This window comes from Ochotona curzoniae, unplaced genomic scaffold (genome assembly GCF_017591425.1).
Source record: "Ochotona curzoniae isolate NIBS_2020 unplaced genomic scaffold, NIBS_Ocur_1.0 contig_2861, whole genome shotgun sequence".
NCBI classification, from domain to species: domain Eukaryota; kingdom Metazoa; phylum Chordata; class Mammalia; order Lagomorpha; family Ochotonidae; genus Ochotona; species Ochotona curzoniae.
Genome location: NW_024465620.1, coordinates 240,197 through 361,523, shown reverse-complemented (window position 1 = coordinate 361,523; position 121,327 = coordinate 240,197). Strand labels below are relative to the sequence as shown.

General features: G+C 53.6%; 2 protein-coding genes across 2 annotated transcripts; one reads left to right on the top strand and one right to left on the bottom strand.

The window, feature by feature from the left end:
• Positions 1-4,938: 4,938 nt before the first annotated feature.
• ARHGAP35 (Rho GTPase activating protein 35) lies at positions 4,939-94,710 on the bottom strand. Its single transcript, XM_040977861.1, has 7 exons — positions 94,592-94,710; positions 53,935-57,809; positions 40,192-40,336; positions 11,284-11,361; positions 10,654-10,785; positions 7,803-7,908; positions 4,939-7,562 (listed from the first exon to the last, which is right to left on the bottom strand). Exons 2-7 carry the CDS (start codon positions 57,616-57,618, stop codon positions 7,205-7,207), a joined length of 4,503 nt encoding a protein of 1,500 aa, XP_040833795.1. The 5' UTR covers positions 57,619-57,809; positions 94,592-94,710; the 3' UTR covers positions 4,939-7,204.
• Positions 94,711-101,200: 6,490 nt separating this feature from the next.
• AP2S1 (adaptor related protein complex 2 subunit sigma 1) lies at positions 101,201-107,383 on the top strand. Its single transcript, XM_040977860.1, has 5 exons — positions 101,201-101,443; positions 105,061-105,210; positions 106,510-106,623; positions 106,866-106,925; positions 107,075-107,383. Exons 1-5 carry the CDS (start codon positions 101,441-101,443, stop codon positions 107,174-107,176), a joined length of 429 nt encoding a protein of 142 aa, XP_040833794.1. The 5' UTR covers positions 101,201-101,440; the 3' UTR covers positions 107,177-107,383.
• Positions 107,384-121,327: the final 13,944 nt, after the last annotated feature.

The following is a 121,327-nucleotide window of genomic DNA, read 5'->3' as shown; positions in this document are numbered from 1 at the left end:
CTGCCTGTGGCCTGGGAAAGCAGAGGAGGACGGCCCAAAGCCTTGGGACCCTGCTGCCACGTAGGAGACCCCGGGGAAGCTCCTGACTCCTGGCCTTGGATCATTTCAGCTCCAGCCATTGCTGTCATTTGCTGGAGTAAAGCAGCAAACGGAAGCTCTTTCTTCATCACTTCGGCTGTCGAATAAACAAATCAGGACGTCCCTTACAGGCTTGCCGTCCGCATAAAAGAAATAAATTCAATAAAAACTCGCTGGGCTTTGACTACTCGCTGAGCTCTGAGACACAGGGATACAGATTCCAGGCCTCTCGGGCCAGTGCGACTGGGGTGCTCCCTGAAGGCGCCTTCTCCACTGAGGTGGCAAGAACGAGGGGCGGGTCCCGTAGTAAACCTGGCCCCTCATGTGGCACTGGGAAGGGTTGGGGGGAGCTTGAAGAGGTGGAGCTTGGTGGGAAGTTGTAGGCCCCGCCCACACCTCGGCCTTCCTCTTCACTCCCCTCCTTCCCCGTGGGAAGCTGCCACCCTCACCTCGTCATGTGCCATGTGCCCTTGTCCACGCCCTCGACCCACCTGAGGCGGGCAGACACCTGCCCCCTGCGTCGCCCTTTTCTCCCCCCCTCACCCCCGTGCTGGCGCTGCAAACGCGCACACCTCACAGCCCCGCCTACACAAGTGCAGCATGGTGACCCCCCCAAGCAGAGTGGGACACATTCCCAGCTTTGCAGCTGCCCGTGGGGTCCCACGCGGGGCACTTCATGAACTCCTACCTGCCTGTTAGGGGACATGGCGACAACCCAGCTGGTCTTGGGAGAGGTTCCAGTCCCCAGGGCCGGTGGCCTCGGAGAGGAGGCCCAAGCTCGCTCCTCCCCAGCAGGTGGGCCCAGAGGGGCTGTTAAAAGGGGATCAGGTGTAGGTGGGGCTGTTAGAAGGGGATCGGGCGCAGGTGGGGCTGGGAGCGAGCCCGGGCAGGTAGTAAGGAGTTCAGTCAGGGATCCCTGGGCGTCAGGGCCTAGGATGGGAGGTGCAGGTGGGGCAGTGAGGATGATGGTACTCAGCTGTGCTGGCGGGGGGCAGGGTCCCCTACTCCCCATCTTTGTGCTCAACTTCGGCAGCAGGGCCCTGTCCATCCGCCAGTCTTCCATCTGTCCTAGACCACAGCAAGAGCTGGGTCAGCCTGAAGCCAGGCACCAGGAGCTTCAGCCGGGTCTCCCCGGTGGGTAGCAGAGACCCCCCGTCCCTGGACCATCATCTGATGCCTTAGCAGGTGCCTTAGCTGTGCTGGCACTCCAAGCAATGCAGCTGTGCCCCAACGTTTGGTCCCCTTTTGGGGTTCTTTCAGTCATAACACATTACAGTTCCCCCTTGTACCTGAAGGGCCACAGTGTGCTGTAGAGTCCAATTTGGTAGGAGGCTGATTTTATATTTTATTTTTAAAAGATTATTTTTATTGCAAAGTGAGATATACAAAGAGGAGAGAGAGGAAGATCTTCTGCCTGTTGATTCACGGCTGGTGCTGAATCAATCGGAAGCCAGGAGCCAAGAGCCTCTTCTGGGTTTGCCATGTGGGTGCAGGGCTCCAAGGCTTTGAGCCGTCCTTGACTGCTTTCCCAGGCCACAGGCAGGGAGCTGGATGGGAAGCGGGGTGGCTGGAATTAAAACCAGCACCCATATGGGATCCTGGCACATTGAAGGCAAGAGCTTTAGCTGCTAGGCTATCACGCCGGGCTCTTATTTATTTTTTGTTAAGATTTATACATTTATCTGAAAGGTAGAGTTACAGAGAGGGAGTGAATGAGTGAGAGCCAGGCCTGACCCAGGAGCCTGGAAACCCATCAGGGTCTTTCGTGTGGGTGCAGGGACCCAAGCACTTGGCATCTTGTGCTGCCCTCCCGGGCGCATTAGCAAGGAGCTGGGTCAGAATTGGAGCAGTCGGGACCTGAACTAGCACCCATATGGGAGGCCAAGATTGCAGGTGATGGCTTAACCCACCACACCACAGCACGTGCCCTAGGGCCCTGATGTGTACTGGCTCCTGGGCAGAGCAGGGACTGTGGAAGGGAGAGTCCAGGCAAGGAGGTGGCCATGGTCCAAGGTCAGATGACGGGGGTCCTGGCAGATGGTGGCAGAAGTGAGGGAGGGAAGCCCCTGGGGAGGTGGCTGGCTCGGGTGTGCAGGGGTGGGAGGTAGGAGCAGGTGGGGTCAGGTGTGGAACCCCAGGGGAGCCCCAGGGGATACACAGAACGCTTGGGTCTGTTCCCCATGCCTGGATCCTACCTGGGGCATGGCTGCAAGGTCACACCTCCTGGCTGGGGTAAACCCGTCCTCTGTAAAGTGGTGAGCTAAGTCGGTGGATGCAAACGGACTAAAATCGAGGGCCTCTGGTGGATTTTGTATTATTGGTGTTTCCGGAAGCCCCTTCAGGTCTCTCCTGGAAGCTTTCTAGAACTTAACTTTGGGAAGCCCTTCTTGCTCCCCGTCTCCACTTGGCTGCTGCAAAACTGGCCCAGGCTCCCCATGCCCCTCCCTGGTGTCCTGGGGCCGAGGGGTGGGTGCAGTAACTGACTGTCCCGGCAGGCGGAAGGCTCGAACTCGCGCAGCCCCCGGCTAGGTTTGTCAGCACCTGCTCCTGCGGGCAGGGCTGCGGCGCTCTGCTGACCCCTGGTGGCCGCTGGGAAGAGCGCGGCCCCTGGCTTGGCAGAGTTGGGGGGCTCACCCTGGGGTCGTTAAGGAAAGGCCCCGTCCCCACCCGCGGCTCCGTCCTGGCTTCAGGCTTGAGCATGCTCGTACAACGCTGGACCTGGCTCAGCGCTTTTTAAACAGTGATGTTTTATTTCTCATGGAGTTAGAGACCTTCATTTGTTTAATCTCCTAAAAAAAAAAACATTCCATGTACCGATGTAGCTAAAGCTGGGCCAGGCTGCAGCCAGGTGTTAAGCTACTGCATCCAGGGGCCAGTGCCGTAGCTTAGTTAAGCCTCCACCTGTAGTGCCAGTATCCCTTATGGATGCTGGTTCAAGTCCCAGCTGCTCTGCTTCTTACCCAGTTTCCTGCTAAGGCGCCTGAGAAAGCAGTGGAGGATGGCCCAAGTGCTTGGGCCCTGCACCCACCTGGGAGGCGTGGAAGAAGCTCCTGGCTTCAGATCAGCGCAGTCCTGAATGTTGTGGCCATTTGAGGAATGCATCTGTGGGGTGGGAGCCCTGGGGAAGAGCAGCCTCTGGGTGGGAGGGGGAGCACCCCACCGCCCCAGAGGTCTCTGGCTTGTGGGGAACCAGCTTAGGGAAGGGGTTGGCTTGGAGGGGCCAGGAGGCAGGTGTTGGAGCAGAGAGCATGTGGGAGAGCTTGGTTTATCCCTTGGGCATTGTCAAAGTCAAGGCCTGCAAAGGGACCCACCCTCCCTGCAGGAATCCCCTCCCAGCTCTCTACCAAGTGGTGCTGGCTGAGGCACCCGAGACAGGAATGGTGAGAGCTTGAGCAGAAGCATGCCAAGTTCCAGCTGCATATCAGCTTTGAAAAATAGGTTAGGCCCCAGCACTGCGGGCAGTGGGCAAAGTTTCCGCCTGCAATGCTGGCATCCCGCATGGGTGCCAGTTCGTATCTCAGCTGTTCTACTTTGGGTCCAGTTCCCTGCTTAACGCACCTGGGAAGACAGCAGGAAAACAGCCTAAGGACTTGGTCCCTGTGCCCACGTGGGGGACCTGCATGGTTCTGGAAGCACCAAGGAATGGGCAGTTTTCAGAGGACACCGATTGGGCCGCACACTGAGGATGCAGTGCAGTGGGGACCTTTGTCTGCCTGGCCAAGACTTCACGGGCCAACAGGCACCTGAGGGCGTGGCTTCTCCAGGACCAGCCAGGCACAGGTGCCTAGCAGCTGCAGCAGCTCCTGCTCCCAGTACCGAATCAGGAGCTATGAGGGGCTGCAGGCAGCCAGGGTGCGGGGAGCTGGACTTCGGCTGCGATACCCAGGTCATGGCTCGAGGTACTGCCGGGAAGTAGACACCAGGAGCCCAGAAGCCCAAGGGGTAAGGAGGGCATGGGGACCAGCAGTGCCTCAACAAAAGGGGTCTTTCTTGGGGGTGGTGTTGCCGAGGCTTCGCCGAGGGGCTGTCCTGTGCAGTGTGGCGGATGGCCCGTTCCAGCACGGGGGCTGCATGGCCCTTGGCTCCAAGGCCCGGGTCCCTCCGCCAGCAAGGTCAAGTGTGGCTTTCGGTCTTCTTGAACATGGGTGTGGCACCTGTCCTAGTACTCAGCCTTTCTCCCTCTGCCCCCCGCCTTGCTGGGCACCCCTAACGAGGTGGCTTTAGCTGGAAGCTGGGGTCTGGTCCCTGGGGCTTGTGGGAAGTGCTGTGATAGGAAAGCCTGGGGGATGAGGGGTTAGAAATATAGAGTCATGGGAGACAAGCTGGAGGGAGGCAAGGGGGTGGCTCCGGGGCCACGGGACTGGGGGCCCCTTCAGCTCGCTCAGCTTTTTTTTTTTTTACAAGATTGATTTATTAACTATGATACATATCACATAAGGCCTTTTCAGGATTTTTTTTTTTTTTACACCATTCCCATTGAGACAAGTACAATACTTTGTAGCAAATACATGATTTTAAAAAACAAAACCAAACAAAAACACCTCTGTCCGAGATGCTTCAGCCGCGGGAGGCTGACCATGCACTAACGGGGCCGGGGCCGCCACGGAGCCGCGCTCCTACACCGACTAGAGGCTGCCCTGGCAGGTGCCCGCAGGGGCCAGGGGTGCCTTCCTACACACAGCAGCTCCACTTCCGCAGCACGACAGAACTGTGGGCACACGGCCAGACTACGACACATCTCAATACCATTCATAAGTTTTTTTCTCAGGAAACTCAAAATATCTGTTAATTCGACATATATAAAGATCATTTGACATGTGAAAATACAAGTACCAGAAAAATAAGCCGGCAGCAGCGCTGTTCCAAATTTTCCAACACATTTTATTCCCATACAATGCTGAGACACTTGCTTCCTTTAAAATGTACACAGGGAACAAGACTTTTTTTTAATGCAAACAATAACTTATGCCCTGTCTTGACCACATGGAAATGCAGTGGCCTGGCTGCTCGGGAGAGGGGTGACACAGGCAGCTTGGCAAGTTGCCCCCGTGTGGGCTCCATCCTACACAGACCATGGACTCTGGGTGTCTCCATGCCACAAGCCCATCGGCAAAGCCCTGCTGAATCCCCTCCTGGAAAGCAGGAGCCCAGAGCTGGCCACTGCCTTCAGGCCCACAGTTCTCATTGGAGGGGGCAGCCTGTGACCAACAGGCTGGCAACCAAGGGGGTGCTGGTCTCAAGGGAATTTTTTTGGTCCCTCCTGGCAGGGCGCTGCACCTGTGTCAAGCTCGGTCCTCACTGGGACAGACCCAGAGCCCTGCCCCTGCGCCTCCCATTTCAAGCTGGATGGATGCAGGGGCTCCCAGAGTTGTGGGGCCCATCTCCCTGTTGGAAACAGCCAGTGTTGGGAGAACCACCTGGAGGAGATTCCCAGCCAGGTCACTAGCCCGCACCCCTGGGCTTGCCTCTGTCACCATCAGATGCCCCAGGGCTGCTGTCAGTCTCAGACCCCTGCCATTAGGCTGCACAATCCCACAGTATGTGACATCCCCGTGGCCCCCCAGGTGCGCCCCCTTCCACCATTGCCAACTCAGGGCTGCGGGTCTCCCCACCTCAGGCTAGAGCAGCAAAGGGGCTGCAGAGCTTGCAGATGCAACAGAAATGAGGCCCGTCCACCCCCACCCCGAGCCCTGGCCATGCTGCAGCTGATGAGGGGTGATGTGGCCGGCGGGGGCTCCCAGGGTGGGCTCGGGAAGTTGTGCAGGGTAAAGGTAGGAAACACAGCCGTCCCCTCTCTCCTGCTGCTCCTCTCCGCGTCTCCCTCGCTTCCCGGAAAGGCTGACCAGGCAAGCAGAACAAGAGGCATTGCTGGCCGCCCAGCGGCTGGGCCTTGTGGACTGGGGGATCTGGAGGCCCACCTACCAACCTCAGCCTGCAGCAGCCCCCCAGGAGGCAAGAGAGAGCCCCACCCAACACCACCCTGGCCCAGGATGCACTGGGACATCATGTTCCGAGGGGTGACTTAGTGTGGCCAAGCACCGTGTTTTGGGGAGACAGCCAGCTTGCACAAAGGGGCTCAGGGAGCTGGGGGTCGTCCACAGGGCCGGCCCAGCCGGAGCAAACCACAGATGCAGAGTCTTAAAGTGCAATGAGACCGAAGCTGTGGCGGGGCACTCGCTACCCCTCCCAGGGTACCTTAGTGTGGGCAGCAGGCCATCCAAGGGGTGGCACTGGGGACAGGTGGGCTTGCTGGCCCTAGGACCATGAGAGGCGTCCCCATGTACCCTCAGGTGGCCTCCAGGGCCTGGATCAAAGGAACCCACTCGACCACCCCAGTGGACCCCTTCGGCTGTCTGCATCCTCTGCGCACGCACAACAGTCCATGTAGTGTTTCAATAACCATGTAGTGTGTTGGAAGGCTGGCACCCAGCACCCACGCTCTTCTGCCTGTCCCCCGCATGCCCCTGGCTCACACCACCTTCTATGGGAGGGGGCTTTGGTGACAGGGTACCCCGTGGTGCTGTCAGACAGCCCCCCTCCACCTGTTGGCCTCCCAGCACAAGTGGAGAGGCCAGGGGTGTACAGTTGGTTCCTTTTTTTTTTTTCTTTTAGTGACTGGAGGGCTTCTGTTTTGCTTCCAGTTTCCGTGGTTACCCAGGAACGTCTCCAGAAGGAAGCCTGTGACAAGGGGCTGCACCCTGGTCCAGCTGTGTCCCGCTGCTCTTGTCCACTGGGCGGGAATGCCAGCCTGTACCTTGAGGGGTCCCCAGGGCCCTTCCTGTGGGGGCAGCGAGCACAGGGAAGGACGGGAAGTGCCCCAGCCCCTTGGAGCAGGGGCTCCATAGGCCCAGGGTCGGGGGGCACCCCCCCGTGAAGCACAGGCACCTGGGCTGCCCCTGTGCTGGTCCGCTCCTCACAGGGCTCCACTCAGCCTCCAGACTGGGGTACTGGGCTTGGTGCCCGACAGCCCAGCTCTGGGGACTGCTGCTCCCACTGAGGTCTTGCGGAGCTGGGGAGGGGAACAGGGGCCCTTGGCCCTGCCCCAGGGGACTTGGTCTTGTTCAAGGCCGGATGCTCACCCCGGCAGAGAGAAGCCCGCTGCTCCAGCACCCGCGGCCCGGGGGGCTCAGAGCGTGTGTTCAGCCTGGAGCTGGGATGGGAGCAGGGGCTGCAGAGGGGACTGAGGGGTGGGCGGGGGCGACTGGGGGGGTGACGGTGGACTGGCAATGGGTGTGGAGGTGAGGAAGGGGCCGGTGGGTGCAGCGGCCGCGGGCGAGCCGGGCAGTGCCCCGGGCGGCTCACTGATGGGCCGATTGTAGAAGAAGAAGGGGCACTGCTGGATGAAGAGCTCCATGATGGTCTGGTAGGTGCGCGTGGCCGTGAGCGCGTCCATGGTGCTGAAGTCCGGCCGCATCAGCGTGGGCCAGAAGCAGATGGACAGGTTCTCGCTGGTCATGAGGTTCACCTTGTTGTTGTGGCTGACCCTGCGGGTGACAGCAGCCCCAGTCAGAGCCCCCGTGCCCTCCCTGACAGTGGGGACATGGCCACATGGTGCAGAGGCCCTTGAGGGGCTTGGGACTGCCGGGCCTGCCTCCCCAGGTGAGCGCAGTCAGGTGTGAGCCCGCCAGCCTTGCTCAGCCTGCCAGCCTCGCTCAGCCCGCCCTGCATCTATGATCCCAGCTGCCAATTCCTCAGAGGAATCAGCCAGAAAGTAGGAGACCTACTTGTTCAGGTGAGAGATGACGTATTTGAAGACTTCATGGTTTTCCTTTGGAAATTTCTTTAACACCTCCTTAAGGGCATGTAACTTCTGCTCCCGGTCGTTGATTTCTGAGGAGAAAGACTTTCATTGGTTAAGTCTGTGGGGCTTCTGGGCTCCAAGCTGGCACTGGGCAGTGGGGAGCCGGAGATGGGCTGCTGGTGGCTGGTACAGGTGGGCAGCCCTAAACACACTGGGCCCTCCCTGCTCTCTCCTCAAACTCAATGCCCAAGGCTGGCGCACCTGGTGGTGGCACGGGCCCAGGGGCCAGGCCAACCCCTGCATCCCAAGGCCCTGCTGAAGGGCACCACTGTGTGCCCAGGGCTTCCTGGCCCCCAGATGGAGCCATGCAGACATGCCACCATAAAGAACCCATTCTTCACTCATCCGGTTGCCCCTGGAGATAGGCATCGTGATGCAGAAAGCTGCCCACTTCCTGGCCAGCTCAGTGGGCCACACACGCCCCCGGGGAGCCCCCAGAGAGTCCTGCCCCGTCCCCACTGCCGCCCAGCCCAGGCTGTGCCCACTGCAGCTCCTGAGGTTTTAGTAGAAGGGAGATCAGAGGGAATGTCTACTCCTCCTCCTCAGGTCCAGCTCAGGCAGGGACAGTCACCTCGCTGATGAGCCATCTGGGGTGCCAAGAGACATGACATCCTGGCTTCCTGGCCCAAGAGGGTCTGGCTGCCTGGTCAGCGCATGCCTCCCTGGGCACAGCCATCTCTGGGAGCCAACAGCAGGTGGTCACAGCAGCAGCCTGAGGATTGCCCACTGGTGTGTGGCACATGTGGGGAGCCTGGGGCCATAGCCTCACGGGATGCGGGCTCCAGCCCAGCCCCCAGGTGGGCATGGGCACATATCTGAGTACAACCGCAGCAGCTGCATGACCCAATACTGGAGGGAGCCCAGGCGGGGCTGAGGGAGCTGGTGACAGGAACCCAGCTCAGAAGTGCTCCTGGCAGGTGCGTGAGGATGAAGCCGGCAGAGTGGGTTTGAGTCTTACTTGCCTCGTAACACATGGCTAAAAAAAATGAGAGCTACTCATTAAGAACAGTTACAAAGTTTGTTTGGAAGTCAGTGACGTGGTATAACACACTGCTGCCTATGATGCCAGCGTCCCACACCAGGCTATCAGTTCGAGTTCCGGCAGCTCTGCTTCCCTCCAGCTCCCTGCCAATGCACCTGGGAAGGCAGGGGACCCCTGGTTCTCCTGTGGGAGACCAACTAGGCGTGACAGCAACACTGTCCTGGGGAAGAATGGGACGGGCACCTGGCACAGAAAGTCCACAGGGGCATTTTGGGGATAACTGAACCAAGACAAAATCTGGACACAGACCAGGCAATTTAGAACAACTGAGACCCCAAGAATTTCGGGAAAAAAGGGCCAGTGGCTCCTGGAAACCTGAGGAGGAACCTTCTCGCCCTCTGCCAGCACACACAGCCCAGGGCTTGGGGGGCGGAACTCCCACAGGGTCCCCGACTACCTGCACACCTGAACCACAAGGACAGGAGGGGTCTGGCCTGGAGAATTCAGGCTGTTCTCCTGAAATCCTGAATTCTCCATGTTTCCTGCCCTACCCCTGCCATCTGTCTTGGTGTACGCAGGGCCCTTGCCCAGATGTGGGTACAGGAAACACCTCCAAACAGCCCCCTAGGCAGATGTGAGGATTGTCCCAGGAGAGTGAGAGCCCACCATCGTGCAGCCGGGTCTGTCCCACGCTGACCTTGGCACTGAGGTGCCTAGGGGCCGCAGTGTGAGCTGTGTCCTCTGCCAAATGGGCACAGGTCCCTCTGACCCCCAAGGGAAGCTGCTGGCCTCCACGGCATTGTCTGCAATGCTGACTCCTATGAATCCCAGGATCGAGCACAGTGTGACGGGGTGGCCCTGGCTGGGGTCGATACTCTGGGGCATGACCCTGTTTGTTCCACGATGTCCTGACCACGCCTTTTGCCCCTCCTGGCATCTCTGGTCCAGCCCAGCCCAGTCACCCACAGCCCACTCTTCTCAGCCTGGTCTACCCCGCTCCCCCATGTTGAAGAAGCCCTAGCTGACCATGGGGCCACGGGAAGCACAGGATGGGAAGAGGAAGTGGAGTGCCTCCACCCTTTTCCAGGCTGTAGCAGCTGCGGCAAGAAGCTGCCTCCAGGGTAGCAGCAGCTGCGGAATCCCCTTAAGGCCAGTATCGCCCCCTCTAAAGTCCCCAAAGGTGTGGTGTCAGCTGCTCCAGTGCAAACAATGGGAGCTGCTCGGGTGCTAGGATGCTACAGGCCTCTAGATGGCGCCAAGTCAAGACAAACGCACAAGGGAAAGGCTGCCCAAAGGGCCAGCTGCGGACCCAGCACCCTGCCCACCTGGGGACCAGCCGCCCTGCCTCCATCATCAGGGCACATAGCAGTGGGGCCGGTACCCCACGCTCCCACCCAGTCCGAGGTCAGGGGCTGTGGGCAGTGCAAGGCAGTGTGGGCAGAGAAAGGTGAAGGCGGCACTGGGCTGTGGAAACAACCATCAGAGGAAGTGCTATGCAGAGAGGCCACCAGGGCGGTTCAGGGTGCACTTGCCCACAAGGTCACTCAGAGGGCAGCCCCAGGACTGGAGAGCCGCTGGAGCCTGCCTCTCCTCTTCCTCACCCTTGCTGGGGCACATACAGCGTTAACCTGCAGCAGCACCCAGCGATCCTCCAGCTCACGTGGCTGCAGGGCCCGCCCCGGGCCCGTCCCTGTCCTGGGTAGGCGAAGGGAAGGCAGAGCTCTGGCAAGCGGAGCACTCGGGGGGCCTGCAGCTCCTGTTCCCCGCAAACTCCCTCCAGCCCAGCACTCACTGTGTGCCTCTACCAGGTCGCTCTGCATGTTGTACGGGACCAGCGGGTCCGGCAGCTCCGAGAAGAAACTCTTCATGGCCCCGGCCACAGTGTTCACAGTGAAGTCTTTCTCTGCCAAGTCCAGGTTGTGGTCTAAAAGAAGGGTGGAGGGGTGAGGCCAGGTGGGCATAGCAGGAACATGCGGGGCTTGGAACCAGCAGACAGGCGAGCAACTGGGATCCCAGAGCTATTCCTCCACCGCCCGCCCCCTGCTTTCTGTGCTGGTCATCCCCCCCGCAACCCCTATCAGGGACAAAGGTGCAGCTGGCCCACTTCCAGAAGAGTGAGAACAACTAAGATTGTGGCTGCTGGCCCGGAACCCGGCCCTGACATGCTCTTACACGGTCAGTCACCTCTGCCCCTCCTGTGCCCTGCTGCCTGCCCACCTCTTCACCCCCAGGGTCCAGAACCTTTGTGCCAAGTTAATGGGGGGAGGAAGCCCTTGCAAGGCACCCGGCAGTCTCCAGGCTGCAGCTCAGCCGCCATGACACGCGGGGGCAGGACTCTAGTTCTCTCACAGACCTCCTCATCCCTGTGGCCCCAGCACCCCTCATGGCATTGCCAGCACCCTTGGCCGCGCCTTCGCCTTACCCTGGTCGAACTGCCTCTGCAGACTCTCCATCTCCGACTTGTTCCCGCTGACCCGGTAGATCCCCTCCGTGCTCAGCCCTGCAGGAGACAGCACAGGTATCAAGCCTTGGGGTGCAGGCTCCTGTTAGGGGCTCTCAGGGTCCTGTGGCTGATCCAGGGGCTCAACCCCTCCCCAGCTGATCTCACTAGTAACTTCAAAAGTACTTGTTCTATGGTAAAAATGAGAATAGCACAGATACACAGGAGCTAACAGCCACCTCTGTCTCCGTACATTCTGATGCACACGTGACTGAGGCTGGCACTGTGTTGCAGTGGGTAGGGCCACTGTCTCAGACACCAGCGTCACATATGAGTGCTGGTTCAAATCTTGGCTGCTCCACTTCCCTTCCACCTAATGGCGGGAGAAGCAGCAGAGGATGGCCCAAGTGCTTGGGCCCTTGCCACCCCTGTGGAAGAGTTAGAAGAAGCTCCTGGCTTCAGCCTGGCCTAGCCCTGGTTTTTGTGCTCATCTGAGGAATGAGCCAGTAGATGAACCAGTGGGTCTCTATCTTCCCTCTCATTCTGTAACTCTGACTAAAGCTGTAACATTACCAAAATCACTTCATATTATAATTTTTTAAATTAAAAAAGAACTTTATTTGGAAGTTAAGAATTAGAGATGGGCAGACAGACACACACAGAGACAAAGCTCTCGGCCTGCTGGCTCACTTCTCAGATGAGCCAGGTCAAAGCTGAGAGCCCAGAGTCTCTCCTGGTCTCCCATGCAGGTGCAGGGACCAAAGGACTTGCACTGTATTTTGGCGTTTTCCCAGGCACACCAGCAGGAGCTAGGTTGGAAATGGAGCAGCAAACTTGAAAAAGCAGAGCTCACACTGGATGATGGCTGGCCCCCAATCGACTTGTACCATGTTTTAAAGGCCACAAAGAATACAATTTAAAAAGTCTTCCCTTGGTGGTACAGTGGTGTAGCATACCACCCCTCAGCTCGTGGTGCTGCCACCCCATCTGGATGCTGGTCCTACGCAAAGCACCTGCTCCTTTTTATCACTTTTTACAACAATGTCGTGCTCTGTGGTTATCTTGAAACAGCCTGACGTAGGGACAACACCAGGCACTAGTCAGAGGGCAATAACCTGGATGAACATACAGTCAAGCCAGAGACCCACTTCCCAGGCTGCACAGGCAGCTCTCGCCAGGTCTGGGCGGGAGCTCAGCTGCAAGGGGATGCAGAGCAGTGTTTGCCGAGTCTGTTCTCCACCCCCACGAAGCAAAGCCCACTGCACAGCACGGAGATCCCAGGATGACAGGGTGGTGACGCCAAGGGGAAAACTGAGTGTGGGCCTCGTGGGTGAAGCAAGACTGCAGGCTGCCCAGGGATGTGCCCCCATGTCCCCACAGACACCAGCAACACTGTGGGCAGTACCCAGCTGATGGGACCCAGAGCTCGTGGGCTCCTGTGGGCCTGGTTCTCAGTAGTGCAGTTATTCGGGCAGCTGCCTGCCCTCAGGAGATAGAAAAGCAGTGGGTCTGGGTTCCCTGAGTCCCTGTGCTGGGTCAGGGACCTCTGTAGGACATCAGAGCAGAAGCCATCATGCCCCTGGGCCTTCAAGCTGGAAACTGCACCCAGTTGGTTGCTGGAGCAACTGAGGGTGTTGGTGTCAGGCTGGAAGAAGCTCTGCATGTGAGCCCAGCCCGGAGCCGTCCCCGCGCGTGAGCCCAGCCTGCAGTGCTCTTGTTCAGGAGATGGATGACTCCACGGCCTCTTCTACGTCTCGGAAGAGCAGCCCCAGGAAGAGAACACAGAGAGAGAAACGAGGCTTGGACAAGTACAAGCCTTGCTCTGAGAGCAGTGAGTGCCTGGCTGGGGTGTCCTGGAGCTGCCGGGATTAGAACCGGCACCCAGATGGGATCCTGGTGAGTTCAAGGCAAGGACTTTAACTGCTAGGCCACAGCACCTGGTCCATGGGTGCAGGTTCTAATCCCAGCAGCCCCACTTCCCAACCAGCTCCCTGCTTATGGCCTGGGAAAGCAGTCAAGGAGAGCCCAAGACCTTGAGACCCTGCACCCATGTGGGAAACCCAGAAGAGCTCCTGGCTCCTGGCTTCGTATCAGCATGGCTCCAGCTGTTACGGTCACTTGGGGAATGAATCATCAGATGTAAGATCTTCCTCTCAGTCTCTCCTCCTCTCTCTATATGTCTGACTTTGCAATAAAAATAAATAAATCTTTAGCAAAGCAAAACAAGACAGAACATCTTGCCCCTGGCACAGTAGCCTAGTGGCTAAAGTCCTTGCCTTGAATGCGCTGGGATCCCATATGGGCGCTGGTTCTAATCCCAGCTGCTCCATCTCCCATCCAGCTCCCTGTTTGTGGCCTGGGAAAGCAGTCAAGGATGGCCCAAAGCCTTGGGACCCTGTTCACTTGGGAGAGCCAGAAGAAGCTCCTGGCTTTGGATTGGCTCAGCCGGCCATTGCTGCTTGGGGGAGTGAACCAGTGGACAGAAGATTTTTCTCTCTGTATATCTGCCTTTGCAATTAAAAAAAAATTTCTTTTTAAAAGAAACATCTTATTTTTTTGCTTTGTGATACATACACAGAGTGCTCAACCACTGGTCCATCGTCTAAATGCTGGCAACTGCTGGGGCCGAGTTCTCTCACAGCAAGTGGTGAGGACCCCGGGAGACTGCAGCAGGAAGCTGGAGCAGAAGCGGAGCTGACTTGGGACCAGGCACTTCAACATGGGGAGTGGGCGTCCCGAGCAGGGCCTCTGTGCTGACTGCCTGTCCCCAAACTTCTCTTTTCATTTGCCATACACTTCTTGAATTACTCTCATACAAAAACCAAATGCTTAAACAGTTTAGGAGCGGAGCAATCTGGACAGGTCCCTCTAACTGCTCTTCCCTGGCAACCCTGATCCTTGGTGCGAGCCAGCAGAGCCCTCTGCACCTGGGCAGGGCCTCCCAGGGCAGGCACGTGCACACCCAAGGCAGCTCCTAAGCATCAGTAATCAGCAATCCGGCATTTCCTGTCACTGGAGTGTATGTTTATTTCACAAAACTGCCTTTAAAATAACAATTCCACCACTGTTGTACATAACACCATGGCATAATTTAGGAAAGGTATCATTGGCTTGGCCAGCACAATTCACTCCAACTACTAATTAGACCTCAATTACAACATAAGCAAACCCAAGAGCAGACGGCAAACCCCACGCAGGGTGCTGGCAACATGGGTGCGATGCAGGCCATGGCCACAGTGAGGCGCTCATGTGTGTGCCCAGGGGCCGGGTTGGGCCGTGGCCATGGCCGAGGCGCTGCACTCCACCAGAACGCTCCTGTAGGCACTGCCCCATGGCTGCTGGCACAAGGCAGAATTCTTAGACCAAGTGTAGCTTCCACCTGCCCTGGTCGTTCCAGGCTCCCAAGTCACCCGAGAAAGCTGACACCAAACTCAGTCACACCCCAACCCCAGATATCTTCAAAGAGTGACGTCACCAAAGCGCGGTCTCTTTCAGGGCCCAACGGGTTTCAAATGTGCTCTATGTCTAAGCTGCTCTTTGGGAACAGAACAAGCAGCTCGCGCTGGCCAAGGTTACCATCTTCAAACAGCTCAGTCACCCCACACGCCAAAGCTCTGTCCCAGGTGCTCAGGAACAGCTAGGGGAAGAATGGAAACGACAGCACTGCAGACGCCCTTCTCCATGTAACTCCTCCTAGCTACAGCCGGCCCTCACTCACCAGCCTGGCCTGAACCGGGGAGCCCCCGGTTAGTGAGCAAGCACGACGGGGCTGCCGCTGGCCGGGGAAGACAGTGAACAGCAGCAACACTGATAAACACATGCGGAATGCATACCGCATCTGGGGCATGTGATGGATGCCTGCCACGTGTTCTCGCATCAGTTCTTAGATAACTCTTGAATCCCGTTTCACAGATGGGAACAGAGAGGTCAAGATCACAAGGGCAGAGCACCGCACAGTGGGATGCGAATCCTGATGCTGAGGCCTGTGTCCCGAGGCCAACATGCAGTTGGCTTGAGTACAGCCCCAGGACCTGTTTCCAGCACGTGCCTAGGCGGGGCTGGTGCCGCTGGGGGGGAAGGAGGACTGCGCTGGGCCAGCGCCCTGGCCTTCCGGCTGCCCTGGCCTTCCGGCTGCCCTGGCCTTCCGGCTGCCCTGGCCTTCCGGCTGCCCTGGCCTTCCGGCTGCGTGGCTCCTGGATTCCAGGTGCTCTAAGGGCAGGGGGCAAGGCAGAGCACACTGACACGGGACCAGTTCCTTTAGGGATTAAATATTTCTACAAAGTACTAAAGATGTTGCTTATGTGTAAGCAAGTCTAAGTAACGATGATGATACTTTTTTGAGAGGCAGACAGAAGACTCCTGTTCGCTCCCCAAATGCTCTAGAACTGGGAACTCAATTCCAGTCTCCCAGGTGGGTGGCAGGGATCAAACACTGCCTGTTCTCAGTGCTGCCTCCCAGGGTGGGCACAAGCAGGAAGCTGGAACCAAGAGCAGAGCCCACACCCAAACCCGGGCACTTAGATATGCAATGCAGGTGGGCACTGCCCGTGCCCAGAGGCGTCACCTTAACCTCGTGACACGGCTATGCACCCACACACAGCAGAGACAGACGCTCCTTCCGCGAGCATTTATCCAACACTGCATGGCAGGACATTTCCATGCTTGGTCTTCTCATGCAGGTGCCTGGCAGTGCGGCTTCTCCACAGGCTAGGATCGGCCCTGGCAGAGCCTGGCTTCCTGAGATGTCCACACAGCTCTCCCTCCTGGAGCCCCGAAGCTCTTTCCCGCTCGGTTGCTGGCCGGAAGTCTATCTGCAGTGGCCGGCTTAGGCTTTCCTCTGCTCGCTCACCCCTGGGCTGGTTCCTCTAAAGTTTCCTTTCTAGCAACAAACCAATACTTCCTCCAAGACAAACTCAGACTTGCTTATTTTTACTTTCTAAATTTAGATATAAAACCTCAGCACTTTGTCTTTAAAAAAAAAATGTAACTGGTGCTCTACAACGCTCCACGCCAGACAGGACTTAACTAAAAACAACTTCTGTAGGTTTTTCTGGAAGCTGAAAGCATTTGGTACATCAGCCCCTTCTCTTGATGTATCTGGAGGCTGCTGGGAACTCAGAGGCCAGCAAGCTCACCTCAAACGCCAGCAAGTCCCAGGCCTGAGCTCTCAGCGGGCCAAGTGACGGCAGTCTCCCCCCACCGCTGCACACCTCTGCAGCCCTTGGCCACCCCCACATGGGCTGACGGGAAGCGGGAGGACTGGAGTGACAGTCCTCACCACCGTGCCTATTCCTTCTCCGTGGTGGTAAATGCATGGATAGATCTTAGTGCCACTTCCCAGGGAGTGGCCACTCTACTGATGAGCGAAGCGAAGGTGGGCAGGCCTGGGTGAGCTTTGCTCATCTGATTGTCACAGGATGGCATCAATGAGGCGGGCCCACGGGGCAAGGTCTGCAGCTCTTCTCCCTTTTCTCTGCACCCACAAGCCTCAGCACTGGTGTCTGCCTGTAGGCACGCCTGTGCTGAGAGCTGAGCCACGACGTGCCCGTCTGCAGACCCACTGGGGCCTGGGACCAAGTGGCCTTGGTCCTCTCAAAGCCAGGTGAGCAGCATCCATCAGGACCCTGTGCAGATGCTGTGAGAGGGAGGGAAGCTCACACAAGTGAAAGCACGCAGCACCACAAGTGCATGATGTGGCAATGACAATAGTAGAACAGCAATGATGCCAGCCAACCCTCCCCTGAGGCCTGGCTGCTGCTGGCACTGCTACAGCTTTGCTGCTGGAAGGGTCAGTGTATCTTCCCAGGATTCTGAGGGGAACAGAGCTTTTTTTCTCATCTGTGGACAGCAAAGGCAGCCCAGAGATGCCAAGATGCACTGCCACCGCCCTGGAGCTGCAGACTGACAGCCAGGATTTTTCTCTAAATTTTACTTATTTTTTCATTTTATTTCAAGGTGCAGAGTCAGAGAAAAGTTCTTCCACCTGCTGGCTCAATCCCCAGATGCCACATAGTCAGGGCTGGGCCAGACCGAAGAATGCCAGGAGGCCATGTGGGTTGCAGGGCCTAACGCTGCTATGTCCCAGGCAGTGTGACAGCGACGTGAACTCGCCAGGTGGCATCTCAGGCCTCTGCTCACTGAAACCTGGCTCTAGTGACAGAGCGAGGACACTCCCTGCCCGCCCAGGCTAGCTCCCTTAAATATTCCATGTAGGACACTGCATTCAGGCCTGTCCCCACGGTTCACATGCAATTCCCATTCTGTTGACCAGGCAGATGCACGTCTCAGGTTTCTCATCAGTGAGCTATGGGGCTGCGGGGGGAGCCCGAGGAGATGTCTGCTGCCCCGTGGTAGTGGCGGTAGTGGACAGCTCCCTGCCCACTCCACCACAAAGGCTTCATGCATTGCACCGAAGCCACGCCCGCGGCCTGCAGCTTCCTTGCCCTGACTCTTTGCAACACCAGGGTCCCTTGTCGTCTCCCCTGTCAGTGGCCTTCCCTGGGAATTCCAATGGATGGCTTCTGCCAAGGCCCAACCACTTTCCCCATGATGGAACGCATTCTTGTGCCACCACAGCCTTGGCACATGGAGCACAGGCCGAGCCCAGCATCAGAGGGCTAAGGAGGGGTGACCAAGGTCTCACACTAAGTCTGGAGCAGCATGTGGTCCTGGCAGGTGGCCCAGACTCATAAGCTGCTCCAGTCTTTACTGACCAGTGGGGATGGGGTTTCTGCACTCCTCTCTGAGCCAAACACAGGTCTGCGTTTTCCCTGACTTCCAAGAAAATGTCCACCCTCATGCCATAATTAAGAAACCCTGTTACCTGAGGGAACTCCACTCAGGCCACCTCTGGCTGGTTCTGTGCCTACTCAGGAGGGACAGCACTGGGAGCCACTGTCACGGTGAGCAGGGGCAGCCTGTCCTGCCAGTATATCGTGTCCACCCGTCTGTGTGACATGGCCCCGGGAGGGGCTGGAGAAGGGAAGTCCAGCGCAATACTGTGGGGAGCTGAGGAGCAGCACCACAGTTAGGGCGCCCCTGGCTGCACAGAGGACAGAGGCACTGCCGGCCAGCATGCAGAGCCCACGCCACACGGACACCACCACGTCAGGCCGGGTGCCATTCCATAGCATGCCGGTGGAAAAGCTGCCAGAGGACACAGGTTGCTCTTGGGCAGGCACAGCTTCCTGCAGTGACCACAGCAGGGCCATCCATGGCAGGCTCAGGCCCTTCCGTTCCTGGCCTCCCTCTCTGCCCTGAGAAAGAACTCCCACTGTCAGAATACCACAAACGTTGGGCAGCAAAGCGGTTCCCTGACCCAATGCTCAGTACAAAACACAAGTGACAGAATGTGGCCCTGGGGATTTTGTCACCATGCTCAAGCCCGCCTCCTGCCCCTCCCACTTCACTTATACCCCATGGCCCTGTGGGGTCTCAAAGCGCAAACCCCGTCCTGCCTCGGGGCTGCCTGCTGGCAGTGGCTCCCTCAGTCCTGTCAGGGACTGCCTGCTTTGCGGCAGTTCTGACAGCTGGGCCAGGCACAGACACAGCGCCATTTCCACCAAGGAGATCTGGTCCCAGTACTGAGTTCCAGCAGCACACACTCCTCCTGGACTTTGCATGGCTCTGGGCAGCAGCCAGTGGCCCTGGCCGATTGTGGGATTATCTGCCGAATGTCGGTGCCCCTGGACACGCCAAGTCTGAGCAAACAGAGGGTGGGCTGCACCTGGGATTCCTCTTGCGAAGGTGTCCAGAGCGGAGCACACGCTTCCACAGCTGCAGGAAACGAAGCGGGCTCCAGGAGTCGCTCTCCAACTGCCTTGTGGCCTGTGCGCCTGCCTTGCTTGTTGTGGGTATTGAGGTGCTTTTCCCACAGAGCCTCTGCCTCTCTTCCCTGTTGAACTCGCTCGTCTGACTGCCAGCCACTGGTGGCCAGTGAGTCTCCAAGAATGGCCCCTCTCCCTGAAGCTGGCCCAAGCTCTGCTGGTGGGCTCACTGGTCCCCTCTCCCAGCACTGTCTTCCTACCCTCGTCAATGTAGCGACTTCACTGCCTGGCGAGCGGGCTGGGAGACACTCATGCACCTGCCAGGGCAGGGCTGGGGAAAGAGGCAGCTGGTGGGAACCTGGATGCTCAACTCCAGTATCCTGCTCAACAGCCACTAAGCCATAAGTAAACTGCTGCATTTGACAAATGGGAGTGACAGAGCCCAGAGCTGTGGTGACGTCAGAAGTTCCTGTCCAGCAGCACGCAGCACTGAGCTCAGCTGGGGTCAGCACCTGCCAGTGACCTCAGGCTTGCGGCACCTCTGCCTTCTCACACCTCTAAGAGTGCAGGAGGAGGAGTCAAGTGTAAACTCCAGCAGCAAGGCACTCCACACACAAAGGGAGTGCGTCCGTGTGTGCACAGTGGTACTGGCGGGACAGACAGACAACATAGACAGAATGCAAGAGCAAGGACCACAGGGTCTCTCCAGGCATGTAGTCTGACGGCCTTGGCACACTGCTGGGAGGCGACAGGCTGCTGTCCCTCTGGACCTTTCTGCCTGACCGGCGGGGGCCAGTAGTCTCCTCCCCTCTGAGCTGGCTCAGGGCAAGGAAAGCCTGTGGGAACTGTGTCGGGGACTTGGGCTGCCACCCAGACTATTTCTGATTTGGATGGAAGGCAGGGCCACCGACAAGCCCTACTTCTCTGGCTGCGGGGCTCTCGGGGCGGTCTGCCAGCGCACAGGGCTGGAGGAAATCCGCTTGCCATGCCGAGTCACAAGCTAAATGAACTCTGCTGATCTGGAACAGGCAAGGGCTGGCGAGCTAACTGCCAGCCTTCATGGCAATGGGGAATTTCTGGAATGTAAGTGGCTTGTGCTCAATCTCCAAGAAGAAACACAGGGGCAGTAAATAAAACAGGGGAAGCTTTAAAAGACTATTTGTCTGTGAGAAAGCAACTTGTTAATAAACCTAAAATTAAAGGAGGAGAGAGGGATTAAGTAACACAAAACCCTCATGAAAATCACAGTGAATCAAAGCCACAGACCTTAAAGTTCAGCACTTTATCACAAATCCAAAGCAACACAATATGGCACCATGTTCCCTAAGGCCCACCGGGCATCCGTGCCTGCACCTGCTGCTCCCTGGTCTCAAGGACAGGCAGGAGGATCTGGACTGAAGCCAGCTGCTTTGTCGCGAAGAAACTACTGTCCCCTGGGCCCTCGGCAGGGGCGAGGCGCAACAGCTAGAAGCTCTCGGCTTGCTCCTCCTTCTTCCTGGCAGCTTGCGATCAGTGTGGCCGGCAACATCGGGTACTTTTTTTTGCAGGATATGTCTTTCCCAAGTGGGAAAGAATTTGGTAAAATTCTGAGCCAGCTCTTCCGATGCCACACACAGTTTCATCAGTCAAAGCCCAGCTGGGATGTGGGCCCTGGCACATTCCATCCCGTGGCCTATGCCCACAGGCGCCCGAGACTTCTGCCTCCCCTCGTGAAAGGGATCAGAGAAAACTACTGCAGCGCTGGCGGTGGGAAGGCACCGAGAGGGAGAGAGAGCCACACCCAGACCCTGGGCCAGTGCTGGGCTGGCCTTCCAGCCTTGCTCATCTGCCTGCTCGGCCCTGGAAGACATGGCAAGGCTGCAAAAGGAGGGACTCAGGGGCAGTGGAAGGGACAAGGGCGGCATTACAGGAAATGGTACTTCTCCTGGCCTCCTTGTATGGAACGTCTAAAGTCCTTGCAGTTTCCTGAGCGGCAGGAACGCCTCTTGCCAATGATTCAGGCGACCATGCCCGTGTCATGGAAACTCTGACTGACCCCCCCCCCCCCAGCCTAGACATGTCCCGAACTAACTTGTTAAGGTTTGAGAGGGCGGTGAGCCGGGGCATGGATGCAGCACATCCTCCTCCCTGTCCTTCATCCTGGGCAGCTGCCCATCTGGCTGATTCGGAGCCTACACCAGTACAGAGAATCAAAGGTCTTCTAGAGTTTGGTGTGTATAGTATCAGCAGAACTGGAGTCAGGAGAGTGCAGTTGGCAAGTCAAGACAAGGGTGGCAGTCAGAGCCCTCCCGGGACTGCTGTCGGAATTGGGCAACAGCTGCTCAAGGGGGGAGCAGGGGCTGGGGAGTGGGGCTGCGAATCCCACCTGTGGATAAGGGCAGGACAGGACCTCCCTCCTGGGCTGTCGGGAGCTTCTGGCCTAGTGGACAGAGTGCAGAGCTCTCTGGTCTGGCCTCACATCTCTGGGAGTCCCCTGGCCCACCCAGTCTGTCTTGTACCTGCTTCAGATTATCCCGTGGAGGGAGGGCGTGGCTGAGGGAGCAATGGCTCTAGGTTCAAGCTGCAGCCCCATTTTGATCTTAACTTCCTTCTCCTCAGAAAACTGGAAATGACACCTACCTCAGGGTTGGCATGACAATCAGAGACAGGACTTGGTAACCTGTGTGCCAGGGTGAATCTGCATGTCCTCTCCTTGCATACACCCCACCCCCTGCAGGAATGGGACCGCATGGAGATGCTGCCCTGGGCACCACTTACCAAGGACCCGGTGCTGCCTGCCAGTTACAGCGAGCGGAAATTCACCAACAGCTGCAGGCTGGGAAAGAACTGCAGACCCTCAGCCCCTGGACTTCCTTCCATCAGGGTTCTGTTCCAGCTTGCTCTCAACAAAAAAACTGGAAACTCATGCCCATAATTTATTTTGCGTATTTACTGGCATTTTCCCCTGACTAGGTTCTGAAAGGCGATTAGCAAAGACCTGGCTGATACTTCCTGAAGCAGCGTGTGCCCCATCAAGCGTTCCCTTCTTGAGGTGTGTGCTGCTGGCCACCATGGGGAAGCACGTCACCCAGACACACACAGATCCGTGGTGACACTGCAGGCATGCACAGACACCTCAGGCTATCGTGGTTGGTTTCCCTCTGTAATACGGCACCACTGCTAACATCTGACAACATGGAAACAGCTCTGCTACTAGTTGTTACACTCACTGTCTGTCATGTGAGTATTTGACCCTTTGGCCGTTTGGCCTGGATGCCTGGAAAGCTGGAGGGCGACGAGAGCCTGGCCGGGCCTGTGCAAACTAGAGAGCGGTGAAGAGGAAACCAGAGTCCAGGCTTTCTCACTGCCACTGCACTCACCTGTGAAGTCCCCACGACTGGCTCCCAGGGCTCCCTGAGAGGATCTCCGTCCTGGGGCTTTATTGCGTCATCAACTCCCCGAGGACGAGGCTGTGCCCTGTGCCTGCTGTGGCTCCACGGTGAGGGGGCAACACACTCAGGATGGACAGTGTCTCCCGCCCCTTGGGTCTGATGCTTCGTACCATGGCAGCTTCATCCAGGTGGTAGTCTTACAGAAGTGCCTGAACCCATGCGTGGAAGTGGACCCCACCCTAAGGATCCACGTGGAAATTAATCCGGGCTGCTCCAGACTCAGTGAAAAATCTAACTACCAAATTGGGAACGTAAAAAAATATATCTATTTTCTTGGGCCCAGCGGGATGACCTAGCGGCTAACCCATATGGGCCGGGATCCTATATGGGCACCGGTTCTAATGCCAGCAGCTCCACTTCCCATCTAGCTCCCTGCCTGTGGCCTGGGAAAGCAGTAGAGGACAGTGCAAAGCCTTGGGACTCTGCACCCATGCAAGAAACCCAGAAGAGATCCCAGCTCCTGGCTTCAGATCAGGGGCAGCTCTGGCTGTTCACTCTGATGGGGAGTGAACCATCAGACAGAAGATTTTCCTCTTAGTCTTTCCTCCTCTCTCTATATATCTGACTTTGCAATAAAAATAAATCTTAAAAAAAAAAGTTTTAGGGCGATGCACAGTAGCCTAGTGGGTAAAGCCCTAGCTTTGCACGCACTGGGATTCCAAATGGGCACAGGTTCGAATCCCAGCTGCTCCACTTCCCATCCAGCTCCCTGCTTGTGGCCTGGGAAGGCAGTCAAGGATGGCCCAAAGCCTGGGGACCCTGCACCTGTGTGGGAGACCTGGAAGAAACTCCTGGCTTTGGATTGGCTCAGCTCTGGTCGCTGCGGCCACTTGGGGAATAAATCATCAGATGAAAGATCTTCCTCTCTGTTTCTTCCACTCTGTATAATCTGACTTTCCAATAAAAATAAATAAAATTAAAAAAAAAGTTTTAAAGAAATACTTATTTTCCTCTACTTGAAAGACAGACAGCACAGGTGTGGTAAGAGAGTCTGTTGGTATCTTCCACCCACTGCTTCCCTCATCCAATTCCACATCAGCCGAGCTGGGCAGACAGAAATCAGGAGTCTGAGCCTCCGTCGGGGTCTCTGGGAATAGGTGGCAGAGGCCTAAGCACGTGAATCATTCGCTACTGCCTCTGAGAGAACACTAAACAAGTGGCTTGAGGAAAAGTGGAGCAGCCCGGACCCAAGCCAGCACTACGGGAGGTAGGTATCCCGAGCAATGGCCTAACGTGCTGTGTCACAATGTCTGTCCTGTAGCTTCTCACTAAAATATACATTAAATTTATATGTATAGGGCCCAGCGATGCGGCCTAGTGGCTAAAGTCCTCGCCTTGAACACACCGGGATCCCATAGGGGCGCCAGTTCTAATTCCAGCAAATCCAGTTCCAATTCAGCTCCCTGCTTGTGGCCTGGGAAAGCAGTCGAGGATGGCCCAATGCTTTGGGACCCTGCACCCGTGTGGGAGACCTGGAGGAGGTTCCTGGCTCCTGGCTTTGGATCAGCACAGTACCAGCCATTGCGCTCACTTGGGGAGTGAGTCATCAGATGGAAGATCTTCTTCTCTGTCTTCCTCTCTGTATATCTGACTTTGTAATAAAAATAAACTAATCTTAAAAAAAAAAAACTATATGTATATGGCCCGGCGGCGTGGCCTACTGGTTAAAGTCTTTGTCTTACACGTGCTGGGATCCCATATGGGTGCCTGTTCTAATCCTGGCAGCTGCACTTCCCATCCAGCTCCCTGCTTGTGGCCTGGGAAAGTAGTGGAGGACAACCCAAAGCCTTGGGACCCTGCACCCGTGTGGGAGACCTGGAAGCAGTTCCTGGCTCCTGGCTTTGGATTGGCATAGCATTGGCTATTGCGCTCACTTGGGGAGTGAATCACTGGACGGAAAATCTTCCTTTCTGTATATCTGACTTTCTCTATATCTGACTTACCAATAAAAATCAATAAATCTTAAAAAAACTTATGTGTGGGCCTGGCGCGGTGGCGCAAGTGGTTAAAAGGTCCTCACCTTGCATGCCCGGGATCCTATATGGGCGCCGGTTCTAATCCTGGAAGCCCCACTTCCCTTCCAGCTCCCTGCCTGTGGCCTGGGAAAGCAGTTGAGGACGGCCCAAAAGCTTTGGGAACCTGCACCCGCGTGGGAGACCCGGAAGAGGCTCCTGGCTTTGGATCGGCATAGTATCGGCCCGTTGCGCTCACTTGGGGAGTGAATCATCGGATGGAAGATCTTCCTCTCTGTCTCTCCGCCTTTCCAATGAAAAAATAATAAAAATAAATCTTAAAAAAAAAAACTTATGTGTGTACATAAACATAAATGTATTGCATTTGAAAGGCAGAGATGGATTGATCTAGCTGGTGGTTCACTCCCCTGCTGCCTCCAACAGGCCAGGGTGGGCTAGCCCCAGTCAGGAGTGCCGTGCTCAGTCCCGAGCGCCCACACGCGTGGCAGGGACTCAGCATTTGGGCCGCCACCTGCTGCCTTCTGGATGCAAGTCTGCAGGAAGCTGGCTTGGCAGCCAAACAGAACCTGGTCTCTGGCACTCTGACGGAGATGCAGGGGTCTTGAACAGTGTCTCTTAACCCTGTGCCAAATGCCCACCCTAACAGCTTTTAGCATATTCAGGAATGCAATCTTTACTACAATCAGCTTTACAAACTTCTGGCTAATCAAAACCAAAACAAAACAAAGCAAACAAACAAACAAACAAACAAAAGAAACACAAAAATCCACCACTCCAAATCCCCCTTCCTTACAGCTTCTGACAACCTATCAACTTTCTGTCTTATAGAGCTGCCTAGTCTGGAATTTTTTCTTTTTAACAGATGGTCACAATGGCCAGTCCTGGGCCAGGCTGCAGCGTTTCCCTACAAGGGCAGCAGGAGTCAAGCATTTGGACCACCTCCTGCTGCTTTTCTCAGGCCAGAAGCAGGGAGCTGGATGGGAAGTAGAGCAGCTGGGACCTGAAGCAGCACCCACGTGGGATGCTGGTGCTGCAGGGTGATGGCTCTACTGCCAGACCACTGTGTTGACGCCAGCCTGGACACCACGTGTGAGTGGGATCCTGCATGTGAACTGTGATTGGCTTGAAGTTTTCAAGGCTTGTCCACCTCAGGGTGTGTCTCTGCCTTTCATTTCTTTACCTCAGTGAATAATATTCAACCAGATGAACAAATGACATTTTGTTAGTCATCTATCAGTTGGACACTCAGCTGTTAATACTTTTCAGCTTTTAGAAGTGGTGTGGTTTCCACTGCTTTCTGAGTCTTCTGAAGTGACTTACCTCTCCTTTACCTCCAAAATGGACATTTGAATCTGTGACTGGCCAGCCCCGGCTCTGCTTCCCAAGCCCACGAGTATCAAAATCTACCTCAGAGTTCCCCACCCATTCCCTGTTCTCCAGACACACACTCCCTGCCAACGAGGAACACAGGACATTTGTCCCCCCTGTGATGCTGCAGGCCTGCTCAAGCCCTTAGCATCACACACTCCCTGCCTTCTCCCTCTGTGTACACAGTTCCATCCAGCCAAGTAATCACTCCAGCAGTGGGCAGCAAAGCCTGCACATGAGCACCCCAACAGTAGGGAACTGGGTCGGGGCTGGGGACCGAGCTCCCTCGGAGCAAGCTTGTGGAACGGATCTCACAGTCTCTTTCTCTCTCTCTCTCTCTCTCTCTCTCTCTCTCTCTCACACACACACACACACACACAATCAGCAGGAAGCAGGCCACCCGTGGGCAGTGACACAGTCTGAGGATAAGATATACCAGTAAACCCCTGCATAACTAATACTTAAGGAAAACCCTTGGTGAGTAAGGCTCCTTCCTCACAACTTTTCTACAAATTGCTTAATTAGGAAGAATTCAAAATGATACTTTTAAGAGGACCCAAAATACACTATGCTATTAAGTTTTGGGGTGGTTAAGCAGAAGGCAGGCAGTAAAGATTACACACCTAAGTTCATAGCAAGCGCAATGAAGAGAAAGAGATTCTATCTCTGCTGTTTTCAACAGGTTGAATATGCGTAGGAGGTGTCGGTACATGTTTGGATAATGGTTTCAGCAGGACAAGTCTGGAGATTTGTATTTTAGCTGAAATAGTACAAAGTGGATACAGTAAAACAGAGGCGTAAGAATAATAAAACAGGGGCTGGCATGATGGTTCAACCCTGCCCATGCTGGGATCACATACAGGCATCAGTTCTTGTCCTAGCATCTTCACTTCCCACCCAGCTCCCTGCTTGTGGCCTGGGAAAGCAGCAGAGGACGGCCCAAAGCCTTGGGACCCTGCACCTGTGTGGGAGACCCGGAAGAAGCTCCTGGCTCCTGGCTCCAGACCGGCATAGCATCGGCCGTTGCACTCACTTGGGGAGTGAATCATCAGACAGAAGATCTTCCTCTCTGTCTCTCCTCCTCTCTGTATATCTGACTTTCCAATAAATAAATAAATCTTAAAAAAAAATAGAAAAAACAAACAGCAATGAATTAGTGCTATATGAAAGATTATAACTAAAGGCAAACACAAACTAAGACCCCCTCACCACGTAGCACAGACACGTGGAGTCTGAGTCAGGAGGCTGGGGAGAGCACTGGACAGCTATGAACAAGCACTTCTCCAATGGCTTCCTCGTATCATCATCCCCGCACTGAGCTAGGCCCAGCGAAGCTTCCGGGGGACAAGGCCCTCGCCCCGATCCCAGGGCTCCTGAGCAGCCCGGCGGCACGCCTCCTCCTGGAGCCAGGACACCCTGCCGGACACCTCTCCTGAGAAGCAATGGGTCCAGCCAGGTGGAGCACCGAGGCTCTGTCTATGTCTTAATCTCTCTGAAGAGGTAAGAGTATGACAATAATAGCAATTCCCACTCTCTAAAAAGCAAACCAGCTTTTCCTTAACTAATCTACAGGGCTCCCAGGTCATCTTGCTGCTATTATTCAAGTGCTGAATAAGTCCTTCCCTTCAAAGATCATGTGGAAGATGAAGCTTCCTCAGCCGCTGTGCAGGAAATGCGACATGGCGATGTCTAGATGTGTTAGGCCGTGTGTGGGCAGAGAAGGCCTCGCTGAGTCTCCATCCCTCACCGGGAGGAAGAGATCAAACAATATTTACAGAGAGCTGAGAACCAGCCTTCCAAACGTTAATTATCTTCAACATTCTCATTATTAAAACCACCACGACCACATTCTTGCTACCCAGCCATGTTCAGCTCTGCCACTGATACGTTTCCCAACTCATCATGACAGCCCCGCTTGCTGTCGGGTACCCGCCTCCCACAAAGCCACTAGTAACGGGCTGTTTTCACAAGGATGGGCAGCTCAGAAACAAGAATTGCATGAAGCAGCATCAAAACTCACCGAGGCCTGGCAAGATAGCCTAGTGGTTAAAGTCCTCGCCTTGCATGTGCTGGGATCCCATATGGGTGCTGGTTCTAATTCCAGCTGCTCCACATCCCATCCAGCTCCCTGCTTGTGGGCTGGGAAAGCAGTCGGACGGCCCAAAGCCTGGGGACCCTGCACCCGCGTGGGAGAACCGGAAGAAGCTCCCGGCTCTGGATTGATTCAGCTCTGGCCAGTGTGGCCACTTAAGAAGAAAACCAGCAGATAGAAGACCATTCTGTCTCTTCTCTCTGTAAATCTGACTTTCTAATAAAAGTAAATAAATCTTAAACAACAACAATCCCTTTTGAAAATCCATGCTATTTTTCATACGTAGAGATTCCTCATATGGACTGTTTCCTCTATCAGAATAAACTGATTTTTAATCCTACTCTCCAGGATCACATTAAGTACCATTCTACTGAAGTTCAGTTCAAGCTAGCTAATTTTACTTTATTTTTCTTTCTTTAGTCTCAGTGAGAAAACAACTACTATGCAACTTCTGTTTTAAACTCAGACCTTCCAGGCCTGGGCTGGTGTCCCAAGCACAGACTTCCGCCCCTCCAGCTCTGCAGAGGGCCTGCTCCCACAGAAGACTTGCCCAGGACGGGAGCTCTTCAGGAGAGAGCCTTTCCAGAAAGTGCTTTCCCTGCCGCGGCCTAAGTGCTGACCCGACAACCACAACAGAAGATCAGAAACGCAAAAACAAATCACACAGAAGCTCTGACTGTGGTTTCAGTTATCTGAGCTCTGGACTATAAACTAGCAAGATTTTGTTTCAATCAAATTCAGCTTCTGTGAAAAGATAGATTCTGTGAGTTTATTTTTTTGTGTGTCTATTAAACTGTAGGGAGGCTACTGAATTTAAAAAAACCAAACAATTATGGCCAGGAGTAAAAGAACACAGTGGGGCGAGACCACAGGCCTCCCTTGGCCTTCTTGCATTTCCAGCCGGCAAGCCCAGTGCCGGCGCACAAAGGAGTCAGCTTATCTGCGCAGACCAGGGCTCTCAAGTGGTTTCTTCCACGTCTCCAGCCACCTGCCTCAGTCCTCCTGACTTTGTGTTGCCTCCCTTCCCACTCCTACTGACCCAGTTGCTCTGTTCTCGCCAGGCAGACACAAAGACCCTGGCTGATCCTCTGAGAGCCGGGCCCCACGGGACGCAAGGATGCAGAAAGGACTGGCCGCCCGGGGCTCTCGGGTGTTCTGACACCGGCCCGACCACAGCCGCCAGCAGCTCAGGCTGACATAACCAAACACCCCGGCCTGGGGCCTGAAAGAGCTTCGCAGCTCCAGAGCCTGGAACATCCAAGATGTAGGTGCCTTCCTCCTGGCTCACAGACACTGCCTCCTCACCATGTCCTCACGTGGCCGAGACAGAGGAGAGCGAGAGTGGGTGCATTCTGTGACTCTTCTAAGGGGTCCACACAGGTAAACAGCCCCAGCAGGGAGATGCACACCAGAGGCCTGCCGGGAGCAAGGCAGATTCTGAAGAGTGGTCAGCAGCTGAGGAGGACGGGCACATGTGAGGCAGTAGGGCAGTGAAGAAAGGAGGCATGACGGTGAAGGTGGCTGTGCTAAGGAATCCTGTGTGGACAGAAGAGTTTGGAAAGCCAAGCCAGGAACCGCCTCGTTTCTGCCCTCTGTTCTCGACCCCAGGCTGTTCCTGGGGGGAACGCATGCAGGCTGGAGGAAGATCTGCACAAAGACCTCCAAGTCCTCCACCCCCCACCAAAGTGGCCACAGTCAACTGCGGAGGCACCAAGGCCAGAGTCTCCCACTCAGATTCTCCGCTGCCATCTTAATCCAGAGCAAAAATGAAGGTGTGCAGGCCCAGGCACTCTCCCCACAACACTCCCCAAGAAAGCAGCTCCCTCTCAGTTCCCAGCCAGCTACGACCCCTCCTCCCGACAGGGGCCTGCTATCAGCCCAGATGCTCCCAGTGAAAGCCCTCAGCTTCACCTGCCGTCACTTGCTTTCTCCCCTCTTCCATTGCACCATGCTTTGGAGGGCAAGGATTTCCTTTTCTCTTTTTTAAAGAAGTCTTTCATTTATTTGAAAGGCAGAGAGAGGGTGAGGCAAAGCCAAAGCCAGGAGCTTCCTGTGGGTCTTCCAGAGGAGTGCAGGGCCCAAGCAGCTGGGCCCTCCTCTGCTGCCTTCCTAGGCAGCCGGATTGGAAATGGAGTGGCCGGACTCTCATCAGCACCCACACGATACCAGCACTGAAGGCGACAGTTTAACCCTCGATGCCACAGAGGCAGCCCCAAGGGTAAGGATTTTCATCTGCTTTGTGCACTACCACACCACCACCACCCTGAAAGTACATGGTGTGTGGCATAAGGTACTTGGCCTGTACTTGCTGACTGAACAAAAACAACCTACCCGGGCTCCAGTCCTCTGGCATTCTGAAAGCAAGCAATGAAAAACACAAAAGGACCTCATTAAGGGGTGTCCTCTGGAGGCGAGGGAGGACTCTGTGGAACAGGAGTCTATGGCCAGGCCCAGCAAGCAGCAAGATCTCGAGGGGCATGAAAGGAAGTTCCTGGACACAAGAAATGCACAGCGCGGTGAGGGTTCAAAGCCAGCCTGGATCACAGGCAGAGGGCGAACCAGCAATTACAACAAAACTACAAGGGCTCCCAGGTCCTCAAGATGAACAGGGCCCAGCTCCCGTGTCTCAGCTGCACTCTGACCAGGCCTCGCAATCCTGACTCATGGTGGGTGTGAGCACCAGCCGCCCTCTGCAAAGGATGGACACACACTCAGAGACAGAGTGCTCAGCCAAGACAAGTAGCAGCGAAGTCCATGTCTGACTCACCTCTAGGTGACCCTTAGGAATCCCCAGTCACCAAGGCCACCCTCCCCGGGGGCAGCCTGACTAGGTGCCTCAGCAGGGGGGGGTCTAGCCAGAGCAGAGGCGCACCTAGGATGATGGCAGCAACAGACCGAGGACTTGCTGGCTGCCACACACCGCCAGGAGGTCACTGACACACCGAACCACCTGCAGGACTCCAAGTCCTATCATTACCCTTGTTTGCTAGTCCGGACAAGGCGTGGACATGACAAACACTTCCTGGTAAACAGCAGGGCCCACGTTTGGAGCCCAGCAATTTGGTGTACACCGTACAGCTACTCTCTAGTGCGGAGGGAAAGCACAGCACACCCCTGCCCACGCACAAGGTCCCCAGGGCTTGTGGCTTCTCCACTGCACTCCCGCAGTTACTAACACGGTTGTCCCATCTCTCTTCCCCACCCCCGCCCATCTGACTACCCTGGACAGGCCGGCTGGCTGCGAGGCTGTCTCCCAGAGGCCTCTGATCTAATGGTGAATGCTTTTCCCTAAAGATGCTGCCATCAATTAGCGGTGAATTGAAATCTGCCGAGCAGAAAGCATTCTGCACATTTACCCAGGCCAACAAGCTAAATCAGGAGGGAGGTCACCGAGCTAAGTACTCGTCAAAGGCCCTTTTTAGAGAGGCCCCCATTTGCAGCTGTGGAGCCAAGGGTCACCTCTGACCCGGGGATGACGCACACAGCTCAGCGACAGTGACAGCCACGAGCCCCGGCTCACCCTGATCCTGGCTCTGCTCCTCCTGGTCTCCTCACAGACCACTCTGCAGCCCTCTGGACATGGCCCAAGGCTGCAGAAACAGCCACTCACCTGAGCCATTGGAGCACACCACAGCAAAAAAGCGTGACGCCACAAGGCAACGGAGACTACGGCTAGGCTGTGTGTGTGTGTCTATGTGAGAGAGAGAGAGAACCAGCTGCTAACAAAGTGACACAGCTTTAGAATAGCCACAATGACCCTGTCCAGCACTGTCCCCTCACTCCTGAGATACAAGACCATAAATTCCTAGCCAAGAGCACAGGGGTGCCAGGCCATGGGTCACTGCCTTTTCAGATCTGATACCATGCTATTCAAAGCTGCCCCATAGGTGCATACCAACACACATACCCATGTTCACAGTGGCCCTCGGTGTGACTGTTCCAAACCGGAAAGTACCCAAATGCCCAGCTAAAACAGAAGCAATAAATAAATAAATAGAATCTACACCCAGTAATGAGAAGGAACAATCCACAACCACAGATGAATAGATGGATCCCACGGTGGAAGCTCCCAAAATGCTCAATGAAAGAAGTCAGACAGAAGACTGCATTTGGAATGACTAAGGCCTTTTTTTTTTTTTTTTTAAAGATTTATTTTTATTGGAAAGGCAGATATACAGAGAGGAAGATCTTAGCCACAACAGCCGGTGATTTGCCGATCTGAAGCCAGCAGCAAGGAACCTCTTCCGGGTCTCCCACACAGGTAAAGGGTCCCCGGGCTTTGGGCCGTCCTTGACTGCTTTCCTGGGCCATAAGCAGAGAGCTGGATGGGAAGCGTGGCTGCCGGGATAAGAACCGGTGCCCATATAGGATCCTGGTGCGTTGAAGGCGAGAACTTTAGCTGTTACGCTATTGCACTAGGCCCATGACTGAGTTTTTTTTTTTTTTTAAAAGATTTATTTTTATTGTTTTTTCATTGGAAAGGCGGATATACAGAGAGGAGAGACAGAGAGGAAGATCTTCCATCCGATGATTCACTCCCCAAGTGAGCGCAACGGGCCGATACTATGCCGATCCGAAGCCAGGAGCCTCTTCCGGGTCTCCCACGCAGGTGCAGGGTCCCAAAGCTTTGGGCCGTCCTGGACTGCTTTCCCAGGCCACAGGCAGGGAGCTGGAAGGGAAGTGGGGCTGCCGGGATTAGAACCGGCGCCCATATGGGATCCCGGGCGTGCAAGGCGAGGACCTTTAACCACTTGCGCCACCGCGCCGGGCCCAAAGAAAAAAATTTTAAAAAGGTTTTTTTCCAGTTTTCATGTATACTGACTAGGTCTGTGCAAGCTGGACAGGTACACAGGTAACCGAAGTGCAGGGCTTGTTGGTGAATCTCCGTCATGGTTACACTTCTTGGACAACCCCCCTTGGACGTGGTACGGGCATCCCCTTTCCCTTTGGCCCAGCAGCTCTGCCCACCGGGCATCAACACACACATCTGCAGTCACCATCTCTCTCACAGCAAACGCCCAGGTCTCTGAGTGGTCAAGAGCTGCACCTGCTGCAGTCCACACTGCACACGCCCTTGCCAAGGGTGACGTCTTCTTGGGTCGTCACTGCACTGATGGCCGTGCCCCCCACCCAAGTTGGAAAGGAAGAGAGCACAAAGGATTATGGGAAAGAGAAGCTATTCATTTTTCATTAAAAGGCAGAGCAATCAGAGGGAGAGACAGAGAGTATGTGACCTCCCACCTGTTGCACTAGGTGGAAGCCAGGAGCCACGAACTCTAGTGGGGTCTTGAACACGGGTGTCGGGGGCTCAAGCACTTGGGCATCTCTGTTGCTTCCCCAGGGATATTAGTTAAATCAGAAGAGGAACAGCCCGGAACTGGCACTTATACGGGATGGTGGCACCACAAAGGGCAGCTTAACTGGCTGTATCACATTGCTGATTCTGTGCTTTTGTGAATATAGGGTACATTTCAATGACAAATTGAAGAAACGAACCTGTGGGGCCTGGCACAGTAGCCTAGCAGCTAAAGTCCTCGCCTTAACATGTTGGGATTCCATATAGACGCCAGTTCTAATTCCATCCAGCTCCCTGCTTGCAGCCTGGGAAGGCAGGTGAGGACGGCCCAAAGGCTTGGGACCAGTAGATGCCATGTCTGTGTGCCCTTGTGCTCACTGCTCTGAGGCAAAACCTGGAAGGGTTGTGCTGAGTGAATACCCAACACGCAGCAAATGGGGCACGTTGCTGCAGACTGCCAAGCTGACTCCTGCTGTGTGCAGTGTGAGTGTGCTACCCATCCCCACCCTCGCCCACACGTGGTGGCATCAGCCATTTCATCTCCAAGGATTTCAAAATCCAATAATGTTGGCTGCCTGAAAACTTGTGTGCTGGTGTGACTGTCTCCGCCACCCTTGGGCATCAGGTGTCAGAGGGCATCCTGCACCGTCCGGAGCCTCGCACACCGAGGAAGCTCAGGACTCTCAGTAATAGCTCAGCGTCAGCTACCCTCCCCGCTGCAAGCAAGATGACAGCTAATTATTTTAATTAAAAAAAAATTTCAAAGATATATGCATTTGAAAGGAAAGTAACAGAAATCTTCTATTTACTAGTTTACTCCCCAAATGACCTATACACTTGGATCTGGGCCAGGCTGTAGCCAGGAGCCATGCACTGCACGTGGGTCTCCCACAAAGATGGCAGGGCCCACACGCTCTGCCTGCCCAGAACAACAGTAAGGAGCTGGACTGAAAGCAGCGACACTCGAACCAGCACTCTGACACAGGACGCCGATGGTGGAAGAGGCAGCTTAACGTGCGGGGCGACAATGCCCGTGCCAGCAATCACTGCTTCATGAGTGTCAGGAACATTATGTCTTTCTGAACCCAGGATTTCAGAACCCCACTCGGTTGACGAGGGGAAGTCAGGCCGGACCTGGCTGTGCTTCCTGTCCTGGAAGGGCCCATCCAAAGCCCCTGCTCCGTTTACACACACCACCTGCTGAGTGGAAGCACTGTGCAAAGGGTTTGAAAATAAAGGACCCGGGCCTGGCACAATGGCATAGTGGTTGGGGTCCTCACCTTGAGCGTGCCGGGATTCCATATGGGTGCCAGTTCTAGTCCCGGCGGCCCCCGCTTCCCATTCATCTCCCTGCCTGTGGCCTGGGAAAGCAGTTGAGGATAGCCCAAAGCTTCGGGACTCTACCCCATGTGGGAGACCTTGGGGAAACTCCTGGCTCCTGGCTTGGGATTGGCTCAGCTCTGGCCGGTGCTGCCGCTCGGGGAGTCAATCATCAGACAGAAGATCTTCCTCTCTGTCTCTTCTCTTCCTCTCTGTACATCTGCCTTTCCAACAAAAGTGAATAAATCTTAAAAACAGAAAAAAATAAAATAAATAAAGGACCTGTGGCTACAGCAGGAGGCACAGTGAGGTGCTGCCCGGAGAGCAAGGCCAATCCTGCACATAGACACGCCGAACCATGCCATGAAGCCTCGAGTGCCAGGCGCTTGAATAAAGCCAGAGCACAGGACTGCTCCATAACTGCAAGAGCAGTGGGAAGTAGCCTAGTAGATGTGACGACAGATCATTTCTTTCTTTTTTTGTTTGTTTTTAAAGACTTACTTATTTTTATTGGAAAGTCAGGTATACAGAAAGTAAGATCTTCTGTCTGATGCTTCACTCCCCAGGTGACCAAAATGGCCAGTGCTGCGCCGATCCGAAGCCAGGAGCCAAAAAGTTTCTCCAGGTCTCCCACACGTGTGCAGGGTCCCAAGGCTTTGGGCCGTCCTCGACTGCTTTCCCAGGCCACAGGCAGGGAGCTGGATGGGAAGTGGAGCAGCCGGGATTAGAATCTGCGCCCATATGGGATCCTGGCATGTTCAAAGCGAAGACTTTAGCCACTAGGCCACCGCACCGAAGATTTATTTTAATTTTATCAGAAAATCACATATACAGAGAGACAGAGAGGAAGATCTTCCTTCTGATGATTCACTCCTCAAGTGGCCACAGTGGACAGAGCCGAGTTGACTTGAAGTCAAGAGTTCAGAGCCTCTCCGGGTCTCCCATGCGGCTGTAGGATCCGAAGGCTTTGGGCACTTCTCCACAGCCTTCCCAGGCCACAAGACACTGAGCTGTGTGTAGCGTCAAAGAGGGATACTCGGGCATGCTGTGCCCCGAGAGGATTCAGGATCCCAGTCCACTGAGGATAGGCGTGGGGCCTGGCCTGGGCATTCCTCCGGTAGAACATGAGCATTCCTTAGCTGTAAAAAGCTGACTGAAATCTGGCTCTGATGGGGCTGTGCTATGGTGTAGTGAGAAAAACCACAATTTGCAGTGTTGGCATCCTATCTGGGCACTGGTTTGAGTCCCTGCTGCTCCACTTCTGATCCAGCTCCCTGCTAATGGCTTGGGAAAGCAGTGGAAGATGGCCCAAGTGCTTGGGTTCTGGCACCCATATGGGAGACCCGGAAGAAACTCCTGGCTCATGACTGGTCCAACTCCAACTACCGTGGCCAGTTAGGCAATGAACCAGTGGATATGATTTAAAAGATCTCTCTATTTCTGTAACTCTGCCTTTCAAGGGCCCAGCACAGGAGCCTAGCAGCTGAAGTCCTCGCTTTGCATAAGTTGGGATCCTAAAAGACCGCCGCTGTCCAGCTGCTTCTGGCCTGGGAAGGCTGTTGAGAATACCCCAAAGCCTTGGGATCCTGCACCCGTGTGGGAGACCCGGAAGAGGCTCCTGGTTCTTGGTTTCCAATTGGCTCAGCTCTGGCCACTATGTTCACTTGGGGAGTGAATTAACAGACAAAAGATCTTCCTCTCTCTATATCTGACTTTCCAATAAAAATAAAATAAATCTTAAAAAAAAAAGTGACCCTGATCCATAGTTATTTATTTACTGTTAATTTATTTGAAAAGGAGGGGGGAAGGAAGGGATGAAGGGAAGAAGAGAGAACAGAAAGAGAGTATGAAGAACAGCCAGGGCTGGCCAGGCTGAGCTTAGGAGCAGGACCAGGTCTGCCTGAGGGCGGCAGTGGCCCAGTGTCTGAGTTGGGTCCTGCTGTCCCAGGGGTGCACATTAGCAGGAAGCTAGACCTGGGAGTGGAGCAGCTCTCCAATGCGGGCTCTGCGTCCCAACCAGCATGGTTAACCATCCGGCCTAGTCCTCCCTGAGTCCGGATGCTCAGCTGGGGCCCTGTGGTCACTGGGAGCTGTGAAGACACGGTCCCTCATCACTTCTCAGGAGGCCGGGGGCAGGCTCAGAGCCACTCCTTGGCTACACTCCAGGAAGATAAAACATGCAGAATCAAATATTGCTACTTCCTGTCATGCACCAGAGAGCTCAAATTAGCTTGGCTGCTGTTTGCTGTCACTTAGGAATCATTCTGCCACAGAAGGGAGCAGTGACTCCATGGCCTTGGCTAATTTTCCATATAGATGGTAACTGGAGCCAGCAATACGCAGTCAGGCCCCCCCCGCTCCCCCCCGTTCTCTGTGGCAGTCCCTGCGAGGGTCCCTGCGAGGGACGCACCCTCCCCCAGCCTTGCTGACTGTGTAGGCAAGGAGCCACAGGAGCCACCGCAGGGCCTGGGGCCGGAAGGCAGCACCCGTGGAGCAGTCTGCAAGCTGGGCTACCTCTTGGCCATTTCTTGAACACATTCCAACTTTACAAATACGAAACAAAGAGCCAAGGAACTGGCCAGGAAACTCGAGAAAAAAGACAGGTGCAAGGAAGAAACCATCTCACTTGGTGTCATCAGCTGCCCTAAAAAGGGACCACCCACGCAGGAGCCTGAGCAGACGCCTGGGCTATAAATACCAGGGGCAGCAAAGGCCCAGCGAGGAAACAAGGATCTTTTTCTCTCGTTTTCCGTGTTTAAAGGGAGCTGGCAATTTACTCACAATAAAATGTTATTTCAAAGGTTGAACAACAGAGAAAGAGACATTTTTATGTCCACGTGGGGAGTGAATCAAAGGATAGACAATCTCTTCCTCTGTTGTAGTAGTTCTCAAAAAGAATGGTCCTCCAACCGAACTCACGGTTAGTGAATCCTTCTCCAGATTTGTTTGTTTATCTGAAAGGCACGGAGCTCTCCTGTCTGCAGGTACATCCACTGCCGAGGCTGGGCCAGGCCAGGACCAGGAGCCCAGAGCTAAGTCCCCTGTATCAATAGCAAGGCCCCAAGCACTCAGGCCATCTTCCACTGCTTCCCCAAATGTGTCAGCAGAGCGCTGCACTGCAAGTGGAATTTGTTCCAACACAGAATGCCAACACTGTAAGGGGCGGCCTAATCTACTGGGCCACAAAGCTACTGTCCTTAAGTTGTATTCAACTGGAAAAAAGCAGGAAGAATAGGTAAGCTGGTCAATTCCAGGCCCTTCTGCCTCACCAAAGAGGGCTACTTTGCAAGACCTCTGAGATGGATCATACTGCATATCATGAATTATGTAAAAATAAAGTGTGCATATTTGCAGAGCTAAGAATAAGGTACATAGCACAATCATCAACTGTGGTTTTCACTAAATGAAAGAGCAGAATCTTTTAAAAATATCTAAGTTTTGTCTCCTGTTGAATTTCTAGAACATAGTTTCACATTATGAAGAGGGAAAAGAAAGTTTTAGAAAGTATAATTAAGACATCTCCTTACATACACACAGCTCATAAATAACAGTTTTAAATCCCCTCCCCCAATTTCCTTTTTTCCCCTTAATATTTATTTATTGATTTGAAAAGCAGAGTTGAGAGAGAGAGTGGATTTCCCAAACCGGCTGCAATGCCTGGAGCTAGGCCAGTCTACTCCAGGAGCCAGGAACTTCTTCTTGGTCTCCCACTTGGGTGAGAGACCTCAGCACTTGGCCTTTCTTAGGCACATTAGCAGGGAAGCCAGATTGGAAACAGAGGCAGGCCCCGAACCAGGCCCTCCTATGAGGGCTGTCTCAACTGCTAGGCCAGACGTCACGCTCCAAAATGCGTTACAGCAAGCTCGTGAGGGCACGAAGAGCAAACTACAGCAAACTACCCCAACGGTAACATGATCCGGGATTAGGTCTGGACCAAAAATGTTCTATCCCTGGCTAAACACTATCAGTGGGACAACTGGCAAAATGAAAATGTTGACAGACGAGATGACAGGGATCCACACTAACTCCTGTGGTGCTTCTGTGAGAGTGATCTTGGATGCAAAGGTACCCAGCATCAGCAGCTTCCATTTCCCACGCAGAGAGCACACACCCGAACAGGAGACGCAGAAGAGCCGACACGGTCACACGCTAACACTGAGGCGAGACGGAGTCTGTATCCTCCCCACAACTCTGAAATGACTTCAAAATGAACACTGAGGAAACGTCTCTCCTGGTCTGCCTCCCACGAAAGTGGCACCACCTCTCCAGGCACGGGGTCGGCAGGGAGAGGGGCCAGAACGAAGTGGGTAGGAAAGCAGAGTGCTTAGCACAGAGTGGCATCCAGAGCCACAGGGACCACAGCAAGGGTCTCTCCTCACTCGATTCCCGACCACCGCCCAAAGTCACTGCCTGGCACGGCAGCCGTCAGGGGTGGAGGTAGGGGTTTCAGCCTGGGAGCCCTCCTTCCTGGAGCGGCACATCCTCGGCACACGCTAGCGCTGCCACCAGCTCCGTGCTGCTGCTGTGGTGATCCCAACAGCAAGCTGTCCACAGCACCCGGCACTAGTGTCCCCGCAGGTACCACTGCAGTTAGGAGCACAGGGGAGGCTGCCGTCTACCACCTCAACCCAGCCCAGGCTGGAAGTTACAGAAAGACGGACTGACGCATCTCCTATCCAGTGTTTCACTCCCCAGATGACCACAACGGCGAAGGACAAGCCAGGCTGAAACCAGGAACCAGGAATTTCTTCTGGGTCTCCCACATAGGTGCAGGGGTCTGAGCACTTGGACCGTCTTTCATTGTTACCTTGGGCTGGATGGTAAGTGAAGCAGCTGGAACACAAACCAGTGTTCACACGGGATGCTGGAGTCACAGGCGTGGCCTTCCCCACTCTGCCACGGCATGGGCCCACAGGCCTACATTCCTAAGCCAAGCTTTCAGTGCTCAGGACCACACATTAGGAACTGCTTGTTACAGCACCTTCTCAAATACCCATGGAAGGAGCTAGCAGATAACCACGGAAACAACAGTATGAAACCAGAAGGTCAGAGACATACAATGGAGTTCTAAGTGACTGAAACAGAAGTTTTTAACACAAACAGCATTTTGTCACTTTAGAAATACAGCAGAAAATTTTCAACAGTGCCTTTGTGGTAAAACCACACTGACAGTGGAGCTGAATTTCAGTGGCATAACCAGCAGACGTCTGATCACTGTAGCCGCTTTATTACCACAGGGAAAACTCCATCAACACGTCAGTCTCAAGCACCTGTCCCACAGCAAGCACCGGCGCAGGCCCAACCACACACGTGCTCCAAGAAATCCAGGGCATCAGGACCCAGCCAGGGCTCTCTGTGTGCCCGCTACGTGCCCTCAGGCTGCTTCTAGGGCCGCAGCGTGCACTGCCAGCACAGGTAGGCAGGTTGCTGTGAGCCCAAGGTGGTGCCTGACCCACAACAGCTATGGCTCCAAAGGCTGGATTGCCCCGACCTTTAATCAACGCCATAAGACAGCCTCAAGCCGGAGCAGCCGCCAGGGTGACAGCTGTCCCATTGCCCAGCTCCTTCCCCGAGAAGTCTTCCACCACACAACCAATCAACCGCACTGACTCCAGAAAGCGCAGGCCCGCCAACGCGCTCTTACCTGTGGCTTCAATGTACTCAATGCATCTTTCAATAAAAATGGGGATTGGCTTCTCTGGAGTCACGACGGTTGTTAGGGGCACCCCAAAATAGTTACTCTCCCAGGTTGCCTTGGTGATGGATGGCCTGGACTTGGGCTTTGGTTTCTGCACAGAAGAGAGAAGGAAGCACAAAAGCAAGTGAGTATCTACCTGGGCCAGTCCGGCTCCCCGCAGGGAGCTCAGCGCTGTGCACACTGCTGGAAACATCCTGCTCTGGCTGCAAAGGTGTCAAGCAGAACAAAGAGAGCGCCACTTGTTCCTCTCACTGCCTTTATATCTGCTGGCCTCCAAGTATCGCATCAGATGCCAGAAACTGGCCACAGTCACACCTTGGGTGTGAGGCTGCATGTCAGAACAAAGATGTTTATAAGCAGCAAGCCATGTTTATATAATACACTAACAATGAGATGGCTATCCACATCCGTTATCAGGCATCCACGAGGCTGAGCGGGAACCCTTCCAAACACGCCACATGCGTGACAGATGCTGCAGACAGAAAGATGGCTAAAACCCTACAAAGGTAAAAAGGTGGAAAGTAAAATTAGTATCTGCTTCTTTCCAGAAAAAGAACATGCATTGCCCCAAACCCACCAGCCCCGGTGAGGGTCCTTCTGGATACACTAGTGGGCGGTTACTTCCCACTCGTCCCACTCACCAGGCCAGGTAAATAAAATAGCTTTGTCTTTTCTTTCCCTGGAGCGACCATCCTCAGGCTGCGGCAGCACTGTGTGAGATCTTCCTAGGCACCCACAAGCTATGGCTGCCATTTCCTTCAAACCCCAAGGACAGTCTGCAGTGCCTAAGTGACATGATTAGTGAGTCAGAGTCCTTCCGTTCAACCCCAGCCGAGTTGTCATCATGGTGCAGCTGCGTTCACTCTACCACCACTCAGGGTTTCTGCTCCACATGCAGCCAGGCATTGTATTTGGAATTCACACAGGGGAAAAATACCTGCACTAAACAAATTTTTCCTGAAGCCAAACAACTGCATTTGAAATTTTGATCTTGGGCCCAGAACAGTAGCCTAGTGGCTACAGTCCTCGCCTTGCGCGCCAGGATCCCATATGGGCACTGGTTCTAATCCTGGTGGCCCTGCACACCCTGCTTGTGGCCTGGGAAGGTAGTCAAGGATGGCCCAAGGTCTTGGGTTCTTGCACCTTTGTGGGAACCGAAAGAGGCTCCTGGTTCCTGGCTTTGGAATGGCTCAGCTCCAGCTGCTACAGTCACTTGAGGAGTGAATTAGCAGATGGAAGTTCTTCTCTGTCTCTCCTCTCCTCTGTATATCCACCTTTCCAATAAAAATACAATACATAAAAAAGTTTTGATCTTTGGTGAGACTATTTAGTTAACAGCAGAATCACGGTACACAGCCGCAGCCGGGTCCCGTCTCCACGTTGGCGAGACCAGCTCAGAAGGGCAGGTGTGCTTGGAAATACGCGCAGCCTATGGCCCTGAGGGATTCGCAGACTTTTATTTACACCAAATTCACCGAAGGAAGCAAACTGCCAAATCACAAGTCATTCAGCCCTTCCTTCTCCTGCCCCTCCTCCTCCCCCGCAGCACCCCATCATAGGGGAAACATCATTTCCTGTTGGGTCGGAGATTCCTTGAGGACTTCCTGTGCAACTCAGTGTGGGGGTGGGGGACCTGTGGAGAGGAAGACCCACACCAAAGAAAACATCAAGTCTACTTGCGTCTGCTGGCCAAGAAGCCAGGGCGTGGAGGCTGATCTTTCACAGCATGCCTCACTGCTCGGCCGACTGGACACACTGCTGAGGCCAACAGGGCCCAGACAATGGAATCTAGGCTCTCTCTCTGGGATTGCCTCCTACAGAAACATGTAATACCAGAGAGGTGGGTGTCACGGTGCAGGGGGTCAAGTGGCCTCTTGGTTGCCATGTTAGAGTGCCTGTCTGATTCCTGGATAATCCCAGTTTCTAATTCAGCTTTCTATTAATAATACAATGGAGAGGCATTGTCTTAAAAAGCCAAGTATGAGGGCCCGGTGCAATGGCACAGTGGTTAAGGTCCTCGCCTTGCATGCCTGGGATCCCATATGGGCGCTGGTTCTAATCCCGGCAGCCCTGCTTCCCATCCAGCTCCCTGCCTGTGGCCTGGGAAAGCAGTCGAGGACGGCCCAAAGCTTTGGCATCCTGCATCTGCAAGGGAGACCCGGAGGAAGTTTCTGGATCCTGGCTTCAGACCAGCTTAGCACCGGCCGTTGCGCTCACTTGGGGAGTGAATCATTGGATGCAAGAGCTTCCTCTCTGTCTCTCCTCCTCTCTGTATATCTAACTTTGCAATAAAAATAAATAAAAAAAAAAAGCCAAGTATTGCATTTCTGCTACCCACACAGGGACCCACATGCAGCTGCGGCTTTGGCCTGGCCCGGCCGTGGCTGCTGTGAGCACTGGGAGGGACAACCATGAGATGGGAGGTATTTCTGTCACTTCGCCTTTTGAAATAAAATTTAAAAATAACTAACTAAATAAAAAAATGTAAGCCTTTTTGCAGACTCAAGATCTGACAGGTGCTGTGTGTACTGGCCTGCCAAGGTGTGTGACAGGGCCTCAGGGCCAGCTCCCTGCTCTTGGGGGGTGCTGAGAACCGAGGGCCAGGACACACAGGAAGACTGCTGATGTTCACACATTCTTCCATCAAGGTATGCAACAGTCCTGCTTCTGCAGAATCCGCCTGTCAGAATTAACATGAAAGCTTTGTTCTATGATTAAACTGAGACGTCCAAACACCAGCTGCTAAGCCATACAATCTGAGCTAAAAGGGAAGTGCTAGGAGGTGTCGTGGTGCCTAGGCTTCGGCAGCCCTGTCTGAGGCAGCGGCAGCGGCAGCCCCGCGAGCTGGGCTTGTCTGCTAGAACGAGGCCAGGCAGGAGTGTTTTACCCATCTCAGGGAGCTGGAAAACACAGCTTCCCTCAAGGGAATCTCTCAGATCTTTGCTTATTTATTTTTTAAGATTTATTTTTATTGGAAAGGTAGGTATACAGAGAGGAGACACAGAGAAGATCTTCCGTCCGATGGTTCACTTCCTGAGCAGCCGCAACAGCTAGAGCTGAGCCAATCCAAAGGCAGGAGCCAGGAGCCGCTTCTGGGTCTTCCACATGGGTGCAGGGTCCCAAGGCTTTGGGCCGTCCTCAACTGCTTTCCCAGGCCACAAGCAGGGAGCTGGATGGGAAGCGGGGCCACTGGGATTAGAACCAGCGACCATATGGGATCCTGGCATGTACAAGGGGAGAACTTTAGCCACTATGCTATCACGTCGGGCCCAGATCTTTGCTTATTTTTTTTCCTATGATTCATTTCACTACAGAGTCACAACTGATGTGCAGGTTAGGTGTTACTTGGGGTCAGCACAGCGGTCCACAGGCTAGCTCTTTGCCAATGATGCTAGCACTCAGGTGGACATTGGTTCTTTTCCTGGCTGGTTCACTTCCTATCCATCCCTCTGCCTTTGGCCTGGGAAGCAACACGCAATGGCTCAAGCCCTTGTGTCCCTGCACCCATGTGGGAGGATCGAGAAGAAGTTCCTGGCTACTGGGTTCAGACTGGCTTAGCTCTAGATGCTGAAGGCATTTGGGAGTGAATCAGTGATGGAAGATCTCTGTGTTTCCTCTCTGTAAATTTTCCAAATAAAAATAAATAAATCTTTAAAAAAAGAATGCCATGTTACAGCTGGGGACACTGACTCCCAGAAGTTCAACAGCTTGCCAAGTCACGGTTGTTGGATGGAGGATTTTGGCCTTTGCCGCCTCTGAAAGCTTCCAGGATGTTCAGAATGACTACATGGCTGCTGGAATACATGAGGGTGCAATGATCATGACATCCAATGCAATGCACCCACCCAGGCCACTTCTGCTGGGGCCCTACCCTGTGTGGGGTACCCCGCAGTGCTTTCTACTGAATATGCAGTGAGCTTTCTTGGTATGGCTGCTATGGCTCCGAGGGTCAGGCAAGGAGGGAGGAGACAAGCTACGAGGGGTCAGGGTCACCTCGCTCACCTTTTTCACCCTAAAGACCTCTTGGTCTAGTCCAACCCTTTTAAACTTAAAAATCAGGAACCCACCTCCCCCACCCTGCTCTTGCTGAGTGACAGGGATGTGATCTTGCTCGCTCTAAGATTTAAACAAATTCCAGTTTACAGAGTTCCTTCTTGAAATAGCTGAAGCCTCCCAAGGGTGTCACAAAATTAGGCAGCGAATTCTTGCACAACTAATTCTAAACCTTCCCAGTAAGAAAATCAGTTTGCGGTGCATGCCAAGAGTTGCGCCAGACTGTTGATGTAACTACCAATACTTCAGGCCTCTGAGGGGCCACTGGGATTCCAGATGGAAATGCCATCTCCTGAGTGGCTCACCAGATGTCTCATGTCCCCTGTCAGACATGTGTCACTCATTAGTGTGCCCCGGGAGCACTCTCTGTGGCGGGCCCCTAGAGAGGAGGAAGCGGCACTACCCCACGTCTGCCTTCTTCTGGGGGCACTCGCTTGGCACGTTGCTGAGAAGAGCTTCCAGCTGGAGGAGACTGGGCCTCAAAGCAGCGGCCACATCTGCCCAGCCCACTGGTTCCCAGGGGCAGGTGCTCTGCACACTGCCTCCCAGCTCACAACCCCCCTGCACCAGGAGGGGGTGATCCCCATTTCACACTCCAGAAAATGGAGGTTCAGAGTCCCACCATTCCAAGGGAGCTGTGCTCTGGGAATGCTGAAGCCTTTGCATTCCCTGACAAGAGCAACTTGAAGGACAGGCTTGGACATAGACAAGGGCCTGCACCAGCCAGCAGCACCTTCCCTTGGTCCTTTTACATATACATATATATTTAATAAGTAACAGTGCATTGCTGTGTACCACCTGGTTTCCTGAACACAAGCCTGACTCTGGGGTGGGTATGGGAGATCGCCCCTGGATATCTGCCTGCTTGGCCCACATGGGAGGTCATAGGCACATAGCACACCATGTCCCCGGGGGAACCTCACAACGGTCTCAGCTAACCGAGACCTCAACCTGGTCACACAGGCAAGAGCCATGGGCTGCACCCCGGTCTCTCTTCTCTGTCCTTGGACGAGCTGTGCTGGCTTCCTTGACAAGCAATTCTAAGAAATCAGGTGTGTTCCATGTTACCTGCCAGCCTAGCTGGCATACACGATCCACAGCCAACCTGCCAGCCATGAGTGCTGTATGTGACCTATGACATGACTGGAGGAGGGTTTAAACAGATGTGCCTTCTAGCCAATTACAGTGCCATTGTTGGGTGGCAGGACTGTAGGAGAGGCCTCCCTGCCTTCCCCTTTCTTAGTCTATGTACATTTGTGCTTGCATTACAATAAGTGGACATGCTTGATCAGACTGTCTCATGTGGTTTTTGCTGTGGCTGCACACTGTTGCCTCACCCCCTCGGTGGTTGCAGAGGCCTGCTAGTCAGGAAACCTCTGAGAGGAGGGCCTTTGCTGCCATGGTGGACCATTTACGATGTCTACATCTGATCTCGGGGTGTCTGTGGTCAGAACCTTGCTCCGTTTCTGATTCTAGATTGTTACTAAAGCACATCCTGGGAAGCAAGAACTGACGGTTCAAGTATGTGGGTCCTGTTTCTGGCTTCAGCCTGGCTCAGCCCTAGATGCTGCAGGCACATGGAGGGTGAACCAGGCAAGGGAATATTTATTTTCATTTGAAAGGTAGGCAGTTACAGAAACAGGAGAGCTAGAGATGTTTTCCATCTGGTGGTTTACCTCCCAAATGGCCACAATGGCTGGAGCTGGACTGATCCCAAGCTGGGAGCTCTATTCATGCCGCCGTGTGGCTGCAAGGTCCCAAGAACTTGGGCCATCCTCTGCTACTTTTCCAGGCCATGAGCAGGAGCTGAATTAGAAATGGAGCAGCCAGGACTCAAACCAGCACCCGCATGGGATGCCAGGACCACAGGCAAAAGTCTACTACATCATGGTGCTGGCTCCTGTCTTCCTGACTTTTAACAAAAACTTTTTTTTAAGACAATGAAAAATTATGATGTTTCCAAAAAAGTAATTCTTAGTCTTGTTACTAAGCACGTGGCAAAGTTCACAAACAGCTGAGGTCCACGTTGCCCTGGGGAGAAATGGTGACAGGCATCTACCACTGTCCTCTGGGCTTTTCACAAAGGCCTAAAGAGCAAGTGCCCGACTCTGGCCCGCACGGACAGCCACCTCCTACTCCGTTCCTTCTGGGTGGGAACCTTTTCCAGCGCCACAAGTCCACTGAGGCCAGGAGGAGGCTGCTGCTGGTAATCATGCGTGGACAGCTGCTTTCAGAGCCTGCAGTGCAGTAAAGACTCATCAACATCTGAGAACACAGTCTCCAGGACCCACTTGGCCGGTGTGCCTTTCTATGTTTTCAAACATAGCTTGGATAAAGATGATCTCTTGTGGGCAAGCATTGTGGGTTAAGCCTTCAACAGCAGGCACAGCATCCTATAGGGGCTCCAGTTCAAGTCCTAGCCGCTCCACTTGCAATGGATCTCCCTGTTAAGGTGCCTGGGAGGGCAGCAGAGGATGGTGCAAGTACCTGGGCCCCAGATGAAGCTGCTGACTATTGGTTTCCACTTGCCCCGCTCTGGCTGCTGCAGTCGTTTGCGGAATGAACCAGCAGATGAAAGATCAACCACCCACCCGCTCACTCGCACTCTCTGGGACTGACTTTTGCATGAGTCTTTAAGAGAAAAAAGTTGCTCTCATCTCACACTGTCTGAGGCTGTGAAGCCCTTGCCATCACAGGACAGCTACTGTATCACAGACTCCTTAAATACACCTCCAGCCTGTTGCCATCCCACACCACCGAAGTCACCACAGTCATGTTTCTACACACAACTATTTTAGACTGGGTTAAATTCCTAGAAGGCAAGAATTCTGGCTTTTTTTTTTTTAATTACCCAACGCAAAAACAGCGAGCTAGCAACCAAGCTAATATAGGATCAAAGGACTCGCAATGAACTGGTAAAAGGAGAGACAGGGATAACCACGCTGCTGCAGGCAGCACCTGGGGACGTGCCAGGCACACGTGGGGTGGTCCCAGCTCCCCAGAGACCAAGCACTTGGGAGGAACTGCCCCTCACTGAGCACAAGTCAGCGTCCACAGGGTCTCCTAGTCTCCACACATACCCTGGTACAGGTCAAATCCTTTCTCCACATTTCACGATCAGAAAACATGGTCACTCAAGCTGCAGCACTAAACAGAGTCTTTGAAATGCTTGGTGACACATCTAATAAAGGACACAAAAGGCAGAATTCAGGCTTCTGAATACACTGTGTATGAGACACAGAGAAGGGGGACCCCATACACAGAATGTGGCCTGGAACAGCGAGAGTGTCATCTGGATGAGGACAAGAGTGAAACTGTCAGCCAAGCCAAGAGGGTCACATGAGCTGTGGGTGACACTCTGTCTGGTAGGAGCCCCAGGGATACTGACACACTCCACAGTGGACATTCGCCCCCAGGTTTCTGCACCTTTCTAATTGCCAATTATCCTATTTTTTTCTTTCATTTTTTTTTTAAAGATTTATTTATTTTTAGGAAAGTAACATTTACAGAGAGAAAGATTTTCTATCTGCTGGTTTACTCCCTAAATGGTTGCAATGGCTGGGGCTGAGCTGATCAGGAGTCAGGAGTTTCCTCCTGGTTGGCTACATGGCGCAGGGTCGCAAGGCTTTGGGCCGTCCTCCACTGCATTCCCAGGCCACAAGCAAGGAGTTGGATGGGAAGTAAACCAGCCAGGACACAAATCTGTGCCCAGGAGGGATGCTGGCACTTACACGTGGAAGATCAGCCAGTTAAGCCATAGCATCACCCCAACTACTCCTTTCTGTTTTCAACAGAGCTTCAACAAGGTCTTCCCACGAAGTTACAAGTTCCGAGCTTGTGTTGCGAATGTATTCTAAACTAACTGGCACTCCCCCTTTAGGGTGAAAACACACAAGCCCACATTTCAGTGAAAACTGCAAGGCAGATTTATTCTTGCAGGCAAAGTCTAGTGTTAAAGCACAAATGCTGAGATCTGGCTTCCTTCAGCCTGACCTGACCGTCAGGTCTTCCTTCCGACCAGCCTGACCCAGCCACTCAGCACTTAGGAGCAGGAAGTGGTGGTTTCCCTACCATCCCTAATCCTGCTGAAATCATGGGGAAAGAAAGTCAGTCCTGAAATCTGGCTGGTCTTGGTTAAGATGTGCCGCTGCAGGCAACAGGGCAGGTATACTTTGATAACTGCCTAAAACGCCCGTCACATGTAATCAGGACGCCCCCTACCCTGGGTCAGTTTCTACCCGCTTACACCGACAGGCAGGGCCCTTGGGCAGCACCGGTGGTCCTCATGAGAGCTAAACAACCTTGAGTTTCCACTCCATAAGACATTCCAACACCACCAGGCTATGGCAGAAAACACTGGCTCAGGGAAGCACCAAAAAATTCTCTGTTCTTTGAAAAACAGATCTGAGCTGTCTGTTGTTATTTATTTATTTTTAGGGAACAGGTGTACTGTAAGCTAAGGCAGAAAGTGTATTTTTATCCCCCAAAACACACTAAAAGTTCTTCCAGCTTAAAATAACAAAGACTCCAGTGACACCAGTCCGCAACCATTTCTCTCAGTTCTAGCGGCTATTGCAGCGTCCTCACGCCTCTTCTGGCTGCAGCCACAGAAAGCTTTTCCCGGGGGGCCATGTGGGGCAACGGGCTTTTTTAGATACCCTCAATCATCTGTCTAGTGACCCCGCCCACTACACGCACATGGAGGTCTCACCATGAGCGCCCGACCTTCAGTATGAGCCTCTTCCCTGCAGACCACAACTATAAACCCCAGTGCACAGGAAGTGAGAGGCCGGGGTGCACACAGTGCGGCTCTTCTCCTCGACTGCCCTGCCAACCTGGGCAAAGCGTCCACCTCTTGGAACCTCAGGAGGACAACCTAGAATGAGGATGACAAAGAGTAACCAGGGAGAACCTGCCGTGGGAAGGCCTGGTGCTGCCCCATGGACCCGCACAGGAGCCCTACAGAGCTGTCTGCAGCCTCCACTGTCCACTCCGTCTCTCCCTCACCTCTCAGCAGTGCCACACTGACCACTCCTTGAAGGTCTGCTTCTTTCAGTGTCCAGTTTCCTGCAAGGTTTCCCCAGGAAGCCTTTGTCTTCGTAATTCTACCTGTCTCCCCCTCTTTCAAAAGTCCCAGCCTTAAATAACACATCCTCAGGGAGCTTTCCCGGATATCCAAGGAAAAGGTTATATTTCCTGGGAAAGCAGTGTCTTAGCACCCTGAGCCTACCATCTGCTAGTTTTCAAACTGCAAGCACATGTTAAGCCCCGTTATCTGGAAGTCTGTAAAGTATAACGAACTACTACATCTATGGCACCTAGCACAACACCAGGCCAAAACAAGTGCTCATTAAACGCCATGCTGTAAATTTTTCCTTTCAGGAAGAATGAATGAGCTTGCCACCAAAGCACTTTTTGTAAAAGATAAAAATGTTTCAAAAATCAGATGCCTGAGGTCAGGTTGGTGCATTGGCTCCAGCGACAGGCCGACAGGCCGTGAGGCTCAGTGGGTGGGGCCAGCCTCTTGGGTGCACACACCGAGTCCTTCCAGGGACAGGTTATAAAGAGCCCATCTCTCAGCATTCAGTGTGCCTGTCAAAAGCTACGTCTCTCCCAGGGGAGCGAGCAGCGCGATTCCCCAGCTGGCTTTTATTCACACCAGAAACTCCGACTCTGCCTCAGACCTCACAAAATAAGAGCTGTGTCCACACAAAGCCACAACAACCAGCCAATTCACTGAATCCAATGAAATAAGCCAATTCACTGGGTGCAGAGGGGGACATGAACTGTCAAACTGGTTACTTGGTGCCTTATAGACCAAACAATGCGTGATTGAACTGGTTAGCTTTTCAATAGGTGGTCTTGTCATGTGGTAGATACAGTGAGTGAAAGATATTCTTTATCATCCTTTTTTAACATAAAAATAAGAGCACGTCCATTCGGAGGGGAAACAGGCAATAATATCATCTCTGGCAGCCTGTGGTCGGACCCAGCGGGCTTAGGCAGCTGAGGTGCCCCAGGCGTGGTCTGTGCGGCACAGCGCCCAGGCCCGTTTTCTGGCGGATCCCTCCCGATCTCGTCTTTGCAAACGCATGGCACTGGGAGACAGAGACCATGTGCAACAACAACTCCTTCCAGACAAAGCAGCTATTCACAGCCCCAGTGAAGTGCAATCGGAGATTTTCAGTCTCATTCAGCCGAGTGCGGAAGGCTCCCCCTCTGAGAGAGGGCGCTGAATGGTTCAGCTGGGAAAGGACCCGGGTGAGAGCCAGTGTTACAGTCTGCACTTTGATTAGGAGACATGAAAGCCAGTCAGTGCCTCACGCCGACTCCAACTGTACAGGAAACAACTCGTCCAGCCAGCCAGCCAAGGGTGCTGGCCGCGTTTTTCTTCTTCCCATCAGTATCCAGAGCACAGCCTTTTTTTTTTTTTCTTGTCCTGGTGGTTGCTAGGGTAAGTTCTGATAAAGGAGCTTAGTAACACACAGGGTTAAAATAGCCACAAAAGGAGAGGGACCATGTCGGTCCCCCAGCTCCCTAGCTCCCTAGCTCCAGCTGGACCAGCTTCTCCTTTCTCTGACCACAGGACGCAGATTGGGCCTGCAGATCTTCCTTCACCTCACGCTGCTGTTCCCTCCCTCCCTTCCAGGGCTAGCTTTGTGGTAACTGCCGCCAGGGTTCACCCAGCCTGTACCACTACTGCCATCCCCAAGGCCACAGTGAGGAAGCAGAGTGGCCCTGGCCCAACTGCAGCCCCTAGTTTCCCGTGGCCTGAGGACTCTTGCCACAGAACACACGCGCAGTTCTGTCCCTCTACCCACAGGCCTCCCGGACAGCCTGGTAGGTCTGTGCAAGGACGTGGGCTGATGCCTGTCCGGGTACAGAGGACTGCGCAAGGACACGGGCTGTATTCTGGTACATTCTCCAGGACCAACTGAAATCAGAGTGCCTAGCCACGCCCACTTCCAACAAACACTGTATTGCTTTGTCATGCTAAAAAAAAAAATCAAAGGCCAAATCCCCTAGTGGGGTTGGCCTGGCATTTTCTGCCCTGATGGTATCCTGCTTTTCCGGTAAAGCAAGTGCTGTCTGTGCTGTTAGCCACAGCAGTGTGAACAGGGCTGCTCTGGCGGCTGGGATGACACAGCAGCCTCGCGCCTCTCCCAGCACCATTTTCACTCTTTCCAAAGGAAACTTCTGAAGTGACTTGTGGCATTCAGTTGTGCCTGGGTCACAAGTGTCATTTGTATCTGACTCAAAGAGGCGTGGCCTGCTCAGAGAACCGGAGCCTGATTGGAACACCCTGACCCAGCAGGCTAGCAAAGGGAGGCCCTGGGCAGGCTATGCGCACTGCAGCGTGGACATGCCACCTCACAGGTGTGTGCCCACGGCGTGTCCTGCTGAGTCTGCATCACAGCGTCTGCGCTCTACAGCAAGGTTTGTTCAGGCCTGTGCTTTAAAAGCACCATTTTTAGTAAGGATGAAAAACGGAGCCAGAAATCAGGAAAAAAATTGTAGCACAGTGCGCTGTTACACCCCGTTCCTAGCTGCCCAGAGCGCAGACACCCTGACAATCAGGGCTGGCAGTGCTGAGACCTGCTGTCCTCCCTGCACGTGGAGGAGGAGGAAGAGAAACCCAAAATGTTCAAATGTTTACATTCTAGCATCACTGCACAGGGGAGCTGTGGGGAACACTGGGAGGGAGGTGAGGTGATTCCCTGGCTTCTAACAAAAAGCTGCTTTTGAGGTCTGCGCCCTACCAAGCTTTGGAGAACAAAGCACGGGAGCCTTCTGAAGGCCTTCTCGTGGGGAACTCACGCAGGGCTGATGAACAGGGAGAAGGAATGGGGACAGAAGCCCCGGAACCTGCCTGCCCCGGCACCGGGAAGCACACCCTGGGGACACTGCACTGGGAGGGAATGCGAAGGGCACTGGACTCTACAGGATGCCACATCCTTCCATCACGCTGGGTATTTTACAAGTGTCAGCTCTCAAGATAACCTGTACTCTATTCTTCAGATTCAGACTGGGTATGTCTGGTAATTGCCTAGTTGCTGGCAACTGTGTGTCCAAGGGATTCTGGGAAGGGAGAGGCGCACTTCAACATGAAGAAATCAGGGAGGGAGCTTAGTTGGGGAGGAGCACGTCTCTCACCAGGAAGTTCTTCTCTGTAGACTTACCTGTTTCCTTTAATGGCAGAGTTAGAGAGAGAAATAGCTAGGAGTGGGCCAGGATGAAGCCAGGAGCTCTATCCAGGTCTCTCATGTGGGTGGCAGGGTCCTGAGCCCCCTGGCCACCACCCACTGCCTTCTGAGCTCACTAAGCAGGAAGCTCCACACGGGACAGGACTGCACTCTGACACGAAATGCCAGTGTTGCTGGTGCTGGACGGCCCTGTACAATGTAACTCTACAAGACACTTTATTTGCTCCTCTTGCCTCTTAATCTGGGAGTCTCCTAAATAAAATCTGGCCTCCCAATGACAGCAGGCATGAGTTATGTCAGGAGAAAATGGTGCAGCTGACGGCAATCCACGTTCATAAATAGGTTTATAACTCAGTGGCAGGGCTCTTTTTCATCCATGGACTCAAAGACTTTTCTGATTTGTGCATGTCAATAATCACTGTCATCCAGGCACCTTTACAGGTCAGCAAGGGGAAAGAAGCATTTCAGAGACAGATGGGGAAACGCAAATTCAGCAGGAAGAAAGTGAGGTGTGCACTTTGGAGCTCAGAGGAAGGAGCAGCAAATGTGTTGCCACTGACTCAGCCACGTGTCAGGATGCTGGCAAGTTCTGAACTATGTGCACTTTGGTAATGAATAACTACTGTTTAGACAAGGACAAACTAGGCCGTCCATCCCACCCAAGGCCCTAAGTATCTGAAGGCTGTCAGTGAAGCATCGGAGATACTGCCAGCACAGAAAGTCTAAACAAGGTTTTTCTTTAGAACCAAAATAAGGGCCTGGCACAGTAGCCTGGTGGCTAAAATCCTCGCCTTGCATCCACTGGGATTCCATACAAGAGCCGGTTTGGCTGCTCCGCTTCCCATTCAGCTCCCTGCACCCACGTGGGATATAAGAAAAAAGCTCCTGGCTCCTGATCAGCTCAGCTCTGGCTGTTGCGACCCCTTGGGGAGTGAAGTAGCAGATAGAGCATCCTCTCTCTCATTCTCTCTGTAAATCTGCCTTTCCAATAAAAAGAAATATATCTTTTTTTTTTTTTTAAAGATTTATTTTTATTATTTTTTCATTGGAAAGGCAGATATACAGAGAGGAGAGACAGAGAGGAAGATCTTCCGTCCGATGATTCACTCCCCAAGTGAGCGCAACGGGCCGATACTATGCCGATCCAAAGCCAGGAGCCTCTTCCGGGTCTCCCACGCGGGTGCAGGTTCCCAAAGCTTTGGGCCGTCCTCGACTGCTTTCCCAGGCCACAGGCAGGGAGCTGGAAGGGAAGCGGGGCTGCCGGGATTAGAACCGGCGCCCATATGGGATCCCGGGCGTGCTAGGCGAGGACCTTTAACCACTTGCGCCACCGCGCCGGGCCCCAAGAAATATATCTTTAAAAACAAAAATGAAACACTGCCATCACCAACTCTCCGGAAACGCCATGCGGCCCTCCCGCAAGGCGCCCTACCTTAGTGTTCCTCCTCAGGCTGCGGAGGATATTCCTCCTCCTCGGGTCTTCATCCGTCTCATACGGAATGACAGCATTGTCCCCTTTGTAGCCCTGGGACGCCTGGTCCTCTTCTTTCTTCCGAATGGGCCCCAGCTCATCATCACTCCCGACGCTGAAGCTGGTGCGGTAGCTCGCGAACCTGCCCAGCCGGCTGCATCTGGTCCTGTACAACACGGGTTTGCTCACCATCGACACCTTGCGGCCTCGCTCCAGGGAACTGGTGTCCATCTCGCTATCGGAGCCGTTCCCGCTGCCGTTGGACTGGGCCTTGTTGATGTTACGGATGGTGATGATCTTGCCCTGGGTGCTGTCGTGGGGCACCGAGTAGATGTTTTCTTCCTCGTTTCTAGGCTTCACCACGGCATCCATGGGCTCAGCATAGTCAGATGGGTCAAAGCCATCCTGAGGCAGCCAGGGGCTGGAAGACACAGACCTCCTCTGTCCGTCCCGATGGCCTTGATCTAAGTAGGACAGCTCCCCCTTCGTCATTTCAAAATGGACAGGTGGCTTTGGTTTGACTGGCGGAGGTACCTTGTTGTTGAGCTTACTTTCAAAGCTGCTCACGATGAAGGACAGCCCGTCATTCCCCTCCAGCTCCATGGAGAGCTTGCACGGGTCCTTGTTCAGGGAGGTCAGGGAAGTGTCTTCTCGAAACAGGCCATAAGATGGGGGTTCGATGTCCTCTTCCGAATCCTGCAGGTTGGAGTTGCAGAGCGGCGAGCCTGCCCGGGGGGAGTTGAACACTTCTTCCGTGGTGCTGCAGGCCTCGGCGACATTGTCATACATGTGAGTGGCCTCAATTATGTTCTTTTTTTCGACCACATCTTTAAAGAATGGGTGAAAGATGTCAAGTTTATGCTGGGGTTGGCTACAGGGGATGCTCGTGAACTTTCCATCAATTTCCTGCGCAATCTCCTCCCCCTCGGTCAGCTGCTCCCGACTTAAGTCATTGTCCAGGACATCGATGGCGCCATCAGTGAGCGCTACCAGCTGCACGGGGATAATATCCTGCACTTCACAGAGAAAGGCACGTAGCATAGCCAAGGAGGCCTTCCTTTTGGCTGAATAAAAGACAATGTAGCCATGAACCAGCCTGCTCTTTCTGATGCTAAAGGAGGAATGGTATGAGAGCATGGACAGTTCAATGCGCTTCTTGTGCAATCCGACTGGGAGTTCAAGTAACACGGAGTTGCTGCTTCCACAATGGGAAGACTTACAGGTTTGAGACTGAAGGACAGGAAACAGTATGTCATCGGCACTGAAAGGATCCCCACACATTAGACACATGACAATCCGCAGGTCAATGTCAGCCAAGTCTTTGATGCTGGCAGTAGAGCTGACCAGGTTCAAGTTGCGTTTAGAGTCCAGCAGGCCCTTCAAAACTTGGCTGATTTGCTTTTCATTGATGTTGCGTCCGTACCCAATGCCAGCAGAAGCAGGGTCGAGAAAGACACACTGCAGCTTGCTGGCAATCTGCTGACCCTGTTGTACTAAGCTGTGCAGGGTCTCCCCACTGGGGTCGCCCCTCTTGTTGACCAAAATGAGCGTCAGGGGCAGATGGACCAGGTGGCTGTCCCGCCTGCCAAGTGTGGACTCCCTGCCCTTCTCTATGCTCTCCACGACGTAGGACAGTGACTCCTTGGAGTTGTAAAGGCAGAGACAGCCGTGGGGCTGAAACGTTGGCGTCTGGAAGGAGTTCACAGGGAGCCTCACGTTCCCCTCGATGGGCCTCAGGGACAGCTCATACATTTTGCCATCAATTACGTACTTGTCATCATTTGTACAAAGAGCTCGAATTTCATTGGCCAGTTCCCGGGCAAGGCCATCCTTGCCCAGAATAACCAAGTTGATCCTATCAATGTTGGGGTCAGAGAGGGAATTTTTCTGATTGCGGTCTGAGGGTCGGATAAACCGAGAACTAACCAACTGCTCGATCTTGGCATCGACACAAGCCGGGCAGCAGGGGCAGGTCTCCTTGGTCGGGTGGTACACAAAATGAATGTGCTTCAAGATGAGGGCGTCGCGCTCTGCCTGCAGCTTCTGCAGCGCTTTGAAGCGCTGCTCCTCGCCCAGCACATCCTGGATGACGCCCATCTTCTCCTTGCTGGGCTTGGCATCGAGCTCCAGCTCGTAGAACAGTTCCGAGTATTCCAACAGCAACTCCTGAAAGTCTTCCTTTGCTTTGTCAATAATTTGCTTTTGGTGTTTGCCGTATATCTCCATGTACACAGACTCTTCCAGCCATTGGTAGAAGTCCTCGTTCATGATGAAGCTGCGGGCCTCCTCCCACGGCTTGCCAGGAGTTACGAAAGGCGAGCTCTCCAGGTTCTCCTTGAAGGCCCTTCGCATCTCAGCCCGCTTCCTCTCGTTCCTCAGCTTCTCCAGGTGGGCCTCGTACAGCTGCTCTGCCGGCCCGGTGTCTAGCAAGTCAAAGGGAATCCGCTCGTTTTCCATGTTGTCAATGTGGCTGGTGGCGTCCCACGGGGTCTCCTCGAGTACAACGAACCACTTGAGGAATTCCAGCTTGGTTTCTAAGAGTTTCTTGGCCTTGCTGCAGCTCAGGTGATCCACCTCGTCGAGATTGGGGATGAGGGCTTCAAAGGCCAGAGGCAGGGCTGCCAGGTACAGCTTCCGCCTGCGCTCAATGTGCTCCTGCTTGAGGCGGTGGATGTGCTGCTGGAAGAGCTTCTTGGCCTTCTGGGTGCCCTCCAGGTACACGTAGTCCTGGTACTCCGGGGAGGCCTGCATCTTGCGGCTCACGCTCAGCCAGTTCTCATTGTGGTTCTTCACAATGCGACTCACCAGCCACTCATACTTGTCCTTTGCCGTGGCTATCTGTTGACTCTGCTGCTTGAGAGCTTCAAAGTAGGGAATTATTTTGGTCTTCCCCCGACTTTTATCAATCAGTTGCACTAAGGTGCTGAAAGCCAGGTCCACGTTGACATTGGATCTCGCTGAGGTCTCCACAACCTGGAGGTTCTTTTTGCTTAAGGCAAAAGTATGTGCATCCCGAATGTACCGCTCGACACCCTCGTCACACTTGGTCAGGACCACGACTATGGGCTTTTTTGTTTTTGCAAGCTGATTGTAGAGATTGGAAACAAATTTGAGCTGGTCATCAAAGTTCCTGTTCATGCCCCGGCTCACATCGATACCAAGCAGGAAGCCGTCCACCAGCAGCTTTCCGTCGGGCATCTGTTTCTGCTCAAAGTCCTGCTCCAGCCCCAGCTGGTCAGTGCAAAAGTACATGAGTTTCTCGGCGGAGGCGAGCTTGGTCGCTGCAGCTCTCTTGATATAGGGCTGCAGGGCCGTGCTCCGATGAGGCTGGAAGGTCTGATCATCAATAAACTCAGTCTGCTCCACAATGTGCATCTTGCACTCCACACAGTCCTCCAGGGAGCGGCTAACTTCTCCCCAGTACAGAAAGTGGTCATTGTTGACCACTCGCCCCCCAAAGTCGCTGGTGCTGAGGACGGAGGTGTGGTCCAGGTGAAACTCGTCGGCACTGGGGCGCACGAAGCGGTTGCACAGACAGGACTTCCCAATGCCGCACTGGCCTTTCTCCTTCTCCGTCCCGGACAATCCCACCACACTGATGTTGTAGGTGGGAATGCGGACATCTTGCTTTCTTGCCATCATCATCGTCGACACATCCTGCCACAGTCAGCCACGTCCGAGATCAGGTTAGTACCCCCCACTGGCCTCACCACCTCCGGATCTCATCGGGGGGACTGGCCGCCCGAGCAGCAGAAAGGTCAGGTCCCATGGTGGCTGTGTACCAGGATGAGGTCACTTTTCACCACTTCTCATGGCTGAACAGCCACCATGTCTTCCTGGATGAGGGGGAAAAAGAAAAGGTATCAGTATAATTTTGGAACCCAATTTTAATCACTAAACTACAACAAAAGTATCTTTTTAAAAAACCAATAAATATTAAGCATATATCTAATGTATACCAGTATAAGGGCAAAGATATAGCAGCGAGGGGGCCATCGCTGTGGCACAGATGGTAAAGCTGCTGCCCGTGGCCCTGGCATCCCAGATGGGCTCTGACTCAAGTCTGGGCTGTTTATTCCACTTCCGATCCAACTCCCTGCTAATGTGCCATGGAAAGCAATAGAAGATAGCCCAAAATGAAAAAAAAAAAAAAAAAAAAGAAAAGAAAAAAGAAGATAACCCAAATGCTTAGAAAAAAGAAGATAGCCCAGGTGTCCTTGAGCCGCCCAGAAGACCCTAACTCCTGGCTCCAGAGTGGCCCAGCCTCAGCCGCTGCAGCCATTTGGAGAGTGAACCAGTGGATGGAAGATCTCTCTCTCCCCACCTCCCCCTTAACTGCAAAGCAAGATGAGACCTAAATATGCTTAGAAAGAAGCCGAGACCTCGTCTGACAGAGAGTACCAAATAATAACTAAGGGCAGGGAGTGCCTTGGGAGAAGGGCAATTTTCAGACTAAGCCAAGGTAGGTCAAAGGCTGGAAACACCTTGTACAAGAAAAAGCAATGGGTTGTCTATGAGTACACTGCTACCATCTTGAGAGGGCTCCCGCTGGCCAAGGTGGGAACAATCGGGGCACCAAAATACTTGTGATATTAGTGATGAATAACAACCCTTTGCAAAAAAAAAAAAAAAAGTCCACACAATTGGGATTGGTAAGGTGGCTAAGCAGCGAATCCCTCCACCTTCAAGCACCAGCATCCCATATGGGTACTGGTTCTAGTCCCAGCTGCTCCACTTCAGATCCAGGTGCCTGCTTATGACCTGGGAGAACAGGGAAGGATGGCTAGAGTCCTTGGGTCCCCACACCTGAGTGGGAAACTCAGAAACAGCCTCTGGCTACAGGTTTTTCTCCAGCCCAGCCCAAGTCACGTCAGCAACGATGGAAGATGGATGTTCTCTTTCAAATAAATAAATAATTTTAGTATATTAAATTCAGTTACTTTTGAGTAATTTGATATCATTAATAACAGGAAGAATGAGCCAGAAAGGATGTCTTATCAGTGCAAATTTACAAAGCTGATGCAGTTAATCATATAAGAGGATATCTGAACACTTTCAGGAAATACACACTGAAGTATTTTTGGGGAAAGGGTTATAATGTAGCTAACCCAGAAGTAAATACTTACACACTAGTATATTCAGAGTAAGAGTACAGACAGACGTTACTACTAGGAGAAGCCGGGCAGAGTACAGGACCTTCCTCCTTGCTACTTCTGATGTTGCTTATACTTATTCCTAAATAAAAATAACACTGAAGGATGTGACTGTGTGGTTTTTCTCCCTGGATAAGAATATAACTGAGCTCAGAGAGGAAAAGGTTCAGTCCTGTTGGAGTTTACCTCTTTGTCCTTGGTCTACGGACAGCTGGGAGGAAAGAAATGAGGAGGAGAGGGAGGGAGGAAGGAAGGGAAGTATTGAGCATCCTAAGAGGTCGCCCAGCCCAGCCTTACAGACGACGCAAAGCCTGTGGAGGAAGTTCTGTCTCAGGTGAAACCTGGAAGAATCAGGCATGTCTTAGGCTGGGGGTGGGGGTTGGAAATGTGCAAGGTTGGGGGGGGAGGGTAGAAAATGGGGGTGGAGAGGGATGTGCATAGATCCTCCTCCCTGAACCTTCTGGCCAGGGTTGGGGAAAGCAGCTGGAAGTGTGTGGATGGAGAGGACCAGACAGAAGCTCCAGCAGGTAAGCAGAGACTGAATGAAGCCACTCTGAGAACCAAGGTTCTTCCCTCAAGGTTATGGGCAATCCGGATGTGGCATGTGGGACTGACAGCTGAAGCACCCACAGGTTGTCATGATGTCTTACAGAGTCTTTAGCAACCTCGAGCTGAAACAAGGAAAATAAACCGTCTGACTGCTTCCGCGTAAACAGCTTCCTGGCCAGGGCCTTTCCCACGGCCCGGCTGTGCGTGACTCACACACCCAAGCACACCTGTGCTGCCGCTGCACCTGCAGCCACGCGGATGCCCTCCTGAGGCGGTCCCAAGAGAAGTGAAAATCAACAGTTTTCTTCTGAATGTCATTATGTCTGGCAGACACGAGTACTCCAACTTGACCTGCTTTCACGAGCCTTTCAGAAACGTCACCAGCAACTGGATTGCGACATGGGATTTCGAGTGACACAGTGGATCAGGAACTGGAAGGGCACAAGTGTCCCTGTCATGACCTCAAAGCTTCCAAACATCCATTGCTTCCCCAGTGACCCAAAACCTCAAACCAAGCAGAAACACCACGTGCCTGCCTGCAGTGTGTAAGACTTGACTATTTGAAGAGAGAAACCTTGAGCACAGGCCATCACCCCCAGTCACCCCCACCTCCTAAGGCAGCCCGGGGACAGAGCAGGAGCACAGGAAGGAGGGAACGCCAGCCTTCCTAGGCCTCCACTGCCCAGGTGAGGTTACAGAAGCAAAATGAAAAGATGCTATGAACTGTCCAAAGCATGCCTGCATGCATCCTGCCCAGTAGCTGCGCAGGAAATGAGTGCAGAATCAGAGCGCTCCTGCTACTACTCTACGTAGACACGTAACATTTTGCTTCAACTGGTGGGAACATCAAGGTTTCGCAGGCTTAGATAGGACTGCTGCCACAGGCCTGAGGAGGCCAAGGGTGCCAGCTGACAGAGCCCCTCCTGATCCGCTGCTCATCAGCGGTCTGCCAGCTCTCAAGATCACCCACCACTTGACTTAGAACTGGAACCTGGTAGCACCACTCCTAATTAATTTGACTGCCACATGCGGCTGGCAAGTCATTCCTTGTTTGGGATTCAATTATGCTGTGTAAACTGTATCTAATAATCTAGCAACTTCTCAGAAATTTCAAGGAAATAAGCAAAATGGCCAGCCTGCTCTCGAACCTCAACAAATAAAGATAATGGCTTGGGGAGCGGTCAGTGTCGCCTCCCGGAACCTGGGCGCAGGGCCCAGCTTCATGCCACTGCAAGCCCTGCTGATGACTCCCCAGCACCATGTGGGAGGCCTGGGATGGCTTCATCCAGCCGGGCCTAGTGCGGGCATCGGGGGAGTAAGTGGACAGATGGGAGTTTGGTCTGTCTTTCTGAGAATTAATTATAAAGACGACTGACTGAAGTTTGAAATAAACTGAAATATGTTATCCTTATGAAATTACAATTCTTTTAAGGTATGACAGCTATCTGAAGGACATCCAAACATGAAGAGTCAGCTGACACGAGCGCAGTCACCGTGCGGACACCTGATAACTGCCCTCCCAGCTCCTCGGGTCTCGGCCTCTCTGCCTTGGGTGTCTGGATAATGCCCTTTCCCTAGTTCTTCACCAGAATGGAGCCGCACGATGAACAAAGGCTGTTATAAATCTAAAAACGTCTCAAACACTTGGTTTAAAGGAAATAACTCCAAGCGCTTGGCCACAAACAGGTTCAACTTTTTGAAGAAGTGGGTAAAAAAAATTAGCCGAGTCACTAATGGAATGACCTGAAGACCAAGAGCAAGTGGGAGACAGGGCATGTGGGACTGCGATGCGCTCAGTGCCGAGACCTGACGGGAACAGGACCTAGTGGAGCTCTGAACACTGTCTCCAATCACTTCCCAATACTAATCCACTGAAAACTGAAGTTACAACAGCTAAAACTAAAACAGCAGGGTCTTGTATCTCCAAATTTTATAGTTTTGCACATCTGGAAAATAAAGAACAGTTTCACATTTCATGCCAGTCAACTACTTAAGGAATATTTTCAATTCTTTGTCAAAATACCTGCTGTAACAAAACATAACTTTTTTTTTTTAAAGTTATCACCAGACACCCATAGTGGATTACAAATTATTTAACTAAGGCTAAGGCTCCCTACTAGAGTGGTTTTAGTTGGAAGGCAGGAGTACTGTTATTTATTTATTTATTTATGGTTTGTTTCTGAGATTAATTTTTAATTTTTTTTATTGCAAAGTCAGATATATAGAGAGGAGAAGAGACAGAGAGGAATATCTTCCTTTTGTTGATTCACTCCCCAAATGACTGCAAAAGCCGAACTGGACTGATCCGAAGCCAGGAGCCAGGAACTTCCTCCAGGTCTCCCATGCGGGTGCAGGGTCCCAAGCCTTTGGGCCGTCCTCGACTGCTTTCCCAGGCCACAAGCAGGGAGCTGGCTGGGAAGTGGGGCTGCCGGGATTAGTATCGGTGCCCATCTGGGATCCTGGGAGTGCAAGTGCTAGGCCACCGCACAGGGCACAGAGTGCTGTCTTTTCACAGCACCCACAGAAGACACCCAGAGCATATTCCCAAGAAAGCACATACTTCTGAGGACACAGAAAAACCACCGGGATCCCAGGTTACCATGCCTGTCAGGGCTCACACCAGGCCTGGAGGGGGCGGCGCCCTCCCATGCTGGCAGGAAATACTGCTGGCTCTGTGATCAGCAATGCCTCGTGAGGCTCGGGCCTAGCACAAGCACAAGCAAAGTCAATGTTCCCACTGTGAGAATATTCAACCCCTTCCAAAGCACACACAGTCATGCAGAGAACACCACCAACTACCAACACTATAAGGAAATCATTTAGAGGAGTACCAGCAAAGGCAGTAAAATACCTACTACCATAATTGTCCTTAATCCCAATAGTGGGAAGGAATGAAAACCATTCTAACACACACAAAAAGCATTTTCTAAATGTCCATAGTATGTTGATATCTTAAATTTCTGAGTTTTCAAAGCTATGGATTACTATCACTTCCCTTATTCCCGAATGTCTGCATTAAGCAGATGTGGGATAAGGAAAACAAAGATCATGGACCAGTGGACCAATGGCCTCCCTTTAAAGAAGGACCTTCTCTGGAACTCCTCAAAGAATTTTCCAGAATTCATTTTCCAAGTGGACTAGGAAAGGATATGAAAGCTCCAGTGAGGACAGATACTCATCTCCAGTCTACTGAATCTCGCAATTGTAACAGAACAGTTTTTTCCAAATTCAGCACTTTCATTTTCATGCCAAAGAAAAAATGAAGTCTGATTTGAAAGGTTGTTTTCTCTTTTGACTAGAGAAAAAAAAAATTGGATGTATCCAAGTTCTTGTTTTACCAACTAATTATTCTTCAAAATCCAGATGACCTGAGAGAATATTAGAAACTGTGATATGCAGAAACGACACATCAGGAATTACCACTTTTTGAACCTGACCGTGACACATGACACAGCAGGCATCTTCATTTTCTCTGAGCCAGACTTCTGCTGGAATCTGTAGCAACACTCTCATTCTACTCACTGGCTTCTCACAAGACTGCCTCACAAAGTGCCTGCACACGCCATGAGCACAGCACAGCCCCCAACTCCCCAACTCTGGAGAGCGAGGTCAACCTGACGGCCCGTCCACATGGCAGCTGACCCCCGCCTGACTGCCCACTTACGAGGCTGACAACACAGCTCTGTATTATTCTGATATACAGAAAATCGAGAACTGAACTATTCATCCACCAGCTCTATCAATACACATTTCTCAGGCAAACAAAATTAAATAAATAGGAATGGAGTTAGCAAGGATTTTACCATCAATCTGATACAGCAAATATACACTTAGAAAATAGCCATAAGATAATGACTGTTGGGCCCGACATGACAGCATCGTGGTTAAAATTCTTGCCTTGAACACACCAGGATCCCATAAGGGCGCCAGTTCTAACCCCAGCTGCTCCACCTCCCATCCATCTCCCTGCTTGTGGCCTGGGAAAGCAGTCGAGGACAGCCCAAAGCCTTGGGACCCTGCACCTGGGTGGGAGACCCAAAGAAGCTCCTGGCTCCTGGCTTCAGATCAGCTCAGCTCTGGCTATTGTGGCCACTTGGGAAGAGAACCAACAGATGAAAGATCTTCGTCTCTGTCCTTCTCTCTGTTAATATGCCTTTCAATAAAAATAATTTTTTTTTTAAAAAAAGGAGTTACTTCCACATGTTTCGGGTGCTCAGTTGTACATCCTTCACCTGACTTGGTGTGGGCCTGCTTAACGATGCAGAATTGAAGTTGTGTAAGCACACCCTTCTAGCAACAGGCCGTGGACGTGCTGACGGGCGCGAGCAGCACAGCCTGACCCTGCGCAGATAGAGAAGCCGGGCTGCCGTGGGTCTAGCCCCCCATACAGCTCCACGTGGAAGTTCCACATACCTCCCAAGGAGGTCCACTGCACTGAGGGCTGAGCTGCCCTGGTGCAGGGGACACTTCCAAGCCCACTGCACACACAACTAGAGTGATCCTGGACAGAGGACACACTGTGACACTGAGACCACAAGCACACACAGTGGTGGGGGAGCAGCGTCCCGGGAGGCCAGCAAAGGGGAAAAGCTTTCTGTGGATCCTGTTGCCTGGGGAAGCCCACCTGGAGAAGCGAGCAGGAGACAGCAGCAGCCTCCTTGTTCTGTGATGGCTGGGCCCTGGCCTCAGGTGCACAGGGACGGTCAATGGCTCCACCCAACCAACAGGCCGCTGGGGGTGTGGATGGCCGCTCCCAGTTAATTAGCCACAGCCTGTCTGGCCTCTATTTATTTTAAGATTTATTCTTTTTTTTAAGCTTTATTTATTTTTATTGCAAAGTCAGATATACAGAGAGGAAGATTTTCCATCCGATGATTCACTCCCCAAGTGACTGCAATGGCCGGTGCTGCGCCGGTCCAAAGCCAGGAGCCAGGAACTTCATCCAGGTCTCCCACGTGGGTGCAGGGTCCCAAAGCGTTGGGCTGCCCTGACTCCTTTCCCAGGCCACAAGCAGGGAGCTGGATGGTATTAGAACTGGAGGCCATATGGGATTCCAGCGCATTCAGGGTGAGGACTTTAGACAGTAGGCCATCGTGCCAGGCCCAATTTGCTTTTTATTGGGAAGGCAGATAGGATTTATGGAGGAGAGACAAAGATCTTCTATCCAAATGCTGGTTCACTCTCCAAAAGGTTGCATTGAATAGAATTAAGCAAATATGAAGCCAGGAGCTTCTTGGTCTCCCATGTGGGTGCAGGGTTCCAAAGCTTTGGGTCATCATCCACTGCTTTCCTAAAAAGGGAGCTGGATGGGAAGTGGAGCAGCCTGTGCCCGAACTGGCGCCCTTACGGGATCCTGGCACAGGCAAGGCGAGGATGTAGCCACTAGGCAGCCATGCTGGCCTGGCCGCAGCCCAGTGGGAAGGTGCTCCTACCATCTCAGCCCAGCTGAGAAAGCTGCACCACACCCTGCAGACCTGGAGAGTGATTTGCAAAAGCCTCTGTCAGGGTGTTAAATGGCCAACTTAAAGAACAAAACCTCACAATTTCTGATAAACTGTAAAAATATTCCATGCCCAAAGAAATGCGAACCCAAGGTGAGTTAAACACACCTTGACCGTATAACAGGTTTTATACCTTTGCCTATACCACACACATTAATGTGCAGAATGTTAAACTTGTAACTGTTACTAAAGGTACTACTGTGATAGTACTGAGGAAAATGGTGGGCAGGGAAAAACGGGGGACGAATGGGGAGAAACCCCTGCACCTCCAGTACAGTCAGAAGCCCACCAAGGCGAGGTGCGAGGTGGAGGCACTCCAACAACCTTCGCTGCCTCAGCATGCAAGTAGCTGCTGCTGCGGCAAGTCCAGGTTCTCCAACCAACACGCCTAAACGCAGCCCAGCTCCACTTCCACCCCCAGGCATTAAGGCCAACTTCACGTTGAGTTTTGAAACATACATCATCGCTCAAACTTATGATTACTTAAATTTAAAATACCTCAAATTAAAATGGCAGGTGCTTCTGAGCACCCATGACCTACTCAGATTTTTTCTTCAAAAATTCTCAATAGGAAAAAAAAAGTTCCTTTTGAAAGCATGTTCTCACTGAAAATGCCGTGGAATATGCGAGAAGAGTGAGGTCCCATCCAGCCCACCGAGCTGCGGAGACGGGCATTTCTGCAGATTGGGCAAAATTGGCCGCCGCGCGTCAAGTCTCACAGTGCGCACTTTAAGATGACAGGAGCATTTCAGCTCATTATTTCAAATTACTCCTCACTACTCATTTGCATTATTCTATAAATTGTCAGCCCAAAAATAGGCTGTTACATGTAATAACTTATAGTACATGCTTTTATTTTACAGGATGACCTGGAACCAAAGCTAACAACAGTATCACAAAGAGACGCAACAACAGCTTTACAGAATAAAGAACTTAAGATTCTCACTGCAAAATCAATAGTCATTAATCCTTCCCATTTTCTGGCCTCCACATTTACTTACATGACTGCTTTGTTTCAAATGAAGTTGAAACCAAGACAAAAAAAAAAAAAAGAAAGAAAGAACAGGTATAAATAGAACATGCAGACGAATGTAGCGTCAGGACACAGCAGGACACAGCAGGGCCGTCAGGACACAGCAGGGCCGCTCCGAGCTCCAGCTCTGAGCTCCCAGCATCTGAAACCCCCCAGGGCTGGCTGTCCCTAGCTTCTTCCCAAGCAGCTGAACATAGAAGCCAGCACATCTAAATGAAATTCAGACTAATTCACACAGCTGAAAGCAGAGCCGGGAGTGGAAGGAAGCACTCCGCTCTTTCCGCAGGAGGCCTGTGCTTGGGGCCAAACAGGTGATTTAACATCTTTAGGATAGGGAGCCCTGAAGTTACAGAGCCACTGCAAAGGGCAAAGGGATGGTGACATGCTGGGCCAGCTGGCCTCACAGAAGCAAGTTCAACTTTACCTATAAATATGATGGGGAACCTAATATTAAATGATTATAGTCTCTAATATTTAGATTTTTTAAAAAGCCACTATTTTTATTTTAAAAATTATTTGGGCCCGGCATGGTAGCCTAGCAACTAAAGTCCTTGCTTTGAACGCGCCGGGATCCCCTATGAGTGCTGACAGCCATACTTCCCATTCAGCTTCCTGCCTGTGGCCTGGGAAAGCAGTCGAGGACGGCCCAAAGCCTTGGGACCCTGCACCCACATGGAGACCTGGAAGAAGTTCCTGGCTTTGGATCCACACAGCGGCCGCTTGGGGAGTAAATCAACGGACGGAAGATCTGCCTCTCAGTATATCTGACTTTCTAATAAAAATAAAAATAAAAACTAAAAATAAAATAAATCATTTAAAGTTCAGACAACAATTGGCCAATTCCCCAGCTCCTACCAAGAGAAGAGTCAGTAAAGAGCCTCACCTGTTGGCCAATCCCTGCCTACTGCGGGGGGCGGGGGCAGATAAAATTAAGTGAGGCTGGATGACGTCAGGCGCTGGGGAAGCTGGGCGAGGTCTCGTCCATTGTATCCTCCCCTCCCCCAAACACAGGAAAAAAAACAAGGTGTAAACAACAACAACAAAATTTAAGTGGGGCCCATTCTAGAATCAGAATGACTGAGAAGGGGACAAAAAAGTGATGTCAGCACCAGTCCATCCCCACCCCTTCCCCACACGTGTTCCTTTATGAGATTCTGTTCTATACAATACCTATCCACCTCCAAGACACATTCAAGCTACAAATGTACATGCCCTGGGCCTGGCACGATGGCCTAGTAGCTAAATCTTCATCTTGCATGCGTCAGGATCCCATACGGACGCCTGTTCCAGTCCCAGCTGCTCCACTTCCCATCCAGCTCCCTGCCTGTGGCCTGGGAAAGGAGTCAGGGACGGCCCAAAGCCTTGGGACCCTGCACCCGTGTGGGAGACCTGGAAAGCAGTTCCTGGCTCCTGGCTTCACATTGGCTCAGCTTTGGCTGTTGCGGCTGCTTGGGGAGTGAACAAGCAGATGGAAGATTGTAGGAGGACATTGTGAGCCTGGAAGGCCAGCGAGCACAGGTTTGCAGTTCATTGGACAGTATTTGCATGACAACAACCAGCATGTAAATGAGAACACCTGGTGTAGCATACAAAACAAAAGGAATTCCAATCAAGAGAGGGAAACAGTACGGACTCTCAGGGTATAAAGTCTGAGGCCCCTAATAAACTTCGGCTTTGACCATCAGTCAGGGTCCACGCGTGTTATTATCGGCTCCGTGCACCAAGTCCATCACTGCGGGACAGCGACAGAAGATCTTTCTCTCTATAAATCTTTCATTTAAAAAAACTTTTTTTAATGTACATGTCCTGCCAGCGAGTCCAAAGGGAAGAAAACACTTGTGATCATACAAGGAATTTAATAAATGACATCTTATGCTAAATGCTAGCTTCATGATTTTTCATTAGATAACAGACTAGAATAGTAACTAGTTCCTTCTTATCAGCCACCATTCCTTAGAAAGTGCTTGGCCAGTAATTTCAGAAAGATCAGTGAGTCATCCGTCTCACTGCCTCAGCCCTCCGGCAGGGCCTCCTCTTTCCGCAGTTGCTCCACCTGCCACAGGAAATCGCCTTGACCTCAGCTATCTGGCTGCCACTCAGACCTCCATGTCTCCTGGTCTCAAGGATCCAGACCAGGCCCCCGCTGGGCCCCAGGGCAAGGCTCTCAGGCACACACGCACATGGAGCCTGTGACCTCATTTCTCCAACTCCCAAGCTACAGCACACGGCCCTGGGACCAGCACAGCTGTTTTCTTTGGGACATCCTTAAAACCCTCTACATGAGACAGCCTGTCAGTTGGCTGATCTTGCCATCTAAACACACCAATTCCTTTTGGCTATTAACTCGAGATCACATGTGTGGGCATGTCAATTACAAGTAAAGAACACATGCGGGCATGTGAACTTACAACATGCTTGTAGCCAAATGCCATGTCAGACACCATAACCCTTCAGTCCTCGACATTAAAAATGTCATGAGCTGGGCCCGGCATGAAAGCATAGTGGTTAAAGCCTTGCCTTGCACGCGCCGGGATCCCATATGGGCGCCGGTTCTAATCCCAGATGGCTGTTCCACTTCCCATCCAGCTCCCTGCTTGTGGCCTGGGAAAGCAGTCAAGGACGACCCAAATCCTTGGGACCCTGCACCCACATGGGAGACCTGGAGGATCTCCTAGCTCCCGGCTTTGGGATTGGCTCAGCTTCGGCCGCTGCGGCCACTTGGGGAGCGAATCAACAAAAGGAAGATCTTCCTCTCTGTCTCTCCACCTCTCTGTGTATCCACCTCTCCAATAAAAATAAATAAATCTTTAAAAAAAAAAAAAAAAGTCATGAGTCTCACCAAAGGAAGACACACACTGAACTGACGGCTTCCACCCCGTGAGGAGTCACACAGCCAAGCCAAGGGAGGTCTGCCCAGGCCTGAGTTCTGGCGTAAAGAGCTGTTCTGCTCAACGTCTTGTTTAAAACATCAAGGTGCGCCATTCAAAAAATGACAAGAGATATATGTGCTGTAACAATATCACAGGAGTTCAGAAAACAGAGGTGACTCAGCTTCATGTTCCTTGCTGACTATGTAACAGAAAACCCAACCCCAACCAGTCGAATCCTGAGAGCTCAGAGTCCAATCAGGGGCACTCCACAGTCAGCCGAGCAGAAAAGTTGTGTCCGCATGCCACACTGGCAAGGCGGCAGCGAGCAGATGGCAGGGGTGTGGTTCAACACATGCAGACAGCTCTTCCACACCCTGTCTCCATCTGCTCCGGCCAAAACCAGCATTTTGAAAGATGTGAAGACCCCTCCAGTAATCTAACATGGTAAGGCCAGTGGAGTCTAGAGGCACGAAGTTCTGTCTTGCTTCTAATTAAAGACCATCTAATTTTAAGAAAAATTTAATAATTTTTTTTAAATGCCCTAAACCAGTATCAGTCCACAAAAATGCTAGCTGCCCAGCTAACACTCCTGCAGCGTGAGCTCTCCTGAGGGCAAAGAAGGGCACCCATCCCTAACACAGGCAACTCCCTTGCAGAGCGCACAGGCAAGTGCAAAGGACTTCTTCAAGAAATCAAAAGAGCTCACATTCCTCTAGCAAGACGCACCAGTACACGCAGGCTCAAAATGGCAAAATTAAAGTTTAAAAAGTCCCCCACCAGGCCGGCACATGATCTAGAGGAATTCTGAGAAGGGTAACACTAACAAGTTCCTGGTAAGACCCTTGGAGGGTAGCCAGAGGCGCTGGACTCCCCAGCCGGTCGCCCTGCAGCGGGAGGAAGCACAGGTAGATAAGAACCAGTTAAATGGCATCTCACAGCCACGTTATCTTGACAGCTCTCATCTGTCAGCAGGAACGTGGACACCCAGGCTCTTCAAGGAAACAGGTTGATCTTGGCTGAGGATAACCTAAGTGCATGCCATCAGAAGCACACTGACACCAACCAGGCCCTACCCTGAGACACACAGCACACAGCTGCCAGGGGAGTGGCACGCCGGGCCCCACTGCCTCCCGTGGGCCCATGCCCCTCCTGCTCTCCACAATCCATTATCAGCTCAGCACCAAATCTGCGGATCGAACCTGACCTTGTCCACCTCTGTCTAAAGCAACTCAGGGCTTCCTTTGGGCCCAGGATGAAATTCCTTCTTCTTTTTAAAGGTTCATTTATTTATTTGAACATCAGAATTACAAAAACAGCTCTTCCATCCTCTGATTCACTCTTCAAACGGCTGCAGTGGTCAGGACTGGGCCAGGGCAAAGTCAGACCCTTCCTCAGGGTCTCCCACATGGTGACTGAGGGCCACCTTCCATCGCTCCTCCCAGGCCTCTAGCAGGAGGGAGCTGAGCACAAGTGGGGCAGCCAGGACTCACCAGTGCACACAGGGGATGTCGGCAGCGCTGGGGAAGCTTTACCAGCCGGGCAGCATCCTTTGTCATTCACAAAACAATACCAGACAAAAATGAAAAACCAAACAAGCAAGCAAGTATGATACTGTGCCATATTGTGCACCAGCCAATGATGCCCCTCCCTGGGGCTCACACTGCAGGGGAGGCAAACAAGCACAGACGAGCAGCCATCACAGTGGCTAGCAAGTCACGCCTGTGTCTTTGGTGCGGGCATCCCATATTGGTACCAGTTTGAGTCGCAGCTGCCACACTTCCATCCAGCTCCCTGCTTGTGGCCTGGGAAAGCAGTGGAGCATGGCCCAAGTACTCGAATCCCTGAACCCATGGGGGAACCGAAACCTAGAAGGAGCTCCTGACTCTTGGTTTTATACCCACTCAGCTCCAGCTACTGAGCTCATTTGGGGAGTGGATCGAATGGAAGAGCTCTGTCTGTCTCTTTGTCTCTTAACTCTGCCTCTCAAATAAAACTAAACAAACTATTAAAAAAAAAGTATAAACAGGGCCCAGTGTGGTAGCCTAGTGGTTAAAGTCCTCATCTAGCACGCACTGGAAATCCTATATGGGCGCCAGTTTGTGCTCCTAGCTGGCTGCTCCACTTCCCATCCAGCTCCCTGCTTGTGGCCTGGGAAAGCAGTCGAGGACAGCCCAAAGCTTTGGGACCTTGCACCCGTGCGGAGACCCGGAAGAGGCTCCTGACTTCGGATTGGCTCGGCTCCAGCCGTAGTGGCCACCTGGGGAGTAAATCATCAGATGGAAGATCTTCCTCTCTGTCTCTCCTCTCTGTATATCTGACTTTCCAATAAAAATAAAATAAATCTAAAAAAAAAAACTTAAAAAAAAACCGATTAAGTTGACAAAAGTCTGTCTCTATTATCTCAATTTTAGGAATAACTGCTGATAAAATAGCAGATTAAGACACGAGACAGCAAGAAAAAAACGCATGTCTTTCACACACAAAAAGAACTCCAGGATACAGTGTAAACAAAACCGATTCCTTTTAAAGTATCAAAATAAATTTTCGAAAAACTGCTTGGAAAATAAATAGGTGACATGCTGTTCATAAAGACTATCTTAGAAATTTCACATCAGAGATACACATTCAAAACTGACCTGAAGGTAAGAATGTCACCTTGCCAATGCAATCTGATGCAAACCATCAGCTCTCCTGGCCTGTCTGGGAGCTCACAAGCTGTGTGGAAAACCACCTTTTCTGAAGCCCACAGGCGATGGGTTGCAGCCTGGTTGCATCATCTGCTTTTGTTTTCAAAGTCCTGGGGACAATTGTAAGGGCCCAAGAGCTGTGCTTCTGTACTCGGCCCGCACTGGAGCAGCCACTGGAGCAGCCGTACGAGTCCGCCGTAGGAGTCCTCCTGGCCTCACCTCCATCCACCTCCTGGCCTCACCTCCATCCACCTCGCGATCCAGCTCCCTGCTCACGCAACCAGAAGAGGAGTCAGTCAGCCCACACACTCCTGCCCGATTACCCACACGGGGGCCAGGACGGAGTTCCAGGCTCCTGGCTTTGGCCTCGCCCAGTCCCAGCCACTGTGGTCATCTGGGGAACCAGTGGATGGAAGCTCTCTCTGACATTCTATCTTCCACAATTATTCTTACTTAAAAATAGTTTTAGACCAACCCAGCTCTGGTCATGGCAGTCATTTGGTAATGAATCAGCAGTTGGAAGACCTGCTTCTCCTCTATAATTCTGCCTTTCAAAGAAAATCTTTAAAAATGTACCCAATTTTAGTTTTCTTTAAATATATTCATTTATTTTCCTTTTATTTGAAAGACAGAGAAATAGAGAGGTTTATTTTCCATCTTGGAGCTAGGCCCCCTTTTCAGCTCTCCCAGGCAGGGGCAGGGACCCCAGGACTGAGCCATCTCCCTACTGTCTTCCTGAGCACATAGCACGAAGCACAAAGCCAAAACTTAAACCAGACTCCCCTAAGGGATACAGGCACCTTCAGCTGCTGTGCTAAATGCTAGCTTCTGTTTCATTTTAAACATTTTTAGCCTGTTTTAAGTGTTAAGTCCAAACAAGGAGGAAGAATTAGTAATTAATGAGAAGCCCATTTTATAACTTTTAAGATGTCTGCTCATTTAATCCTCACACCATCCCACCCTGTGGGTCACGGAATCTCTCCAGCTGAAGGCAGGACAGGACCAACCACTCGCGCCGCGGGCTCCACCCACCAGACGCCTGGCCTCCCATGGCTGCTAAGGCACCCCAGGCCCGACCCGGGCAGACGCTCAGTGCCATCACCTCTGCTGCAAGTTCCAAAGGCCTGTCCCAAGCAGCTGTGGGTCAGCAGCCTGTCCAGGAGTGTGGTGTTCCCACACACCTGCTTCCCAGCTACAGCCAGGTCCTCCTGCCCTCTCCAGGCTCTCGCGGAGCCTCTAAAGATTTCCCGAGTTCTCAGCCAGAGTTCACCTGGACATCTGAGAACCTTGGAGACTTCCCGTAATTCTAACTCAGATAATCCTTGCTTTCACAGGTATTTGGCTCTTTCACGCACATCACTCATCACTCCGGCCCTACAACCCTTTGTTTGGCGCTACTTTACACGATGGGACAAGGAATTTAGCAGGCAGAGGGTCCTCACAGGCCGACGAACCCGACACGGGTGTGAGTAGGCAAATGGCCATCTACTGTCAGCACTCCGCGGGGCCGCCCAGCTGCAGGACGCACAGCTAAAGCTCCAGGGTGCTCTGGGAGGAGCTAGGAGGGCAACAGGCTGGTCCTGGGGCTGCAGCAGCTTCGCCTTCTCTGACACCTCTCCTTTCTATTTGGGCCCCCACTTTTGAGAAAGGGGAAAAAGAGGGAGAAGGGACACACAGCAACCACAACACTGCTTCCATATCGTCACTATGTTCTTTTGAATCTAGCCAAGTTATCTCGGCAAGATCTCACCACAAATGACACTTCAGGAACCAGGTACTAACCGTGGGTCCACAGCGCACGACAGATCAAGGGACCAATCCCCAAAATGCTGCTAGTGACAATCTGATCAAATCTGGGACTATCATTCCAGAAAACATGCACTCACAAGGACAGCACTGTGGCACAATGGGTTAAATCATGGCCTGTGACAATAGCATCCCATATGGGCACCAGTTTGAATCCTGGCTGTTCCACTTCCTGTCCGGCTCCCTCCTAATGCTCCTGGGAAGGCGGAAGAGGATGTCCTAAGTATTTGGGTCCCTGCCACCCATGTGGGAGACCTGAATGGAGCTCTGGACTTCTGACTTTGGTCTGACCCAGTTTACATCACTAGCCACTTGGGGAGTGAATCAGCAGATGGAAGATCTCTCTATTTCTTACTCTGCTTTTCAAATAAATAAATGACAAATTTTAAATTCTTTAAAAAAAAAGAGTGAGAAAAAGGATAAAGTACTTTCTAGCTTAGAACACCCAATTCAATCATTCCCTTTAAGTAAAACACCCCTTTCTTTTTTTGAGTGTCAGAATAATTACCTTTAATGAATAAGTAAGATCTTCTTTCAGATTTATAATCCTCGCACACTAGTAACAACACAGCTCTCACTGACTGGGCTGGAACAGGGCAGGCCAAGCAGCTGCCACACAGTGTCTTTAAACACACAGGTCCTGCACGGTAACAGCTCCCCCCCAGCATGCACACGGGGAACTGGGGCTCACAGGTGTCCAGTGAGCTGAGCACCCCCACCTACCTGGAAGTGCAAAGCCATCTCCTCCACCTCCCGTCAGACGGAACCTTGTCACCATATTGATTCCTGGGAGAGATCAAAATATATTGCCAAAGAACCACAGTCACCTCCACCTACTCTACTGGGAAGTAAACAGCCTAGTCCAAGGGTCCCGCGTGGCGCAACACACCCTCTGCGTGTCCAATAAATACCTGGTGAGTGACAAAGGGCAAAGAAAACCTTACATTCGTGGCCACAGGGAAGCACAGAACGGAGTCAATAGCTTTAAAAGCATCCCACGTGACCCATTTGAGACCTGTGGTCACAGTGAGGGCCTCAGTCACTGTCATGCTTCCAGTCGGACAAAGGTTTCTAACACACCAATGAGGTAATGAGACAAATCAAATCAACAGTGACATTCCAATAAAGCCCAGAGTAAGCCCAGTAGGCTGCTTCCTTCCTCTTCTCCCCTGCATGTCCTGCCTGCTGGTAGCCATGGCACTAGCCTAGCCACTGTCAGGAGATGAACAGTTAACACTTCCCTCTAAACATCCACACAGAAAACCGCAACCTCCAGGAGCCAGCACTCCAACACCGTCTCCTCGCGACCAATGCCTGGCTAGAAACCTTGGACGAGTGATCCCACCTACGAAGGCAACAGCCATTAGTTCCAACAAAAAGTTAAAATGTTTATCGCACCAGAGGGGGGGGGGCAGGTTTAAGAGCCAGCGCACCAGCTCCTCAGAGCAACTTACACCCTTCTTCCCCCAAGCTCAGCAGCCGAGTTCTGCGCAAAAGCAGGCACCTGCTCCAAATGAGTGCCGGGGACAAGCCAAGCCTGGGCCAGCCTCTCAGGGCACAGTTACGGGACTCCCAAATGAGGCCACTGGGGCTCGCTGATACCGTATACCAGCAGCTCTCATCTTTTTTGGGTCACGAATTCCTTTGAGAATTTGAGGAAAACTACAGATCCTTTCTCAGCACAAACAGAGCCACAATTCACTGCAAAATCTGAGAGCATTAAAGATGTCCTCCGCCTGAACCCCTAAGGACCCACAGTACCCCAAATCCATGCCCTTCACTTACACCCTGCCTTTCTAACCATCTCACCCAAGTGGCCACCCACATGTACCAACCACTTAGGTCTCTACAGGCCACACCAACACCAAGGAGGAAATGGCTTTGCCAACTCATCTTGCCGCCCACCACGGCAGCCCCATCCTGGTCCTGCCACCTCATTCATGTCATTAAACCACAGAAACACATCATGGGGAGTGGGTGTTATATCCTCCTCATTAGAACGTAACTGTTTCAAAAGCAGGAAACAGAGCTGATAGTGTCACATATTGCATTTAGGGTTGTACAGTTGATATTAGTAATTATTAACTGGTTTATAAATACTAGCCTTAAAATAATCCACCCATTATCTTTTATAGTCCAGTGACTATAAATGCTACATAGTTAGGCACGTTTTTTTTTTTTAAAAAACAGCATGCTTTCCTAAGTGGGTCCCCTGGGGGCCCATCACATCATCTCAGTACCCACGGTGCTACACTCTCTCTGGAAGCAACGTGGCAGATCATGGCACACCTGTGCACATACGGCACACAGCAGCCACTGCTACCCAGAGGCTGGGGAGAAGCTGGAGAAGGCGTGCACCCCTTGCTCTGGGCGGCACGGGGAGCAGCACAGCCCTGCCCTCCAGGAGTGCACCACGGAGCCTAAGATGTAAAACGGGTCACCCGGACCCGCTGACGGGGTCAGAGAAGGCTGGAGCCCTGATCAGGCCTCGGAATTAAAAGGAACTGCTCAGTGTATGTTTTGGGATTTTAAGTCACATAAGTCTGGCTGGGAGGCAAGGGGCTGGAGAGCACCCTGATTTCAAAAGGCCCAAAGCAGGGTCTCAGAGAACCACACTCTGGCAGGGCAGCCAGAGCGCCGAGGTTTGGAGGGCAGGCTGGTCACTACAAACCCGGGCCCTAAGCGCAGTCACAGCCTGCCTCTCGTCAAGGCTTTCATCGTGTTGGTCATCATCTGACGTCCCTGGAAAAGCTGTAGGTATTACAGGGTTCCTATAGTTCCTTCACTCAGCTTGGGCTAATGACAACACAACCATAGTACTTTTGTTGTATTTTGTTCAGAAAAAATGAAATTAGGTGCTGGTGTGGTGGTGCAGCCAGTGAAGCTACCATGTGCAACAGCATGTGGCTGCCAGCGTGTGCCAGCTGCACCACTGCCCACCCAGCTCCCCACTGATAGGCCTGGGAAAAACAGCAGAGGACAGCCCAAACGTGGGCCTATGTCACCCACTTGGGAGACCAGGATGCAGCTCCTGGCTTCCAGCCTCAGACCTGGCAGTTGCAGCATTCTGCAAATTTTGTTTCTCCCTCTGATATTTTTGTTTATTTATATTATTTTTATTGTAAAGTCAGATACACAAAGAGGAGAAACAGAGAGGAAGATCTTCCGTCCAATGATTCACTCCTGAAGTAACTGCAATGGCTGGTGCTGCGCCAATCCGAAGCCAGAAGCCAAAAAGTTTCTCCAGGACTCCCATGCCACATTGATGCAGGGTCCCAAGCCTTTGGGCTGTCCTTGATTGCCTTCCCAGGCCACAAGCAAGGAGCTGGATGGGAAGCGGGGTCGCCAGGATTAGAACAGGTGCCCATATGGGATCCCGGCGCGTTCAGGCAAGGACTTTAGCCACTAGGCCACCGTGCCAGGCCCCCCAGTGTGTTTTCTTTAAAAATTTAGAGAAACAGCCACCATGACTCAATAGGCTAATACTCCATCTTCCAGGTCCAACACCCATATAGCAGCCAATTTGTGTCCCAGCTCCCTGCTCATGACCTGGAAAAGCAGCAAAGGAGGGCCCTAAGTCTTGGGACCATGCATCCTTATGGGAGACCCATAAGAAGCTCCTGGTTCCTGGCTTAGCATCTCAGCTTCAGCTTTTGTGGCCATTTGGGGAGTGAACCAGTAGATGGAAGATCTTTCTGTCTCTCCTTCTCTCTGTAAATCTGCCTAATAAAAATAAATAAATAGGGCCCGGTACAATAACCCCTAGTGGCTAAAGTCCTTGCGTTGCATGTACTGGAATTTTATATGAGTACCAGTTCATGTCCGAGAGGCCCCGCTTCCCATCCAGCTCCCTGCTTGTGGCCTGGGAAAGCAATCGAGGATGGCCCAAAGCTTTGGGACCCCACATCCACACGAGACACCTGGAAGAGGTTCCTGGCTTTGGATCAGTTTAGTTCTGGCCATTATGGCAACCTGGGGAGTGAACTACCAGATGGAAGATCTTCTTCTCTGTCTCTCCTCCTTCTCCATATATGACTTTCCAGTAAAAACAAATAAATCTTTACAAATAAATAAATCTTAAAAACAACAGCCAAAACGCGCACACACACACACTTGAGGACCAGGGCTGACACTGTGTGGTCCACGTTAAGCTGCTGCCTTCACTGCAGGTGGGCAACAGTTCAAATCCTGGTTGCTCCACTTGTAAATCCAGCTCCTGCTGACAGGCTTGGGAAGACAACTGGGAAAGCAATGGAGGATGGCCACAGAACTGGGCCCCTACTGCCTGTGTGGGAGACCTGGAAGAAGCTTCGCGCTTCAGCCCGGCGCAGCCCTCATCGCTGCAGCCATTTGGGAGTGAAGCGCTGGTGGAGGAACCCTGTGTGGCATGCACACATCTTGCCTTCTCTTCATATATAACTGCCTCTCACATCAATAAATAAATCTTTAAAAACGTTGACAGGCAGAGAGATCAACACACACAGGGGTCCCCATCAGCTGGTTTCCTCTGCATATGCCTGCAATAGCCAGGAGTCTGACTCAATCACCAACCCGCACATGAGTGGGAGGAACCCAGTCCCCGAGCATCACCAGGAAGCGGTCAGGAGTGGGGGGACCCGGGACCGAGCCATCTTCCTCCCCAGGCAACACGTCCTGAGCATCCCAGCTTTTCCATATCACGCTCCATCCATGCCTTTCTATCCTCAGATGAGAAATAAAACCTTTCATGACGGAACAGGAGTTATCAAAACAGGTATCTGGAGCACAGAAACTATTCAGGATCCAGGAAATACAGAACAGGCAAAATGTGCACATAAGGGCAAACACCCTTTTCAAAACTAACCTAAGCAGATTAAGTGGAAAATATCTTGATTTGTCAATGTGCAACATCGTTCCCAAGTTTACATTAAAGGGGGGATGGCTGTCCATCTTGGGGGACAAAAATCCAAGCAGACCTGCTTCTGTTTCTTCCATTTCGCCCAGAAGCAGCAGAGTCTATCTCTTCAAACACCCCACCTGTGCCACAAAGTCAACACAAAATCACCTGAATCCCCAGTCCATGGGCAAACCTCTGGGAACTGGGAGGGGAGAAGTGCAACTCGGCCAGGTCCCCAGGAAGGGGCCTCCTCCCCAGGTGGCCGCCCCAGCAATCGTATTGGAAGCAACTTTACAGCTAAACAGTCATTCTTCTTTCTGTTACATTTATGACTCCTCCAGAAACTCCCAATTTACAGCAGCCCTGAGGAAGGTTTCCTTTCTAGAACCTAGGACGGAGCCTGCACAGCAATCCCTGCAATGCTCAAGAACATGGCTCTTGGGCGCAGTGCAATGGCGTAGTGGCTAAAGTCCTCACCTTGAAAGCACTGGGATCCCATCTGAGTGCCAGTTCTAATCCAGCCCCTTGCTTGTGGCCTGGAAAAGCAGTCAAGGACAGCCCAAGGCCTTGGGACCCTGCACCCGTGTGGGAGACCTGAAAGAAGTCCCTGGCTCCTGGCTTCAAGATCGGCATAGCACCGGCCGTGGTAGTCACTTGGGGAGTGAACCATCAGATGGAAGATCTTTCTCTCTGTATATCTGACTTTGTGATAAAAATAAAATAAATCTTTAGGATGTCTCTCTCTCCCTCCTCTTTTGAAAAGCACCCCACCTCCCGGCTTTCTCTCCAGAGGTGCTTCCCCCTTCCCTCCTCACCTGGTCCCTTCGCAAATAAACTTTTCTGTCTGCAAAATAAAAAAAAAGAACATGGCTCTTTTTAGGATTCAAACCCCAACGAAACACTCCCGCTCAGGACAGCTGCAGCCCAGCAGCATGCCAGTCTGAGGACCAGCTAGGTTGCCTGTCCATGTGCCTGGCTGGCAGCAAACGACGGCCCGTCTACTGGGGTCCTGCCTCCACGTGGGAAAGCAGGATGGAGCTTCTGGCTCCTGCGTTTTGTCTGCCCTCCCCGTTGCCACTGAAGGCAGCAGAGGATGGAAACACCATCCCTCCCTCTGCCTCTGCCAACCTACCTTTCAAGTAAGTAAACCTTGGAAAAGCACACACACAGCTGGTGACAATCACCTGAGGGACGCGGACGCAGGGCTGCTCTACCTTCCCAGCTGCTGCAGTTCTTTATCCAATAGACTCAAACACTTAAGGAGCAAAACCTTATACCAAAATTTGGAAACAAAAAAAAAAAAAAAAGAAAGAAAGAAACAGAGAAAACCCGTTTCTCTCTTGTGAGATCTGCGCTACACTCGCCAGTCCTTCAGCCACTTAAAAGAAAACTGTGGGCCCAGCGCAGTGGCCTAGTTGCTAAAGTCCTCACTTTGCACACGCTGGGATTCCACATGGACACAGATTCAAATCCCAGCTGTTCCATCTCCCATCCAGCTCCCTGCTTGTGGCCTGGGAAAGCAGTCGAGGACGGCCCAAAGGCTTGGGTCCCTGCATGGGAGACCTGGAAGAAGCTCCAGGCTTCTATCAGCTCAGCTCTGGCCACTGTGCCACTTGGGGCATAAATCAGCAAATGGAAGATCTTTCTCTCTGTCTCTCCTTATCTCTGTATATCTGACTTCCAATAAAAATAAATAAATCAGGGCCCGACGGCATGGCCTAGTGGCTAAAGTCCTCGCCTTGAATGCGCCGGGATCCCATATGAGCGCCGGTTCTAATCCCCGCAGCTCCACTTCCCATCAGCTCCCTGCTTGTGGCCTGGGAAAGCAGCCAAGGACGGCCCAAAGCTTTGGGACCCTGCACCCGTGTGGTATACCCGGAAGAAGTTCCTGGCTCCTGGCTTCGGATCGGCATAGCATCGGCTGTTGCGGTTCACTTGTGGAGTGAATCATCGGATGGAAGATCTTCCTCTCTGTCTCTCCTCCTCTATGTATATCTGACTTTCCAATAAATAAATAAATCTTTAAGAAATAAATAAATAAATAAAAATTGAATAAAATTAAGAATTCTGTTTCACAGTTCAAATAGTGCCGTGCAGCCAGTGGCTATCAGAGCAGAAACAGAGCAGTTCTAAGAGACGGGGCTGCAGCGCTCAACCTGGAAGCCGAGGGGCACCGAGGACAGGCTCCACGGGCACTCGGGCCAACCGTGTGCCATCACAGCACCCAACTTCCAGAGCACTTCCCCAACGCCAAAGCAGAAAAACACCTCAAGGCACTAAAGAAATGAATGGGTGGCACGCTTTAGTGTTCTTTGCTGAAAGCAGCCTAGAGAAAGTATTGCAAAATGAAAAAATTACACTACAAAGTCCAATTAAAATCTCACTTAAAAGGAGGAGGAGAAAATGGAACTGGAATTAACTGTTGGATCATTCTGGAAATATTTAACAAGGGAACAAACCAAAGAATGCACTATGGCCAAACAATACCTTTCAGTAGGAGGAACATTTCCCAATCATCAAGGTCAGAACACATCAATAAGAAGAAGGAAGCGAGCAGCGAGGGGGAATGTGGCCATACAAAACCAGCCTGGGACTTCCTCTAAGAGTCACTTACGCGTTTACTTACTGTGAAGGCAGCATGAGAAGACAGAAGAGGAGGGGCAGGGGGCACCCCCGCCTGTGGCTCATCCCCTGGTGCCCTCAGCACGGGGGCTGGCCAAAGCTGGGAGTGAGGAACAGCACGCGGGGCTCCGACACAGAACCCGAGCATGCGGGCCACCACTCACTGCTTTCCCAGGCACAGGAGTTACAAGCTGGATTGAAAGCCAAAGGGCCAGGGCTTGACCAGGCGCTCGAACCCAGGATGTGTGCCCAGCAGCAGCTTTAACCTGCGGTGCCGTGCCACTGCCCCAAGCCTGGTACTAAGAGGAAAGGGAGAATTTTCTATTCTCCTTGCTTGGAAACTTCCACCTGCATCATCTAGCAAAGGCTGCCTTGGCTTCCTCGTCTAAGTAATGGGTACAAGCACAATTGCTATTTCTTATTACAAACCAGAAGTCCAGAACTCAGTGCCTGGAGTGCAGACAGGATTATGGAAACTCTGGTTATTGCCACTTGAGGACTGGCTGACTGTCTCTGAAGATCTAGTTCACTTGCTGGGAAATAAAGGCATTTCGCCAAGGTGGGCTCACAGGGGAAAGGGATGTTGTGCTGTTACGCTAAGAGTAGGTTTGAAAAGTCGAGCCCAACTCCAGGCCTTTCAACTACAACTTTTGGGCCATTTTTTTTTAAGATTTATTTTATTTTTATTGGAAAGGCAGATATACAGAGAGGAGAGACAGAGAGGAAGATCTTCCATCCGATGATTCACTCCCCAAGTGACCGCAATGGCCGATGCTATGCCGATCCGAAGCCAGGAGCTTCTTCCGGGTCTCCCACGCGGGTGGAGGGTCCCAAAGCCTTGGGCCGTCCTCCACTGCTTTCCCAGGCCACAAGCAGGGAGCTGATGGGAAGTGGAGCTGCGGGGATTAGAACTGGCGCTCATATGGGATCCCGACGCATTCAAGGCAAGGACCTTAACCACTGCGCCATCGCGCCGGGCCCTGGGCCATTATTCATAATGCCCAAAATCAAGAGGCAGCTGTTAGATCCTCTCCTTAGGCCCGCCTTGCATATGCCAGAATTCCATATAAGCACTATTCATGTCCCGGCAGCCCCGCTTCCCATCCAGCTCCCTGCTTGTGGCCTGGGAAAGGAGTCAGGGATGGCCCAGAGCCTTGGGACCCTGCACCAACATGGCTTCTGTCGGCTCAGCTTCAGCCACTTGTGGGGGGTGAGGGGTCAGTCAATGGACAGAAGATCTTCCTCTCTGTCTCTCCTCCTCTTTGTATATCTGACTTTCCAATAAAATAAATAAATAAATCTGAAAAAAAAAAAGCTCCTCCATTGCAGGACTTCACTGCAGAGTCCCGAGACACTGCCCAAGGAGAGCCGGGATCCACCTCCTCCAACACTATCCCCCCCGCAAGCACCCGTGACAACCCGGGAAACGTGGAACAGAAGCACACACCTGCAACTTCCAGCCGTGGGAGACAAGATTCTCCTGCCTGGAATTCTGCAGGTGGCATCTCACACATGCATAAAGATCCCATTTAGGTTTTCTCTACAGCACTGACAGAAAATTCAAAGGGCTGAAAACCAACCTAAGGTGAAGTACCAAGGCTGGCCAAGTCAGTGATGCTCTACCTGCCCGAGGGAATGCCAGGTGGCTGGCTGTGAAAGGGGAGGAAGCCCCTCTATACCCAAGTGGGACCAAGCAAAAGCAGGTTCCTCCTCATGTAAAAGAAGGGGCACTTCGTACATATCCACATTTATCCACTGTACGTGCCTAACACCTCTTTCTAAAAGGAGAAGAGAAAGACCCTGGTGCAACTGCTACAGCCCCTGAAAAGGCCAGCTCGAGCTAGAAACAGAGCAGGGCACAGCACGTGGTGCTTCAGGATGCCGGAGGCAGAGCCTGGGGACCATATCATTATGCAGAAGCAACTCCTGCACAGGCTACACCAGCAAAATGCTAATGGAACAGCACCGAAAAGATCCTGGCATACACCATCTTGGGGCACAGAGGACAACAGTGATGTTGAAGGACAAACGGAGCCCAACCAGCACTACAAGCCCTGGCAGCGAGCTGGCTCTCCTCAGTGCTGGGGAGACAGGCAGGTGGGACACGTACAAGGTCCAAAGGCCTGGCCGGAACTGACAAGGATTCCAGGGGCCACACTGTGCGTGCGTGTGTGTGGACTTGGTCTTGCAGACAGCTCACAAGGCCAGAGCTCCACAAGCAGGGACCGTAGCAGCTCTTGTTCTAGTGACTTGAGGGGTCTGTGGAGCCACACACGTCCTCCCTGGGGGCCTCAGGAGCACCACAGTAACCAGAGAGCATTTCACAGCATGGTCATGGCCACAGCCATGTGGCTCTGACAGTAACAGACCCATCAACTCATCATTCACTGGATGGAACGGCCTCAGCTGCCCACCACAAAAGGCGCAACAGCAGTACCCTAATTTTAAAGAAAACCAGTATTCAAGTCGGTAACAGCTTCAGGGAGCAACAGAAACAGAAGAACCAGTGTAATCCACGTCTGACTGTGTACCTGTGTGCACAGGTTTGGTGTGGGCCTACAGCAAAGTTCCCCAACTACATACAACGCAAAGCAGAAATATATACCGAGGGCGCATGCGACAGCTAGTAGCTAAATCCTAGCCTAGCACACACCAGGATCCTACACGGGCACTGGTTTGTGTCCCAACTGCTCCACTTCCCCTCCAGCTCCCTGCTTGAGGCCTGAGAATGCAGTCAAGGACGGCCCAAAGCCTTGGAACCTTGCATCCACATAGACCCGGAAGAAGCTCCTGGCTCCTGCTCCTAGCTTTGCATTGGCTCAGCTCCAGCTGAGTAGGCACTTGGGGAGTGAATAAGTAGATGAATGAACTTTTTTTTTCTAAAAACATGTATTTATTTTTCTTGGAAAGTCAGATTTAGAGACAAAGAAAGATAGAGAAAAAAATCTTCCACCTGCTGGTTCACTCCCCAAGTGGACGCAATTGCTGGAACTGAACTGATGCAAAGCCAGCAGCCAGGTGGGACACAAAATGGTGCCCATAAGAGACTCCAGCACTTGGAGGTGGAGTATCAGCCTGTTGAGCCATCATCATCTGAAGCCTTGGCTCCTGTCTAGCAGTTGCAAACACCACAGAACTCAAGAGGGCCACTGTGGGGCGAGGATTGTGCAGGCTAACCCCCCACTTGTGGCTCCAGCATCCCATAGAGATGCTGATCTGAGTCCTGGCTGCTCCACTTCCCATCCAGCTCTCTGCTTACGGCCTGGGAAAGCAGTGGAGGATGACTCAGGTCCATGGGTCCCTGAACCTACATGGGAAACCCCAAAGATGTTCCTAGCTCCTGGCTTCAAATGAGCTTAGTTCTGGGGAGTGAACCGGTGGATGGTTCTGTACATCTTCCTCTCAAATAAATAAATAAATCTTTATGGGCCCGGCGGCATGGCCTAGCAGCTGAAGTCCTCGCCTTGAAAGCGCCGGGATCCCATATGGGCACCGGTTCTAATCCGGGCAGCCCCGCTTCCCATCCAGCTCCCTGCTTGTGGCCTGGGAAAGCAGTGGAGGACGGCCCAAAGCCTTGGGACCCTGCATCGATGTGGCAGACCTGGAGGAAGTTTCTGATTCCCAGCTTTGGATCGGCACAGCACCAGCTGTTGCGGCTCACTTGGGGAGTGAATCATCGGACAGAAGATCTTCCTCTCTGTCTCTCTTCCTCTCTGCATATCTGACTTTGTAATAAAAAAATAAATAAATCTTTAAAAAAATCTTTTTAAACAAAGTGATGAAGTTCAGTAGATCCCACTACTACCATGTTCTTGCTTTCCAGCCCAATTTCCCTTTCATATGGGTATAAAAAGGCTAAACCTGTATTTTCTGAATCAAAACTAGTAAAATCATTGCAAAAACAAGTTTGAAAAACTCAGAAAAAAAAATTACTCAAAATCCTGCAACACAAAAATATCCATAAATAGCACTTTAACATATCTCTTCCACTTTTCCCATATATATGTTTAAAATAACCAGTTACAGGCCGGAGCAGTGGCCTAGTGGCTAAAGTCCTCACCTTGAACATGCCAGGATCCCAAATGGACACTGGTTCTAATCTTCTGTCCAATGATTCACTTCCCAAATGCAACAGCTGCAACAGCTGGAGCTGAGCCAATCCCAAAGCCAGGAGCCAGGAGCTTCTCCAGCTCTCCCACGCGGGAGCAGGGTCCCAAGGCTTGGGCTGTCCTCGACTGCTTTCCCAGGCCACAAGCAGGGAGCTGGATGGGAAGTGGGGCTGCCTGGATTAGAACTGGCACCTATACAGGATTCTTGTGCATACAACATGAGGACTTTGGCCGCTAGGCCATGCCGCTGGGCCAAGTCCATACAGATTCTTACAAGTAGATCAAGGGCCACCTGCCTCTCAAAGCACACTGCTCCCACCTAGCTCCCACCAGTGTGCAGGCGCAAAAGGCCGAAGAGACGCTTTAGCGTGCTCCTGCCAGCTCCGACAATAATTTCCTTTTAATCCCCAGCAGAGATGCCAAAATAATCTGGAATTAACAATATAAATTCAAAGTATAGCACATGTGAGAAGACACCGCATGGGTGCCCCTGCCTCCAATCCTAAGTGCCAGCTCCACCTGGGTTCCTGCCTGCTCCTATGGCAGCCCTGTGAGGCGGCAGGTGCTGAGTGATGACATCGGCAGTTGGGTCCCTCCTCCTGGGCTGGAGGCTGTATGGGCCGGCAGCAGGCTACAGGGCGCTCTAGCTCTAGCTCACCAGCCTTCTCTATAGGCTTTTTCTGTCTTTGCCCGACTGTCTCAAACAAGCAAAGTATTAAAAAAAGAATATGCTTTTATAGGTGGTTAATTGCGCAATGAGCTCACTACCATCCTATTATCAGCTTTAGAAGACACTGACCAGACATTAGCATACATGTTCACTGCTGCATATTAAATAACGAGTGAAATGCCTCACATATGCCCTCAAATAACTTTCACTTCTTAATTTAAATTATGCAGAAAAGAAAATCAGAGGCCTTAAATGGAAGGAGGGAATTATATAAAAAGGGGATTTGTACAACATAGATAACACGCACAACATATAAAAATTCAGAAGCATATATTTAAGATTGCTATGCTTATCCACATTCAGCTAAATTAATAAATCTTAATAAACAAAAAGAGGTGCTGGCCTTATAGCCACTGCCTGATGCCTGTATCCATGTGGGTGTCAGCTGGCGGCTCACTGCTCCACTTCTGCTCCCACAACATGCTAGGTAAGGAACTGGGAAAGCAGAGGATGGCCCAAATTTGGGTCACAGCATCCATGGCCAGATAACGCCCACCACCCCCAGCCACTGACATTATTTGGGGATTAAAGCAGCAGATAGAAGATTCTCTGATTCTTTCAAACAATCTTGTAAAAAATTAAGAGGTGGGTCAGGCGTGCCTAGTGGCCTAAATTTTCAGCTTGTGTGCACCAGAATCCCATACGGACACCAGTTCTAATCCCGGCAGCTCCACCTCCCTTCCAGCTCCCTGCCTGTGTCCTGGGAAGCAGTTGATGACAGCTAAAAGCCTTGGGACCCTGCACCTGTGTGGGAGACCCGGAAGAAGCTCCTGGCTTCTGGCTTCGGATCAGCTCAGCTCTGGCCATTGCAGCCACATGGGGAGTAAACCAGTAGATGGAAGATCGTTTTCTCTGTATTTCCTTCTCTGTTAAATCTACCTTTCCAATTAAAAAAAAAAGTGTTTCTTAAAAAAAAAAAGAAAGAAAAAAATTGATCAAATTGTATCAAAACTATAAATTGTGAAAAATTTTTAATCAAATTGTATCAAAACTTTAAACTGTGTTGAAATGTTCTCAAAATTTAACAAGTACACATATTTTTCATACACACATAATATGGCCCAAACTGCCCCTGTGAAGCCCCAGGCTACTGCTCCCCACCCCCACGGAGGGCAGAAGCCCTTCCTCCCTGTCTTCCCGCCTTCATCAGTTTGTCAGTTTTCTCAACCGAGGGTTGGATGCAGGACAAAGTGTCTCATACTGCAGTGGCACAGGCAGTCAGGCAGGGATCTAAGGCCAGGAAGAGGCTATCAAGAAGTGTCACCCAGCTGTCCACCCACCGACCCCAGGGCAGCCAGCGTTTCACAGGGAGGTTGTCCCCTCTCAGCACGAGCTGCTCTGGCTGAAGATGCAGATTCTAAGCTTCTAATAATCTTGTATTAATGCAGGGCTGACTTTCATTTGTACACAATCAATTTGTTACCGAACAAAGAACCCTTTTTAATTGCCTCTGGCAATTAACGGTAATCATCTTCTTTTGTCTTACTGATAAGTAGTGCAGCTAAGAAAGATGAACCCAGAGTTTTGACCTTTCTTTTAAATGGAGATAAGGAGAAATAAAATCCCACTATATATTTTTAATTTTTTTACACTCTGAGAGGCTAATAGCTGTGGCTGGCCAACATGCATTCATCTCAACATTTTTTAAAAAAAAAGGCAACTTGGGCTCAGCATGATAGCCTAGCAGTTAAATTCTTACTTTGCAAGTGTCAGGATCCCATACGGGCGCCAGTCGTGTCCCGGCTGCTCCACTTCCCATCCAGCTCCCTGCCTGTGGCCTGGGAAAGCAGTTGAGGACGACCCAAAGCCTTGGGATGCTGCACTTGCATGGCAGACCTGGAAGAAGCTCCTGGCTTCAGATCGGCTCAGCTCTGGCCATTGTGGTCGCTTTGGGAGTAAACCAGCTAATGGAAAGATTTTTCTGTCTCTCCTTCTCTCTTTAAATCTCTTACCAATGAAAATAAATAAATCTTATTATTCTTTTCATATTCATTGTTTATTTAAAACGCAAAGTCCATAGGGAAGAGAGAAGTGGAGGGAAAGAAAGAACTTGGCATCTACTATTTCACACCCTGGATGATGTCACAGGCAGGCTGGGCCAGGCAAGTCCAGTAACATTGGGGCCTCCCAGGATCAAGCTGTGAGCCTTCGGCAGCTGCCTTCCCAGCCACGTTACCAGGAGCTGCGGCTGGGACTCTAGCAGTTACTCCTAGGGGACACCAATGTTGCAGGTGGCAGCCTAACCTACGGTGCCACAATGCCAGAGTTTTTGTTTTATCTCAGTTTGAATCCAAGTCAAAAAAGAAAAAAAAAAAAAGCCTGGGGTCAGCATGTGTCACAGGTCAAGATGCAACCCATGACACCAGCCCCAGCATCAGTGCTGCTCTAATTCCGATTCAGCTCCCTGCTAATACACCTGGGAAAGCAGTGGAGTTTGTCCCAACTCCCTTGGGTCCCTGCACCCATGCTGGAGACAGGATAAAGTTCCCAGCTTTAGACCAGCCCAGCCCCAACCTTTGTGGCTACTGGGAAATCCCTCATTCCCTCTCTCTGTAACTCTTTCAGATAACTAAGTCTTTTCAAAAATAAATTAAAACATACTAGGTAGAAGGAGCAGGCTAGCGCTTGTATTCCGACACAGACGCCATGATCTGGAGCCCTCTGCGCACACTGGCAGCCACAGGCATCAGGCCTAGCCAGTCATTCACTGCATCACACACAGTTAACTATTCACTACTGACTATAAATTCCTTACGGGTATGAACCACAGCTTATTCTTACGGTCTATGGGCAAGGCAGCTTAATAAAAATAAACATAAACTTTGAAATCGGACAGATTTGGATTCATAATGCTGCCTCACCATTTTACTACCTGTGTCACCCTGGTCGGGACACGGACACTGCGGAAGGAGGCAGATTCAGTGCTGACCGCGGCTCAGTGAGGCCCAAAGGGGTTGAGAGGCTCCTTGGCACACCTGCCTCCCACACCCGCACTGCTGGGAACCAGTCCTGCTCTGGCTCAGCGTCCCAGCCCAGCTCCCTGCTGACGTGCACTCTGGGAGGCAAGAAGGGCTGGTGAAGGCCAAGGTCCCTACCAGCTCCCCGTTTGCCACAGGCTTCTGGGCAGTTAGTTAACAGACGAACAATCTCTTGTCTCTCTCTCTTCCAAATAAGTAAAAATAAACTTTTTTTTGGCAAGTGCGCTGATGCTTGTTTCCGGTTCAATCACTATATAAGTTGTGGGGGCCCACCAAGTATCCATGAGAGAATACCATCCTCAAAGAGTTTTCCAGAGAGAAAAAAAATCAAGTACCACTTACGCATGAATACAGCAGAATGGGAAAACAACCACCATAACCCCTTCAATTTTCAAATGAAAAAACACCACCCAGATGGGAGTATGAGTTGGCCAAAGTCACACAGCTAGTTCACACAGAGCTGGGTCCAACACCACGGCTTCTCCAACTTTTTTTTTTAATTTATTCATTTTTATTGGAAAGGCAAATTTACAGAGGGGAGGAGAGACAAAGATGTTCCATCCATTGGCTCATTTCCCAAGTGGCCACAATGGCCAGAGCTGAGCTGAGCAGAGCTGACGAGAAGCTAGGAGCCAGGAGCTTCTTCCAGGTCTCCCGTGCAGGTGCAGGACCCCCAAGACTTTGGGTCATCCTGGACTGCTTTCCCAGGCCACAAGCAGGAGCTGGATGGGAAGTGGGGCTGCCAGAACATGAGCCATATAGGAGGCCGATGCTTGCAAGGAGAAGATTTAGCCATTGAGCCATCAGGCCTCGCCCCTTCTTCAATTTTCTTAACAGTACAGGATGCTGCCTCTCAACTGGTCAAATTCAATCTGATACAGTAACAGACAAATAATAGCATGCAAATGACAGACACGCTAGGAAGGCCAAAGTGGCATGAGACAGCTATGCATATATAGAATACAACAGCCACAAACCACAGCAAATTTCATAAAACAATAACTTTCGTTTCACTAAGTGAAAATGAAGAAGTTGGGTCAGTCTGGCTATTTTCAATTAAAATAAATATTCCTTTCCTGAAATGCCACTTCATGCCTCAAAGTTCTGGTCCTCTGCTGAAGCAGGAACTTGCTGGGGTCTTTCCACACCACAGAAGGCAAAGAATGAATATCAGATCCACAGATGCTTAAAAGTTATCTTCAAGAACTCAACATAGATAAAGCTTGATAAAAGCATTGTACCAAATGTGAAAAAGAAATAAACTTTTGGGAAGATGAACATGAATGATTTGTTTGCTTTTCTTAATACCAGCAACTCAAGTGCTATTCAAACCACTGCTACTCGAGAGCCTAGGTCAACAATGACTCAGCTTGAAAAATTCTGTATTGTTTTTAAAAGAAATGCACCATCCTATGGCTGCAGCTCATGGGCCAGGGGACAGCCCCTTCCTCCCCAAATTATAAACTAATTTCCATGTGAATGGCTGAAAACAGGCAGTGTTTATTTTAGCGTACAACAAAAATACTAGGTGCTTCTTATAGGATATCCCCCAGGGAGAATCCCTCTGCAGGGTCTGGGTTCCTGGACTGGCTGGGCTCAGAGTTGGGTTGGGGGGCATCTAAGCAGCACAGGAAGTGGCAGTTCCACCTTGGCCTGTGACCCAGGACCAGAGAGTGCACAGAGCGCGGCCCGAGCTGGACAGCCCAAAGCTGTGAGGCAGGGGGTGCACCGTGGTTCTGGCCAGAGCTGGGGCCCCCTGCAAGACTTCCACTTCCCACGCAGCGCACTAGAAGGTGCAACTAGGCCCCAGTAGTCAGGCCAAAGCCACGCGAGTCATAAGAGGCACTTTCTGCCCCTCCCTCCAAGCAAAGAATTCAAATTTTACCAGTTTTAAATATTGTGAAAAAGAAAATTTAAACAACTATTTAAGATGATCAATCAAATGCCACGCTGCCTGGGTGAAGCAAGACACTGTTTAGACTGCCTGGTGATGAATGACAATCGTCACAGCAGCAGTGGGAGGACAGCGCAGGGTGCAGGGAGCTGCAGGCAGGCAGCGCTATTTCCTCAGCACACACACACTGACCCATCACCTCCCGGGCTGCAGGACCATCAGTCAGCTGGGCACCCCTTCCTCACGGGCTGTCCCTGGCCACGAGGCACCCTCAGCTCCGAGCTTCTGCACAGGAACTTCTTCCCTTTGTTTGCTACAAGAGTGACTATTTTCTCACTTCTTGGTCCTGTAGCTTTCATCATGCCAATAAAGAGAGGTGGGTAAGGTGACAAGACAGAGCAAAAAAGAAAAGTTCATGTGCCAAAACTGAACAAAAGGAATAAGAATGGAACAGGGCAACTTAGATCTGACCAGTTTCTAGTCTTGACAGAGATTTTTCTAGAAAGAGCCCTTGAAGACGAAGACATGTTACTGAATTGAAACAGCCATCTCTTGCCCTCTACCCCGCCCCAACTGGCACATCAGCTGTTCCAGAAGGCCACGGCTACCACCTCCCATTCTGCAGTTCCCAATTCCAACACGAAAGCCAACGTCAGTGCCGGGGGTGGAGCCGCGCAGCATCGGAGATCTGACAGACTCCGGAACATCAGTTACCAGTTTCGGAAGAAAAATCAGCTCTTTGTTCTTCCATCCCCTCTCCTATTATGTAAACTTGGGCTTTGGGCAATGCAGAAACTTTTAAAGCTGCCAGCAATACGAAAACTCTGGAACACAAATTTAAGTAGTGCTGAATACACAGTTGCTTTTATTCTTAATTAACTGTCACTTCCACATGAGAATCAAAAACAAAACAGCTATTTAGACCAACAAGGGTAACACAATCTCTAAAATAAATTCAGCGACTGAATCGCGATCTGTGACACAGGCCACAGAGTCAGCAATGGCAACGAGCATTCGTTCTTTAATTCAACCATGGGGAGACATGCTGCACACGCCAACCCTGACCAGGCCACTCCCGGGGCCGCCCTGCCGTCCAGCCCCTTCCCCATCCCGCTGGGTGAGCCAAGAGCCAGTTCGGCAAATGCATGTGGTTTGTATCTCCAAAGTGTTCACAAGGAACGATTTCTAAGTGCTGGAATAAACAAAGTTTGGTCACAGCTCAGTGAAGAAAATCCTTCCAGTAAATACCCCATCACAGCTAGATGGCAGCTCTAATACGCCACTGCCCTAGGTCACACAGAAGGGGGAAAAAAAAAGCCACGCTTAGATTTACTTGAAGAATAAAATAATCCCACAACACACCGAAGGAAAACACCTGATGGTTTTCCCATACAAACCACCTCCACCTTGGAAGGACCCTGAGGCCACACCTCCACCAGCAGGTACCCAAAGCACATTTCCCAGACAAGACTGCAACTGCACTCACACCAGCCAGTTCCTAGCATCCCACTTGAACTCCACAGACGAGCTCACTCACAGAGCTTGGGGACCTTCGGGGTCCATCCCCTCACCCACCAGATTTGCCAGGGATCTGCCCCCCTCCCCCAGGCCCTGGGCTCCCAGGGAACACAGGCAATACCAGAGGGCAGACACCCGAGTGACACTTGGCACTCACTTGTTCCAAGCCAGTGGCCCTCACCATTTTGCAGCCCTGGAAGCGGGAGCCTTCCTGGGGCAGAGCGGAAAAGCAGAAAAACCTACCTTCTCAGATCCCTGCCCAGGCCATGCTGCATGCCAGAGCAGCCGCTCCCGAGACCCGGCATTTCCCCAGCTAGGGGTCAAACACGAATACAACCTGGGGGGGGGGGTGCGGGGGACGCTCTAGTGGGACCAGCTTAGAGGCGGGAGGCAGCAATGGGTGCACTGGACTGAGCGCAGAGGAAAAGTGAGGAAGAGAATCAAGTCCAGCAGCTGCGGGCCCTTGTCTAGACGACACAGAGCTGCAACCCCAAAGATGGGAGGAAGGGGAGAGCAAACAGATCTCAGAGAAGAAGGGGGTCCGCCTAGGGAGCCCCACTTCCACCACCGGCCTTGGCCTGGGTGGGAAGAACGGAAGACACTCCCAGACCCCAGAGAGCAGGAACCGGTCGGCCAGCCCCCACCTATTTCCCCAGCGCTGGCTCTCGGGATCCCGGGGGACAGAACCCGAGGCCGGCGGAAGGCATCTGCAGCCTCAGAGCCCCGGAGGAGCCGGGGAGGCTCAGAGCCACGGTGGGCGGGGGGAGCCCCCGGTGGGCCCTGCGTGCCAGCCACGCCAGTAGCTGGGAAAAGCAGGAGCCAGGTGGGACACGCGGGTGGGGGGACAGCCGGGGAGACGCGATCCGACACGGAGTGAGGCTCCACGCAGGGACCCAGGCCCCTTCAAGACAGCAGGCGCGAAGACGACGACCCCGCAGCGTGAGAACGCGGGGAGGAACCACGCCAAGGGCCGGACGCGGGCACAGAGCGAAGGATGCACGCCGGGGCCAGGGCGGCCGCACAGCGCTGGCACGTCGGTGGGGAGCTGTGGTCAGCACACCAGAGTGCAAAGGCCCCTTCCCACAGCGGACAGCAAGGGGACGGTCAAACAGGAGTCCCCCCCAAAACAGGCAGCCAAGTGACAGGCAGCTCCGGGGGAGGAAAACCTCCAACGAAGAGAACGGGAACAGGAGCCGGTGCACAAGGGAGCTGGGCACGGCTGGGTGGGGGTGCACAGGGTCGGGTCACAGAGGTCACAAGAGTACAGGCCAAGAACAGCACCGGTCCCCGGGGCAGAGGCCTGAAGAGGTGGCAGGAAGCCCTCTCAGGAGGCACTCGAGGGGAGACAGTCCCAAAAGGGGTGCAAGCAAAGGAATGGAGCAGCTCAGAGTGCCCCAAAACGGGGGCGGGGGACAGAAAGGGAGAGAGAGAGAGAGAGAGAGAGAGAGAGCCCTCCACGGGGCTGGGGAGGGGTCAGGTAAGGGAGGGCCTGGAGGTCGGGGCTAAGGTCGCAGAGGAGCAGCCAGCGCGAGCCGGCCAAGGGGCAGAGCCGGGAGGCGGAAAGGTCTGGAAAAGAGGAAAGGGTCTGAATGGCGAGAGGGGGAGGTGGCAGGCGGCTGCAGCGAGGCGCGGCAGGGCCTGGGGAGCCGGCCAGGCAGCAGGCTGCAGCCCGGGGAGCCGAGGGCTGCCAAGGCCGGGCTGCAGGGCCCACGGGCGGGGGGCGGAGGAACAGGGGTGCGCCTGGACCTTCAAGCAGGGGCAGCAGATCCTAAAGGGACAGCTCCTGTTGTGGCGGGGGGGGGGGGGCGTGCAAGAGCGGCCGAGCTGGGGGGCCGGGGCCAGAGCCCAGGCAGGACCGCAGCAAGGGATGGATGCCCCAGGGTCCCCAGGACCCTGCAGAACCAGCCAGCCCCCCAAGAGGGGACAGGCGGAGAATCGGGAGCAGGAGCTGGGGAGGGGGGTGCGCAAGGGGGTGGGGACACGGCAGACAACCAGGGTCCCCACGGGCGGCAGACGCGGGGACAGCAGGCCTCGGGCGGCCAGGGACAAGTCCGAAGGGCAAGGCGGGCCTTGCGGGGGACCGGCCAGGCGACGGGGCCCCGCCGCAACCCCGAGGGGCTTGGAGAGGGGGGTGCCCGCTGCCTCCCCTCCCCCTCCGGCTCCTCCATTGTTCGCGGGCTCCGGGTCCCGCCGTCCCCGCCTCCTCCTCCCGCTCCGGACCCCGCAGCGGGGCGGCGCCCGGCCTTGTCGGCGTTCGAGGGGGGCCCCCCGCGAGCTCGCGCCCTCACTCACCAGCCTGCTCCCTCAGCGCGGCCCCGGCCTCCGGGATCCCGGCCGCGGGGACGGCGGCCCCGGCGCCATGTTCCCCTGCTCCTTGTCCAGCAGCGGCGGCGGCGGCGGAGGCGGAGGTGGCGGTGCCGGTGGCGGCGGCGGCGGCGGCGGGGGGCCGGGCGGACCCTCCCTCGCGGACTCCCTCCTCCTCCTCCTCCTCCTCCTCCCGCCGCGCCGCGGCTCTCCCTCGGGGCGGGGGGCGGGGAGGGGAAGGGGGGAGGGGCGGGGACCAGGGGGAGGGCGGACCAGCCTCGCTCGCTCCCTCCCTCCCTCCCTCCCTCGCAATGGCGGCGGCGGCGGCGGCGCCTCCTTCCTGCGGCCGCCGCTCCCGCGCGCGCGCGTGCACACACACACACACACCCCCCAGCGGCCTCCCGACTGCGCGTGCGCGACGCGGGACCGTGAAGGAGATGTGTGTGTGTGTGTTGTGGGGGGGGGGGAGGCAGGGATAACGGCCCCCAGGCCCGCGAGTGCGCCTGCGCGGCCGCAGGGGCGCCCAGTTCTCCCGCTTTGGTCTAAGGGGCTGGGGGCGCACGCGCCCGGCGCAGTGCGCGTGCGCCCGAGAGAAGGCCGCTACTGCGGCGCGAGAGGCGCGCACGGGCGCGGGGAACGGGGCGGGCCAGTGCGCGTGCGCGGGACAGGGGTTCGCGAATTTCTGAGACAGCCAGGAATCGAAGGGGAGAGAGAGGCATGCATGGCCCCCTCCCGGCTGGGAGAGGCGGGGTGCGCAGGGGAGCGATCCCGCTCGCGCGGGACCTAAGCAGCCAATGGGAAGCGCGCGGAGGTGGGCCGGCCGCGCGGAGTCGCAGCCCCCGCCGCCGTCACGGCCGCCGCCACCGCCGGGATAACGGAGGAGGAGAGACGGGGCGACGTCACGTGGGTGTGGGCGGGGCTGCAAGGCTAGTGGTTGATTGGGCAAGGCGGGGAGGCGTGGCCCGCCTCGGGCCAATCCGAGCCTGGCGCTGCCTCGTCCCGGAAGGAGGGGCGGGGCTGCCGAGCGCGTGCTCCGCTCCCGGCAGGGAGGGAGGAGGGTGTCCGCCCCGGGGCGGCGGGTGGTCGCGGTTCTGCTGCTCTCGGCGCCCCTGGACCTGGAGGGCAAGCCCGACCCCGCGTGGCCTCCCGCCTCGGCCCCTCCTCGGAGCTGAGCCCTCTGCAGTCCCTCCGGAAGTACGGATGGTGGGAGACGCGCTCCCCGGGCGCCCAGGCAGCCTTTCCTAGTATTGCATGTTCATTTTTTTTCCCCTTCTTTCTCATTTCTCTTCATGTGTAAAATGGCGTCATCGTTCTCTCCCTCTCACAGAATTGCTTTGACAATTAAGGGACAGCTTCCCCTCCTCCTCCTTATAACCAGGGATCTTTTCCAAGAACCACCCGTGGGTGCCTGACCCCGTGCATTCATCAACCCTATTTCTACAGTGTTGTGTGTGTTTTCTAATATATTCCTACATGCCTGAAAATGTAATTATACATTAGGCACAATAAGAGATTAACACCAATAACTGACCAAACAGGACAGTCACAGCAGTGTACTGTAAAGAAAATTATGTGATTCTGGAAATGGCTTGCATATTAATATGTTTTTTTTAGCCACGATTGGCAAAAAGGTAAGTGAAATTTGGTTAAAAAGCAAGTACTGTGTATAAAGTGCTAGAAATCGTGCCTTGCACATAGTTAAATGCTGTATTAAGTAAAAATACAAGAATGTTTTAAGGCTTTTTTTAAGCAGAGTGACAGGGAGAGAGAGCTTCTGTCTGCTGATTCACTGCGGAAATGGCCATTCTACAGCCGGGAGCGTCATCCAGGTCTCCCCGTGGGTGCAGGGACCCAAGGCCTTGAACCATCCTCTGCTGCCAGGCACATTAGGGGGAGCTGGATCAGAAACAGGAGCAGGGACTCCAACCTGCTCCCATACGTCTACACTGCTGGCCCAAAGAGCAGGTTCTACAACGTCCCATGAAATAAATGTTTTCTGATCAAAAGATGTTTTCAGTAAAGTTTTTTTTTCATAAAATTTAGAGCTGATAATGTGTTACATCTGATTTTTTAAAACATAACTTTATTTTTTACAGATCTATTATTATTTTTTAAGATTTATTTATTTTAGGGCCCGGCGCGGTGGCGCAAGTGGCTAGGTCCTCGCCTGGCACGCCCGGGATCCCATATGGGCGCCGGTTCTAATCCCGGCAGCCCCGCTTCCCTTCCAGCTCCCTGCCTGTGGCCTGGGAAAGCAGTCGAGGACGGCCCAAAGCTTTGGGAACCTGCACCCGCGTGGGAGACCCAGAAGAGGCTCCTGGCTTCGGATCGGCATAGTATCGGCCCGTTGCGCTCACTTGGGGAGTGAATCATCGGACGGAAGATCTTCCTCTCTGTCTCTCCTCTCTGTATATCCGCCTTTCCAATGAAAAAATAATAAAAATAAATCTTTAAAAAAAAAAATAAATCTTTAAAAAAAAAAAGATTTATTTATTTTATTGGAAAGGCAGATGTATAGAGAGGAGGAGAGACAGAGAGGAAGATCTTCCGTCCAATGATTCACTCCCCAAGTGACCGCAACGGCTGGTGCTGTGGCGATCTGCAGCCGGGAACCAGGAGCTTCTTCCTGGGTCTCCCACGTGGGTGCGGGATCCCAAGGCTTTGGGCCGTCCTCGACTGCTTTCCCAGGTCATAAGCAGGGAGCTGGATGGGAAGTGGAGCAACTGGGATTACAACCGGTGCCCATATGGGATCCCGGTGCATTCAAGGGGAGGACCTTAAAAATTACGCTATCATGCCAGGCTCCCAAACTTATTATTTTTATTGCAAACTCAGATATACAGAGGTGAGGAGAGACAGATAGGAAAAATCTTCCATCCACTGATTCACTCCCCAAACCACCACAATGGTCGGAGCTGAGCCAATCCAAAGCCAGAAGCCTGTCCGATGATTTCACTCCCCAAGTGACCATAATGGCCAGTGCTGCGGTGATCCGAAGCCAGGAGCCAGGAACTTCCTCCAGGTCTCCCACACAGGTACAGAGTCCCAAGGCTTTGGACCATCCTCGACTACTTTCCCAGGCCACAGGCAGGGAGCTGGATGGGAAGTGGGGCTGCTGGGATTAGAACTATGCCTTTATGGGATCCAGGCGTGTGCAAGGTGAGAACTCCAGCCGTCCGTCCACCACACTTGGCCCTGGACATCTCTTTAAAACTTTTGGTTGGGCCCAAAGGCGTGGCCTAGTGGCTGAAGTCCTTGCCTTGAATGCACCAGGATCCCATGTGGGTGCCAGTCATGTCCCGGCTGCTCCACTTCCCATCCAGCTCCCTGCTTGTGGCCTGGGAAAGCAGTGAAAGATGGCCCAATGCTTTGGGACCCTGCACCCATGTGGGAGACCTGGAAGAGGTTCCTGGCTCCTGACTTCGGATTGGCACAGCACTGGCCATTTTGCTCATTTGGGGAGTGAATCATCGGACGGAAGATCTCTCCTCCTCTCTGTATATCTGACTTTGTAATAAAAATTTTAAAATCTTAAAAAAAAAAAACTTTTGGTTCAAATATTTTAGAGTGCTAACCACATGCAGGAGCTATCACGGCAAGCGGGCTGGTGACTTTTGAGATCTTTGGAGGGAGCAGGGAACAGAAGCCCATACACCCAGACCTGTGTGCATGGCGAGTCCCCCTGATGGATGGGCAGTGTGTGAACAGGCAGCAGCTCCTGCCAACAGCAGACATAGCTCACTGTGCACCCCCGACACCCTCTTGTGGGGTCTCTCAACTCCGCCTTATCCCACAGCCCTCTGCTCCGTGGCACTTCCTCCTCCGCGTGGCCTCCCTGATTTTGCCTTGACCCTTCAGTCTTGAGTAAAAAATGATCAGTATGTTCCCAGGCAACATGCCGAAATGCCTGAGGATCCGTTTGCTTAACCCTCACCACACGGAGCGTGTGGCCAGCCAGCAAGTGGCAGGTGTGGGCTGAGGCCCACGGCGCAGCAGTCAGGTGACCCACAGCACAACACACCTGTTCTTCCTAGCCTGGAGTTCTGTTTGGGTGTCACTCACTTTAACAGGGGAACCCTTTGAACCCCAGCAGGTTCCAGGCTGGCAAACGGCCCACGATTAAGACTTGCTAATGAGGAAGTGAATGCTTTCAATGTCAAGACGCTGGTGGTAGACAAAAAGTCCTTGTCCGCTGACCCCTACCGTGCTTGCAGGTGCAAACTCTTCCGGAAGGCATAGCCCATCACCCTGCAGTCTTATAGGACTGGAATCCAAGCCAAGACAGACCACTCTTGGCCACATTCCCCCGTTTGCCATCAGTGGTCTTTCTATCCCATGACCCTGAAAGCCCCAGGAGGGCAGGGCCAGGACTGAAGCCTTGATCGCTCAATCCCCAACCCGGCCGGGAGAGCCGTGGAGCAGGACCGGCCCAGCTCCCAGCTCTGCAGGGCGGGAGATGGGCTACTGCGAAGTAAGACCAAGCACAGGAAGCAAGCTTCCCTGGGGGCAGCCGCCCCCGCGTGCACCCAGCCAGCCTCCACTGCAGCATAAATAAACACCCGAGTAAACAATCAGCCGGCTGAGAGAAGGGCTGACTGCTGCTTTGGGCCGCTGTCCAGATCTCCCAAACGCCGCTCTGGGAGGAAAGGAAAGCCGAATGGCTGGACGAGGGCTGTGGAGATGTGGAGGTGCAAGCCTGGGCGGGGCTGGGGGGGCGGGTCATGCAGCAACCTATGTGGAAGAGTTTTTGGGTTGATTTTGTATGGTTTGGTTTTTGCAAAGAGGGTAGGGTAGCAGGACTGTATTCTCTATCATTCCCGAAGGTCTGGAAGCACCGAAGCAAGACAGGGTGGGGACCGGGTCTGCGCGTGAGGCCGCAGCGCCACCTGCAAACCAAACTGAGGAAGCGGCAGGTGGCTGAAGCTGCTACCCGCGGTGGCCAGCGTGTCCAGCGGGCAGCTCCTCCGCCATTGGCCAGGAGGGCAGCCAATCACCACGAAGGAAGCGGAGGCGGGGATGCTCAGTTTAGCTTTGCAGTCCCGAATATTTGCAGGTCACTGTTGACAAACGTCAAACATTATAGATTTTTAACGTATTTGCAAGGAAAGCAGAAGCAGAGCGATCTTCCCATCTGCTGGTTCAGACCCCGCATGACCACCGCAGCCGGGGCTGGACCTGGCTAAAACCAGGAGCCTTGGAACTACGGGTGAGTGTGAGGACTTGAACTGCTGACGCCTGCTGCCCCCCAGGCAGTGCTGGGGGCTGGACAGGAAGCAGAACCAAGACTCTGCTCCATGACCTTCACTGTGGGAGACCGTCCCAAACGGCATCATGAACTGCAGCCATACGCTCACCTCGTACAAACATTGAGATTCCAATAGATCAGACATTGAGAAATGGGCAAGTGGCCGCGGTGGGGTGTGAAAATTCACTAGGGAAGGGGACTGGTGCGATAGCCTAAGGGCTAAAGTCCTTGCTTTGCTTTGCACCAGGATCCCATATGGGCGCCAGTTCTAATCCCGGCAGCTCCACTTCCCATCCAGCTCCCTGCCTGTGGCCTGGGAAAGCAGTCGAGGACAGCCCAAAGCTTTGAGACCCTGCACCATGTGGGAGACCTGGAAGAGGCTCCTGATTTCGTATCAACTAAGCTAGCGGTTTTGGCCACTTGGAGAGTGACCCAACAGACAGATCTTTCTCTCCTGTCTCTTCTCTCTGTAAATCTGCCTTGGCAATAAAAAAATAAGTAAATCTTCTTTAAATTTTTACAGGGGACTCACATTTGCGAGCAGCGGGATGAAGGCACAGAGCTTTACGCTGCACTCAGAACCTCGGCTCTCTCCTCCTGCTTGCGCCCCTGCGCCAGCTGGCAGGAGAGTCTCGCCTGAGTCTGTACTTTGCAGAACCCGGGATTGTGGCAGGTGTTCTTGCCTGTGGCCGCTCTGGAGTCCACGCTGGGACATGCCCTTTTGTTGCTGTGTGGTGTCACTTCCTTCTCCTTGTGTGGATGGGGGAGTCCGAATCAAATCCTTACAACCGTACCAAGTGCCCTTCTATCAAATAGCATAATTTAAAAAAAAGATTTATTTTTATTGGAAAGGCAGATGTATAGAGAGGAAGAGAGACAGAGAAGAAGATCTTCCATCCGATGATTCACTCCCCAAGTGACCACCACGGCCAGTACTGCGACGTCCTGAAGCCAGGAGCCAGGAGCTTCTTCCAGGTCCCCCCTTGAGGGTGCAGGGTCCCAAGGGCCGTCCTTGACTGCCTTCCCGGGCCACAAGCAGGGAGCTGGAAGGGCAATGGAGCAGCTGAGACATGCACCGGTTTGCATATGGATCCTAACACGTGCAAGGCGAGGATTTAACTATTGAGCCATCGCACCGGAGCCCAGTCCAGTTTTCTGTTGAAAACTACTGTTCCTAGAATGCTTTGCTCCCCGAAGGGCGGGGTTGAATGGGAGAGGCAGCCAGGACTGCATTTCCCGCAATGCAACGCGCGCGCTGGCCGCCAAGCATCTCGGGAAATGTAGTCCTCTGAGGGGAAGCTCAGCCCAGAACTCCCACCATGCATTTGGGTTCTGAGTCGTCTGGAGGCGAGAAGGGACAGTCGCGCAGCCTGCTGGGAAGCGGACCCTCCGCTTTCCCGCGGCAGCTGGACGAACGGGAGAGCGCTGCCCGTTCGTGGAACTCCAAGTCCCAGCGAGCCGTGCGCGCGAGCGAGGGCAGGCGGCTCCTCCTGCGGAAGCCCATTCCGGCCCTAGCCGCCCCGACTGCAGCCTGAGCCCGAGCAGCTCAGTCGCCGCGGGACCTGGGCAGCTGGGGTCCATCGGGGGTCGCCATGGTAACGGGGCGCGCTCCCGACGGGGGGTCCACGGGTGGACTGCCGAGGCTCGGGCCGGTGCTGACCAGCCATGCCCTGGACGCCGAGGCGTGGGGCGGGCGCTTGGGATTGGGGCCGAGAAGGGGGCGCCCCCAGCCCTCGGGGTGCGCCGAAGGACGGAGGTGTTCTCGAAGGCAGCGATCTCCCATCGCTAGCCTGGCAGGTGGAGAGGGGGCGTTGGGAGCGGGACCCGATCCTGCAGCAGCGGAGAAGGATTCCTTAGGATGGACTGGAGAAAGTGAGGGTAGGGGGCCGCCCAAGGAGAGAGGGCATGGAGGTCGCCGGCGGACACTCGGAATGAATGGGGGAGGCGCTGGAATAGGGGTGTCTTTTGCAGGGACAGACGGGAGCTGGCAGGGTGGGTTGTCGGCTTGCAGGTCACGAGGTTTGGGGAGGGGGCTCTTGGGGCCAGCTCTGAGCACTGGGTTTCGGGGGTCCAGGGTGAGGGGCTTGGGGACGAAGCCAGGGTTCTTTGGCCGGAGTAGGGTAGCAGGGACGGGCCTGAGAGATGGATGGTCCATGGGGTCAGGGCCTTCTAGAAGAGGGGCTGGCGAGACGGGAGGAGGTCGGGGAAGAATATGGGGTGTGCGCTGGGGCTGTGGAAGTCGGCGGCCCAGCTGGCTGTCCACTCCGCTGGCCAGCCTGGGGCTCTCCCTCCGGCCGCCTGGCTTGAGTCTCTGCCACTGGCTTCTCTTTCCTGCCCCCGGCCCTGCTAGGAAGTGGTTCTCCCTGGCTCAGCAGGAGGAGTTCTTGGAAGGAGAGGTCACATCCTCTTCCTGTCCCCGCTGAGTGGGTTGGAGGGGAGGGAGGCACCGAGGGGGTGCAGGCTCCTTTTAAAAGGGGCAGGGCAGGGTGGGGGAGCCCCGGGTTGGGGGTTCAGTGCAGCCTGTGGACTTCCTTTTCCAAACCTGGGTGACCCTGGGTGTCACAGGGGCTTGAGTGTGTGTCCAGAGCCTGGCTTCCTGGCAGGGGGCGTGTGGGCTGTGGTGCTTACAAGGTCACATCTTGAGCATGCTGCGAAGAGCGGGTACTTCTGCCGTGTTCGGTGGCAGAGGGAAGACGCTCAGACCTGCCCCACCCCAGGGAGGTGGCATTGGGTCCGCGCCACGCCGCCATATCTCACACCTAGATTGAGTTCCTAACCCTTGGCTTTGGGGTGGCCTGATCCCAGACGTTGTGGACGGGTGGGGACGTGGGAGGTGAGAGCTTGCTCTCCTCTCTCTCCTTCTTAAATTAACAAAGAAAAAAAAGAGAGAGGGTTGTGAGAGAACGGAATGAAAAATGGTTGTGTTGCAGAGTCCTTGAAACCCTGTAGACCCTCGGAATATGCGTCTTGCTGAACTTTCGGAAGATGGATTTGCATGCGTGGATTTCAGTGTTTCCTTCCCAAGATAACTGATGGCTCAATTAGCTAATCCTCCACCTGCATCTCATATGGGTGCCTGGCCGCTCCACTTCCCATCCGGCTCCCTGCTTATGGCCTGGGAAAGCAGCGGAGATGGCCCAAGTCTTTGGGACCCTGCACCCGTGTGGGAGACCCCAAAGAAGCTTCTGGCTTCTGGTTTCAGATCAGCTCAGTTCCGGCCATTGCAGACATTGGGGAATGAATGAGCAGGTGGAAGATCTTTTTCTCAGACTGCTCTTCTCTCTGTAAATCTTACCTTTCCAACAAAAATAAGTAAATCTTAAAAGTATAAATGTATCTTTAAAAAACGAAGACAAAATTTTAGTTGACAGTCGGAGCAGGAGGGTTGATGCGTGGATGCTGGGTGATCCCCAAGTGCCTTCGACAAGCAGGTCTGGACCAGGTCATGGCTGGGACCCAGAAACTCCAGCCGGGTCTCCCCTGTGGGTGGCAGAAGCCCCGGGACTTGAACCCTCACCCCCTGCCTCCCAGGGTGTGTGTCAACAGGCCGCTGAGCTGGGATTCAACCCAGGCGCTCCAGCGTGGGATGTAAGTGACCACTTAACGGGCTGGACCAACACCCACCTCTCAACCTAGCTTCTCAGTTGGTGTTCCATGGACTTTTATTTTTAGAAGACTTATTTATTTTTATTGCAAAGTCAGATATACAGAGAGGAGGAGAGACAGAGAGGAAGATCTTCCATCCACTGATTCACTCCCCAAATGGCCACAATGGCCAGAGCTGAGCCGATCTGAAGCCAGAAGCCTAGAGCCTCTTCCAGGTCTCCCACACAGGGTACAGAGTCCCAAGGCTTTGGGCCGTCCTTGACTGCTTTCCCAAGCCGCAAGCAGGGAGCTGGATGAGAAGCAGGGCTGCCAGGATTAGAACTGGTGCCCAAAAGGAATCCCGGTGCATTTAAGGCAAGGAGTTCAGCCACCAGGCTACGGCACTAGGCCCTCCATGAACTTTTCAAAGTACCCTGCTATGACACCCTTGCTCTGTTGATCACCTGCTGTGTTTGTCTGAGAAGGAGACTGTCCTAATGTCCGAGGCCCAGGGAGGTTGAGCTGCTCAGGGACACACAACCAGAAGCAGGCAGTGGCAGGATTTGTTCCGGCTCTGAACCTGTGCCGTCAGCCAGCCAGCGTGGGGACACCTGATTGTACTGGGCGCTCTGTGCACAGTGGGTGTCAGTTTCCGTGGTCACCCTGTGTCGGGCCTGGCTTTCTCCAGCCCATCACAACAGGCTTCCCGGAGATGACGCATGTTCAAGCAGAGGGCACATCAAACCTGAGCGAGCCAGGCACCTCACTGGGCACTGTGCGTACGCAAGGGGCTTGGTTTACGTGTTTGAAACAGAGTTACGGAGAGGGAGAAAAGGAGGGACATTTTGTCCTCCGGGGTCACTCCCCAAATGACCACAGGCGAGAGCTTGGGGCTCCTTCTGGGTCTCCCACACGCTCGGGCTGTCTTCTGCTGCCTTCCCAGGCGTGTCAGCAGGGCAGCTAGGACTGCACCAGGCACTCCAGTGTGGGCTGTGGGCGTAGCCTGCGGTGCCCCCATGCCAGCCCCTGGGGGCGTTGAAAACATTCTGGACTTTCCGGTGCCTTTCGGACAGCTGTACATATTGACATGTCAAGAATCAGTGAGCCTTCCGTGTCGTATGTGGATGAGTCTAAGAGCAGCGCATTATCCGTTAGCTAAAAAAAAACAAAAACAAAACCTCGTGGGGCCAGCGTTGTGCGGCTTCCCGTAGGGCCCCCGGTCAAGTCCCGGCCGCTCCGCTGGCGATCCAGCTCCCTGCTAATGTGCCTGGGAAAGCAGCGGAGGACGGCCAAGTCCTTGGTCCCCTGCACCCACGTGGGAGACCCAGATGAAGCGCCTGGCTTTGGCCACTGGGGAGCGAAGCAGCGGGTGAAAGGTATTCTCTCTCTCTCTAGCTCTGCCTTTCAAAACACTAAATAAATCTTGAAGAAAAATAAAAACGGAGTAAGACAAAGGGGCCAAGCGTGAAGCCTGAAATGCAGGCAGTTCTTCCGCTGCGTGGGACGGGAAATCGCTCCCTTGGGGGCTCCCCACCTGGCCCAGCTGAGCTCTGGGGAGCAGGCCCCGGGCCCCCTCTGGCTTGGGGGCCCCTCACCGCCCTCCCCTCTCCTCCTGCCATCCCCCCAGATCCGCTTCATCCTGATCCAGAACCGGGCGGGCAAGACGCGCCTGGCCAAGTGGTACATGCAGTTCGACGACGACGAGAAACAGAAGCTGATCGAGGAGGTGCACGCCGTGGTGACAGTCCGGGACGCCAAGCACACCAACTTCGTGGAGGTGACCCTGGGGCCCGCCTCCCCTCCTTCTGCATCTCTTCAGCCCTTCCCCCCCAGCCGCGCCCTTCATCCACCCGCTGTGGGAGCTGAGGAGTCTGTACCTCCCCCGCCCAGGCCGGCCAGCCCCGCTGGCGTGGGGTCGTGATGCAGCACCGGCCCGGATCCCACACTGCCTTTGCTTGTTCAGTGTCCTTGCCTCCAGGAAGCTCCATCTCCTGCGTCTCTGACGCGCTAGCCTGCTTGAAAGAACAGGCCCACGGCGTGGCAGGACGCAGCACGCATGTCCAGGGCGGCCTGTGCCCTGCCCTGTTCTGGCACCCCCGCCCGGGGCACCAGATGCCCTGGTGTGCAGGAGAGAGATAGGAGCGGTGATGGAGGCCAACAGGCAACAGGCAGCTCTGTGTGTGTGTGTGTGTGTGTGTGTGTGTGTGTGTGCGGCAGGGGGAGAGTTCTGCCTGCTGGGGAGAGCAGCATGGCAACGCATAGATTGACAGGTGACCTTGCGAGGATGGAGAGTGAGAGGAGATGATAGATAAGAGAGAGAGAAAGCGGGTAGTTTGAGACAAGGGAGAGCATGTGCAAAGGCCCTGAGGCAGCAGCATGCCTGGAGCCTGCCAGGAGCAGCAGTTGGGTCAGCTGGGGAGGGGCAGGGCAGGGGAATGTGGTCAGGCAGGTCCGCCGTGGGGAGGACGTGGCCACTCCACCCGGGTCTTGCATAGCAGGGGCCCAAGTACTGGCCTGGTCCAGCCCCGGCTGTTGCAGCCATTTCGGAGACTGAATCGGTGCATGGAAGATCTGTCACTCTGGCTCTCAAATCAATAAGAACATCTTAAAAAACAGATCCAAAAAAATCAACCTCCCCCCCCCCCAAATCCGATTACCGATGTTGGCATTCGTGGTCGCCACCAGATGGCGCCAGACTCACAGCGCGCCCCTTTCCATCCGGGACGTGCAGATCCAAACGCCAGTCTTTTTAAGCACTTCACACACGCGCGTGTCCTGGACCAGGCGTGCTTTCTTGCGGGTCGTCATGCGCCTGTTGTATTTCGATGCCCTGCAGCTGCGGGAGGGCAGCATCTGCCTGTGCACGCAGTGGATGCCTGCGGGATGGATGGCGGCTTGGATGCGTGCTGTGAGCCCAGGGCTGGGGGGGGGGCAAGGGCCAGGCCTGTGTCCTTGTCCCACTATACCTCCCCGAGACCTAGGACTGAGTGTGCGTGCCGAATGCCCAGGCCACCCTCTCCGCCCCGCGTGCCGCACCCTGTGACTGCCCCTCCACTCATGACCCCTCCGCCCGCAGTTCCGCAATTTCAAGATCATCTACCGACGCTACGCCGGTCTCTACTTCTGCATCTGCGTGGACGTCAATGACAACAACCTGGCCTATCTGGAGGCTATCCACAACTTCGTGGAGGTGCGTGGACGGGGCGGAGTGCCTCCCTTCCACGGGCCCCCTCTGCATCCTTGCGCCGCCCCTGCGCCCCCTGCTCCCGTTGCTGGCGGTAGAGCCAGCTCCCCTCTGTCTTGTTTCCGGAAGTCACTGCCTTCACCCAGCCCTGTCCCGTTGCTGCTTCCTGCATCTCTCCCCGCCTCAGTCTCCCTTCTCAGGTGCCCCCTGTTCCTACCCATCTCCCATCGCCTGCCTTCCCCACGCAGGTCTTAAACGAGTATTTCCACAACGTCTGTGAACTGGACCTAGTGTTCAACTTCTACAAGGTAGGCATTCCGGCATTCCCCCCTTCTTCCCAGGGGTCTCTGCGGTGTCGGACATCCCCCCCCACTCCTGCCTGCTAGGACCCACTCCCGCCTCCCGGCCTGGGAGGGCGCTTCTTACCCTGGGTGCCCTGCCCGGCCTGCCCCTCCAGGTCTACACGGTAGTGGATGAGATGTTCCTGGCGGGAGAGATCCGCGAGACGAGCCAGACCAAGGTGCTGAAGCAGCTGCTGATGCTACAGTCACTGGAGTGAGGAGGTGTCGCCCCAGCCTCGCCTGCTCGCCACCCCCGCCGCCCCCGCCGGCCCTGCCGGGTCTGGGCCCCGAGGGAGGAGACTGCCCCCCGCCCCCTCGCAAGCAGAGGCTCCTGCGTGTCCCACATACCCTGTGCCACTCTCACGTGATGCTGTGCGTGTGCGTGCGTGTGCCTGGAGCCCCCAATAAACCTGTGGTCTCGCCCAGCCTCCCTGTGTCTCATCCCCTACCTGCTGGGCTTCCCCGGGCACCGGGGACCCCGGCTCTGCTGGTGACAGGCTGGCTGGCTCTGAGCGCCTGCCTGGTGCCCCAAGCGTCCCTTGCTAATGCTTCCATGAGGAAGAGTCCGTTTCTCAGCCCAGCGAGGCTAAAAGACTGGCCCCAAGTCACAGGGCTGGGCAGTGGCCAGCAGAGGCTCCCGTAGGGTGCTGTGTCCCTTTCCTGTGTCACCCAGCAGTAGCCCTGGTGACCCTCGGGCTGCCCCGCACCTGCGTGGACTTGGAACTCTTCCCCCTGAAGTGTCTCTGGTCACTGTGTGACGACCTGTGTGTTTTCAGCGCCCCCAGCATGGTGCTGTGGCAGGTGTCATGGCTGCCAGCCACACCTGTGACCTGCCCCACAGCAAGCTGAGCACAGCTCTGCGCGTGTCAGCCCAGCTTCAGGGTCCAGGCTGCAGTGGGTGGTCCATCCCAGCCGGGACCCTGAGCACCTGAGCCACGGCACCTGTCTCACCTCAGGGGGAAAATGGATCACTCACAGTGTGTCACTGATGTGCTCATGTGTGTTTTTTTTTTTTTAAGATTTACTTATTTTGGGCCCGGCGCGGTGGCACAGTGGTTAAGGTCCTCGCCTTGCACGCCCGGGATCCCATATGGGCGCCGGTTCTAATCCCGGCAGCCCCGCTTCCCTTCCAGCTCCCTGCCTGTGGCCTGGGAAAGCAGTCGAGGACGGCCCAAAACTTTGGGACCCTGCACCCGCGTGGGAGACCAGGAAGAGGCTCCTGGCTTCGGATCGGCATAGCATCGGCCCGTTGCGCTCACTTGGGGAGTGAATCATCGGACGGAAGATCTTCCTCTGTGTCTCTCCTCTCTGTATATCCGCCTTTCCAATAAAAATTAAAAAAAGATTTATTTATTTTATTGGAAAGGCAGATATACAGAGAGGAGGAGAGACAGAGAAGGAGATCTTCTGTCCACTGACTCACTCCCAAAGAAGCCACAACGGCTGGAGCTGAGCCGATCCAAAGCCAGAAGCCAGGAGCCTCTTCCAGGTCTCCCACGCGGGTGCGGGGTTCCAAGGCTTTGGGCCGTCCTTGACTTTCTCCAGACCACAAGCAGGGAGCTGGATGGGAAGTGGAGCAGCTGGGACATGGATTGGTGCCCATATGGGACCCCTGCACATGCAAAGTGAACCATTTAGCTATTGAGCCATCATGCTGCCCTCCCCCCAAGCAGCATTTGAACCACTGTGCCCAACATCTGCTTCTCCTGAGGTCAGTGAGAAGATCCTGGGGGAATCGCAGGGCAGTCTCAGGACTCCAAGAGGGAGACGCCAGGAAGTGAGCAGACCAGAATGGCCTGAGCATCCAGGGACGAGGCTGGGGTGGGGTGGGGTGGGGTGGGGCCCTGCAGACCGTGAGCAAAGCCCTGGGACTCCTCCAAGCCTCAGCACCCCCTCCCCGGGCGAGTCTGGGCACAACCTTGAAGCAGGAGTTCAAGTCCCCGGGCCAGCTGCATCGTGCACCCTGCAGGGCCCTGGTCCTGGGGCCCTGTTACCCATCTGGGAGACCTGAGACAGTGTGAGCCCCAGTGTTCACCTGGCCTACCTCGGCTGTCAAGGGCACTGGGCCGAGTGAGTCTACAGATGGCTGACGATTTTCCTCTGCTCTCAAATCAATGCACCTTCAGGCTTGCATGTGGCTTGGCGGTGAGTGGCCACGGGCAGAGCCCAGAGGCATCCACAGTGGGTCAGATGGCTGGAATCCTGTTCCCCAGGGGACTCAAGTTCGACCTGCATTGCATTCCTGGCTCCTGGCATTTGATGCCCCTGCCCGTTGGCGGGCTGGACCAATGGATGGAAAACTCTTTGTTGGCCTGCCTCTTGTAGGAAGCACATCGCGCAGGGAAGGCAAGAGTCTCTGGAAGGTTCTCCTGGAGTTCAACGTGCACTTTCTTTATGACTCAGCAACCCACTCCTGCTTATTTGCCCCCAAGAAAAACACAGCCTTGTGGCTACACACACACACACACACACACACACACAGGTCCACACCAGCTCATGGCAGCTCACTTTTAAGGAGCCCCAAAGCAGGGGACGCCCACAGACTGTGTCTGCAAACTGCCAAGGATAACTGAGCAGGGAGAGAGCTGGGACTGGCGATGAGGTGCCCCTTTGCCGCAGCACCCTATGCTGGAAGGCCTGAGTTCAGGTTCCAGCTCCCCGGTGAAGCCAGAGAGGCCAGGGGTGCCGCGTCAAAGGCCTGGGTCCCTGTCATTCACGTGGGAGACCAGCAGGGGGAGCTCCTGGCTCCTGATTTCAACCAGACCCGGCCTGGCTGCTGCAGGCATGCTGGAAGTGAACCGGTGATTAGATTTCTCTCTGATGCTCTTTCAGATAAATAACAATGAATAAAAGTTTAAAAAAAAAATCTCAGACATGGTCACCATGAAGAATGCATTTTTAAAGACTATTTGGGAGCTGGCACAGCAGCCTAGTGGCTAGTCCTTGTCTTGCACGCGCCAGAATCCTAAATGGGCACCAGTTCATATGCCAGCTGCTCCACTTCCCATTCCTGCTGTGGTCTGGGAAAGCAGTAGAGGACAGCCCAAAGCCTTGGGACCCTGCACCTACATGGGAGACCCCAAAGAAGCTCCTGGCTCCTGGCTCCTGGCTCCTGGCTTCGGATCGGCTCAGCTCCAGCTGTTGTGGTCACTCGGGGAGTGAACCAGCAGATAGAAGATCTTTCTCTCTGTAAATCTGCCTTTCCAATAAAAATAAGTAAATATTTAAAAAATAGCAGGAAGGAGAGAGAGGAGGGCAATCAGGAATAAGGAGCAGCATGGTGGGGCGCCCCTGTGCTGACCTCCGGGCTGCCGAGAGGGGCCCTCATTCACGCTCCCCAAGCCGGGTCAGTGACCTTGGTGGCCTGGCCAGGAGGGCTCTCCCCAGGCCAGTGCCTGGACTACTCAACTGGCACTGTTTCTATGGAGTTCGTTGGAGCGGACGTGGCAATGAGTCACAAGCACCTGGCTGCTTCTGAGTTTCCCATCGTGGCTCAGGAATCCAAGCACTTGGGCCACCTACGGCTGCTTTCCCAGGTCACAGGCAGGGAGCTGGATGGGAAGTGGAGCGGCTGGGACTCGAACTGGTGCCTCTATAGGATGCCAGCTCCAAGAGTGGAGACTTAACCTTCCAAGTCACATGTCAGCACCCCCCCCCACACACACACACGGGTGTTCTTTAACAAGGGAGCAGTGGTGGGGGAACTGGGGCTCAGAAAACAGAAGCACAGAAGGGAGACGGCCGCCGGCGGCTGCAGCGGGAGCCCGAGACGCTGAGAACATGGTCTTGGACGCGCAGCTCCACACCTCGTGAGCCGCTGGTGGTCGTGCCTCGTTGCAGCAGCCACCCTGGCACGCTCAGGCACCTCAGAGAACAAAGCGAGAAAAGAGAACAGGCGGGATGGGCTCGAGGTTAGAGGAGGGGCGGCAGTGCAGCCAGAGGCAGGGAAGACCAGGCTCGGGGCTTACGCAAGAGTGGAAGAGATTAACGGAAAGAAGCGAGACAAGAAAACAGAAAGCCCCAAACAGCCCGCAAATCAACGGGGCAGAGGTCATCTTCCCTTCTTTCTTTCTTTCTTCTTCTTTTTTTAATTTTTAAAAAAGATTTATTTATTTTATTGGAAAGGCAGATGTACAGAGAGGAGAGAGAGGAAGATCTTCCGTCCGATGATTCATTCACCAAGTGACCGCAACGGCCGGTGCTATGCTGATCCGAAGCCAGGAACCAGGAACTTCCTCCAGGTCTCCCACACGGGTGCAGGGTCCCAAGGCTTTGGGCCGTCCTCGACTGCTTTCCCAGGTCACAAGCAGGGAGCTGGATGGGAAGTGGAGCTGCCGGGATTAGAACCGGCGCCCATACGGGATCCTGGCGTGGTCAAGGCGAGGACCTTAACCATTATGCTATCGTGCAGGGCCCCCTTCTTTCTTTAAACAACAGTGATGGTGAGGACAAGTACTGTGGCAGAATGGGTTAGGCTGCTGCCCGACGTGCCGGCATCCCACATAAACACTGCCAGTTCAAGTCGCGGCTCTCTCACTTCTGGCTGCCTTGTTGTGTACGTGAGAAGGAAGTGCAAGATGACCCCAGCAATAGGGTCCCTGCCGCCCGCGTGGCAGCCCTGGCTGGAGCTGCAGGCCGCTGACTTCAGCCGGGCCCAGCCATGGCTTGTGGCCATGTGGGCAGTGAATCAGCGCTGTCACTCTGCCTCTCAGATAAAAAAATAAATACATCTTTTTTTTTTTTTTTAAAAAAGGTAGTGATAGTCTCTCAGGATTTTTAAATATTTATTTGAGTGGCAAAGAGAGAAAGAGAATGAGAGTGTCTGGGCTGGGCCAGACCAGAGACCAGGAGCCAGGAGCTCAGTACAACCAGTGCCAGGGACCCGGCTCACCACTGCTGGCCCGCGGCTGCTTCAGCAGGAGGCTGGGCTCAGAGGGTGCTTCCAAAAGGGAGGGAGAGTCCCCTGCTGGTTTTTTTAAATGCAGTTTTTTTTTGTTATTCTTCTTAAAGATTTTTTTTTTTTCTTATTGGGAAGGCAGATATACAGAGAGGTAGAGAGACAGAGAGAAAGATCTTCTGTCCGATGGTGTACCCCCCCCAAGTGGCCACAACGGCCAGAGCTAGGCCGGTCTGAAGCCAGGAGCCAGGGGCCCAAGGAGTTGAGCTATCTTCCACCCCCTTCCCAGGTGCGTTAGCACAACAGCCAGGACTCAATCAGCGCTCCACTGTGGGATGCCAGGATCACAAGAGATGGCCAAGCTACAGCGCTGACCTCTCAGGACACAAAGGGCTAGCCATCCGGTCATCGACCGGTTCTACACAAACGAAAATAAAACCTCTGGCCATCTGCCGGCACTAGAAATCATTAGATTCCCAACCTCCAGGGAAAGAATGACTCGGCCAAATATGTGAGAATTCAGATGGCCTTTATTTCAGGGAACCATGGTCACGGGCTTCCCTTCCCCGTGCAGCAGGAAGAGACGTGAAGGAGTGGGCTGCAGAGGAAGAAGAGTGTGGAAGAGACGGGGAAGGGGCCCTTTTAAACTCTCCTTGACAAGGAAGCTGAAACAGGGGTCATCTCGGCCTTTATTGGTGGGGGGATATGGGCTTGTGCCCCTCATTGGTGCAATGATGGTTTCACAACCTGAGGGGCCCCGCCAGAATTCTGCTGTCCGTTCTGGGTTTGGTTGGAAGCAAACTCCACCCTCCTCTAGTTACCGTGGCAACCATAATCAACGAAAAAGATGAGCCACAGTTGTGAGACGTTATTTACAATGTATGAACTACAGAGGGATTGCATCCATCATATATAAAGAGCATACACAAATCAATAACAAGCAAACAAACCTTTGAATAGGAGGACCATGGGTGAAAGAGAGGGTAGGAAAAAAAAAAAGTCTTGGCAGTTGGGAAAAGGATTACAGTTCATAGACTTGCGTGGGACATTGGCTTCAACTGCCCAGCACACCGGAAAGAGCTGGGTTACAGCCTGTTGGGAGTTATCAGAGTCCTGAATGGGGTCAGACCTGGCCAAATGAGATGATTGTTCTCCCAATCTGGGGCAGGGATAGGCAAGCCCAGCCCAGAGGAAGAATAGGTGACTGGGCTACCTGCCCAGCATCTGCCCCAAGGTCAACCCAGCCTTCCCTGCTTAGGGACGCAGCCTTGACCGTCACCACCAACAACACCCCTTGAATAGGCCCACTGCGGGCCTGGCGTGTCCTGTGTGCCTGCCGCAGGCTGAGGGGCTCCAGAGCGTTGCAACAGCCGCGTTCCCCTTCCAGGCCCTGAAAGGTGTCCCTGTGCCTCTTTGCTTTTCACACCCCGCCATCCTCCACAGCCCCCACCAGTGGCAAACCCTGTTGACCTTTGCGAGGCATCCAAAGTCCACCACCCCACCCCGCCCCGCCAGCAGGTGACCCTCTAGCCACCGCTGCCCTCATCCCGGCAAGCAGAATGCCCAGAATGCTAGAATCCTGCAACATGCACTGAGGTCACTTCCGGCCTCAAAGCTGGCCTGGGGCTCCCACCTCCCTCATTGTGCGAGTGAGAGTCCTGAGCTGGGAGGGGAGAGGGTCTGGACTCCTGCGGGCCTGTGTCCGAGCAGCTGGGCTTCACCCCAGCCTCCAGCCCCTGGCTTGAGCTTCCAGCCAGGGTGGGCGCCGAGAGGCTGTAGGGATGTCTCACGGAACTGGGTTCCAGTTAAGAGACCCGACTGAATTCCTGCCTCGCGGCCCTGGGCTCCGGCCTGGCTCAGCCACACCTGTTGTGGGCGTTTGAGGACTAAATGAGAGAATGGGTTTGTCTCTATCCTGCCTCTCAAATAAACAAATAATAATAGAGTCCCACCATCACCCATAGTAGGTCTGTATGACCTCTCTGACCCCATCCCCCACCACGCCCCCTTCTCCCACCGTGTCCCAAGCACCCAGGCTCCCTGGCTCACCTTGTCAAGCCTCAGGGCCTTCACGTAGGGTGTCAGCTCAGCGAGTCCAAGAGCCCGTGGTGGCCCACAGCCCCACGCCATCTGTCACCTTGTCCCCGTCTTCCCTCCTTCTACCCTGGCACCGCACCCGTTCCTCGGGGACTGGCCCTCCGTCGATTCCCCAGCCAGCTCCTTCTCATGCCAGCGTTTCACCTGCTCAGGCGGGAGTTCCCCGGATACCCGTGTTTACAAACGTGCGTCTCCCACCTCCTGCCAGCTCGCCTCACTCCTCGCCCCGGAGTCCACACCTGGTTCATGGACAGGTGCTGTGGAGATCAAGTTTACAAGGCTTTCTTAAAAAACACAAACAAAAAAAACCCACTTATTTATTTGAAAGGCAGAATGCTGTCAAGAGAGAATCTTCCATCTGTTGCTTTAACGGCCACAGTGGCCACGCCGGGGGCCACGTGCTCCATCCAGGTTTCTCACGTGGGAGCAGGGCCCCAAGCACCTGGGCCATCCTCGTGCGTGAGCAGAGAGCTGATGGGAAGTGGAGCAGCCAAGATGCGAACCTATGCTCTTCTCGAGGAATCTGGTGCCTCCTACAATGACTTACGCTGACTTAATCCACTGCACCACAGCACTGGCCCAGCAAGCTCACACATGCTCTCAGTGTGTCGTGCTATAGCTCGTTAAGCCTCTGCCTGTGATGCCGGCATTCAACCTGGGCACTCTGCACCTGCACGGGAGACCCAGAAGAAGCTCCTGGCTCCTGGCTGCAGATCAGCTCGGCTATGGTCGTTACAGCTGTTTGGGGAGTGAACCAGCAGACAAAAGATCTTTCTCTCCATCTCTCTGTACGTCTGCTTTTCCAATAAAAAGAAATAAATCTTTAAAAAGAAAGGAAACACATCGTTCCCGTGACTGAATATCACCTCTTTCTCTTTGTCCTCTCAATGTGGCTACCAGGAAAGCCATGCTGGTTCCGGGGCTGGCATTAGGGGTGTCTCCCTGGCTTGTGGCCCGTCTAATTCCCAAGTGAACGCAACTCCGAGAAGCCTGGAATTTTGTTGAATTTTCCACCAAATGGCTGGCAACAGCCCGGTACTTGGTCGGTAGCAGGCCCTCTTGGTAAATATTTGTGGAATGAACAAATAGTTTGAATGTTTTTCCTGATGTCCCAACTCTGACACAAACTCCCAGAACAGCCCTTAGCTTCTTCCCCTCTCAGAATCCAGGGCAGAAGCACCACTGAGCCGGGGGATGGGGAGCTTGGGGCAATCTAGGAAGGCTTCCTAAAAGAGGAGGTGCGTCTGATAAGGGAGCCCAGTCCAAGGAAAGTCTTACAGACCTACATCTTTCCCTCTGGTTTCCATGGAGATAAATGGCCAGGCCCCAGCCCTGGGGGGTCAAGTGATGAAGGTATGTTGCCATGACGACCTGGCATCCTCTGCATGGTGAGATCTGCAGCAGCCAGCTGCCCTTTGGGTGTAATTAGACAGATGTCAGATAAAAATAGGAGCGCAGGGAAGGGCTGCCCCGCCCCCCTTGGCTCTCCGAGGGCTGAGAGCATGTCGGCTACCCTGGCTTCCCAGCTCCATCCCTGTCTCATCCTGCTGCTTTCTCAGAGCCTCCACCCCGTCCCACCATGGGAGTCAGGACGTGTGTCAGCTCAGAGAAAACCCTTGCTCCTGCCACAAGCACCTGTGAGGGGCTGGCCCCGGCACCTCCATTCAGACTGTTCCAGCTCACGACAGCAAATGTCCTGACCCCCAGACTCCCTGCCGCCCTGTCAGGACCACCAATCCACGAATCCCTACACCTTTCCCTGCTTTGTAGCTACCTGTTGCCAGGTCCTTGTCCAGCTCAAAGCCCACCCTCAACTCTCCCGTCACTGGTATTGTAGGGAAAGCCGGATCATGCACCTGCCAACTAAGAAGTTGGGACACATCCCGCTCCTTGCTTTAACTTTGGCGCCACAACCTCCAGAAAGCGCTGTCTGGCTAGTGAGCTACACCAGCCACTATTTTTTTTTTTAAGATTTATTTATTTTTGGGCCCAGCGGCGTGGCCTAGCAGCTAAAGTCCTCGCCTTGAATGCACCGGGATCCCATATGGGCGCTGGTTTAATCCCAGCAGCTCCACTTCCCATCCAGCTCCCTGCTTGTGGCCTGGGAAAGCAGTGGAGGACGGCCCAAAGCCTTGGGACCCTGAACCCGTGTGGGAGACCTGGAAGAAGTTCCTGGATCCTGGTTTTGGATCGGCACAGCATCGGCCGTTGCGGCTCACTTGGGGAGTGAATCATCGGACAGATCTTCTTCTCTGTCTCTCCTCCTCTCTGTATATCCGACTTTGGAATAAGAATAAATCTTTAAAAATAAAAAGAAAAGAAAAAAAAATCTGCCGTAACAGGCCATAATTCTATTCCAATTTTTTCTTATGGAGGCAAATTCAATTCCTAATAAGAAGAAGAATCCGAGGATGTGTGCTTTGGTACCATTCCTGCCTCACTGGTTTGTGGCTGTGCTCAGCTGCAGAATTAGGCACCCAGAATCGCACTGATGAGCTGGGGCGGTTGGAAAGGGATCCCCTATTGTCCTCTGTCCTTGGATGGCCGGCCTGCAAGGCTCATGGCCGATCCCCGCCCCACCAGCCCCGTGACTGTCAAAATCATCCCATCACCTGCTCTTCAACAGCCTCGTAAGGGGCCGACCCCGAGCTCTGGAATGGAGCCTAATGAGAACTTGGCCTTGGGACACGGGCTGTGGGAGTTCAGGCCTCAGTGAGCAGGCAGCTCCTGCTGGAGCCCTGGGCCTCTGCATAGCAGCGTCAAGTTTGGTTCGGCCACTTGTCTGTTGATGGACGCAGGCTGTTTCCTTGCTTAGGGTTATTTAGTTGGAAAGAGAAACTGCGTGGGAGAGGTGTGGAGAGAGAGAGATTGGTTCACTCTTGAGATCCTTGCAATAACCAAGCCTGAACTAGGCTAAAGCAAGGATCTCCATCTGGGTTTCCCACACGGGGGCAGGGACCCAAGCACTAAGGCCGTCACCTGCTTAGGGTCCCCCAAGCAGGAAGCTGGATTGATGGACTGGATCCCATGGATCCCAGGTGGCCTGACAGCAGGTGCGGGCATCCCAAGGCTGGGGCTTAATCCTACCTTTCCGCCCCCCCCCACCCCATCTCCTCCAGAACAACCTCTCAGCGCTGAAGTGGTGGTGCAGCCAGTTAAGCCACTACTTGTGATGCTGGCATCCCATAGGAGCGACAGTTCGAGTCCCAGCTGCTCCACTTGCCATCCAGCTCCCTGCTAACGAGCCTGTGAGGGCAATGGAAGGTGGCCCAAGTGCTTGGGCCTCTGCAACTGCATGAGACTCCCAGATGGAGTTCCTGCCTTGGGCCTGGCCCAGCTACGATCATGGCAAAGGAGGAATGAACCAGTGAGTAGATCTCTCTCTCTCTCAACCTCTCAGTAAATCTCTGTTTTCAAATAAATAAATCTTAAAAAATTAAAATTGTGAAGTGAAGGGGCAGATGTTGTGCCACAGTGGGTTGAGTGGCAGCATCCCAGAGGGCCTTGGTTGACGCCCCGCCTCTGCTCACAAGGAGGCACCCCAGGAGGCAGCAGGCCAGGACCTGGGCCCTCTGCCAGCCAACACAGGAAACCCCAAAGAGCTCTTGGCTCCCACCTGGCCCAGTCATGACTGCGGTGGGTAACTGGGGAGTGTGTGAGCAGGTGGGAGATTCTCTCTGGATGCTTCTTTCTCTGTGTGTGTGTGTGTGATAGTGACTTTTCAGATTAATGAAAATAAATAAATAATTTGGGGGTCCGGCATGGTTGCCTGGCGGCTAAAGTCCTCACCTTGAACATCCCAGGATCCTATATGGAGGCCAATTTTAATCCTGGCAGCTCCATTTCCCATCCAGCTCCCTGCCTGTGGCCTGCGAAAGCAGTCGAGGACGGCCCAATGCCTTGGGACCCTGCACCCGCATGGGAGACCGGGAGGAAGTTCCTGGATCCTGGCTGTGGATCAGCGCAGCTCTGGCAGTTGCAGTCGCTTGGGGAGTGAATCATTGGATGGAGGACCTTCCTCTCTGTGTCTCCTCTTTTCTGTATGTCTGACTTTCCAATAAAAATAAATAAATCTTTTTCAAAAATAAAATAAATACTGCTTAACATGGTAACCTGTAGGGACAACCTCTTTATTCCCTGCCCTGTGGCTTTCCGAATTTTGTATCCTGACCTCATCATGTCCCTGCAAATTAATAAATTATATAATTAGTACTTTTAAAAAAGATTCACTTATTTATGGGAAAGGCAGATATACAGAGAGGAAGTGAGACAGAGAGCAAGATCTTCCATCCGATGGTTCACTCCCCAAGCGGCCACAATAGCTGAAGCTGAGCCAATCCCAAGCCAGGATCCAGGAGCTCTCTCAGGGTCTCCCACACAGGTAAAGAATCCCAAGGCTTTGGGCCGTCCTCCACTGCTTTCCCAGGCCACAAGTAGGGAGCTGGATGGGAAGCGGGGCTGCTGGGATTAGAAGTGGCGCCCATATGTGATCCTGACGCGTGCAAGGCACAAGGCAAGGACTTTAGCCACTAGGCTATTGTGCCCAGGCCCATAATTATTACTTTTGAAAAGCAGCCCAGCAGGAAGCTCCAATGAATCAGCAGTTGCAAGCTGCCTTGTCATGGTGATGATGCATTCCCAGCCATGCCCCTCGGCCCCTCCCCACGCGGCCCATCTGGGCTGAGAAGCTGCTGCTCTTGGGGAGGCCCGCCCCTCTCTGCTGCGTCTGATCTGACCACTTCAGAGCCCTCAGCCACCTGTGGCCCATCACAGGCTGTTAGAGCTGGGCTTCTGCCACACCTGGGCTTTGGGGTTAGGATGAAAGCGGCTGGGTTGGAGCCAAGCTGAGTGGCTGGTTAGGGAGCCTGTGAGTCCTTGGAGCTGGAGCCCAGGGACAGGTGTGGGCTGAGTGGGGAAGCAAGCAATGGGGGCGTGTCAGGATGGGCGTGTAAGGGTGGGCAGTGTCAGGGTGGGCGTGTCAGGATGGGCATGTCAGGGTGGGCATGTCAGGGTGGACAGTGTAAAGGTGGGCTGTGTCAGGGTGGGCGTGTCAGGGTGGGCTGTGTCAGGGTGGGCGTGTCAGGGTGGGCTGTGTCAGGGTGGGCGTGTCAGGGTGGACACAGCATTTACTACATACCTGCCTTAGCATTGCTGGTACAGATGGGGGTTGGCGCTGGGGACACAGTGGTGACAGATCCGTGTCCTGCCCTTACCGGGCTGGTGGTCTGTTGCAGGAGAGAGGCTGTTGCCCAGAGGGTGAGAACATGGAGAAAATAGTGCTGGGAAAGTGAGGTGGGAAGGGCAAGCCAGCTGTTGCAATCACAGAGGGCTTCCTGAAGGAGGAGATACCCAGGTCCCTGCTAAGTCTAGGATACCCATCTGGGGTAAACCTCCTAGAATGTGACCCATAGCTGCTGTCTGATCATGGAATCCCTCTAGGTCACTCCCATGCCAGAGTGGTGCTTGTTCCCTCCCACACAGCCAGGACCTGCTCAGGCTCTCCCCACCCATGGGGCACAGCAGAGCCGCCCCCACTCCCTGCCTCCCTTATTGGGCTCCTTTACTTCCTGCCTTCTTGGCTAGGCCTTGGCCTTTCGGCAACCTCGGCCCCTGGAACCCTGGCCTGGTGCCTGGTACAGACTGGCTGCCTGGCAAATATTTGTGACTTGAAGGAAGGAAGCCAAGATCTCGAGGTGCCAGCCGGGGGCTGGCGAAGAGACGGGAGAGGGTGGGAGTGGGAAGCAGGACAGAGCAGATGGCAGGTGCATGTGCGGGGGAGGGGCCGAGGGGGCCACATCCTGCTGGAAGGAGAGAAAGAGAAGGAATGAAGCTGCAGAAGAGAGGGGAAGACAGAGGGAGAGGGGCAGGGATTGGACAGCAGAATGGAACCCTCACCCCCACTGGAAGGATCCAGAAGTTTCTCCATAGGGCAGGTGGGAGGCAAGGAGCCTTAGGAGGTGGGGAGGGGTGTCTTTGTGCCCTGTGGAGGATTATCTGCACCCCACCCAGACCCACTGGCATGGCCTGCAGGGGAAGCCCCGCCTTTCTCAGAGCCATCCAGTGCCTTGTTGCACCATCTGGCTTCCCCAGCTCGCCAAGGCGCGTGGGACAACATCTGGGCAGGGGACCCAAGACATGGCAGCTTCTCCCCTGGCCCAGCCTTGGGGTCTCTTCCTGGGACCCCAGCCCAGTTCTCTTATCTCACACCCAGAGCTTGAGCCACCTGCAATGCGTTGCAACCCAATCCAAGGCCGCTGGAGCCGGGTGGGCCCACCCACCCAGGCTCAGCGGAAAGACAAGTTCCCAGGTCTGCGGGCACCAGGTTGTGGGGAGGGGAGCTAGTGTTGGGGCACCCGCCAAGCGCGGTGGAGAAATCCCGCGTGGGACACAGATCTCTGTAGCTGTGGCTATACCCGAAGATATTCTCACTGAGGACATTATGTGTTTACTGAACATCTACCAGACACCAAACACAGCTCTGGGTCGAAAAAATCTCAACCGACCAAACACCCTACCTCTCCTGCAGGGGTCAGGAGTGATAATATGGCAAGCATGTGTGACAACGGGGACAGTGAACAGGATGAGCAGCTGGAGTGGGGACATAGCTTCCACCAGAGGGGAGGCCTTCCACTTGAGGTGACATTGGACCAGGACTTGAAAGAAATGGGCCGGTGCCCTGGTATATTAGCTTAAGCCTTGCTTGGTGTGCTGGCATGCTAACATGGGCCCCAGCTCTAGCCCCGGCTGCTCCACTTCCCATCCAGCTCCCTGCTGGTGGCCTGGGAAAGCAGGCGAGGACGGCCCAAAGCCTTGGGACCCTGCACCCGCGTGGGAGACCTGGAAGAGGCTCCTGGCTTCAGACTGACCCGGTTCCAGCTGTTGTAGCCATTTGGGGAGTGAACCAGCGGATGGAAGATCTCTGTTTCTTCTCTCTGTAAATCTGCCTTGAAAATGAAAAATAAATATATCTTGAGAAAGAGCGGAGGGGAATGGGCAGGTGTGAAGGTCCTTAGGCAGGAGTGAGGTAGCAGGGAGCAGAGAGCCGAGGCAGGGGAGGAGTGGGCGAGGGAGAGTGTGCAGTGTGGACCTTCCAGACCGCTGTCCAGGCATGAGGCACGCCGTGCTCTCCTCTGGAGACCTGTTCTGATCTCCATGCGGGCTGGAGCTGTTCCTCCAGAGCGGATTGCCAAACTCGCAGGAGTGTCGCAAGCAGCTTTAAACATAGCTGCTGGTGACAGTCAGACCGTGTCAACAAGCGGAGGCCTGAGATTCCAAGCAAAGATAAAGCCAGGTCCAGACGGCCCGCTTCCTCCGGGCTGCTTCTTCCAACCAGGTGTGGGCATCTGCTGGGCACTGCGGGAATGCTGCGGGGAGG

Coding starts and splice junctions, on each gene's coding strand:
- ARHGAP35 (XM_040977861.1), bottom strand. CDS start 57,618: ATGATGATGGCAAGAAAGCAAGATGTCCGCATTCCCACCTACAACATC. Junction 40,337..53,934: donor GCCTGAGGAGGAACACTAAG/GTAGGGCGCCTT, acceptor TCTTCTGTGCAG/AAACCAAAGCCCAAGTCCAG. Junction 10,786..11,283: donor GCAGAGGCAGTTCGACCAGG/GTAAGGCGAAGG, acceptor CCCTTCTTTTAG/ACCACAACCTGGACTTGGCA.
- AP2S1 (XM_040977860.1), top strand. Junction 105,211..106,509: donor AGCACACCAACTTCGTGGAG/GTGACCCTGGGG, acceptor CTCCGCCCGCAG/TTCCGCAATTTCAAGATCAT. Junction 106,926..107,074: donor TAGTGTTCAACTTCTACAAG/GTAGGCATTCCG, acceptor CTGCCCCTCCAG/GTCTACACGGTAGTGGATGA.